Here is a 144,179-nt window from a genome sequence, read left to right as displayed (position 1 = left end):
GGGCATCAGAGGAGAAGGTGCCTCCACTGGCCTTATCCTATAGCTACACTGATGAATATCTTACATATCACCATAGAACCTTCATCCGGCGATTAATGGAGATAGAGACAGAGACCTACATTGGAGCACTGGACTGAGTTCCTAAGGTCCAAATGAGGAGCAGAAGGACAGAGAACATGAGCAAGGAAGTCAGGACTGCAAGGGGTGCGTCCACCCACTGAGACAATGGGACTGATCTATTGGGAGCTCACCAAGGCCAGCTGGACTGGGACTGATAGATCATGTGATCAAACCGGACTCTCTGAATGTGGCTGACAGTGAGGGCTGACTGAGAAGCCAAGGACAATGGCGCTGAGTTTTTATCCTACTGCATGGACTGGCCTTGTGGGAGACTAGTCTGTTTGGATGCTCACCTTTCTAGACCTGTAGGGAGGGGGTAGGATCTTGGACTTCCCACAGGGCAGGAAACCCTGACTGCTCTTAGGACTGGAGGGGAAGGGGAGAGGGGATGGGGAGAGGAGGAGAGAAATGAGAGGAGGGGAGGAGGTGGAAATATTTAATAAATAAATAAAAAAAATTTAACTGAGGCCAATGGAGTTTGGACTTTGTCTATAGCCGTTTCTTTCCTCCGTCTACTGTTTGTATAAAGATATATTTTCAAATTAACTGTGTTTGAAGAAAAAACTCTGATATCAAGATAGTTTTGAAGTGTGAGAAACAAGAAGGCTTATAAAAGACTCTGTACAGAAAGACATAGACTCTTCAGAAAGACATAGAACATACGAAATGGCTGAGTTGCTTAAATTACCCATGAGTTCAGTCCTGGATCCAACAGAGACATGTCAACATGGTTCATTACTCATGAGCTCAATCCTGGATTGAACAGAGACATGTCAACGTGGTTCATTATCCACGAGCTCCGTCCTGGATCGAGCAGAGACATGTCAATGTGGTGCACCAGGAGAAGGCGTTCTGTGCCCCCAGCTCTACATGTGGAATCTGAGAAGGCACTTGGGTCCAGTCCTGCTCATCAGTGGTTGGAAATAGGACTTTCTGGCTGCATAGGAACTCATAGAAACCCACAACCGGGTTTCTGGTCTCATCACCACAGCAGAGCCTGAAATGGCTCTAAGTTTTGGTGTGAGTATTCTAAGATTAGTTCCAACACTGGTCTAGGAACTCAGAAGTAAATATGACTTCCTGAGTCTTCCGGGCATGTCTGTTCACCTTGATGCTGAAAACTGCTCTTGTCAGACAGGGTCCTGCATCTCAGTTTCTTTCCCTCAAAAGTAGGAAATGGCAGAGCTGCCAGCCTAAAAGTCTACCCAATGACACAGTAAGAGTCTTCCAGGGATCCAAAGGAAGACAAATTCACTTTTACACACAGCAACAGGCCCATTGTTTGCCATTACAAAAATGAATTCCCATCCTAGAACAGCTACCAGAGACCCTGGTAATAAGCTGTGTTAGTTATACTTTTCATTACTGAGCTAATTATCAAAACATTTTAAAGGAGGAATTTGTTATTTTTGCTTATAACTTCAGAAGTTTTAGTCCATTACAATAGGACGAACATGGAAGAGTAGGTAAACCTTATATCATAGAGAGCAGGGAGAGAGAACGTTTGCACGAGCACTCTTTTATTTAATCTAGCCTCACACTCAATGGATTATGCTACCCATATTTATTTACCTGTCTGAAAATGATTTCATTCATGTGTTCTTTACTAATCTTAAGTGCTTCTGAGTCTAACTATACTGAAAGCCAAGGTTAACCATTGCAAGTCTACTCTTTGTCCCCTTAACACTCAAATATATTTCATTAAACCAAATCATCTGTTTCTGGCTCCCAAAAGGCTCACATCCATCTACTAATGCAGGCATAGACTGAGAGAAACCGTGGAAAAGTGCACTGTAATGCTAGCTACCACATTAAAAATTCCTCAAGTTTAACAGGATCAGCCTTTCCTTCCTGTTGCAGTGCAGGTTGATTGTGGGTGCTTATCTTCAGATGAGGGCTCGTCTCCATGAGATAGGTAATTTCTTGATCAGCCTCCTAATATCCAGGAGGGAGAAGTACATTTAATGTAGAAGGAGAGTGCCCTACTCTAGACAGCCAGGAGTATGTTCTTTTCTTTGTTCTTTCTGTCTTATTATAATATAGACACTATTTCTTCTTTTGATTTCTTCCCCCCCCCAATCCTCCCACGTACTCCTCCTTGCTGTCTTTCAAATTTGTGGCTTCTTTCAGCATTAATTTTAATTGCATGCACATATGTATATGTGCATATGTATACATTTCTAAATTTAACCTGCTCATCCCATACAATGCTACCTGTGCATATGTCTTCAGGACTAGCATTCAACAACCAATTGGTGAGCTCTTCCTGGAAAAGACCGCCTTCCCTGCTTTCCATTTTATTCATTTAACTATAGTTCTTTGTGTAAAGTTGAGGGGCTCCTGGGCTTTTCCCTGTCCACGTAGGCATGTGCATTAGTGTCAACTTCATTAATCTCGTGTTTGGAATGTTGTGTTTTATGGCATATTTGATCACACTGTGTGTGTACCCTGAGTTTGCAATTGCATTAATTAAATAAAATCAACCATGAGTGAAGAGGCTAAGTTAGCAATTAGTTGACAGAAAGTAATCATAGAGAATCAGAGGGTATCTGAGAGATGATAGAGAGATGCACAGGAAGAAGTAGGGAGGGACTTTTGTGGCATGGGTTTTTTTGTTTTGGTGAAACAGAAGGGTGCTCTCTTTATGAGATGCCAGAAAAGAGAGAAGGTCAGCTAGTTGCTCCTCAACCTCTCTGAGATAGCAGGTTTTTCTCCCAGCCTTTGACTCTTGAGTCTTGTTGGAAAATAGAATAATAGAGATTTAATTAAAAGCTATATTTGGCAGCAGTGATATGGCCAGTGCCTGTATGAACAGAATTCTCCCCAGGCCATGGCATAAGTAGTTGGCTGCTGCCAGAGGAGCAGAGCAGTAACTGTGGAGCCACAGTTGCTGGCTGAAACAGAAGTAGGTTAAAGTTCAGCCTCTGTGCCAACAAAAGAACGACAGTCATGTTGTGAGTTTCTGGGTATAGCTTCTGACCTTACTAGGAGATAGAATTGCAGAGCAACCCCTTTGATATTCTAGCTGCCTCTTCTTCTTCAATGTCTCCCGAGCCTTAGATGTTATAGTTATTTCTGTTCGTAATGGGCGCCACAGCTCTGCATACAGACAAGTTGTGGTTTTCTGTAGTGGTCTCCCATGTGCTGGACAGAGAAGTTTCTTTGATGAGGGGTAAAGGCTCTACTTATCTGTGCACATAAGGACAATATTTATAGATTGTTGCTAGGGTTTTATTCTGGTTTAGCAGATTATTGGCTGTAGTTTCTCTTTCAGTAACCTTGACTTCATTAGCACTGACTTAGGTTTCCAGTTTCAGGCATAGTCTCACTCTCGTTGAATGGGCCTTCAGTCCAATGAGAGAGATATTTGTCACTGCCAAGGTAAGTGTGCTACTGCTGTACCCTTTTGGCTACCATATCATGCTGGTTGTTGATGTGGTTCTTTGGCATCAAAGCTTTGTAGAACTGTTGGTTGCCTCCCTCCTTTGAAGGGACCATGAAAGTTATTTCACTGGGAGGGGGCCTTCAGGTCAGTTCCAGCTCAGGCTTCTCTGCATTATGTATGATGTTTTCAGTAATGGAAATTTACCTTCCATCTCTTAAAAGCAACCAAGGGCAGCAGCAATAGGTTATGTGTTTTGGGAGTCTTTGATAGCCCTGGCCAACAACTCAAGTAAGGTCTTCTGGTTTGGAGTTTTCGTTAGGTGGTTTTTGGGTCTTGGAAGGAGCACTATCAGCTCTGATGAGAAAAGTTCATTAAAATTACACACACACACACACACACACACACACACACACACACGAAATCTGAGATAAGAAACACTCCGGAATATGTCATGACTTTCTCAAGCAATTAGAGAGTTACATATCATTAATTCAGAGCTCAGGTTATGGGCCTCTTATCACTATCAATGAGGGACAAGTTGTGATTGTACTGATTGTTAATGGGAAGGGGGATGCTGCTCATCTTGAGACTTTCATTTTGTCAATGCCAAAGTTGCAGCACTGGCCTGACTGCTGAAAGGAGGTTTCAGTGGATCAGCCCTTGTGGCTCTGTGGCGATAGATGCTAAAAACAATTGTGATGACAGAAACGGAAACTAGAACCCAGAAATAGAGTCCTTCACCTTTGAGGATGCGCTATTACATTCATTTTCAGATGAATTTCTGAAATAAAATTTAGAAAAACTTTAGGAAATATTCAACATTCTTAGCCATCAGGGAAATAAAAATCAAAACTATTTTGACATTTTATCTTATACATGTCAGAATGGCTAAGATCAATAACACAAGCGACAGCTTATGCTTGACAAGGGTGTGGTATTTGGAGAGGTACTTGTTCATTTCCGGGCCACCCAGACTCCTGAAATAATTACACAGAAACTATATTAATTAAAACGCTACTTGGCCAATAGCTTAAGTGTATTGCTAGCTAGCTCTGGTATCTTTGGTTAACACATTATTATATTTTATATTTTACCATGAGGCTTGTGGCCTATCAGCAAGGTTCCAGCTGGTAGCTTATGTCTTTCTTCTCTGGCAACTCCATGGCATCCCTGTGACTCTACATTCTTTCTCCCAGAATTCAGTTTAGTTTCCCTGCCTAGCTCTACTCTGCCCTATCACAGGCCAAAACATCTTCTTTTTGCATTAACCAATAAAAACAACACATATACAGAAGGACCTCCCACACCAGTGTGGAGTAGGGGAATACTCTTCTATTGCTGGTGGGAGTACAAACTTGTACAGTCACTAGGTTAATTAGTGTGGCAGTTACTCAAAAAGATGGGAATAAATCTACCTCAAGATCAAGTGATACTTCTCTTGGGCATATACTCAAAGAGCAACTCCTCCTACCAAAGGACACTTGTTCACCCATGCTAATTGCTGCTCTATTCACAGTAGTTAGAAATTAGAAACAACCTGGACGTCCCTCAACAGAAGAATATATAAAGAAACTGCACATCTATCTACACAAGAGAGTATTAATTAGCCACTCCAACAAATGACATCATGAAGTTTGCAAGTAAATGGATGAAGACAGAAAAAAATCATCCTGAGTAAGGTAATCCAGACCCAGATAGATAAATATGGTATGTACTCATTTGTATGTTATTAGTTTTAAGTAAATGATAATCAAATGTTCTAGCTAGCCTTATACCAACATAAGATACACAAACTAGAGTTATCTGAAAGGAGGAAAACTCAATAGAGGAAATACCTCCATAAGATCCAGCTGGGTGGCATTTTCTTAATTAAAGACTGATGGGGGAGGACCCAGCCCCTTGTCGGTGGTTCCATCTATGGGCTGGTGGTCCTGGATTCTATAAGAGAGCAAGCTGAGCCAGGCATAGGAAGCAAGCCAGTAAGTAGCACCTCTCCAAGGCCTCTACATCAGCTCTTGCCTTCAGATTTGTTCCTTGTTTTGAGTTTCTGTCCTGACTTCCTTTGATGATGAACAGCAATTTGGAAGTATAAGGCAAATAAACCATTTTCTCCCCAACTTGCTTTTGTTCACAATGTTTTGTCACAGCAATAGTAACCCTGACTAAAACAAGTTGCTGCCAGGAGTGTGGTTTAGCTGTGGGAAGGATTGTGGAAAGACTTTGGAAGTTTGGACTGGAAAAGCCATCGAGTGTTAAGAGTTCAGCGTGATATTCTGTGGTAGCTTGGAAAACAAGACTGTTGAGAGCAGTGCAGAAGATGGAGGCCTGGATTGTCAAGTTTCAGTTGAAAGTTTTAAAATTCTACTGGGGCCATTTGATATTTTGAATTGAGATTCTGTAGTTCTATAGTTCTGAAGAGTGAGCCATAATGAACAGGAGACTGGCAACATTGAAGAGAAAACTTGGCATTACTTGGAAAATGTATGCTGATTAGCTGGAGCTAATAAATTAGTGGTGATTAAGAAGAGACCAGCATCACTGGGCTGAAAACTTCTGGGAAGTGTTTTTTTTTTATTTAATTAAAAAACTATCTTTTTTTCATTTTACATAAAAATCCCAGTTCTCACTCCCTTTCCTCTTCCCATTCCCTTCACCTTCCCTCCCACCCCACCTCCATCCAATTCTCAGAGAAGGGTAAGGCACATTGCTTTGGGGAAGGTCCAAGGCCCTCCCTACTTTGTCTAGGCTGAACAAGGTAACCATCCAAAGAGAATGGGTTCCCAAAAAGTCAATACAAGCAATAGGGATGAATTTTGGTGCCACTGCCAGTGGTCCCACAGTCTGCCCCAGCTGTACAACTGTCACCCACATTTAGAGGATCTGATTTGTGCTAGGCTGGTTTCTTCCCTGTTCAGCTGGAATTGGTGAGCTCAGGTAAGCTGTTTCAGTGGGTATCACCATTATGGTCTTGACCTCTTTGCTCATATTCTCACTCCTCCCACTCTTCAACTGGACTTTGGGAGCTCAGTCCAGTGTTCTGATGCAGGTCTCTGCCTCTGTTTCCATCAGTTGCAGGATGAAGGTTGTATGGTGACATTTAAGGTAGTCATCATTCTGACTACAGGACAAGGCAAGTTCAGACACCCACCCCTCATATTGTTTAGGGTCATCCTTGTGAATTCCTGGGAACTTCTCTAATGTCAGGTTTCTTGCGAGCCCCATAATGGCCTTCTCAATAAAAAAATATCTCCTTTTTGGTTCTCATCTCTGCCCTTCTTTCATCTAGACTATTCCATTCCCTCAAGTTCTCCTACCTGCTCCCCTTCTTCCCTCCTCTTCCCCCATGCCCAGTTCTCTCCCAACCCCCATGATCCTAATTTTGTCAAGAGATCTTGTCTATTTCCTTTTTCCAGGTGGATCTATGTATGTTTTTCTTAGGGTTAACCTTGCTACTTAGTTTCCCTAGGATCATAAACTATAGGCTCAATATCCTTTGTTTTCCAGCTAGTATCAACTTATGAATGAGTACACACCCTGTCCATATTTCTGGGTCTGAGTTACCTCACTCAGGATGGTTTTTTCTAATTCCATCCATTTGCATGCAAATTTCAAAATGTCATTCTTTTTTACTGCTGAGTAGTACTCCATTATGTGAATGTACCACATTTTCTTTATCCATTCTTTTTATTAGTTTATAAACAATACCAATCAAAATTACCACTTCCTATCCTCCTCCCACTTCCCACCGGCTCCCCCACACACCCTCCTCCACTCCCTTCAGTCCTAAGAGAGGGCAAGGCACCCTGCTCTGTGGAAAGTCCAAGCTCCCCTCCACATCCAAGAAAGGTATGCATCCAAAGAGAATAGGATCCCAAAAAGCCAGTTCATGTAGTAGAGACAAATACCAATGCCATTATCATTGGCCCCTCAGTCTGCCCCAACTGTCAACCACATTCAGAGGGTCCAGTTTAAGCCTGTGCTTGTTTATTCCCAGTCCTGCTGGAGTTGGTGAGCTCCCATTAGCTCAGGCACACTGTCTCAGTGGGTAAACCAACCACTCGTGGTCCTGACTTCCTTGCTCATATTCTCCCTTCTTCTGCTCTTCAACTTGACCTTAGGAGCTCAGTGCAGTGGTCCAATGTGGGTCTCTGTCTATGTCTCCATCTGTTGCTGGATGAAGGTTCTATGGTGATATTCAAGATAGTCATCAGTCTGACTACGGGACAAGGCCAGTTCAGGCACCCTCTCCTCCACTGCCCAGGTTCCTAGCTTGGGTCCTCCCCATGGACTCCTGGAAACCCCTTCCCAAGCCAAGCCTCTTGCCAACCCCAAAATTGCTCCCTCAATTAAGATATCTTTTTCCCTACTCCCATATCCGTCCTTCCTCCATCTCAACCGTCCCACTCCCCCAAGCTCTCCCCAACCATCCCCTTCTCCCCGCTCTCTCCCACTCTTCCCTTCCCTCTACCCTCCCTCCCCCATGTTCCCAACTTTTTCCTGGTGATCTTGTCTGCTTCCAATTTCCAGGAGGATAAATAAAAGTTTTTCTTTGGGTTCACCTTAATACTTAGCTTCTCTAGGATCATGAACTATAGGCTCAATGTCCTTTATTTGTGGCTAGAATCCACTAATGAGTGAGTATATACCATATTCATATTTTTGAGTCTGGGTTATCTCACTCAGGATAGTATTTTCTACTTCCAGCCATTTGCATGCCAAATTCAAGATGTTAATGTTTTTTACCACTGAGTAGTACTTTAATGTGTAGATATGCCACACTTTCTTTATCCACTCTTCCATTGAGGTGCATCTAGGTTATTTCCAGGATCTGGCTATTACAAATAATGCTGTTATGAACATAGCTGAACAAATGCTTTTGTAGTATGATAGGGCATTTCTTGGGTATATTCCCAAGAGTGGTATTTCTGGGTCCTGAGGTAGGTTGATTCCCAGTTTCCTGAGAAACCACCACACTGATTTCCAAAGTGGTTGTACAAGTTTGCATTCCCACCAACAATGGATGAGTGTTCCCCTTATTCCACATCCTCTGCAGCATAAGCTATCATTGGTGTTTTTGATTTTAGCTATTCTGACAGGTGTCAGATGGTATCTCAACGTTGTTTTGATTTGTGTCCCTGATAGCTAAGGAAGTTGAACATGTCCTTAAGTATCTTTTGGTCATTTGAAATTCTTTTGTTGACAATTCTCTGTTCAGTTCAGTACCCCATTTTTTAAACTCCCTTAAAATTTGAGAAAACAACAATGAAAATTGGAGAAAATCAATAATCTTTTAAAGAGTATCAAGAAAACCAAGGGAAAAAAGCTAACAGTTGATGAAACAATTAGAACTGTTCTAGACATTAAAATGGATATAGAAGCAATAAAGAAAATACGCACAGAATGAATTCTAGAAATGGAAAGTCTGGGTAAGTGAATAGAATTACAGATATAAGCTTTCCCAACAGAATACAAGAGATGGAAGACAGAATTTCAGGTGTTGAAAGTATGAGAGGAAATAGATTTATTGATCAAAGAAAATATTAAATATAAAAATTTCTTAACACAAAACATCCTATAAATCTGAGACATTATGAGAATACCAAACCTGAAAATAACAGGAATAAAATGAAAATAATCGCTGCTCAAAGGCCTGGAATATATATTTGACAAAATCACAAAACAACAACAAGTAACATATAAAGATAGACTTATCAGAAGTACACCTGACTTCTCAGTGGAAATCATGAAAGCCAGAAAGTTCTGAACAGATGTGCTGCAGACACTAAGAGACTACAGATGCGAGCCAAGACTACTTTACCCAGGAAAGCTTTCAATCACTATTGATGGAGGAAACAAGATATTCCATGATAAAAAAAAACAGATTTAAACAATATACATCCATAAACCCAGCCCTACAGAAAATACTAGAAGGAAAATCCCAACTCAAGGAAGCTAACTGCACCCACAAAACACAGGCAACTGATAACACCCACCATTGTAACCCAAAAAGGGAAGCACAAAAACACTACTAACTTGAATTAACTGGAATTAACAACTACTGGTCATTAATATTTCTTAATGTCAACGTACTCAATTCACATATAAAAAGACACAGACTAAGAGAGTGAACACAAAAAGAGGATCCATCCTTCTGCTGTATACAAGAAACACACTTCAACCTCAAAGACAGACACTATCTCAGGGTAAAGGGTTGGGAAAGGGTTTTCCAACTGAATGGACCTAAAAAAACAAGTGAGTGTAGCTATCCTAATATCCAACAAAATAGATTTCAAATTAAAATCAATCAGAAGAGATGGAGAAAGAGACTTTATACTCATAACAGGAACAATCCATCAAGATGTAGTTTCAATGCTGAATGACCATCTATGTTCCTAATATAACAGCACCCAAACATGGAAAAGAAACATTATTAAAATTTAAATCACACATCAAACCACACACTAATAGTAGGAGACTTTACCACTCCATTCTCACCAATGGACAAGTCAATCAGACAGAAACTTACCAGAGAAAAAAGAGAACTAACAGAAGTCATGAATCAAATGGACTTAACAGATATCTATACAACATTTCACCCAAACACAGAAGAATATACCTTATTCTCAGCACCTCATGATCACATACTCAGTGACAAGGCAAATCCCGACAGATACAGATAATTGGAGTAATCCCTTGTGTCGTATTGGATCACCAGGGATTAAAGTTAGAATTTAACAATACTACTCTCAGAAAGCCTAAAAACTCATGGAAATTAGACAGTGAACTACTAAACCACCCCTGGGTCAAGGAAAAAATAAAGACTTCCTAGAATTCAACAAAAATGAGGGTACAATGTATCCAAAACTATGGGACATTATGAAAGCAGTGCTAAGAAGAAAGTTCATAGTACTAAGTGCCCACATAAAGAAAATGGAGAATTTCAGGTAACTTAACAGTACACCTGAAAGCTCTAGAATAAAAAGCAGACTCACCAGGAGGAGTAGAAGACAAGAAATAATCAAATTGAGGGCTAAAATCAACAAAATAGAAACTAAGAAAATGATACAAAGAATCAATGAAACAAAGAGCTGGTTCTTTGAGAAAATCAAGATTGGCAAACCCTTATCCAAACTAATCAAAAGACAGAGAGAGAACATCCAAGTTAATAATATTAAGAGCTGCAAAGGAAAAAGGTCAAGTAACATGTAAAGTCAAACCTATCAGAATTACACCTGACTTCTCAATAGAAACCATGAAATCCATAAGGTCCTGGATAGATGTGCTGCAGACACTAAGGGACCATGGATGCAAGCCCAGACTACTATACACAGCAAAGCTTTCAATCTCCACTGATGCAGAAGACAAGATATTCCATGACAAAAACAGATTTAAACAATACATATCCATAAACCCAGCCTAACAGAGAGTACTAGAAGGAAAACCTCAACCCAAGGAAGCTAACTACACCCACAATAATGCAGACATCTGATAACTCCCAACCAGCATAACCCAAAGAAGGGAAACACACAAACACTACTACCGAAAAAAAAAACAGAATTAAAAAACACTGGTCATTAATATCGCTTAATATCAGCGAACTCTATAAAAAGTCACAGACTAAGAGAATGGATATGAAAACAGGATCCAGCCTTCTGCTGTTTACAAGAAACACACCTCAACATCAAAGACAGACACTACCTCAGAGCAAAAGGTTGAGAAAAGTTTTCCAATAAAATGGACATAAGAAACAAGGGGGCATGACTATCCTAATAGCTAACAAAATTGATTTCAAGCTAAAATCCATCAGAAGAGATGGAGAGGACACTTTATACTCATAACAAGAACAATTCATCAAGATGAAGTCTCAATTCTGAATGTCTATGCCCCAATACAAGAGCACCCTCATAGGTAAAAGAAACATTACTAAAACTTAAATTGCACATCAAATCCACACACTAATAATAGGAGATTTCAACACTTCACTCTCACCAATGGACAGGTCAAACAGACAGAAACTTAACAGAGAAAGAAGAGAACAGATGTCATGAATCAAATGGACTTAACAGACATATATAGAACATTGCACCCAAAAACAAAAGAACATACCTTCTTCTCAGCACCTCATTGAACCTTCTCTAAAATTTATCACATACTCGGTAACATAGCAAACTTCCACAAATATAAGAAAAAATAAGACCTCCTGTGTCTTATTGGGTCACCAGGGATTAAAGTTAGAATTTACCAACAATAGTGCTCTCAGAAAGCCTACAAATTCGTGGAAATTGAACAGTCAACTACTGAGCCACCCCTTGGTCAAGAAAGAAATAAAGAAATTAAAATCTACCTTGAATTCAATGAAAATGAAGGTACAATGTGTCCAAACCTCTGGGACACTATGAAAGCAGTGCTAAGAGGAAAGTTCATAGCACCAAGTGCCTGCATAAAAAAAAAATAAACAGAGAAATCTCACATTAGCAACTTAACAGCACACCTGAAAGCTCTACAGCAGCAACAAAAAGAGAAGCAGACTCACCCAGGAGGAGTAAAAGAAAGAAAATAATCAAATTGAGGCCTGAAATCAACAAAATAGAAACACAGAAAACAAAACAAAGAATTAATAAAAACAAAGAGTTGATTGTTTTTTTTTTGAGAAAATCAACAAGAGTGACAAACCCTTATCAAAACTAATCAAAAGGCAAAGAGAGAAGATCCAAATCAATAAAATTAGAAATGAAAAGGAAGGCATAACAACAGACACTGAGGAAATTCAGAGAATCATTAGGTCTTACTACAAAAGCCTGTACTCCACAAAATTGGAAAATGTAAAAGAAATGGACAAGTTTTATTTATTTATTTATTTATTTATTTATTAAAAATTTCCACCTCTTGCTATTTCCCTCCCACTCTCCCCACTCCTCCTGCATCTCCCTCTCCAGTCCTAAGAGAAGTCAGGGTACCCTGCTCTGTGGGAAGTCCCCCTCCTCAATCCAGGTCTAGGAAGGTGAGCATCCAAACAGACTAGACGTCCAAAAAACCAGTACATGCAGTAGAATCAAATCCCAGTGCCAAGAAATGGAAAATTTTTAGATAATATACCATATACCACAATTAAATCAAGATCAGGTGAGCAATTTAAATATACTTATAGGCCATGTGGAAATAGAAGCTGTCAACAATAACCTCCCAACCAAAAAAAGACCAGGGCTGGGTGGTTGTAGTGCATAATTCTACCAGAACTTTTAAGAAGTGCTACTACCTATAATCCTCAATGTGTGCCACCTAATAGAAGCAGAGGGCCATTGCCAAACTGTTTTTATGAGGCTACAGTTACCCTGACAGCAAAGCAGCACGAAGATCCAACCATAAAAGGGAATTACAGACCAATCTCGCCCATGAACATTGGTGCACAAATTCTAAATAAAATACTGGCAATGCCTTAAAGTTCTTGTCAAATAAATCTTTCACTTCCTTAGTTAGAGTTACCCCAAGTTCCTTTATGCTATTTGTGGCTATTGTAAAAGGTGATGTTTCTCTGAATTCCCTCTCTGCTTCTCTATCCTTTGTGTATAGGAGGGCTACTGATATTTTTTAGTTGATCTTGTATCCTGCCACATCACTGAAGTTATTTATCAGCTGTAGGAGTTCTTTGGTAGAGTTTTTGGTGTCACTAATGTACACTATCATATCATCTGCAAATAACGAAAGTTTGACGTTTTTCTTTCCGATTCGAATCCCCTTGATCTCCTTATGTTGTATTATTGCTATTGCTAGAACTTCAAGGACTATGTTGAAGAGATATGGTGAGAGTGGACAGCCTTGTATTGTTCCTGATTTTAGTGGAATTGCTTTGAGTTTCTCTCCATTTAATTTGATATTAGCTGTTGGCTTGCTATATATTGCTTTTATTATATTTAGGTATGATCCTTGTATGCCTAACCTCTCCAAAACCTTTATCATAAATGGGTGTTGAATTTTGTCAAATGCTTTTTCCACATCTAATGAAATGATCATATGTTTTTTTTTTCTTTCAGTTTATTTATGTGATGGATTACATTGATAGATTTTCGTATATTGAACCAGCTCTGCATCTCTGGGATGAATACTTGATCATAATGGACAAATTTTTTAATGTGTTCTTGGATTCTGTTTGCCAGAATTTTATTGAGAAGTTTTACATCGATGTCCAAGAGTGAGATTGGTCTGTAATTCTCTTTCTTGGTTGGGTCTTTGTGTGGTTTTGGAATCAGGGTAACTGTAGTGAAGGCAAAGGCATAAGTCAAAAACAATCCCACACCAGTTTAGAATTATTATTAATAGAATGGTTATTTATTTAAAGGGGAAAAAACTTACAGATCACCATCCCAGACAACAGCCCTCTTTGCAATCAGGAAGGGAGTTTAGTTGCCAGAAGCGGAGCAGGAAGTAAGAGAGAGCTAGAAGGGAAGTGGCTGCTTTTTGCTTTTTTAAAGGGAGAGAGACCACGCCCCAATGGGCTGGTATCTCAGTGGCTATTGGCTGGAGGAGCAGAAGGACCTCCCGCAACACCACCCCCTTTTGTTTAAGTAAGAGAGTTCTAAACCTACTACGAAAAATTATATACAATAAGTACAAATATCCTATTCTAACTAGCTTAGGTCTTGTATAATAAATAACTTGGCCAAGTCATGAGTGGAAAGTAACTACATTTATATAGTCTTCAACCCCATTGAAGATCTGAGAAGGGAAATAATGTTACCCGAGTATTTAGGAACTGCAATCAAACAACTTCCAAAACATGCAACAAATCACAGAGACAACTATCTACCTGGGCAATCACCCAAAGTCACGTTTGCAGCGTTGAAGCAACCAACTTTGGCTAAGGCCTAACATAACTGACATACCATTTTCTAAGGCAAGCAACTTTTCAAAACTATCTTACCCTGTCTTGGCAGGATATAACAGTCCTGTTTTATCCATTGATGCACGCTCTGTATCTCTGTCAGTGGTTGAGGTATGAGCATTTCTTTGCCCCAAGGCCAGTTCTGCCAAAAAGAAAGGCTCCAGGTGGAGTGTCTTTGGTGCTCAACATTCTCTCTGGAATAGAGCAGTGTTGCCAGGAGCAATTGTGTCTCACTACCACGAAACTCTGAGTTAGATTAAAGGCCATTTTCTACAGCTCTTTGAAGAGGTTGAAGATTTTCTATCTATACTGAATATAATCTCTATGTATCTAAAGAACCTGATTAGTCTAATTATAAATGACAAACTTAGAATACTATTGATCTGTATAATTCTCAATACCTATCTAACTTAAAGACTAAGACAATAAATGACTGTGAAACAAATGAGGACAATGACCTCCAAATATAAACAATGTACAAATATACATTGCAGTATGGTAAATATATATCAATACACAAACAATATATAAGTATCTTAATCAGAGGTAGAAATGTACACTGTAATATGGTAAATATATTATATATATATATAAATACAATATATGTCAATACATAAAAAATGTTTTAAACAGAGGTAGAAACATGCATGCATAGAATAGTCATTATAATTTAACTTTGTATCAATATACAATAATCGATACCTATATATTTGTCTAAAAACAGTAACTCACAATTACAAATCTATTATTCCATCATCCCTCTTTTTTTTTCAAAATGATCCCTGAGCTTATAAAATTCCTCCCCAACCCTCAACCGTATACTAATTATAATCAACCCCTAAATGATGTCCCTAAACCCAAGGACGAACTTTACTGAGAGAGGGGACGTCGTCCTCTAGAATTACTTCCAGCTGTCATGGGGGCGATGTTCTTTCTGGGGGATCCTGTGAAAGTAAAATGATGGTTAAATTTCAAGATCAATGTCTTTTAAAATTGCAAATAGTCTCTGAGTATTTTGTGCAGGTCTGGCCAAAATGTTGTATAAGATGTGCACCATTTCAGCTAACCAAGTTGGAACTTTCTTGTGCAGTTGGTACCTAAAACAGGTCTTGTAGTAGCGCTATCAGTATCATGACATCATATTAACCAAGTGGAGTTGTTGTTATGGGGCCCCATCTTCTTCCTGGAAACTTCAAATATCACTTCAGGAAAAACTCATTGTTCATTGTGAAAAACTTAAACATTAATCATATAGACATATATAGACATATATATATATATTCAATGAAAGGCATGATAGATATATATATAATGAAAAGTATAGAATGTTGAAACCTCCTACTATTAGTGTGTGGGGTTTGATATCTGCCTTGAGTTCTAGTAATGTTTCCTTCACATAAGTGGGTGCTTTTATAATAGGGGCATAGATATTCAGGATTGAGACTTCATCCTGATGGGTCTTTCCTGTTATGAGTAAAACGTGTTCATCTCCATCTCTTCTGATTGATTTTAGTTTGAAGTCAATTTTGTTAGAAATTAGAATGGCCACACCTGCTTGTTTCTTAGGTATATTTGATTGAAAAGCCTTTTCCCAACCCTTTACTCTGAGTAGATGTCTGTCTTTGTGGTAGAGGTGTGTTTCTTGTAAACAGCAGAATGTTGGATCCTGTTTTCGTATCCAATCTCTTAGCCTGTGCCTCTTGATATGTGAATTGAGTCCATTGATATTAAGTGATACTAATGACCAGTGGTTGTTAACTCCGGTTATTTTTTTGAGGGGTGCAATGAACTTTATTGATGGTATTCAAGAGAGTAGGGCTCCCTAAACCCCTCCTGCTATTCTGGGGGTCTGGGATGGAAACTGTGAGGGAGATGCTCAGTGTCAAGCGTTGAGTTAGGACAGGGACTGCTCAGCAGCTGAGGGCCTCTCTCTTGATGTGTCCTTGCTGGGATGGGTGGTCCAGGGTGGGCTTCTTACTCCTTGGAGGCCATGTAGGCCATGAGGTCCACCACTGTGTTGCTGTAGCCGAATTCATTGTCGTACCAGGAAATGAGCTTTACAAAGTTGTCATTGAGAGCAATGCCAGCTCCAGCATCAAAGGTGGAAGAGTGGGAGTCATTGTTCATATCTTCAAACTTTTTGTTATTCTTCTCATCCATTTTTAAGGGAGTTTTTCACATCCTGTTTAAGGGACTCTATCACTTTCATAATGTCAATTTTTTCTACTTCTTCTGGATTAGGGTGTTCAAATCTTCATGTTGTATGTTCACTGGGTTCTGGTGTTTTTCAGATTGTTGGAGGAATTCTTGCATTGGCGCCTGCCCATCTCTTCCTTCAAATGCTCTCCCATGGATCTTCTGGTACAGGATCAGGGCCCCTTGCTGTCCAGGGACCTCACAGACAAAAGGCCTAGCTTGGTGCCTGCAAGCTTAGTGATACAAAGGAACTCCCACCCAGTTGCACTCACCACCGGGTCCCAGCCCAAATAGAGGCTTAGCTGGGGGATCTTATGTCCCCGAAGAAAGAAGGGACAGGGCGCCTGGGCAGAAGCTGGGATGTTATAGGAAGAAAGAGGCAGTAGTCAGGGAGAAAAGCCCCTACAGAATGACCAGAACGATAAGGGGGTTGAGGAATGTCTGTGCTCCGTTTCCGGGGCAGAACTGGGCTTCTGCCGCTGATCTGGAACACAGTCACCCCTCCGATGGATCTTCTGGTACCAATGCAGTCTTTCTTGAGTGGTCCCATGAATGCTTTCATCTCTTCCATGGTCTGGAAATGACGGTGGCCAATCTTAGAAGTGTTATCAATGAATTTCAGGTCTATCTTCTCCAGAGCCCACTGTTTGGTCTGCACCCGCAAAGACTTGCAGATGGTGAGCACTCGCTTCTTGGTTCTCACCACACAGCCTTTGAGCTTGATGAAGTCATTGGTTACCTCACCATAATGGACAAAGCCACCCAATGGGTTGATGCTCTTGTCAGAAAGGTCATAGTCAGTAGATGCCTTGTTCTTGATCAGCTTGCCATCTTTGATAAGGTAGCCCTCACCAATCTTGTAAATCTTGTTGATCTCTGTCCGATGATGGTAGCCTTTCTGCCCAGCCTGAGCCAAAGAGAAGGCCACTCGGGCAGAGTGCCAAGCACCAATACAGGCAACCTTGCACAACCCTCAATGGATCTTGTGGGGCAGTTTTTTTGTCACCCCTTTGTAGCCTTTGCCTTTATCACTCCGATGACATCAATCATCTCATCCTGCCCAAACACCTGGTTCACAGGAACCTGCTGCTCCAGCCTCTCCCGGGCCCAGTCCAGCTTCTCAGCTGCAGTGCCCCCATTCACCTGGTTCTCCATCAAGTGTGCCTTCTTCTGGCAGTGGACTCAGACACATCTGAGTGTGGGCAGTTATGTGGATAACCTGGCAGTACTTCTCCGTGCTGTTGAAGTCCTTCTCCAGCTGTTTTTTTGCCTATGTCATCCTGCCATTTCTTACAGTATTTGGTGAAGGCCTTCTTCATAGATTTGTGCCAGTTCTTGTAGAAACGCGTTTTACACTCATCACTGATGTGCTCAGCAAATACTGTCTTAAGGGTGCGGAGACCTTGTAGGGTTTTGACGTATCCCACAATACCCACAACTACCATCATTGGTGTTTCCACAATGGTTACAGCCTCCACAACTTCTTTCTTGTTCACCTTGGATCCTGGTTTGTCAACCTCCCGGACAATGTGGGTCACGCCAGCCTTGTAGCCTAGAAAGGCCATGATCGGTGAACAGGCTTGGAAGGGTCATCCTTGGGGAAGCTCTTCACTTTCCCACAATGCCTGCTGCAGCACTTCTGAGGCAAGAAGCCCAAGGACCCATGCCTGGGAGCAGAGAATTTCCTGTGAGACATCTCTCTGTCACACGCTGCCACTGATAGAGTGATTTATATGATTTCTAAGTGTGAAAAATGTGTGTCTCTGATTCATGTGCTATTTCTTAGGTTCTTTTCCTTCTGTTGATTTGTCTTATCCAATTTCAATGTGAGAGTTTTCATTTCACCTTATTAATTTTATTTCATTGTATTTTAACAAAATGAATGAATTAATTAGTTGATGGACAAATGAATGAATGAATGCCTAGCTATTAGGGTAAGGGTTAACAAATTAACTGTTACTTATCCTACCAAGAGAGAAAAAAATCCGTCTTCTCCAATATATTGACACAGGGTATGCCAACCACTCCAGCACAGGCCCCCATGATCACTAGTAATTGACCAATATATAATCAATTCTATTTGTGTGTGCATATGCTTTTACAAGGTAACAGTTTGTTTTTTATTTTGGGGTAGGGGTGATGGTTTTCTATTTTTTTTCTTGGTTTTGGAGGATTAGAATTTCTTTCTGTTTTTGAAAAAAATGTAAAGCTGGGTAGGTAGAGAGGGGGAATGATTTAGAAGGATTTGTGGGAGGGGAAAATATGATGATCAAAATGTATTTAAATTTAAAAATTATTTTGAATTATAAAGCATATTAAAAAAAAGTGGTGGCCTCCACCAGAGCAGGCCTGAGGCAGCAAACTACATAAGAGCAAGAACAAGGGAGCAACTGCTGAGGGAGTAGGCCAGGCACAGAGACCTCTGCTGGTTCTGGCAAAAGGCTGGAAATCTCTGAGGGAGTAGCCCTGAGCAACAGACCTATTGGGACCAGAAACTTCCCCAGGAGTGAGTCCAGGCCAGGGATATCTACAGAAACAGGCCAGAGCCAGTGACCTCTGCCAGAACAAGCCTGAGGCAGCAAACTCCACAGGAGCAGGTACAAGGAGCACCCACCAAGGGATCAGGCCCAAATCAAAGATCTCTGCAGGACAAGAAGCATGTACAAGGGAGCCACTGTTGAGGGAACAGGCCCAGACCAGAGGCCTCTGCTGGACCAGGCATGAATCAGTGACCTCCAAGGAAGCAGGTGTTAGCCAATGACATGCTCTGAAGTAGGCCGAATCTAGCAACCTCCAGTGGAGCAGGCCTGAGGCTGCGACCTCTGCCATAGCAAACCCAAGTCAGCAACCTCAGCAGAAAGAGCCACAAGAAAGCAATCCCTGTCAAAGCAGGCCTCAATGAACCCTGTTATTGCAGAGCTACCTCCAGGAACACAGAGTTACTAGTGAGATAAATGGAATGGTGCTGTGGGAGCTCCTTCTACTCCTTTAGCCATTAAGATACCAGCCCACTTGGACATGGTCTCATTTGCATTAAAAAGCAGCAGTAGCTGTGTGCTCCCTCTCTTGCTTCTGGCTCTGCTTCCAGCTACTGAACTGCAGTCCTGATTGCACCACGAGGATCCATTGGCACCTGGGAAATTGATCACCAGAAACATAGACAGCCCCAACTACAACAATGACAGGAAAATATGGGTAGACAAGGTAAGAATACATGCAACACCACAAAGAGCAACACGACACCAGTAAAACTAGTGGCCCTACAACAGCAAGACTTGAACAACCAAATACAAATAAAGCAGAAGAAAATGACATAAAAATAACTTTAGGAGAATATTTGAGGCCCTTAACAAGGATATGAAAAAGTCCCTCAAAGAAATGGAGAAAAAGACAAACAAAAAAATGGAAAACATCAACAAACCTCTTAAAGAAAACCAAGAAAAAGCAATCAAATGTACGAAAAAATTATTAAAGACTTGAAAACTAAAATAAAGACAACAAAGAAAACACAATCTGAGGGAATTATAGAAATGGAAAACATGAGAAAACAATCAGGAACCACTAATGCAAGCATAAACAGCAGAATACAAGAGATGGAAAAGAGAATTTCAAGCACTGAAGATACAATAGAGGAAATAGACTCATCAGTTAAAGAAAATATTAAATCTAACAAAAGCTTAGCCCAAAATGTCCAAGAAATATGGAATACCATGAAAAGACCAAACCTAAGAATAATAGGTATAGAAGAAGGAGAAGAACTCTAGCTAAAAGGCACAGAAAATATATTCAACAAAGTCATAGAAGAAAACTTTCCCAACATAAAGAAATATATGCCTATGAAGATACAAGAAGCTTACAGAAGACCAAATACACTGGATCAAAAAAATCTCCTTGGCACATAATAATCAAAGCACAAAACATACAGAATAAAGAAAGAATATTATGAGCTACAAAGAAAAAAGCCAAGTAACATAAAAAAACAGACCTATCAGAATTACATCTGACTTCTCAATGTAAACAATGAAATCCAGAGGGTCCTGGTCCAGTTTTATGCAGACATTAAAAGACCACATATGCCAGGGCAGACTACTATACCCAGTAAAACTTTCAATCACTGTAGAAGGACAAAACAAGATATTCCATGACACAAACAGATTTAACCAATATATATTTTTATTAAATTTTTTTGGGGGGATGAAAAGGTTTATTTTGTTTTTCACTTCACCAAGGCACATCTCATTGAGATAAGTCAGGAAGAACAAGACAGGAATCTAAGGACAGGAACCCTTGCTATTCACAGAAGCATTACCTTTCATGGGGTAATTCACTCATAGTCAAGGAAGTCAATAAAAAAATGGAAGAAGACTGTTTTATTATTCTTATACAGACCAGGTCCACATGGGATAGTACCACCCACATTTGGATAGACCCTTCAGCATCACTGAATAAAGAAGACAATCCTCTATAAGCATGTTCACAGATAATTTGTCTAGGCAAATCCTTAATCATGGTTTTTGTACCAGATGACTACAAGCTGTGTTAAGTTCATAATTAAAGCTAACTAAAACAGTTCTCATTACCAGTATGCCGATCTATGGTCTTTCTTGATATTTTCTGTATGCTATATTTTTATTGACTTTTATTATTCTTTTTTAAATTTATTTATTAAAAATTTCTGCCTCCTCCCCGCCTCCCTTTTCTCTCCCCCTCTCCCCACTCCACATGCCCCACTCCCCTCCCCCTCACTATCCAGTCCAAAGAGCAGTCAGGGTTCCCTGCCCTGTGGGCAGTCCAAGGTCCTTCCCTCTCCATCCAGATCTAGGAAGGTGAGCATCCAAACCGGCTAGGCTCCCACAAGGCCAGTACATGCAGGAAGGTCAAAACTCAGTGCCATTGTCCTTGGCTTCTCAGCAGCCCTCATTGTCCACCATATTCAGAGAGTCCGGTTTTATCCCATGTATTTTCAGTCCCAGTCCAGCTGGTCTTGGTGAGCTCCCAATAGATCAGCCCCACCATCTCAGTGGGTGGGTACCCCCCTCATGGTCTTGACTTCCTTGCCCATGTTCTCCCTCCTTCTGTTCCTCATTTGGAACTTGGGAGCTCAATTCATTGCTCCAATGTGGGTCTCTGTCTCTCTCTCCATCCATTGCCAGATGAAGGTTCTATGGTGATATGCAAGATATTCATTAGTATGGCTATAGGATCAGGCCATTTCAGGCTCTCTCTCCTCAGCTGCCCAAGGACCTAGTTGGGTACTTAACCAATATCTTGCAATAAATACAGCCCTACACTGTAGGGATCGGTCCCGCCCCTTGGGGGGCGTGTTCGCCTCGGGCTAATGTCTGCCTATAAATTTGGCTCCCAGCTGTCACTTCTGCTTTCCTGGTCTCCGGGGGAACGGTGGTTCTGTAAGTCTATTTCTACATTAAAGCTATAGATATATATATATTTTTACAATCTGTCTGCATTTGTTTACGCCGTTACATTTTGGCGTCCAACGTGGGCTATTTTGCCCCGACTCAAGCAGGTAGCCCGCTAGCTAACACAGCACCCTCCTGGGTGCTGTTTTTTAGTTCGTGACTCCGGCCCCAGTGCCGAGTCCGAGACTTACTCGGCCACACAGGCCCATTCTGCCTGCTTTGGCTAAGTTTTGCAGCGGAACCCCACTGCCTGAATTAGCAGAAGCTCAAGTACCTGCAGTTTTGCAACAAAAGCTGCCACAGCGGCAGATTTGGTCTGATACAAAGAGACTTGGCCGGGCAGTGGTGGCACAAGCCTTTGATACCAGCACTTGGGAGGCAAATGCAGGCGGATTTCTGTGAGTTCGAGACCAGCTAGGCGGTAGTGGTGCACGCCGTTAATCTCAGCACTCGGGAGGCAGAGACAGGCGGATCTCTGTGAGTTCGAGGCCAGCCTGGTCTACAAGAGCTAGTTCTAGGACAGGCTCCAAAAACACAGAGACCACCACTGGCAGGAACCGATCATTGCAGGTAAAAAAATTTTTCTTTTATACATAAAATGTCTGAACACATTAGTATTCAAGAATTTAACAGTTCTTTTAATTGTATCATGTGGGAGATTTTGCAAGAGGTGTCTATCACCCCACATCTATGGATCCTTCTGGGATTCGTAGTTTTCATTGGCACTAAATGCTTTGATAATAGAAATATGATAAAGTCTTTATGAGACGAATCCAGGATTCTTAAGGCAGAGATTGAATGCTTAAAAACAATTGAGAATCAGTTTGAAGTTCTCCAGGCTGATGTTAAGGAGAAATTCATTACTATGGAAGAGGGAACAGCTGATCTGGATCGTAAGCTTCAGTCCCTTTCTGTAGGAACTGAAACATTAGTGGCTGATATTAAGGAGAAATTCATTACTATGGAAGAGGGAACAGCTGATTTGGACCATAAGATTCAGTCCCTTTCTGTAGGAAATGAAACATTAACTGAGAGAATCAAAACTGCTGAATGTGACAATCTGATTTTGTCTAAAGCTTATGACAGATTGGCGGAAAGATTGTCAATACGAGAAGACACGGTTTATGCCATAAAAATTATGTCCAAAGATGAGATTTTATCTCTAACGGACAAACTTCATACTGTAGAATCCTCAATGAAGGCTTTGGAACATAATTCTGGACAGGAGATTCAGACATTGCAGAAGGCAATGGTGAATAGAATTGAAAAGATTGAGGAATTTCTAAATTCTGATGAAGAAGAGCAAAGGGTAGAAAGGCAAATTTTAACTACATCTATGGGTAAATCTCTCCGGGACAATTTCCACAAAGCTCTACCTACAGCTCTACCTGCCTATCCAGTAATAACAACAGAGAAGGTGATTGGTTCCAGAAACCCTAGGGTCATCAAGGAGGATACATGGGAGCCTGTCCGTATGAATGATCTCAAGGAAATTAAACAGGCTGTCATGACTTTTGGGATGCAAGCCTCTTTTGTTAAAGAGATGCTAAGATCTTGGGCCACAACAAGCAGAGCAAACCCCTCGGACTGGCTCCAGCTGAGCTCTGCGGTACTTGAGAGTGGACCGCAATTGAAATGGAAATGCTTATTCAGGCAAGAGGCTAGACTTTTAGAACAGCAGGAAAAAGCGAAGGGAATTGGCATTTCCCTAGATAAAATTCTAGGTGAAGGGCTCTTTTCCGACCCTCAGGAACAAGCTAATTTGGATGAAAACACACTCTCCATGTGTACTACAGCAGCCTTAAGGGCTTGGGACAGGGTACAAGACCCAGGACAGAGAATGTAATCATTTGTTAGAGTTAAACAGGGTCAGAGAGAACCCTTTAGTGACTTTTTACAAAGATTAACTAAGGCTGTACAAATAGGGATATCTGACCCAGAAGCAAGACGTATAATGATTGAGTCTTTGGCTTATGAAAATGCAAATGTGGAATGCAAAAGGATTTGGGGGCCTTTAAAGCTCAGATCAGCGCCTTTGGAAGAATGGGTCTTGCATACACTCAATGTTGATACATTTGATTATGGCACTGAAGCATGGGTAGAAGAAGCAATTTCCAATGGTAAAAGGAGACACCAGAATACCAAATGTTTCAATTGTGGCAAAATGGGTCATATGAAAAGGAATTGTAGACAACAGATTTTCAGAAATAATAATAATATTAATAATAATAATAATAATGCATCTTTCAGAAATAATGATAATAATAATGCATCTTCTAGAAATAACAGAAATAGGAGGACTCAGCCTTCAGGTTTATGTAGAAGATGTGGAAAAGGCAGACATTGGACGAATGAATGCAGGTCTACAAGAGATAGACAAGGCAACCTGATACAGTCGGGAAACGTGAGGGGGGGCCTCACAGGCCCCCATGGCAAACATGGTTCAGTCATTTCCAGTTTCTGCAGAGAATGTGCCTCATCAGGACAATTAGGAAGCCCCATGACTACTGTTACAAGCAATAATGAACAGAAAGATAAGTTACGTGTGTTTTGGCAAACTTCTATAAATGATCAAAGACCTAAACTGAGAGTGTGTGTAAATGGCATTTTTATTACTGGCCTGCTGGACACAGGTGCTGATGTAAGTATCATTACCCCAGAATCTTGGCGTCCATGTTGGCCTCTTCAGAATGTAAATGTTCAGCTCCTGGGAATTGGAACCCTATCTCGAGTAAGGCAGAGCACGAGATGGGTTGAATGTATAGGGCCAGAGGGACAAATAGGAAAATTAAGGCCATATGTAGCCAATATCGCAATGAATTTATGGGGTCGTGACCTATTACAACAATGGAATACCGAAATTAACATTCCTGCTACTTCTAGAGCCTATATTTCTGAGAATAATATTAAAAGATATTACAAATGGAGAAAACCAGCCATTCGGGCTGTACAAGAACAAGCAATTGATGTCCCTTCAGAGATACCAACAGCCTTGCCTCTAAAATGGTTGACTGAGAAACCAATATGGACAAAGCAGTGGCCTTTAGCTGAGGAAAAGTTACAGGCTTTAGAACAGCTGGTACAAGAACAATAAGATGCTGGACATATAGAAGAATCTACCAGACCTTGGAATTCTCCTGTATTTGTGGTTAAGAAAAAATCAGGTAAATGGAGAATGGTGACAGATCTCAGGGCCATCAACAAGGTTATTCAACCTATGGGCCCTGTGCAATCTCGAATTACTTTGCCCTCTTTATTACCAAAAGGATGGCCTCTCATAGTTATTGATTTAAAGGATTGTTTTTTCACTATACCTTTGCAAAAAGAAGATAGAGAAAAATTTGCCTTCACAGTGCCTACTTACAACAATTCTCAACCTTCGAGGAGGTACCACTGGACCGTTCTCCCCCAGGGTATGTTAAATAGCCCCTCCCTGTGCCAATATTTTGTGAACCAACCATTGCAAATAATACGCAAGAAATTTCCCAAATCTATAGTATACCATTACATGGATGACATCTTGTTATCCGATTCAAACATGGATACCTTGAACAGACTGTTTGAAGAAATAAAGATACTTTTACCTAAATGGGGATTGCAAATAGCTCCTGAAAAGATTCAGAAGGGAGATTCTGTTAATTATTTAGGTTATAAAATAGGTTTGCAAAAAATTAAGACACAAAAAGCACAAATTAGGAGAGATCGCCTACGGACTCTTAATGACTTTCAAAGACTGTTAGGAGACATTTCCAGTCTACGACCAGCTATTGGAATAACACCTGATCTAATAATTCATTTGAACAAAACCTTGGATGGTGATAAGGATTTAAACAGTCCCAGAGAATTAACAGCTGAAGCAGAAAAGGAACTGACAATGATTGAGGAAAAATTACAACAGGCACATGTGGACAGGGTGAATCCAGAGCTCGATTGTATTCTCGTCATACTACCATCAAAAATTTCTCCTACAGGAATTTTAATGCAGAGAGATGATATTATTTTGGAATGGATCTTTTTACCACATAAACCAAGTAAGAAACTGAAAACTTATGTGGAAAAAGTCTCTGAGTTAATTATAAAAGGCAAGCTGAGACTTCGTCAACTAGCAGGCATAGACCCAGCAGAAATTATAGTGCCTTTCACTGCTGATGAACTAAAGAAATTATGGGAAGATAATGAACCATGGCAAAGAGCTTGTGCTAATTTTTGGGAGACATTAATAACAACTATCCAAAAAGCAAGCGGCTTAACTTCATAAAGAGAACTTCTTGGATTCTTCCTCGAATCGTCCGTGATGCTCCAATAACTGGAGCCCGTACATTCTATACTGATGCCAATAAATCAGGGAAGGCAGGTTACAAATCAGAAGACTTGGGTAAGGTGGAACAAAGCCCTTATGATTCTGTCCAGAAGGCAGAATTATATGCCATTCTTATGGTACTAAGAGATTTTAAAGAACCTATTAATATAGTTACAGATTCACAATACGCAGAAAGAGTTATTTTACATATTGAAACTGCTGAATTTATACCTGATGATACAGAACTAACCTCATTGTTTCTCCAGGTTCAAGATTTGATCAGGAACAGGCTTTGCCCTGTGTACATAACACACATCCGATCCCATACGGGTCTGCCAGGTCCTCTAGCACAAGGTAATGCAGAAATTGATCAATTATTGATTGACAGTGTGCTACAAGCCTCTGAATTTCATAAAAAACATCATGTTAATAGCAAAGGTTTGAATAAAGAATTTTCAATTACATGGCAACAAGCTAAGGAGACTGTAAAGAAATGCCCTACTTGCTCTTTCTATAACCAAACGCCACTGCCTGCAGGGTCTAATCCAAAGGGCACCCATAGGAATGAAATCTGGCAGATGGATGTGTTCCACTTTGCAGAATTTGGCAAATTAAAATATGTTCATCACACCATTGACACTTATTCAGGCTTTCAGTGGGCAACTGCTTTAAGTTCAGAAAAAGCTGATTCAGTAATCACTCATTTATTAGAAGTCATGGCTATCATGGGTATACCTACACAAATAAAGATGGATAATGGTCCTGCTTATGTCTCTAGGAAAATGAAACGGTTTTTCATTATTACAATATCAAGCATGTTACAGGTATACCATACAATCCTACAGGTCAAGCAGTCATAGAAAGATCAAATCGAACTATAAAGGATATGTTGAACAAACAGAAAGGGGTGGAAAACACCCCCAGAAATAGGCTACATAATGCTTTGTTAACTTTGAATTTTCTCAACGCTAATGAGAAGGGAACAACGGCTGCAGAAAGACATTGGACAATGGAAAAGTCTACTGAACTAAATCAACCAGTTTATTTCAAGGATGTGCTGACCTCACAATGGAAGCCAGGAGATGTGCTACGTTGGGGAAGGGGTTTTGCTCTTGTTTCCACAGGTGAGGAAAAATTGTGGATACCATCAAAATTAATAAAGGTTCGGTTTGAAAGAAGAGAAGCCACTTGGAAAAGATAAATAACAATTCTTTCATAAGGATGGTGAACATACTGATGGTAAGAAATACAGATAGGTTGGAGGCAGGGTTCTTTTCTTATCTCCATAGGAAAATACTCATCTTCAAAGAAATTGAGGGACCCTGAATATTTAATTACTGATGGATGGACACATTTTGTAAGTATTAATTTATATATATATATATATATATATATATATATATATATGTCTTATTAAACATTTCTTTATAAATATATAGATCTGGTTTTGAAGTTGGACTCTGGCTCAGTCCCTCTCCAATTCCAAGCCTGTTAGTAAGAGAAAAACCCATAGTTTCTGGAGTTTCTGTCTCATGTCAAGAGCCATGATATGGGACAGAAAGAAATATGAGTTTAGAAAACATCTTTGCTTTTCTTCATATCTATCATACTTTTCATTGAATATATCTATCATGCCTTTCATTGAATATATATATGTATGTCTGTATATGTCTATATGATTAATGTTTAAGTTTTTCACAATGAACAATGAGTTTTTCCTGAAGTGACATTTGAAGTTTCCAGGAAGAAGATGGGGCCCCATAACAACAACTCTACCTGGTTGATATGACGTCATGATACTGATAGCGCTACTACAAGACCTGTTTTTGGATACCAGCTGCACAAGACGATCCCAACTTGGTTAGCTGAAATGGTGCACATCTTATACAACATTTTGGCCAGACCTGCACAAAATACTCAGAGACTATTTGCAATTTTAAAAGACATTGATCTTGAAATTTAACCATCATTTTACTTTCACAGGATCCCCCAGAAAGAACATCGCCCCCATGACAGCTGGAAGTAATTCTAGAGGACAACGTCCCGTGTCCCAGTAAAATTTACCCCTGGGTTTAGGGACATCATTTAGGGGTTGGGAGGTTGGGGGAGGAATTTTATAAGCTCAGGGATCATTTTGAAAAAAAAAGAGGGAATGATGGGATAATAGATTTATAATTGTGAGTTACTGCTTTTAGACAAATATATTGGTATCGATTTTTGTATATTGATACAAAGTTAAATTATATTGACTATTGTATGCATGCATGTTTCTATCTCTGTTTAAAACATTTTTTATGTATTGACATATATTGTATTGATAAATATATATTGTATATATTTACCATATTGCAGTGTACATTTCTACCTCTGATTAAGAAACTTATATAATATATGTGTATTGATATATATTTACCATATTGCAATGTATATTTGTACAGTGTTTATATTTGGAGGTCATTATCCTCATTTGTTACACATTTGTTTATTGTCTTAGTCTTTAAGTTAGATAGATATTGAGAATTATATAGATAAATAGTCATCTAAGTTTGTCATTTATAATTAGACTAATCAGGTTCTTTAGATATATAGAGATTATACTCAGTATAGATAGATAATCTTCGACCTCTTCAAAGAGCTGTAGAAAATGGCCTTTAATCTAACTCAGAGTTTCGTGGTAGTGAGACACAATTGCTCCTGGCAACACCACTCTATTCCCGAGAGAATGTTGAGCACCAAAGACACTCCACCTGGAGCCTTCTTTTTGGCAGAACTGGCCTTGGGGCAAAGAAATGCCCATACCTCAACCACTGACAGAGATACAGAGCGTGCATCAATGGATAAAACAGGACTGTCATATCCTGCCAAGACAGGGTAAGATAGTTTTGAAAAGTTCCTTGCCTTTAATAATGGTATGTCAGTTATGTTAGGCCTTAGCCAAAATTGGTTGACTCAACATTGCAAACGAGACTTTGGGTGATTGCCCAGGTAGTCAGTTGTCTCTGTCAATTGTTGCACATTTTGGATATATCTCGTTTGTTGAGTAGTGTTTATTCCCTTCTCAGATCTTTGACGGAGTTGAAGATTATATAATTGTAGTTACTCTCTACATTATTTGGACTCCTTGAGATAGAATGTTTAGCAAAGATTTTGTTCTCAATATTGTTTGTTATATTTATTATTTGTTGTTATTGTATATAGTTGTATTTGGTTTGGTTCTGTCTTATTTAGACAAAAAGGGGAGATGTAGGGATAGGTCCTGCCCCTTGGGGGCGTGTTTGCCTCGGGCTAATGTCTGCCTATAAATTTGGCGAGCGTGCTCCCACCCATCCCTTCTTCTGCTTTCCTGGTCTCCGAGGGAACGGTGGTTCTGTAAGTCTATTTCTACATTAAAGCTATAGATATATATGTATTTTTACAATCTGTCTGCATTTGTTTACGCCGTTACACTACACATAGTACTAGGAAGAAAACTCCAACCCAGGGAAGTTGACTACATCAAGAAAAACACAGGCAATAGATGATCTCACAGCAGCAAATCCCAAAGAATGGAAAAACACACACAATAAAATTACCAACAATGAAAACTAAAATAATAGGAGCTAGCAATCATTGGTCAACAATATTCCTTAATATAAATGAAATCAACTCCAGGAACCTATAAAAGGCACAGACTAACAGATTGAGTATGAAAACAGAATCCATTCTTCTGCTGCATAGAAGAAAACATACCTCAACCTCAAAGAGATACATCACCTCAGAGTAAAGGTTTGGGAAAAAGTATTCCAATCAAATGAACCTAAGAAACAAGCTGGTGTAGTTATCCTAGTATCTAGCAAAATTGGCTTCAAACTAAAATCAATAAAAAGAGACAAAGAAGTACATTTCATATTAGTCACAGGAAAAATCCATCAAGAGGAAATCTCAGTACTGAACAATTATGCGCTGAATACAAGGGCACCCTCATATGTAAAAGAAACACTTCTAAAGCTTAAATCATATATAAAACCCCACAACTAACAGTGGGATACTTCAACACTCCATTCTCATCATTGGACAGGTCAACCAGATAAAAAATGAACAGAGCAATAAGGGAACTAACAGATGTTATAACACAAATGGACTTAACAGACATCTATAGAACATTCATCCAAATATAAAAGAATATACCTTCTTCTCATGGCAGCTTCTCACATACTAGGTCACAAACCAAATCTCAAAAAATACAGAAAAATTAGAATAATCCCATGTACTTATCAGATCACAATGGCTTAAAATTAGAATTCAACAGCAACACTAATTCCAGAAAGTCCACAAACACATGGAAATTAAACAATGCTCACCTGAAGCATCAATGGGTCTGGGAAAAAAATAAAGAAATTAAAGACTTTCTAATATTCAATAAAAATGACCACAAAACATTTCCAAATTTATGGAACACAATGAAAGCAGTGTTAAGAAGATAGTTCATAGCAATAAATGCCTACATAAAGAAGCTGGAAAAATTCCACACTAGTAAATTAACAGAACATTTGAAAACTCTAGAACAAAAGGAAGCAAACTCATCCAGATGGACTAGATGGCAGGAAATAACCAGATTGACGGCTGAAATCAACAAAACAGAAACAAAGAAAAAATTACAGAGTCATTGAGAGGAAAAGTTGGTTCTTTGAGAAAATCAACAAAATAAACAAACCTTTATCCAAATAACCAAAAATCAGAGAGAGAATATCCAAATTAACAAAATCAGAAATGAAAAGGGGGTTATAACAACAGATATAGAAGAAATCCAGAGAATCATTATGTCATATTTGAAAACCTGTACTCCATATAACTGGAAAACTTAAAGAAAATGGAAACTTTCTGGGTAAATATCACTTACTAAAATTAAATCAAGATCAGATAAGCAAATTAAATAGACTTATTATTGCTAAAGAAATAAAAACAGTCATCAAAATTCTCCTAAACAAACCAAAAAAATGCCAGGACTAGGTGGTTTCAGTACAGAATTCTACAAAAATTTCAAAGAAGAACTAATACCCATACCCCTCAAATTTTTCCACACAAGAGTAACAGAAAGAAGATTGCCAAACCCTTTTTATGATGCTACAATTACCCTGATTCCCAAACCACATAAAAATATTACTAAGAAAGAGAATTATAGAAGAATATCACTTATGAACATTAATGTAAAAATACTCTATAAAATACTGGCAAATAGAATCCAAAAGCACATCAGAAAAATCATCCACCAAGATCAAGTCAGCTTTATTCCAGAGATGCAAGGATGGTTCAACATATGAAAATCTGTCAATTTAATCCACCAGATAAACAAACTGAAAAATAAAAACCATATGATCATCTTATTAGATGCTGACAAAGACTTCAACGAAATTCAACATCCCTTCATGATAAAGGTCTTGGAGAGAGCATGGATACAAGGAATATACCTAAACCTAATAAAGGAAATAAATATACAGCAAGCCAACAGCCAACAGCCAACATCAAACTAAACGGAGAGAAACTCGGAGTGACCCCACTGAAATCAGAAACAAGACAAGGTTGTCTACTCTCTTCATATCTATTCAATATAGTTTTTTTTTTTTTTTTTGGTTTTTCGAGACAGGGTTTCTCTGTGGTTTTGGAGCCTGTCCTGGAACTAGCTCTTGTAGACCAGGCTGGTCTCGAACTCACAGAGATCCGTCTGCCTCTGCCTCCCAAGTGCTGGGATTAAAGGCATGCGCCACCACCGCCCGGCCTCAATATAGTTCTTGAGGTACTAGATAGAGGAATAAGACAACAAAATGAGATCAAGGAATATAAATTGGAAAAGAAATAGTCAAAATCTCACTATTTGCTGATGATATGATCATTTTTATGAGCAACCCTAAACATTCTAACAGGGAACTTCTTTAACTCATAAACACTTTCAGTAATGTAGCAGGATACAAGACTAACTCAAAAAAATGAGTAACTCTCCTGTACATAGATGATAAAAGGGCTGGGGAAGAAATCAGAGAATCAACACCCTTTACAATAGCCACAAGTAGCATAAAATTTCTCAGAGAAACTCTTATCAAACAAGTGGAAGACTTGTAAGACAAGAACTTTAAATCTTTAAAGAAAGAAATTGAAGAAGACACTAGAAAGTGGAAAGATCTCCCATGCTCTTGGGTAGGCAGAATTAACATGGTAAAAATGGCAATCTTACCAAAAAATTCTACAGATTTAATGCAATGCCAATCAAAATTTCAGAAAAATTCTTAACAAACCTCAAAAGAACAATACTCAACTTCATGTAGAAAGGCAAAAATCCCAAGACAGCCAAAACAATCCTGAACAATAAACGAAGTTCTGGAGGCATCACAATCCCTGACTTTAAACTCTGCTACAGAGCTACAGTACTGAAAACAGTATGGGATTGGCATAAAAACAGACAGGAGGACTAATGGAACAGAATTAAAGACCCAGATATCAATCCAAACACCTATAATCACCTGATTTTTGACAAAGAAGCAAAAATCATAAAATGAAAAAAAAAGAAAGTATATTCAACAAATGGTTCTGGAATAACTGGATATCAACATGTAGAAGAATGAAAATAGATCAACATCTATCACCATGCACAGAACTCAAGTCCAAATGGATCAAAGACCTCAACATAAAGCCAACAACACTGAACCTCATAGAAGAGAAATTGGGAAGTACAGTTGAATTGCATTGGCACAGGAGACCACTTCTTAAATATAATCCCAGTAGCACAGACACTGAGAAAAATAATTAATAAATGGGACCTCCTGAAACTGAAAAGCTTTTGTAAAACAAAGGACATGGTCAACAGGACAAAATGACAGCCTACAGATGGAAAAAGATCTTCACCAACCCCACATCAGACAGAGGTCTGATCTCCAAAATATACAAAGGACTCAAGAAATTGGTCATCAAAAGAACAAATAATCCAATAAAAATGGGATACAGACCTAAACAGAGAGCTCTCAACAGAGGAATACACAATGGCTGAAAGACACTTAAGGAAATGCTCAATTTTCTTAGCCATCAGAGAAATGCTAATCAAAACAACTCTGGGATACCATCTTACACCTACAATAATGGCCAAGATCAAAAATACTGATGACAGCTTATGCTAGGATGTGGGATAAAGGGAACATTTCTCCATTGCTGGTGGGATTGCAAACTAGTACAGATGGTTCATATATCAGTATGGCAATTTCTCAGAAAATTAGGAAACAACCTTCCTCAAGACCCAGCAATACCACTTTTGGGTATATACCCAAACTCATCAAACAACAGAGAGAGAACACGCAAATTAATAAGATCAGAAATGAAAAGGGGGATATAACCACAGACACAGAGGAAATTCAGAGAATCATTAGATCTTACTACAAAAGCCTGTATGCCACAAAACTGGTTCTACCAAACTTAAATCAAAAACAGATAAGCTACTCAAACAGATCTATTGTCTCTAGGGAAAAAGCAGTTATTTGAAGTATTTTGAAAAAGAATGCACTGGACCAAATGGGTTTAGCCCTGAATACAACCATACTTTCAAGAAAGAAATAAGGCCAACTTTGTTGATTGACATTTCTGTCCCGCCCAGTCCCAAAGAAACATACAGAGGTCTACATTAATCATAAATTGGTTGGCCTATTAGCTCAGGCTTCTTATTAACTCTTACATTGTACATTTACCCATAGTTCTTGTTTGTGTTAGACACAAGGCTTGGTATCTTATCAGCAAGGCAGTCTCATCTTGCTTCCTTTGTGCCTGGATAACAACTTTAGACTTTCTTTTGTCTTCCCAGAATTTTCCTGTTCTGCCCCACCTATACTTCCTGCCTGGTCGCCCTCCCATACTTCCTGCCTGTCTACAGGCCAATCAGTGTTTTATTAAAATACAAGGGAAAGTCACAGACCACTAGGAACATAGAGAGAAAATTATCAATAAAATATTTGCAAACTGAATATAACAACATATCAAAAAGATTATCCACCATGATCAAGTTGACATTGGCTAAGAGATATAGGTAAGAATGCTTCAACTTAAGTAAATGAATAAATGTAATACCACATAAAACATCATGACATACAAGAACCACATGATCATTCTTTAAATGCAGAAAAATTTTTGACAAAATCCAACATCTCTTCATGTAACAGTTCTGGAGAGACTGGGGGTAAAGTGTAATACCTCAGTTTTAAAAAGGTGATTTCTGTCAAGCCATCATCAACCCAACACAGACCATCTCAAGGAATTTTCATTAAAATCAAAAATAGGAAAAGGATTCCACTCTCTCCATACCTATTCAATACAGTACTCAAGTCTTAGATACAACAATAAGATACTCAAGGAAATCAAGAGAATCCATATGTAAATAAAAAATTCAAAGTATCTTTACTTGTATATAATGTAAATGTTAAATAAAGAATTTTAAAAACTTCATCAACTGAGTGCCACATTAAGCAATGTAGCAGGATACAAAATGAAACCTCAAATTTCAGTAACCTTACTATATAAAAATGACAAATTAATTGATGAGGAAAATCAGGAAAATACCTTCCAGAGTAGCCTCAAAACAATAAAATAAAATATCTTGGTGTAACACTAACCAAGCAAGTGAAAGACTCATATAATAAAAACACTAAGGAATGGAAGAAAAAATAAGAAGAAGATATTAGAAGACAGAAAGATCACACATGCTCATTGATTGGTAGGGTTACCATAGAGAAAATGGACAGAAGTAATTTGTTCTAACAACAGTAATCTACACATTCAATGCAATCACTACCAAAATTGCAACGCAATTCTTCACAGAAATTAAAGAACAACTTTCGGTTTCACACAATAACACAAAAACCAAGGATAGTTAAAACAATCCTAACTAATAAAATAAATGCTGGAAATATCATCCCTAATCTTGTTTATGACAGAGCTATACTAATTAAAACAGCATGATATTATAATAAAAACAGACACATTGATCAATGAATCAAATTGAATGACAGATGTAAATCCACATGCCTATGGACATCTGATTTAATTTTTGCAAAGAAAACAGAAATACACACTGAGTTAAGAGACAGCATCTTCAATGAGTAGTATTGGTCAGATGAAATGGCCACATGTAGAAGAACAGAAATAGATTTATACATTCTAGGCAGCATGAAAATCAACTCCAGTGTATCAAGTAGCTTAAAATTTGGCCAGATACCTTGAATCTGATAGAAGACAAAATGAGGAATAGTCTTGAACTCATAGCACAGTAAAAAACTTTCTGAACAGTACACCAAGAGAACAGTAACTAATACCAACAATCAAAAGATCAGATCTCATGAAATTGAATGTTTCTGTATGACAAAGAACAAATCACCTGCACACAATGGCATACTACACATTGGGAAAATATCTTTACTTGTTTACTCATCCAGTAATGGGTTATCATAAAAATACATAAAAAACAAAAATAGTGGGATGTCTTAATTATGACTTTTATTGTTGTGATGAGACAACATGACAACAGCAACTTTTATAGAGAATAACATTTAATTGCAGTGGCTTGCTTACAGTTTCAGAGGTTCAGTTCTTTATTATGCTGATTGGGAGCACGGTGACATGCAGATAGATATGATATTGAAGAGGTAGCTGAGAGTCCTACATTTTTCAGGCAATAGCCAGTCAACTGAGACACTGGGCAGTTTCCTGAGCATAGGAAACCTGAAAGCCTGCTCCCACAGTGACACACTTCCTCCAACAATATATATCTACTTCAACATACATATCTACTTCAACAAAGCCATGTCTCCTACTAATGCCACTCCCTATGACATTAGGGAGGCAATTATACTCAAATTACTGCATTCCACTCCCTGGCCCTCATAGCTTTTATCAATATCATAATGCAAAATTCATTTATTCCAACTTCAAAAATCCCCATGGGATATGACAATCTCAACAATATTTACATATCTAAAGTTCAAAGTCACTTCTGAGATTCAGACAATCTCTTAACTGTAAGAACTATAAAATCAAAATGAAAAACTAGATCACATATTTCCAACATATAAATATAATGTCACAGGATATACATTAGCATCCCAAAATGAAAAAGGAGCATAGTGAGGAAACACTGGACCAAAGCAACACCAAAAACCAGTTGAGCAAACTGCAAGCTCTGCATCTTCATGTCTCATGTCGAATCACTCTTCAGATTTTCAACTCAGTTCAGCTTTGTTGACTGCAACACACTTAAATTTTCTTGGGCTGGTTCCACTCCTTGTTAGCAGTTCTCCTTGGTAGACATCCCATGACTCTGTATCTCTACCATAGTGGGGTCTTCAAGGCAATAGAGACTTCAATTTCATATTTCCATGCATTGGTATCTCTCCTAGACCTCTATTCAGGGACACCTCTGACACATGCCTGCCCTCAGTGACTTTATGCCATAACTCCTTTCTTCTGTCCTTAACTCTAAAACCAGAGCCACATCACACCCTCATTCACTTACATCTTCACCAGCTTTCTGTATTTCACTGCTTAAGCTTGGTTGTCCTTAAACTTGCCCTGTAGAAGAGGCTGCCCTCAAACTCAGAGATCTGTCAGCCTCTGCCTCCCAAATACTGGAAATAATGGGATGCATCACCACACCCTGCTCTAAGATTCTCTTTAATTCTTTTTCACATGTTGGAAACTTACTTGCTTAGGATTTTTCCCTGAAGTCATCACTCCCTTTATTCCATTTTTCTGTTTTTTTTTCATTGAACATAGACAGAAGTTTCTGTCCTTCCCAGTCATGCAGCCATTCAATTCCAAGTAAACATACAGAGGCGTATATTAATTATAATCTGTTTGGATTGTTGCTCATGCTTATCACTAACTAGCTCTTACAACTTAAATTAAACCATAATTCATATCTATGTTTAGTCATGTGTATTAGTACCTTTTCTCAGTAAGGCAGTCTCATCTTGCTTCCTCTGCATCTGGCTTCTAACTGTGTCTCTCTCTACTTTTTATCTTCCCTGAATTCTCCTTGTCTGGCCATTCCACTTATAGTTCATGCCTGGCTACTGGCCAATCAGAACTTTATGTTTTCTTTATTTATTTTGATAATTTCATTTTACATTCCAGCCTCAGTTCTCCTCCCTTCTCTTCACCCTCCCCGCTCTCATATTCCCAACAGACCACACCCATTCACTTCTTCCAACAGGTAAGGGAAGTCAACAAAATCTGGCTCATTAAATTGGGGGCAGTACCAAGTCCCTTCCCCATTCATTAAGACTGAGCATCTCATCATAGGGAATGGGCTCCAAATAGCTAACTCATACACCAGGGATAGATTCTGGTTCTATTGCCAGGGCACTCTCAGATAGTCCAAGTTCCACCACTGTCTCCCACATATGAAGGGCCTAACTCAGTCCCATGTGGGCTCGATTGCTGTCAGTCTAGAGTTTATGAGTTTCTATGAGCATGTTTCAGTTGTCTATGTAGATTTTCCTGTTGCTCCTATATTCCCCACTCCCTCTCTTTAATTGGATTCTGGAGCTTGGTCTGGTGCCTGGTTGTTGATCTCTGCATTTGGTTCATCAGTTACTGGATGAAACCTCTATGATGATAGCTTGGTGTAGCACAATTAATACAAACCCAGAGACAGATATTGGGGTATTGACCTGAAGGTCAGAAAAGCAAAACAACCACTGGCTTTTACCTCTGTTTCAATCAGAAATGGCAATACTACCTCCAGGAATCTTCAAAACGAGATTTGTGTTAGAGTTGTCTTTTCCTATTTTATATTCCTTTCTAGTGCTGGGATTAAAGACTTGTACCACTACCACCCAGTTTCTATGACAAACTAGTGTGACTACTGGGATTAAAGGTATGAGTCACCACTGTCTGGTCTGTAAGGCTGATCAGTGTAGCTGTTTTATTCTCTGAACTTCAGGCAAGTTTATTGATTAAAAAACAAATGAAATATCACTATATTTGGGCTTTTCACCAATTTGATTATATGGGAGGCCAGTTCAGGCATCCTCTCCACTATTGCTAGGAGTGTTAGCACAGGTTATTCTTATAGATTCTTTGGATTTTCCCTAGCACCAGGTTTTTCCTCTAATCCCATAGTGACTCTCTCCATCAAGATCTCTCTTTCAGAGCACGAGCAAAAAACTCAGGACTGCAAGGGGTGCACCCACACACTGAGAGAATGGGGATGTTCTATTGGGAACTCACCAAGGCCAGCTGGCCTGGGTCTGAAAAAGCATGGGATAAAACCAGACTCACTGAACATAGCGGACAATGAGGACTACTGAAAACTCAAGAAAATGGCAATGGGTTTTTGAGCCTACTGCACATACTGGCTTTGTGGGAGCCTAGGCAGTTTGGATGCTCACCTTACTAGACCTGGATGGAGGTGGGTGGTCCTTGGACTTCCCACAGGGCAGGGACCCTGATTGATCTTTGGGCTGACGAGGGAGGTGGACTTGATTGGGGGAGGGGGAGGGAAATGGGAGGCGGTGGCGGGGAAGAGACAGACATCTTTAATAAATAAATAAATTAAAAAATCAGAAAAAAATCTCTTTAATTGCTCTCCCACTACATTGATATCCCCCCTCTACCATCCCATTCTCTCATATTCTAATCTTCCATATCCTCCCCTTTACTGTCCCCCCTTGATCCTAGTTTACCTAGGATCTCATCTAATTCCCCTGCCCAGGGCAATACAAGTGTTGCTCTTTGGGTCTTCTTTGTTAAGTAGTTCTTTGGAGCTAAGGATTGCAGTCTGGTTTGCCTTTGCTTTACATCTAATTTCCATTTACAAGTGAGTACATACCATGTTTGTCTTTCTGAGTCTCAGTAACCTCACACATGGTAGTTTTTTTCTAGCTGCATCAATTTGCCTGAAAATTTTATGTCATTGTATGAAGTAATATGAGGTGGGACTGTGTCCCCAGGACCCCGGCTGCCTGCTCGGCCAGCTTATGCCCCGAAATAACAACACACAAACTGTATTCATTTAAACACTGCTTGGCCCATTCTCTTCTAGGCTAATTCTCACATATTAATTTAGCCCATTTCTAATCATCTGTGTGTAGCACCCCAAGGTGCGCTTACCAGGAAGATTCTAGCCTATGTCCATCCTGGGTCGGAGCTTCATCCCGGGAGCAGGGCATGGCGTCTCTCTCAGGCGTCTGCTCCCGAGAGAAGAGCTGCTGAGTCTGAGTTCACTTCCTCTTCCTCCCAGCGTTCTGTTCTGTTTACTCCTTCCACCTATCCTCTAACCAATAAAATGGGCCAAGGCAGTTCCTTTATTAGCCAATGACCTTCCTCCATCAATTGTATTTTTACAGCTGAGTAGTACTCCACTGTTTACATATACCACATTTTCCTTATCTATTCTTCAATTGAGGAGCATCTAGGTTATTTCCAGGTTATGGCTATTATGAATAATGCTGTTATGAACATTGAAGAGCAAGTGTTTTTGTGGTATGATTGAGGATACTTTGGGTATATGCCCAGAAGTGGTATCGCTAGGTCTTGAAGTGGATTGATTCTTAATTTTCTGAGAAACTGTAATACTGATTTCCAAAGTGGTTACACAAGCTTGCACTCCCACGACCAGTGGAGGAGTGTTCCCCTGACTCTACATCCATTCCATCATAAGCTGTCCTCAGTATTTTTATCTTAGTCATTCTGACAGGTGTAAGATGGCATCTCAGAGTCATTTTGATTTGCATTTCTTTGACAATTAAAGATGTTGAGTAAACCCTTAAGTGTCTTTCAGCCATTTGAGATTCTTCTGTTGAGAATTCACTGTTTAGCTCTTTACCACATTTTTAATTGGATTATTTTGTATTTTGAAGTCTAGTTTCTTGAGTTTGTTAAATATTTTGGAGATTACCCCTCTGTCCGATGTGGGGTTTGTGAACTTTTCCCATTCTGTAGACTACCATTTTGTCTAATTTACCATGTCCTTTGTCTCAGAGAAAATTTGTTCCTCTCAGTGTCCCTTTGTCAGTGCTTTCAAGGCTACTTCCTACTTTCTCTTCTATCAGATTCAATGTAAGTAGATTTATGTTGAGTTTTGTGTATGGTGATAGATAAGGATCTATTTGCAATCTTCTACATGTTGACATCCAGTTATGCCAGCACTATTAGTTAAAGATGCTTTACTTTTTCCATTGTAAACATTTTGGAGACTTTGTTAAAAATCAGGTGTTCATAGGTGTGTGGATTAATGTCATGGTCTTGAATTGTATTCCATTGGTCAGCATTTCTGTTTTTATTCCAATACCAAGTTTTTTTTTTCTTCTGTAGCTCTAGAGTAGAGTTTAAAGTCAGGGATAGTGAGGCCTTTAGAAGTTTCTTTATTGTACAGGATTGTTTTAGCTATTCTGGGGGTTGTTTCATTTGTTTTTTTTTTTTCCATATGAAGTTGAGTACTGTTCTTTCAAGGTCTGTGAAAAACTGTGTTAAAATTTTGATGGGGATTGTAGTGAATCTGTAGCTTACTTTTGGTAAGATTGCTATTTGTACTACGTTGATCCTACCTGTCCAAGAGTAGGGGAGATCTTTCCATTTTTTGATATCCTCTTCAATTTCTTTCTTTCTTTCTTTTTTTTTAGATGTGGCATAGTTATCTTTTTTTTATTAATTTTTCTTTTATTGAGAAAAGGAAAAAAAAAGTATCTGCCTCCTCCCAACCTCCAATTTCCCTCCCCCTCCTCCCACCCAGGTCAAAGGCACAGAAAATAATTTCAACAAAATCACAGAAAAAAAAAATGTTCCTAACCTAAAGAAGGTGTCCAGTAGGGTACAAGAAACATACAGGACACCAAATATCCTGAATCAGAAATGAAATTCTCCATGGCACATAAATCTATAGAAGGAAAATTAAAAGCTGCAAAGGAATAAGAGCAAATAGCATATAAAAAACAGACCATGTAGAATAAAGCCTCACTTTTCATTGAAGACTCCAAAAGCTGCAAGGGACTAGACAGATGTTCTACAAACTCTAAGATACCAGAGATGCCAGTCCAAGCTACTATAGCCAGCAAAATCTTCAATTATAATGGAGAAAGAATAACATTCCATAATAAAACCAAATTGAAGGGGCATCTATCTACAAGTGAGCCCTACAAAAGGCACTAGATGGAAAACTTCAGCCAGAAGAGGTTAACCATACCCAAGGAAATACAAGAAATAATATCAGACCAGTAAATTAAAAGGGGGACAACACCACAACAAAATAATGGAAATCAACAAACACTGCTGATTGGTTACTCTCAACATCAATGATCTCAATTACCCAATAAAAAGACCCAACAATACCACTTTTGGGTATATACCCAAAGGATTCTCAATTATACCACAAGGACATGTGCTCAACTATGTTCATAGTAGCCTTTTTGGTATAGCCAGAACCTGGAAACATCATTTTGAGTGAGGTAACCCAGACCCTTATCACATATACTCACTCATAAGTGGTTTTTTTTATTGCGAAAAGAAGAAAAGAAAAAAAAACATAAACAAAAAACAAGTTTCCACCTCCTCCCAGCCTCCCATTTCCCTTCCCCTCCTCCCACCCTTCTCCCCCTCCTCCCACCCTTCTCCCCCTCCTCCCACCCTTCTCCCCTCCCCCCACTCCTCTCCCCCTCCCTCTCCAGTCCACAGAGCAGTCCGAGTTCCCTGCCCTGTGTTAAGTCCTAGGTCCTCCCCCCTCCGTCCATATCTAGGAAGGTGAACATCCAAACTGGCTAGGCTCCCACAAAGCCAGCACATTAAGTAGGATCAAAACCCCCTGCCATTGTCCTTGGTATCTCATCAGCCCTCATTGTTCGCCATGTTCAGAGAGTCCGGTTTTATCCCATGCTTTTTCGGTCACAGTCCAGCTGGCCTTGGTGAGCTCCCAGTAGATCAGCTCCACTGTCTCAGTGGGTGGATGCACGCCTCGTGGTCCCGAATTCTTTGCTCATGTTCTCCCTCCTTCTGCTCCTCCTTGGGACCTTGGGAGCTCAGTCCAGTGCTCCTGTGTGGGTCTCTGTCTCTATCTCTATCCATCACCAGATGAAGAATGACCCTATCATAAGTGGTTTTTAAACATAAAGCAAAGAAAACCAGCCTGCAAATCACAATCCCAGAGAACCTAGACAACAATGAGGACCCTAAGAGAGACTTACATAGATCTAATCATGGGAAGTAGAGAAAGACAAGATCTCCTGAGGAAATTGGGAGCATGGGAACCTTGGGAGAGGATTGAAGGGGAAGAGAGAGGAGGGAGGCGAGCAGAGAAAAATGTAGAGCACAATAAAGTAAAAAAAAAAAAAAAGGAGAAAGCAAAAAAAAAATGAAGTTGAGCAATCCATGCTAAGCAAGATAGTAGGGAGCATCCCTCCATGGCCTCTGTATCAGGCCCTGCCTCCAGGTTCCTGCTGTGCTTGAGTTTCTGTTCAGATTTCCTTCAGTGACGAGCTATGATGTGGAAATATAAGACAAACTCTTTCCTTCCCAACTTGGTTTGGGTAATGGTGTTTATCATTATCATAACAATAGTAACCCTAACTAGGACACTATACTTGTCAAGTTATGTATTGGAATTTTGATAAAAATTGCATTGAATCTGTAGACTGTGTTTGGTAGGATAGTGATTTGTACTATATTCATCCTACTGATCACTAAGCATGAGAGATATTTCCATCTTCTGATATCTTCAATTTCTGTCTTCAGTATTTTAATGTGTTTGTCAAATTATGTAAGTCTTTCACTTGCTTTGTTAAGAGCTAACTCAAGATTATGTATTTTTTCATAGGCAATCATGAATGGTACAGTCCAAGATTTGTGATTTTTTTCTGTATTGATTTTGTATCCTGCTAATTTGCTGAAAGTGTTTATCATTTGTAGATTTCTAGAGAAATTTTTATGACACAAGTATACAATCATATCTGCAACTGACGATAGTTTGACTTTTTCCATTTCAATTTGTGCCCTTGATATCTTTGTCTTAATGCTCTAGTTAAGACATCCAGTACTGTGTTGAATAGATAATGAACAACCCTGTCATGTTCCTGATTTTTGTGGAAAAGCTTTGAGATTATCAGCATTTTGGTTGATGTTTTCTTTGGGCTTATTGCTAAGTGTCACTCTTGTATTGAGCTATCTCCCCTGTATTACTAGTCTCCCCAATGCTTTTATCTTGAATGGGTGTTGGATTTTGTGAAATAGGGCTTTTCTGCATACAATGAGTTTATCACATGGTTTTTGTCTTTCAGTCTATTGACACGAAGTGTTATTTTTATCAATAAATACCTTGAACCATCCCTGCATCTCTGGGATAAAATCTACTTGATTATGATGGATTGTCATTGCTCTAGAGGTGATGGAACTTGCAAGCATGAAGCTGATAAACGAAGATGTAATAGCTAGCTTTATTCAGAGCCTCAAATAATTTATATTTTGAGAAATAAGAAAGGTCACATGAGTAAAATTCTCATGAGTTCAGGCTGTATACAATCACAAGGACAAGTCTCATGTGGCAAAAACATGTTTTTCATAGAAACAAATAAAGGATAATTCAAACATTTGATTGAATAATAACAGTGAGTAATGATGAGTTATCTGAGGTAAACTCACTCCTACCTGCTACACCTGGGAGGAGCACAAAACACATTCCAAGAACAATTAAGAATTTTGAAGGAAATTAGGTCACAAGACTCTTGTCTTCTAGGAGTCTTTTCATAAGCATTCAGAATTCTCCTCACATGACTCCATTTCTGGACTGTGTTCTGACAATGGAAGATCTTTTTTTTTAAATGTGTTCTTGTATTTGGCTTATAAGTATTTTATTGAGAAGAGTTGCATCTTATCCAGCTTTAATGAGTTGTGGTCAGACAGGACACAGGATGTTATTTCAATGTTCATTTATTTGTTAAGACTTGCTTTTTGTGCAAGCATATGTTTAAATTTGAAGAATGTCCATGAACTGCTGAGAAGGTATATTCTTTTGTCATTGGGAGAACTGTTCTATATTAGGTCCATTTGATTTATATCATTAAGCTCCAGCATTTCTGTTTAGTTTTTGTCTGGATGACATATCCTTGGAGTGCAGTATTTAAGTCAACACCTCACTATGTGAGGGCCAATGTGATTTAGCTGTAGTAGTGTTTATGAAGTAGATGCCTTTGTGCTTGGTCAACAGATGTTTAAATTTCCAATATCCCCAAAGTGGATATTTGCTTGGACGATTATGTTGTAACCTTTCCTATCTCTTCTGATTAGTTTTGGTTTGAAGTCTATTTTGTTACATATTGAAGTGGTTACAATGGCTTCCTTATTTGAAACATATTTTCCAACAGTTTTACCTTCAGGTGATGGCCATCCTTGGTTTCTTGGATACAACAGCAGGATTGGTTGTTTTTGAAACCATTTTGTTAGTCTGTGTCTTTTTATTGGGTAATTGAGATCATTGATGTTGAGAGTAACCAATCAGCAGTGTTTGTTGATTTCCATTATTTTGTTGTGGTGTTGTCCCCCTTTTAATTTACTGGTCTGATATTATTTCTTGTATTTCCTTGGGTATGGTTAACCTCTTCTGGCTGAAGTTTTCCATCTAGTGCCTTTTGTAGGGCTCACTTGTAGATAGATGCCCCTTCAATTTGGTTTTATTATGGAATGTTATTCTTTCTCCATTATAATTGAAGATTTTGCTGGCTATAGTAGCTTGGACTGGCATCTCTAGTATCTTAGAGTTTGTAGAACATCTGTCTAGTCCCTTGCAGCTTTTGGAGTCTTCAATGAAAAGTGAGGCTTTATTCTACATGGTCTGTTTTTATATGCTATTTGCTCTTATTCCTTTGCAGCTTTTAATTTTCCTTCTATAGATTTATGTGCCATGGAGAATTTCATTTCTGATTCAGGATATTTGGTGTCCTGTATGTTTCTTGTACCCTACTGGACACCTTCTTTAGGTTAGGAACATTTTTTTTTCTGTGATTTTGTTGAAATTATTTTCTGTGCCTTTGACCTGGGTTTCTTTTCCTTCCTCTATTCCTACTATTGATAGGTTCGGTCTTTTTATAGTGTCCCAGATTTCATGGATGTTTTGTGCCTGGATACTTTTATATTTACATTTTCATTGATGATAGAATCCATTTCTTCTATCTTGTCTTCACTCCCTGAGATTCTCTCCTCCATTTCTTGTATTCTGTTGATGAGGATTGCCTCTGATGTTCCTGTTTGAGTTCCTGAATTTCTCATTTTCAGTTTTCCCTGACTTTGCATTTTCTTTATTGAATCAACTGCCACTTTTGTGCTTTGATCCATTGTGCAGGACAATTGTGTATTCTGTCAATTATGTTTTAAATAAAAGCTGATTGGAGATCAACCAGATAGGAAGTAGAGGTGGGGCAATGAGAACAGGAGTATTCTGGGAAGGATCAAGGAAGACCACCTGAGAAATCTCTGGTAGGAACAGATGGCCCAGATGTCTGAGTTCTACATCCACAACAGATTCAAGATGCTTCCTGAGATGATCAATTCTCACAGGATACTCCAGTTAGGACTCGATCATAATTCTAAATTTTCTTTAGGTCTCCATAAGATTATCAGTACCCCCAACCAGCAGGAAGTAGCCTGGAATACTATGCTCATATTTCCAAAAAATGGACTATGGATATTTTCCTTTGCTTAAAAAAAAGAGGGCGGAAATGGTACAGGACAATTTTATTCTGTAAATTATGTTTTAAATAAACACTGATTGGCCAGTAGCCAGGCAGGAAGTATAGGCAGGACAACCAGACAGGAAGTAGAGGAGGAAAATGAGAACAGGAGTATTCTAGGAAGAAGGAAGCTCCCTCTGCAGTCCTGTCTAGACACCAAAGAAGTAGGATATGACCTTCCCCACTGAAAAAGGTACCAAGCCATGTGGCTAACAGAGATAAGAATAATGGGTTAATATAAGTTATAAGAGCTAATACGAAGCCCGAGCTAATAGGCCAATCAGCGTTTATCTAAAGCATAACTGACAGAATACAATTGTCCCGCACCAATCCATTTTCTTCATTTCATTCCACTATTTGTGTTTTCATAGATTCGTTGGTGAATTTATTCATATCCTCTTTAAGCATCTCTAACATATCCATAAAGGCTATTTTCAAGTTCTAATCTTGTTCTTTAGCTATACTGCATTTCTCAGGGCCTACTGTTTGAAACATGTTGCACTGGTTGTTATTGTGTTGCTGTCTAAGCATCTGGGCTGTGAAGGATTGTATTTCCAGGTGCTAATATCTGTCTTGTGGGTTTTTTCTCTTCAGTGGGTATTCTGTTCTTTGACTTCTTTTGCCTTCTCTGGTTCTTAAGAGAGTTTGGTGGCTATGGGTTGCCTAGTAGAGCATGAGATCCTGCCAAGTGTGCCCATTGGTGGTCTAGTAGAATGTGTTTCTGGGTATTGGAAAATGACATTAATAATGGGGATGAGTTAGAAGGGGGGGGTTGAGAAGGTTGACAGGATAGAGAAACATCTGGATATGCCATAGAATCTGTATAGACCCCTGGGAATAGAGTAGTGATGAAGGAGAGACCACATGTGGTCTGCTACAATGTTGTAAAACTGGGGAGAGCAAATACTGCCTTTCTGATTCCTTGGCTATAGTGGCCTGCATATTCTCAGGAGTGACTGTGAGAATTGGCAGTTAAGACAAATAGGTGGTGGGAGGGAGTGAGTCCTTGGCAGCCATGTCAAAGCTGTTTTGATTTACATTTCCTTCATTGCTAGAGAGGATGAACATTTTTTTGAGATATGTGTTGGGTATTCCTTTTCTTTTGAGAACTGTCTCATTAAGCCATTGGAAAACATTTTTATGGAATTGGTAGGCTCTTGGTCTTTCATATTGTTGGTATTTTTATTTTTTGTGATGAGATCTAAGAAAGTGAATTTTTTTTTGTGTGTGTGGGCAAGTTGGGCCTAGAGGTTGGAAATGGCATGGGCAGAATGAAGGTAGGTAGATGGCAGGGATTGGCCTGGTGCTCAGGATATGCCTTCTGGTCGAATCCTGGAGTATGTGGGTGTATCTGGCTGGATGGAATGGTAGGGTGTAATATGGGAGGAGACTGTAGATTAGGGAATAGGTAAGGAGTTTTCTGGCAGCAGGCTGTGACATAAGGAGTGCAGACTTGGCTAGTGCAGATACTAGCTATGGGACCTGGGCTAGATATGGTATGTTGGGGAGCATGAGGGAGATTCATGGGGCTAGGCCATAAAGGATCATGTGAAACATTTAACTGAACAGAGGAGTTAGGTGTAGGGTAAAAAAGATCTGTGGGTAATAGCAGGTAGTGCAGGTCTTGGTAGATACCTACTTAGAGGTATGTGGTGCAGGCAGGTTATGGCAAGATTAGGTCAAGACATTATATGTAGGGACACCCAGGGTAGATCTGTTGGGCTGGGGAGAAGACATGGATGGGCAATGTCAGGAAAATTCACAGGGCTAAACCTTGAAGGAAGTGGGGGAAGGGTTAGTTAGGTGAAGAGGTCAGGAACAGTGCCTCATTTTAAAAGTCAGCAAATCCTTAAGATGTCAATAAAATGGCATAAATTTAGAAAAATTGAGAAAATGTTAAGTTTACACCTCAGGGGCTTATTATAAATAGTGCCTGATGTACAAGCATAAAGAGCCTTGGCACCCTTGTAAAAGCTGTTCATGGTCACTATAGTGCTGGAAGAGGGGTGGTCAGCATAGGATACACTGAGTTACAGGCAACACATAAACAACAAGATCCTGTCTCAAAACTACTAAATATAAAAACAAAAGTGAAAACAAATAGAAGTAGTCATGGTGGAGACACAACTGAAATCCTAGCTCTTTTTGCTGTTTTTGTTGGTAATTGTAATTTTTTTTTCCTATCAAGACAAGATCTTGCTACGTAGACCAGGCTGGCCTGGACCACAGTGAGATCTGTCTACCATTACCAACATAAATATTAAAGATATATGACATAAAGAAAGACAATATGGCTTTTGATTAAGCAAAGAAACAGAACAGAGAGTATAAATAGGTCCAGTCATTGAAGATAATTGTTTTGTTTGTTTGTTTTGTCTTGTTTTTCGAGACAGGGTTTCTCTGTGGCTTTGGAGCCTGTCCTGGAACTAGCTCTTGTAGACCAAGTTGGCCTCAAACTCACAGAGATCTGCCTGCCTCTACCTCCTGAGTGCTGGGATTAAAGGTGTGCACCACCACTGTTTGGCATCATTGTAGATAATTGCAAATCTCAATAGAAAGAGTAAAATCCAAATACAAACCTCAGTCAGCATTCAACTGAAGAATAGATAGAGAAAAGTGTAACACATTTATACATTAAAGTACTACCCAACAGTATAAAACCAATGACATCTTGCATTTTGCAAGCAAACTGATGGAATTAGAAAACACTATCCTGAGTGAGGTAACCCAGACCCCCCAAATGAATATGGTATGTACTCATTCATAAGTGGATACTAACTATAAACAAAGGACATTGAGCTTGTATTTTATAATCCTAGAGAACCTAAGTAATAAGGTGAACCCAAAGAAAAACGTATACAGAATCACCTGGAAACTGGAAACAGACAAGATCACGTGACAAAATTGGGAGCATCAGGTGCGGGGTAGAAGGAAGGGTAGAAGAGGAAGAGTAGGGGAGAAAGAGAGGTGAAGAGAACTTGAAGGAATGGAAGAGTCAAGATGAAGGAAGGACAGATATGAGAGCAAAGAAAGAGATATCTTGATTGAGGGAGCCATTATAGGGTTAGCAAGAAATCTGGCTCTAGAAAAATTCCTAGGAATCCAAAAGGATGACCCCAGCTAAGACCCTAAGCAATAAAGGAGTGGGTGCCTGAAATGGCCTTGCCCTGTAGTCAGACTGATGATTATCTTAAATATCACCATAGAACCTTTATTCAAAAACAGATGGAAACAGAAGCAGAGACCCACACTGGAGCACTGGACTGAGCTCCCAACGTCCAGTTGAAGAGTGGAAGGAATGAGAATATGAGCAAAGCAGTCAAGACCATAAAGGGTTCATCCATTCAAACAGTTTACCTGAGCTAATGGGAGCTCACCAATTCCAGCTGGACCAGGAAGGAACAAGTATAGGACCACACTTGTCTTTCTCAATGTGGTTGACAGTTGTATGGCTGGGGCAGACTAAGGGACAACTGGCAGTGGCACTGGAATTTATCTCTACTGCATGTTCTGGCTTTTGGGGATCCAATTCTCTTTGGATGTATACCTTGCTCAGCCTAGATACGGTAGGGAGGGCCTTGGACCGGCCACAAAGCAAAGCACTTTACCCTCTCTTAGGATTAGATGGGGTGGAGTGGGAGGGAATTTGGAGGAAATGGGAGGGAAGAAAATGGGTATTTGGATTGGTATTTTTTTTTAAATCTAATAAATTAAAAAAATTACAACTGGGAAAAAATTAGGTAAAAGTAAATGGGATTTTACACTGCTTGGCAACTTTCTACAGGGTACATAATTATTTGAAAACAAAAGTTTAAAATAAAGGAAAACACAAAAGAATAAAATAAAAGCCACCTTTGCCTTTTAATTAGTAACTATTCTCATTTTTTAGGGATATATTCCAAGATCTCCACTGGATATCTGAAAATAATTCTGAACCTTATATATACTGTTACATAGTATGTACACAAATTTACAGCCTCGTCTACTTTTTACTTTAGCTACTGAAGTAAAAGCAAAACTAGCAAGATTTCTTTTACAATATTGTGACTAGACTTATTCCTACTAACCTCACCATATCATTTTTTCTTTCTGCATTAAGTCATGAACATTCATGTTGTTACATAAAGGACTTAATTTGTGGCTTTTCCTTAACATATCTAAATTGATATCACTACTGCACTTGTGGTTTTGAGCCACATCCAGTAAAGAAAGGGCACCTCAATCACAAGGTTTGCATTTGACAAACAGGACATCCACTAAAGGTAAAATATACAATATGATTCAGGAACAAGGGGATGATTTATATGCCAGGTGAGATGATACAAAACTTCATCAAGTGACTCATACTAGTAAAACAAAACTTACCAACTGTGGAATTCGGTTCTAGAACTGCACTTGAATTTTCCAAGTCTTTACTACAATTTTGAGTCTTCATATTTACTTCCCTCAACATTTTACCACAGTTATTAGTCTCTAATAGTTTGCTTCTACTCAGATTCCTCTTTAGATCAATGTTTTCTGTTCTTTTACGCCTTGCATTTTTTTTTAAACGTTGTGTCAGATATTTTCTACAAATGACAGAAGTATAAAAAAGACCAATTCCATTGTCAGGCTTCAATGTGTGGGATCAGAAGCAATCTGACTGCAGTTGCAGAGGAGTTGGCCTCCTGCTAGAGATGGACTCACCTTATTCCGTGATGACTACTATGGGCTTCTATGACTACCATTTTATTCCTATGGGCTCTCTTTGTGCACTGGGGAGACTCTGGAATCTTTGTGGTTTTCAGGTGACCTGTCAGTTTTCTAAACAAGAGATTTCTCTGTGCATTATATCATGACTGCAAAATTTAGGATACCTGGGGGGTTTTCTTTGTATTCCATTGGTGTCTTTAGCTTTAAGTACCTCAGGACATTTTTGTTTTCATTTTCTCTTTTCTTCTTAAGTCAATTAACAAGCCTTAGGTTTGAAACAGGTGCTTAAAAAACCTTAACAGACAAGCATGGTAGTACAAGCCAATAACCCTATCACTTGGGAGACTAAGGAAACCCTGGGTCTGAGTCTAGCCTAGGCTACACCATGAGTTAAGAACAAGCTGGAACACACACAGACTCTGTCTCAAAAAAGTCTCAGGTTTTTTTTCTTTGTTTTAGCTCTGCTCTATATTATGTCCTTCATAATAAACCAGGATATCCTGCAAAGAGGCAAAATGTACATGATAAAAGTTCCATGGTACTTTATAAGGCAATATTTCCTGACCTTTCAGTTTGCAGTAAGCCTGTACTGGTCACTGTAGAAGAGATAAGAAAAGTATCTATTTATACATTGATGAAATATCTATATGACACTATTCCAGAAATATACAAGGCCTTATTATAAATATTAATGTACTAAATATCAAGTTTGATCAAAAGGAAATTTGCTGAGAAAGGGAAAAATGGTCTTCCCTAGAGAAGAGCACATTTACTGGCTATCCAATACCAAATGGTCAGCCCTGAAAAGACACATAAAAATAATATTATACAAACAGAGCAAGTTATACTTACAGATTTATACCTATCCACACACACATACACATTTACAAGTGCACACACTCGGGCTTATAAAACAATGGGCAAAAGAGGTCATGAACTTGAAAGAAAGCATGGAAGGGTATATGGCATGGTCTGGAATGATGAAAGGGAAGGGAGAAATGATGCAATTACATAACATAAGAAAGTTTTTTAAAAAAGTAAAGCAGCTTAGGCTACTTCTACCTTTTGATTCTGTCATCTTTTACAGTGTTCCCAACAATATTCAACAGACACAAAACACAAGGAAAGAGAATCCCAGATTTTTAAATTCTAAATATAAAATACATTAACATTTCTATAGTACAATCCCATGCCTACATAAAATTGAGGTAGCTACAGAATATAGTTTGTGTATCTAAGACAAAAAGGAAATAAGAGTTTTCACTCTCAATACCTGCCAAGTTTATTACTTTAAGATTTCCTAATTGGAAAGCTAAACACCTGAAATCCCCCACAAACAAAAAAAGGGGGGATAAAAGAAAAATATCTTTCTTATCTGTTAATCCATACTTGTATTTGGCAGTACTAGCAGGGATGATATACTGAGGAAGAGAGCCACTGCCTATCATCACTTCAGCCTTAAGGTTAGGGGACAATACCCCACATCTCTTGGTTCATAATTCCTTTTTTAAACCTATTCATGTTTTCAGTCTTTGTTACTTCAAAGGGTAAATGTTAACTAGTAGAATTTAAATACTATCAAACTAGTAACAATTCACCTTAGAACAATTTCTTTCTTGCCTGAACTGTCTCTCTAAGGGTAATGCTAACAAGCCTGTTTTTCTCTTTGCCTTCCCCACATTTACCACATTTACCCTCACGAATTTTCACTCCATCACTCTCCGGCTCAACATACCAAGGAAACTTCATAAACTGACTTGGTAGTAGAGAGATACCACAGGAAAAGACACTTTCCATGTGTGGTTACAGTATGGTTTTTTATTAATAGCTTTTCATGATTTGTGTGCAATTTGTTCTAGTAGTAGCAACGGTCAATCAATCAATGTTTACTGAAATGTCTCCCTTGTTCACTGTTGCATGGCACAGGCAAATACTCCATTTCTCCATTAGTCTAAGAAATTTCTTCAAAAATAGTTACTCATTTTTGTACTTAACAACTTATAATTGAAGTCTACAGTTCCACCACATAAACAGTTTCCTTGATACATTTAAAACTTTTCCTACAAGAGCTAGTTCCAGGACAGGAACCAAAAGCTACGGAGAAACCCTGTCTCGAAAAATCAAAAAAAAAAAAAAAAAAAAAAAACTTTTCCTCACCATCTTTTCTTCTGGTCTCAGTACCATCTCTTCTAAAAATATAAACCATGTGATTTTTTTACAAACCAGATAGACTACAAGCATTTTCTAGGTCAACTATTTTCTCCCTTTTAATCTTAATGGGGATCTAGAAACTGTCCTTTACCTATAGAGAAATCTAAGTAAAAACTTTACAATCATTTGCATGACAGGAGAAAAAAAGTTCGAATATTACTATTATTTTATAGTTAGGTTTTAATTTTGGAGTTTGGTCTCTTCTTCAGATCTATATTCTAAAAAGATCAAATTCCAGTAAAAAGGTTAATTATCTACTCAAAACTACTTTTACAAGTAATGAAATTTTCTATAAATAAAAAGCAAAGAAGCTCCTAACTGTAGTGTAGAGTAACTTTTATTTGTTATTAATCCTATCTACTTTTGTCTACAGACATTACAATCTTATTTAGGAACATCAATAATTTGTTATCTATTTTCACATTTATGTATTGTGCATGTGCATACACATATGGAGGTCAGAGAATAATTGGTAGGAGTCTTTTCTTTCCATTATGTGGGTCCCACATATAAAATTCAGGTTGTCATCAGTTGTTAACCTTTACTTTTATAAAGAACAAGATGGTAGCATACTTGTAACAAATATCTCTTTCACTATTAAAAGTATAATCTCAGAGACCAGATCTATGAAATTATTGCAAGCATGTATGATAGATCTGTTAGTACTCATGTATCCAGAATCAAATAAATATCCACTGATTTTTTTTTTTTTTGTGCAAAATTTAAGCCATCTTAGAACTCAGAAGAACTCAGGCCATCTCCTATTCCCAGGCGGGGATTCCACAACAATGATAACACATTTTTAAGCACTCTAAGAAATGTGTTAATAAATTAAATACAATCAGTTTCAAACCCTGATTCTAAATGTCTGCTAATCAATGCTGATTATTATGGGTCATAGAAAATGTCTCTCATAAAAGTGCTCCTAACAAAAGATGGTTTTAAAATGACTTACAAAATATTTAAGGCCAGTGATACAAACAAGTTGGTGTATTTCAATCTGTTTTTCTTCAATAAAGTAGCAAACACTACTATGGTATTATCCTTTGGTTTTATTTTCTGAGATTAAAAAGTCTAGGCATAAATATTTTTAGATAATCTAAATGACATCCTTTAAGAAAACTGATCAGTTGGCTCATTACACATCTCTTGATTATTATCGTTCATTAATGTCACTGTCAGCCTTGATTAACTGATTCAAATTTTCAGAGTATAATAAGCAACTTTTCTGCGTCTTTCTCAAATCCCTGAGAATCATAATTATCACAGAAGTATTTTACCCCTTCATTAAAAGTCTCTGGAAAGCAGTGGTGTTCTTTCATTGGTAACAGGACAAGGAGCAGTGTCATAGAGGGTTAATCCATGTAAATTGGCTTCCACCCGTAAAGTAATTTTCTGAAACAGAAAAAAAAAATTATATAGAGAAGTTTGGTCCTTATCAGTATCATTTTGTGCTTCAAAGACTCCCTCATGCAGTGAGATAAAAACTAATCTAATGGGGAACAGAAATCACTGCCACAGGCATCATCATCCTGAGCACCAAGAGAAACGGGAAAATCACTTTCTGGCCTCAGTAAGTTTCTTGTTTTGCTTTCATAGTGTTTTGTAAAACTATGTGTTAGGCCTGGGCCTATGTGAATGCACACAGATTATAGAAGTCTATCAAAAATTTCTTCAGATATGCGTTGTAATTCCATTATCAAGGCTGAAATCTGCTTGCAATACACTACTTCCTCGAACCCAGAAATAATTTCACCACAAGTTACTCTTCATGTATCACTGTCTTTCAAGCCAAGTTTTAAACAGCTAATTTTCAAAAAGGACAGGGAATCTGCCAATGAAATATTCTGGCATTCCACATGAAGTCTTACTGAATGAAATTGAAACTATTTCCTTACCTGGAAATCACGAATGTAAGTCAGGAAAAATCCAAAGAAGGAAAATGACATAGACCATTCTGCTGCAGTGGTGACCATGTGAAGCACATAACCCTGAGTCAAAGGGGGAAAGCAGGGCAGTTCTGTGATGTTTCATTCAAAGACTCTATAGTATTTCTCAAATTAAGCAACATCAAATTCTTATAGCCCAATCTTCCGTCGATAATCAACCTTTGAGTTTTGAGAACTGCAGTACCTATTTGGAATACACCTCCTAAACCATGCTAGATGTCTGAGTTTCACTGAGAACAAATGTTAGTTTCCACTCAGTAACCAAGACAAAACAGAGTCCACACTGTACAACTGAGGAGTTACTTCTTTCCCTTGAGCCATAAGACTCATAAGTCAATATATGCAATCCTTACACTTAGGAGGCTAAAGGAAGATCACAAATTTATAGTCAGCCAGACCAGAGAGTGAAATTAAAATATACCCCTCAAAAACAAGAAAACAAGTTGTGCCTAGTTTGTACAAGACCCTTGTTTGACCTCCAACACTATAAATCCTTTAAAAGTATACATGGAGGGAGCCTGGGGAAATGCTCAGTTGGTAGTGCTTGTTGTGCCAACATGAGGATCTTCATTCTCTCTCCAGAACCACACAAAAAAGTCAGCGTAATGGTCCATGCTTCTGACCCTAGAACTGGGAGGTGGAACTAGGCAGCTTGCTGGAGCATGGTAGCCAAACAGCATGGCAACATCAGCAAACTCTAGGCCAGTGAGAGATTCTGTCCCAAAAAACAAGTTGGATAGCACCCGAGGAATGACACCCAAGATTATCCTCTCGCTTTCAGGAGTACGCGTCATACACACACAGGCACATTCAGAGTGTGCAGGAGTATACATGAGTGTACCTGTATCTTTATAAAACTCATAAACTCACACTAGGAAAATTTCAAGAATACTTACTATAAACTTTCGTAAGATCTTATTTTAGAGTTTGTACACTAACTTTAACATATATGATATAGTGTTGAGAGGGCTCAACAGTTAAGAGTGCTTGCTGCTCTTCCAGAGGAACCAAGTTTGGTTCCCAGCTCCCATGTTGGGCAGTTCATATTTGCATGAAATATAGCTCCAAGGAATCCAATGCAGGCATCCATGCATACATGACATACAGATACACATAAATATAAATTTAAAATTAATCCTTAAAAAAAATTACACACACACACTTTCTATATTATTTTATATTAACATTTTATATTAAGCTCTTACTTTGTCCTCAGGGTTCCAGTGTAGTTTCTGTACTATATCAGCACCAAAATCACTACTGTACAAAATTGATGAGCAAGTCAGCACTATAAAAAAGTCAAGGAAGAATCTCAGAGGGCCGAAGGTTTAAATTTGTAAATCTTAACCATAAACAGAACAAAACAAAAACCACATTAAAGGCTAGCTGACACATTTGTTGCTATGGTCTAATCCTATTTCTTTAAAGATTTAGTGTCACATGGCAGTATTAAAAATAAAGATCTACTCACTGGGCCCTCAGAAAATAGTTTACATCATCATAGCCTTTCCTTTCTGATCAAAAACTAGCAGCTCCACCATAAATTTTCACTGAATAATTTTCTGTAGTGAGCATACTAACTCTTCCTTGATTTCTCTCAAGTATGACTATACCAAACAATATTTTTGTTCCTGGTCAATTACTTAATTTCAGTCTGAATTTCATGTACAACTGCACAACATTCTTTAGCTTAGAGTGACTTTAAATGGACGGGGTGGAGGTGCCGGAGTAAGTACTGTCTCACCAGTTAAAAGCACATGTTGCTCTTGCAGAGGACCAAGATTTGACTCCCAGCACCCACATTAGTATGTCGCAAACATCCATCCATATGTTCAACTCCACAGTATCTGACACGCTCTTCTGATACTAGAGACTACTAGGTATGCACATGGTGCGCATGCATATATGAAGGCAAAACACCCATCCACATAAAATAATCTAAAAATATTAAAATTAACAAACTTGTACTTACATTGTACCTATCTTACTCCCTTGTTCTGTCCTCCTATTCTCTTTGAACAGTAAACCACACTTTATAACAAAGGATACTGCTTAGTGCACTTACTCCACACCAGATAACCAACAGGAGTCTGATCCAGAAGACTTGTTTGCTGTGGATTTTAGGTTGCATTTGGTAGGAAAGGATGGTTTGAACAAACATGTACAATGAACCCATACTAAAGGCAAGCACAGCTCCACATACATGTACAACAAATAGTGTTGATTTCTGAGAAGCAGAAAAAAATTCGTCAGTCAACCAGAGGAACTCAGACACATCAACAATATATCCTTTTAAAGCACAAGCCAGATAATTCAATAGAGCGTTCACTGGGTGGAGAAGCTCTGCGGATTCCAAAATCACTTCCCCGAAGTACTGGAAGATTATAGTGAAACCTGATGACTTTACTTACCAACAATGAAAATGGCAACAAGTATCCATGTTTTCTTTTTATAACTTATTTAACATTTTTATTAGGTTCTATTAAGTGTCAAATATTTTTAAAAGTCATTAATATGACCGGTGAGGCTGTAGGGATTTTAAGATACCACTCCATTTTCATGTTAGACACAATGGAGCTGAGCCATTTGACATAATTTGTATGAAAATCCTTTAAACTCTGACTGCCTAGAGATTAAAGGGACACAGAATGGACATAATACATACTAAATACAAATATAATCCATACGTTTCCACTCTTCACAGCAACCTTAGCAATCTATACAGGCAGTTGATTAGTAACAGAAGAGTGGATTTTTTTTCTGGGTCATATGTGTATGTGTGTTTCAAAATAAATGTATTTTACCTTAATTAAGAATTAAATATACACAATTTATTCTAAAAAAAAAGTCATTAATATGTAAATGAATGAAAAAGACACTCAGCCCTCCCAGTTTATTCTATTCTAGTGAAGGTACACAAAAATAAACTTCAGAAATAAAGGCATTCCACAGTAAGGTATAAAATGGTAATAATAGAAAAAAGCAAATAGGTTAAAAGCAAAGAGCTAGGGATATCAGGCTAAGAGAGTTTAAATTCAAATGTAATTTAAGGCCTTCATGGCACGAGTTTGTTACTGATTATGCCACAGGGATTATTATTAGTTTGTACTGATTATTCCATAGGGATTATTATAAATTATAATGTCTTCCCCTATTTACTTACATTCAATTTCTAACATCGTATTTTCCATCTGTTTAAAAGTGACAATTGTCAATATCAAATTTCTACAATCAAATTTTAAATCAAATTTTGGTTGAATCACTGTTTTTTGGGTTTTTTAGTTGGCTGTGCTTGTACTTCCTTTGGTAGAAAAGGCACAGAGGGAGCATAATGACTAAGAAAACAGGAGGGACAGGGTTCAGCTGAATATTATATACACCCTGTTCAAAGGCATTCAATTTATATGAAATTGTATTTTCAAATACAACATTCTAATAATTATTGGGCTTCCCATTGAATACAAGCTATCAAATGATAAAAGATCTTTCCCCCAACCTTTTTAGTACCTTCAGGGTTTCTCAAAAAGTTCCGAAATAATTAAAGAGAGCTGGCATGCACGAAGCAGTGTGCTAGGTGCTGGAGTCAGATGGGGCGCGAAAACCACTGCACTAATAATTAAAGAGAAATATACTAGCAAATAAATAGGGAACTATTTCAACTGCCAATGAAAAAGAAATTAGACCCCAGTAAGAAGTTTAAAGGATGAGCTTTCCAAGACTAGAGGATACAAAGAGAAAACCCAGAATATTTGCAGTAGGATCCAACAAAACGACTTCCTAGGAAAGTGGGATCCACACTGAGGCCTAGACTTACTTAGGTCAAATACTTATGTAAAGGAGTTAAATAAACCTGCTTTATTCAAGGAACAACAAAATGGGATAGCATGATATACAGTGGCAACGTTAAGAACACAGCGATACAAAAATGAGGCTAGAGAACCTGATTAGAGTGGACCTTGGATCAGATTAAATATCTGAGTTTATTAAATTATTTTTTCTTAATGTAAATTCTTTGGAGCTTTAAGCAAGACAACAGAAAACTTTTTTTTTTTAAATGGAGATTGAGTAATGTAAGAGTGAATACAGATGAGCAATTCTTTCAAAGGGAACTGGCAAGAAAGGACGGAAAAATGAAAATAACGAGAAGCAGGAGCATTTAAAAAATATTTAGAGGGAAATCAGTAAGTCATCATTCAAAATAACGCTAAACTCTCCTCCAAGCACCCCCTTCCTAAAAGAAATTATAAGGGTGATAAAAGGTGGGTGATAATGTTCACCACTTTAAGTGGCAAACCTTACATCAGGAAGAAGAGGAACATGGGGATATTTGGGTGATGCTAGGTCTGTGGATAAAGGGGTCAGAAAAAAAGCCAGGAGTAAAAGTCAGAATGTTCAAGGTGTCTCTAGTTGAAGGAGGAGGTATAAGCAAAAGAGAGTAATCTGATTCAAAATGACGAAGCCAAGAGGACTGGCACGGGGACCTGAATGAGAGTGAATGCAGAAAACAAAACACCAAGTTTAGATCTGCAATACATAAGGCCCATCAGTTCCGTCTGATCTTGAGGTGACCTCCTGCGAAGTATAACGATGTCTGTCTCGTAACTATCATGATTGTACTGACGAACAGTTCTAAGAATTTGTTTGTCTAGATTACTAAATGTGGATTCCTCTAATACTGAAAGTAGCTGCTTCTAAAACAGCTTAATTCTGTTAGGCGAAGAGGCAGGAGCAGCATGCGAGTAAAGAGCTCAGCCTTTCATTTTACCAAAGACACCCAAGCATTCTGGGAAAACACCCAAATTTTTTTTTGGTTTTGTTAAAAAAAACATACCTGGAAATTTGCCACAAGACAGAGTCCTAAACAACTCAGTATCCCAAGTACAAGGCCAACTTTGTTGAATTTGATGATAAGGTTCTCTTCAGGATTAAGTGCATAAACTTGTTTGTAACGAACATACATGGTAGCAAGACCTGGGAATTTGAAAAACAATGAAGTAATGAGTAACCAGGGTAAGAAAACGCCAGAGAAGAGTTCACAAAGCTGAACTGCTATCCAGAATCACAGATTGTGCTTTGGACATTAACTTGAAAGAAGGACACAAAAACAGCTGTAGATTTTAAAGAACTTCTATAGACACAGTATAGAACGACTTGAATCTCTGGGTGCCTGAACAAGCCTTTTGCCTTCCCTGGGCCTCATGCCTAAAATTACTTAGTATAAAACTTAGATAATAAGTGTGATGTATTCTGGAAAAATTCCCTCATGATATTCTTATTATATTAAACCCATAATATTTTTGGGATCAGCATCAAAGTCAACAGCAGAATGCAGATGGGACGTGCATAGGTAGAACAAAGGGCTTTCCTCCTCATTCCAGCCATCAATTACACAAGAAAACAGAGCCTGCTTTGCATGCTCATGATTCAAGAAAGGGCCAAATCAAACTTTCCACTGCAGAGTTATTACCAAACAACTCAGGAGTATAATAAACATGGCAGATACATGCTTTGTAGATACGTTTCTGAAAAGTATGAAGAGAAAAGATATATTTTTTCTAACTTCTATTTTTTCAATATTCTTTTACTTTCATTTACTTATTTAATGTGTATGTGTGTGTAATCACTAGACAGCCTTTGAGAGCTGTTCTTTCCACCCACCCAGTAGGTTCTGGAGATCAAACTCGAAGTCGTCATGTTCAGCAGCAAATACCTTTATCTCCTGAGCCATCTTGCCAGTGCTAATTTCTTTTCTTATACAAACAAATATGTATTGAATTGACAGATGAAATTATTTTAAACGACAATATTGATTATAAAATATTTTACTAAATTAACAAAAATCTGGCTCACAAAAGAGCCTGAATATAATTCACTACAGTGGCATTAGAATATTAATCAAAAGTGAAAACATAATTCCATCTCTACTCTTAAACTTTTAAACTGTTTTTCACAAAAGAATTTAGTTGTGCTCAGTTTTACCCACAGTTCTTGATCTAACATGAGATGTTCAAGAAATCTTCACTGGCTGCTGGTGGCGCACGCCTTTAATCCCAGCACTTGAGAGGCAGAGACAGGTGGATCTCAGGGAGTTCAAGTCCGGTCTGGTCTACAAAGCGAGCTCCAGAAGAGTCAGAACTGTTACACAGAGAAACTCTGTCTCAAAAAAAATCAAAAAAAAATAAAAAAAAAGGCCCTGAGGGATGTTTCGCTGTGTTTGGAACCTCTGTTTAGATAAGAAGTCAAATAACCATATAAATATTTCTTCAAAGTGTATTTCTATAATTAGGCTTTTCTACCTGTGATTTTTTTTTTCTTGTTAGGCAGCAAGGTTTACTACTATATAACCAAAAGTTTTCTTTCTTTTTTAGGAACATAGATATAATCGATAATTTAGTAGTAACACATTCTCAAGTATAATGAGAGAATAAGCAGTGATACAATTTTAAAGAAGAAAACAACAATTTGACTATTCATTTGAGTGTTAAAACCACTCCTACTTCCATTACTTACCTAAAACGGCAGCAATATTTAGCATTACTCCAAAGAGGCATCTTTCTGGAGGTACTGTACCAGTATCACTGAAAGACAAAGTATGAAGGCTTCATACACTAATATCCTACCATATGTAACAAGGGCTATTTCAAAACGTTGTATCCTTTAAAAGCTCCTGAACTTGACTCATATATTTATGAGGAGAACATAATTTCAGTTTATAAATATTTGCCTTCCCTTTTTCTATCATTTCAGATTTTTTTCATTTCCATATAGATGTATATTTCCATGTAGAAACCATTTTTTTTAAAAAAAAAAAGCTTATCTTTCCATATGCTAAATGTACATTCTACAATTATCCAAAATTAGGAACATAAATATATCAATTTATCAGCTTCACCGAAATGTTCTGTAAGCAGCACTGGCCCTTTCATAGCTCTTGTCTCTTTGTATCTGCTGTTGATTGCCTGTACTTCAATTAATACCTGTTTATTAACCGATCATTAAAAATACTAATTAAACACCATTCGTCAGTTATTGTCTTATAGTTGGGGCTTTTACTGCTGTGAAGAGACACAATGACCATGACAACTCTTAAAAAGGAAACGATTTAATTGGAGCTGGCTTACAGGTTCAGAGATTCAGTGTATTATCATCATGGCGGGAAGCATAAGAACTTGACCATTTTAATGGCTCAAATGAACCTTCTTGTTTATAATTTTTTTAAAGTTTGCTGTTTTCTGTGTTAGAAAGATTATCTATCAGAAATAAATGAGGAAATGAAAACAATTGCAACAAACACAGGATAAAAAGTACTATTCAGACAAAGGTTAAAAAAAAGCAATTGATTCAAAGTCTCTAAGATATGTTTCAAAGGCTTCAGCTGGATTCCAGGTGGAATCATTTAGATAAAAACACAAGAGCCAGCTGAGCTGTACTTAGGGATGATATTTTCACCACCCCAACCCCATTTAATCCTTCAGCTCTTCCTCTCTCCCTATTTAATGCACCTTTTTCGTATAAAAATATTTTTAAACTTTAGTATCTTAGAAACACTCATAATTACTATTTTTCTCACAATCTCTTTGTGCATGCATAAACATGTCTAGTTATATCAGTCTTTTTACTTTCTCATCTATCCAGCAATACCACACATTTTATACAGTATGTAAAGTTATGCAATGGGGTCTTTAGTGTCAGCTTATTTCTAAAAGCCAGAGGGGCCATGTTAACATCTTAATACTTTTAAAAGTGAAAAATACAGAGAAAAACAATATCAACAAAAAAAACAAAAGCAAAACAACAACAACAAAAAAAATCGAAACAAAAACATATTACCAGTAAAAAAAAGGAAAAGAAGAAAAGGGAGAAAGAATTTTTTTTTATTTTTTATTTATTAATTTTTTTGGTTTTTTGTGACAGGCTTTCTCAGTAGCTTTGGAGCCTGTCCTGGAATTCGCTCTGTAGATCAGGTTGGCCTCAAACTCACAGAGATCCACCTGCCTCTGCCTCTGCCTCTCTGCCTCTCTGCCTCTGCCTCTGCCTCTGAGTGATGGGTTTAAAGGTGTGCGCCACCACTGCCTGGCTGAAAGAATTTTTTTAAAACATGAACAATAAAACAAACTCTGGAAGGCAAGCTACCAAGGCAAGTGGGGACTCCTGGAGTGAAGAAGGAACTTCCACTTCAGTTTTCAAAAAATTTCTCATTTTGAATTTATTTTTATGTGTGTGTGTGCCTGTATGGGCCAGAAGAAGGCATCAAGTCCCCTGAAACTGGAGTGGCAGGCAGCTGAGAGCTATTCTATGTGGGCACTGGGAACCAAACGTGGGTCCTCTGTAACTGCAAGCATTTTTAATGATTGAGTTAGCCAGCCGTAGAGACTTCCTGCTTATAGCAACATCATCTTGTTAAATCTGCTGCGATAACTGCTTGCTGCTTCTCTATTTTAAAAAGATGGGTGAGGGTGCTAAAAGGCAGCACAGCTGTTAACTGGCTGTTCTGACAAAGAACCTGGCTCAGTCTCCAGCACTCACATGGCTGCTTACCACCCTCTGTAACTCCAGTTCCAAGGGCTTTGGAGCACTTACCTGGCTGGCACCAAGTATGTATGTGGTACACACACATTTCAGAATAAACACTCTTAAGAATAAAATTTAAAAGTGGTTATGAAGAGTACATGCGACACCCATAATTAAATTGTTAGTAGTTTTGAAATGTCAAAAATATAACATTGATAACCTATTGTTTCAGAAATATCTCACCAGCAGGTTTTGAAGAGTAAGAACACAGTCCCTGGAGTAAAACCACAGGTACAAGTCTTGGTTCCATCACTGAATTGAGTTGTATATCATTGAGCAAATACATACTTTCCAGGAACTTTGCTTCTCTGATATATCAGCTATTAAATATGCTCAACGTTTAGTCTCCAGGGAAGCATTATGAGTAGTTGGTGGGCCCTTTAAGACGTAAGGCCCAGTAAGAGGTCTTTAGGTCACGGGATGAACACACTTAAAGGGAATCACAAAGCTCTGACCTCCTTCCTGCTTGCTTTTGCTTTTGTTCCCTATGTACTATTGCCATGACATTTGCCTTGCCCAGGCAACTGGGAGACAAAGCAACCCTTTTCTCCTTAAACTGTTTTTCTCATATATATATTACAGTAACAGAGGATGACTACAGAGCCTCTCTTCTTAAATGAGGATAAATTTCTCTACGTCACATGGATGAATGGTATAAGAATTTGACTCCCTAAGGCATGAAGAGTACTCAGAACATTACCTTGTCCCACAACGAATCAATAAATACTTGCCAGTACTACTTTATTTTCCCAATATTACTATGTTTGCAACATCTTTTAACTTTTAAGAGGAAAGTAATTATAATTCTAGTTTCTGAGGCAAGTTCAAGCACATATTTAAAAGACAACTTGCTGAGAGATTAGAATTTATTAATTGACTCACCCTACTGTTCCCGTATTTCTCCATTGCATGGAGAGAACCAAATGCAAGTTCTATTTTATGTTCCCCTTTGCTACAATGGCAGCATAAAAATTTGAATTTTCAAATGAAACTTGAAAGGCAAGATTCAATGTAGACTACGAAAGCAGCATGGTGCTGGGGCACTTACCTAGACTGTGTTCCAATCCCAGTCCTGAAGGATGGCCAGGGTTCCACCTACCTGATGTAAGGCAATGCAGGATCAACATGGTGGAGTGTTATCGCAGTGATGTATGAGAAGATAAAGGTAGCAAATGTCCAAATTACAAGTGCTGACGGCAGGAAACTGAGGCCTTGCTGAAACCACCACATTTCAAAGAGGTTGTCTGCAGCAAAAGAGACAAATGAGAAACAGTAACGGATGAGCTTTTCTATTCGCTGTTAGCCACGCCCTCCCCACACCTGGACTCTTGCCCTACAAGTCTCCCCTCATGCCACTTCAGTGTCAATCCTGATTCTTCAATTATTTCTTCGCAGTCTACCTTCTCTCTCCATCGTCACTGCTACAACTCTACATAAACCACTATCATCTTTCACCAGATTCCTAGAGTAATTTTCTAACTGGACCCTGTGATGCTGTTAAGTATAAAGCTACCCTTCTGCATCATCAGTACCTCACTGATACCAAACTACAAAAATGCTCAAGTCCTTCATCTAAAACACAGAGGATTTGCCTACAGCCTACATATACCCTATACACTTTAGGGCATGTCTATATTATAATAATGTATATTGATAAGATAGTTGTTACAATGTATTATTCAGATAATAAAAATATCCTTACATCTATAATACAGCTGGGCTCCCACCCCGGTCCCCCGCTCCTTATATTCTCAATCTACAATTGGTCAAATCAGTGAATGTGATCTTTTGTTTCCTAGTGAAAAGAAAGTTACTGAAATCTCTGTAATCTCTAGACTGGCAAATGTCTTATATACTGATGAGTTGGCTGGGCAGTGTAGCCTCTAGCCAACCTTAGAAGGAAAGACTGAGGCATGATGAGAGGATTAGGATTCTCATACATTAATCAATCATGCCTCTGTAATGCAGTTCCAGTTCAAATTCCAAAAGAGACAAATCAGGTGAACAGAAGTGACGGAGGATGCCTGTAATCCACAGCATAAATGCAGGACAGAAGACACCTAGATGGGGAGAGAGGCTCTTGAGCTACAGTGGACAGATGGGGATTGCCAGTTTGTGGTACATTCTGCAGCAGACCCATAGTTTCCCTGGTTAGGTTTTCTGGACCTCATCCCTCTCATCCAGGCCCTCATTGTAAACAAGAAATGTGGTGTTTGGAGCCAAACATGTTTTTTTTTTCTTTTGTCATCCAAGTTGAAACTAAATCTTTGAAATCTAGAGGTCAGTGACTCTCCGACATCTGTCTCAGCCGACCTGCCTACATATGTGTCGGTGTGCCTCTCTCTCTCTCTCTGACACAGGTCTCAAGCATTCCAGGCTGGCTACCTCATTATTGGGATTCTAAGTGTATACCACACCACATCTGGGTGACGAGGTCCTAAGGACTAAACCCGGGGCTTCAGGTATACTAGATGAGTCATCTATCAACTGAGCCATATCAGCTTCTCAAGAAGATAGTCTAGAGTTTGACCTGTGACTATGGATAGTAGAGAGAAGACAAACAGCAAAGGATGTAGGGCTTCACAATGCAAAAATGCAGGAATTCCAGGGTGACAAGACCAGCATAGGGCTACCCCTGATCACAGTTCAGGTTTCCTTTATCAAGACCAATGAGTGGAGCATGGCAGCCAGAAACAGAATGACAAGGAAGGCATGCTGCTGGTAAATCTGGCAAGCACCAGGGCTTCCACTGTGATCTACAGTAGCCTGGACTGGGAAGTTGATAGGGAGAAAGCTTGCAAAAGGCTAAGTTGATGGTAAAGGGGAAGTGGAGGAATATTTGCATGACAGCAGAGTTCCCACCATGACTGAGATACAGCTGCTCTGCTATTTCAAGAAACCTTTCTTTACTTCCTCACCCAGAGAGAACTACTTGCTGGACCTGCCTGTGAGTAATATGTCCATGGATGGCACAAAAATGAGCCACCTGGGCCCCAGGGTGCTCAGTGACCTGGCATGTCAGCAGAATACAACCATAGAAAGCCTGGGCTCAGCGCCTGCAGGCACACCACAGAGGAGCACACTGCCTACCTGAGGCTATCATCACTCCCACACCTCTTCTACACATTTTTATTATTTATTATTCTATGTTTGAGTCTTCTGTCTGCAGATATGTCTGTGTATGTTGGATTCCCTGGAGCTGGGGTTACAGTTAGATGGTTGTAAGCTGCTATATGGGTGCTGGGAATTGAAACTAAACCCTCTTCTCTGGAAGAGAAGCCAGTGCTCTGAATTGCTTAGTCATCTCTCCAGCTCTAACCTCTACACGTTTTTCAAGTCTAGCTTCAACTCAAAGTCCTTGCTGTTTCCAGCAGCAGCCTGTACCAACAAGGACATGGATCACACTAAACACTAACATTTTGTTTGCTTTTTCTCAGTTAATTTCAGTTTTAGGAGAACAAGAAACAGTTTTAGACACTATTATATTTCCAGTTCCTATACGAAGGGTTTAAAAAATTACTTAAATACATACTACATGCCATTTTCTTTTTAAACTCTAGACTGAAGATCTTTTGCAAAAGCAAGTCAAGAATGTAAATTATATCTTCATTTACTTAAATTTTTAGAAATTTGTTAAAAGTTAAATACATTAAAATTAAAAGTAATTGTTCTTAGTATTTCCCATCAACTTTGTAAATACCAACTCAATTTCCTTAAGTTTGAATAAGGCTCCACAATCTTCTACTTCCTTGTCTCAGACTGACTTTCCCAATAATGAAATCTCAGACACTTGCCACTTGTCATCTGCTTCAATCATATGACTAGTTGCAAAATAAGTATATTTACATTGCTAAGCAAGTTTCTTTTCCTTTATTCCAAAAAGCTACCAGTATAAACTTGATTCAAGTGATTTCCTTTCTAAACTGTCATAATCTCAAAGATAGTTTCCCTTTCCTGGCAGTCCTTAATGTTCTGTCAATATTGTCATTTATCTATTAATTTTTCTTAGCATTTCCCTGCTAACATCCTATGTGTGCATTTTCCACAGTAGGTTTGTGAGAGAATGACTCTGATGGGTACATTTACTTAGTCAGCTCTTACTTGCTACTTTAATTCCTGTTTCCAATAGTTTTTCTCTCAAGTCTGTAGGAATCCAGTTCTATTATTTGTTAGTTTTATCAAGTCTTACAGGTGCTTTTCTTAAGAGTTTGATCTTTTAGAAACCAATGTGACAGCATATCATCTCCAATAATTTTTTTGAAATAGTTATTTGTCTTTCTTTGTCTCTCTTTCTCCCACCTCCCCTTCCCGGGCTCTCTCTCTTTTGTTAGACAAAGTCAACTAATCTTTATTTAGTAAATGATAAAAGGCAATATAATCAAGCAAAGGCTATCATGTACACAAAAGGTACTGGACAAACCTATGTATGAAATAATAAACCATACACTATACTTCTTCAAATCAATAACTAAAAATTGATCATAGACCTCCCTATAAAACGAGAAAGCAATATTAACTATAAAACTCCAAAAGGAGAAAGACCTGCTTTTTTTTTTTTTTTTTTTTTTTTTATCCTAGACTGGCTAAGAACTCCCTATGTAGTCAAGAAGGCTTATGAACCCATGATCATCTTGTCTCCATCACTTAGGTGCCAGAATTATAGGCATGTGCCATCACGCAGTACCCAGAATCTAACCCAGGGTTCCCTGCATGTTGGGTGCTCTACAAACTGAAGTACCCTGCAAGATCCCTTTCATGTGTTTTATGGCTTCCAACCATGAGCTTGTATTTGTGTGATCTTAAATCTGAAAGCATTCTAAACTCTAGATCTTTAAACTACGCATCATGAAAACTCTGGTAACAGGAAAAGGTTATCTGAACAAACAACAATCGAGCAGTAATCCAAATTCAGCAGGGTAACGAACCCAGAAATACCTGGGTTTTTGCCTGGGCTTGCATTGCACAAGTTCCACTCAGCTTCAGCTCTGATCCCACAAGGTACAGATTGCTCTGATTCAAAGCTACTGTGCGCTAGTGATCAGGGTTTACTATAAGTACAAAGTTTTCTGTTCTTTAAAAAGCATAATGGTTTAATTACAGAAAACAAATACTTTCATACTTTTCTGTCATTCCTCAGTGTGTAGCATCTGGTTAGTACATCTTGATTGAAATGTGTTAGAATATTTGATTTTAAAAATTTCAGATTAACAGATCTGAGCCAAAACAAACAAACCAAAAGTCATTAAATGATTTCAGTTTGGGACTAGGAAAAAATTGCTAGCGAATGAAACGGCCCTAAGTGGACTTCTGCCACCCTGTAATACCTAAACAAGTGTAAGTAGGATAAAATCAAATCTACCCGTTCCCACAAACACAGAGGGTGTCCTCTGCCCTAGAGCAGTGCTTCTCACCCTTCCTCATGCTTCAGCTCTTTCATACAGTTCCTCATTTTGGGGCGATCCCCAACCATAAAATTATTTTTGTTGCTACTTCTTCACTGTAATTTCGCTGCTGTTATGAATCATAATGCAAATATCTGAGTTTTCTGATGTTCTTAGGCCGCCCCTGTGAAACGGCTGTTTGACACCACAGAGGGTGAGACTCACAAGTTGAGAAACACAGCACTAGAGTGTCAACTATTTCGTACAAATATTTAATGTAAAACTAAACAAGTTAATTTGTCACATTAGCATTTGAATGGTAAAACTATATGTATACCAAAGAACTGTTTGAAAATAAATTTCTTTATGACTTTATTATTAATGTTTGATTTGCTTACCTAGCTCATGTATCTATATACCCAACAGAATGTAAAAATTTCCCTGATGAGAAAGAGTTATGAGTGGAAAACGTTTTTAAAGACCAGTTCTAAGGAATTTAATGTTGAGTTTGAGTCCCAGAATGCATGTGGCAGAAGGAGAGAACTGTTATAAGTTTTTCTTTGAACTTCAAATATGCACCATGATATAGCAGAACAGGAAGGAACATGCATGTGTACACACACACACACAGAGAGAGAGAGAGAGAGAGAGAGAGAGAGAGAGAGAGAGAGAGAGAGAAGGGGGGGAAGATAAATTAATAATGGAGTATTCACGGAGAGTTTGTCCTTGAGTTTGCTAAGCACTTGGACTTGTTACTAACCTGGGCCAAATTTGAGTTAATGCCTTGGCTTCTAGTTTTTCAGACCATGTAGACTGTGGGCTGGAACCTGGAATGAATGATGGTAGGCGTCACACAGTTTCCACTTCTCAGATGGTATCTTTATTCCTCTGCCTAGACGTGTGGAGAAAACAGACAAACTTCAGTGGTCTCTCTCTGCCGAGAGGGAGAGATTTTTCTGGCCTTCCATTCAGAGTGTGTGGAGAGAGATCCTGGCTGAACTTGAGAGGAGGCAGTTCCGAGGACGTGAGTCATGTAATTAAGAGGAAATATTTGCACTCTATCTTACGAAAATATTACTCACTGATCTCAATACCATTTCATAAACTGTAAAGATGCTGTGAGGATTGTGTCACCAGGAGATCCAACTGGGAATCCTCCATTCCTGTCCCAGTAGGAAACAGAATTTTATTCCCTGCCCTTCACTGTTCTTTTTCTGTTAGAAGTCAAATGCTTCCAAAGAAGGTAACAGCTAGTTTATCTCTCTTGCTTTGGTTCTTGTTTGATTTTTCAGCCTGGAGGATTTCCCTTTTCTTGATTTGGGAAGTGTGGTTGGTTAACATAATGTTTTGGCATTTAGTTCTGGCTGGCCTTGAGTACACTACTGTCTAAGGTACTTTGAACTTAAAGCCCTCCTGCTGTCTTATCTCCAAGTTCTGGCTGGTGATGCCTGGTTGAAGAATTCCGTTTTCTTTCATAGAAAATGTGCTTTGCATTTAAAAAAATATAATTTATTCAGACTTTAGATGTTTGGGTAAAAGGTATGCTCAAAACAGTTTGCTCATCCCACTATTAGTAGAATAGCTTCCTTCCTATTCTACTGTCGTTTTTTTTCTTCTTTTAGAACCTTCTTAATATTCAAAACACAGCAGAGGGCTGGAAAGACAGTTCAGTTTAAGCCAAAACCCATGTAAATAAAAGCCAGGTGGGGCATAGCTTAGAGGAGGAAAAGACAGGATTCCTGGGGCTCACTAGTCAGCCTAACCTACAAGGCACATTCCAGGCCAGTGAGACATTTTCTCTTTAAAAAGGTGTATGACAGCTGAGATTGTCCTCTGTCCTCAACAACCACATGCATGCATGTGCACCAGCACACACAGAAACATGTACACACACAGCAGAAAAGCTGTCTTCTAAACACAACCTGTGCCAATCTCTCTGCGTGACAAGTAAGCACCTAACTTGCGCTTCTCTAGTTCTTTACTTCTATAGTATAAAGGTTTAGGAAGGTACCTGAAGTGAATGAGCGATTCACTTCACCAATTGCAAGAACAGGGATCATCCATCATCACTTAATACTGCCTGAATGAACAAAAAACGAACATCAAATCATCTTAACTCTAGTAGCTGGTCTTGTATTTTTTATTTCAATAAGCAGCATTATCATTTCTTAGATTCTTAGGACTTCACAGTCACTCATGCAGAGAAGGCTCTCTTCAAAATCCTCACGTTATCCCTAAATAATGACAATTCTATTCTGTAAGTCACTTATGCCTTCTTCCATCCTTCTGCTCACTGTCCAGTGTACCCACTCTTGTTTAGATTCTCCATTTCTGGTTGAACTGCTCCCCTCCACCACAAACCATTCAATCTGCATTTCCAAATTAACTATTCCCCTATATAACACCTTTTAAAAAGTAAAACTATATGATATTGGGCAAGCCCCAAAACTCATCTGAGGCAGCTTCTCCTGTGACAAGTGGAGGTATTTTGAGCACAGAATGCACTATGCATGCAGTACTAGAAAAGGACATGTACCTATTTAAACTAATATGTAATAAAATTGCAAATTTCAGTTCCTCTGTTGCATTCATCACAATCCAAATGCTCAGAGCCAGTCTAGTGGCTGGCAACAAGACAATAAAAGTACAGAACGTTTCCTTATCATGGAAAAGTTTCAGCAGACGATGCTAGATAGTTATTGTAAAAGTTACTGTGACAAGGGAAGGAACTAACACAATGGTGGTGCAATGAGTAGTCGCTTTTAAGTAGTCAAATACTTTAAAGCTACATTTATGTATCGGTGTGTGTGTGTGTGTGTGTGTGTGTGTGTGTGTGTAAGGGGGTACATGCCAAGTGGCCAGAGAATAAATTTCAGGACTGTTTAGGAATGTTTTCTCCTTCTATTACGTGTGTCAAAGGGATTGAACTCAGGTCTTCAGACTTGCTGGCGATTATCTTACATGCTGAGCCATCCTGAAGTGCCAGTATTATTTGTTAAGCAGTCTAAAAGAACAGCTGTTTCAGTGAGGTTTGCTAAAATACTAAGTCAGATAACAGATGTTAGGAACTACTATAAGTGGTCAGTCAATACTTGTTCCTTTTTACAATGTGAAAGATAAATTACCTATTTTATGAGTTCCCAAATTTTCTGTCTTCAGAATGGCACAAGCTTGTTTCTTTCGCAAATATTGAAATCTATGTACAAAGGAAATATGTTATTATTTCAACCACATGGTTTTAAGTAGCACAGTTCTTAGTCAATAAGCAGTATCTGGGGCCTGAACATTAGAATGCAGCATTATGAACAAAATGCTTTCTTTATGGAGCTGATGCTTGAAATCTTTAATCTCACTCACATAATTAAGAAAATGTTTTAATTGCAGGAAGTCAATTTTCTTATTGTTTATATTTCCCTAACCCCTAAACACACTGTGGTTTTTTTTTTTTTCCCACAATTATGACTTTCCAGTTACTGGATTTCAGGCAATTTAACTTAATTTCTGGATACAGTATTCTCATTTGAAATATGAGTATAAAATACCATAATGATTTATAAATTTGGTAGTGGTAACTACCAGTACATGGCTGGGCATAAATTTCTTCGAGGTATGATGTATTTGTAGGCTTTTAAGATTCTAGCAGCTTAAATAGACAGTTTAGAGGCAAGGCAGGGCTTAACATACTGTAACAGTCTGCCAGAGACAACTGAGAAACTAAAACGCACAGGATGGGTGAGGAAGACTACTATTGCCCATGGCCTTCACCCCCATAAGCTAAAGTCTGAGAGCAATTTCAGACCAAGCAGATTAGAATTATAGAGGTTAAACATTTTAAGAAACAGTCAAGAATCCCTTTAAAGACACGCAAAGCAAACAAGAGGTCTTAAGTTCAATTTCCAATACCAAAAAAGAAAGTTTTAAAATTACTTGAAGTTAAAATGTTAACGAAGCATTTTGCATCTCTCACCCATCTTCTCTGCTTTCTTTGAAGATCCATGAATCAGAAATGCTGTTAAATTATTTTTCACATTAAAGAGTCATTGGTAATAAGATGAACTTCTTTATGTTGTCCCATCTAAGTGGCGACAGCTAAAGAATATAAAAAAGGCAAACTCTGGATGTTCCAAGTGAACAAACAGGGGGCCCGGGCTCGTTTTCAGAGATACACAGGACCATCAAGTCCCAAACAAAGCATAACTTTCCTGAACTCTAATATGGCCTCTTGACAAATGTAATATTTTCTAATGGCTAATCCTAAAGCCTCCAGTTACACGGCCAAGGAATGAGACTTTGAATTTGTCGCACTTGGGTACTTCTTTATAAATGAAAATTGGGAAAACTTACTCCTGTTTCGCTGTTGTTCAAAGGATGGCGACTGCCGGGATTCCTGGGACTAGTAATTTCCTTTCAGATGGGGGCCACTCCCTGAATCACAATCAAGGGCTGCAGACAGAGCTCCGTGTAAACCCAAGGTCAAGTTTCGAACTTCCCCAGCCCCCACCAGCTAGAAATAAGGGCTCAGGGATGACAAAAGGCACTCAAAGGTTTCGTTAGCTGCTTGAACAAAAGCAGAGTGTTGTTAATACTTTTTTTTATTTCTCCCTCTTATACTCGCCCCCCCCCCCCCCAAGTCTGGTAGTACAAGAGCTGAGCTGTGCCTGGGACAAGGCAAATAAAAGCGACACGAAGCTTGACACGAAGCACCACTTGGGGGCACGCTGGTGGTAGAGGTTCCAAAGAGAGAAAAAGTGGGGCGCGGAGGCCTCAGCCTGGTCGTCCTCCACCGCGACCTGTGGGTTCCCGGAGCTGGCCCGAGAAGGGTTCCGTGCACCGTGAAGCTCTCACGGGGCCAGGTGAGGCGCGCGCCCCGCGCGGCGATGGGGGCTCGCGCGGCGCCCTCGCCTGAACCTTGAGAGTCATCTTTCGACACAGCCACCAGCTAGACACCCCGGCTCGGGGCTAGGCCAGCCATTCTCCCCCACCCACCTCTAGGTCTTCCTTTCCTGTCCGGGACCCGCCAGCTCCAGCCTCAGGATGCAGACCCAGGCCGCTACGGGAGTCAGGGCGGAGCCCCGGGGCGCGCTCCCGAGCAGCTCGGAGACGCGCAGCAGCCCTCGCCGAGCCACCGCTTTACGGCAATCGTGAAAGTGTCGTGAACGTGCTGCCGCCTATCCGTCACTCAGTTGCCTGGGCTCGGAGTTTCTATTTCTAGGCTTGTGCTTGTTGGGTCGGGGTAAGGCTGCGGGGGCCCGGCCTGGGCAAGTGGCGGGGATGTCGCGGACGGGGTGGGGTGCGTTTCTCCCGGGAGGAGTGGAGCAAGCGCAGGAGGCTCTGGGCTGCACATAACTGGGTGGCTGCGGACGGACTAGTTGAGGCGACCGCCGTCCTTGCTGGCGCCCGGTGGCCTCGCGCGCGGGGTTGTGGGGAGGGCGAGGGGCGACGCTGGCGGTGCTGAGGGCTCTGGAGTCGGAGGTGGAGGGGCGCCTGCGCGCTGTGCGAGCCGCGGGTCGCGGGAGTCAGCACCCCAGGGTAGCCCATGACGAGCAAAGGGCTGGGGCGCTGGCCGCGCGGAACCGACCTTGCCTGGCAAGTCCACACCCTCCTGGCCCGGTGCTACCGAGTCCACGAACCGTGTAGCATCCTGTGCGGTCTTTACCTTCCCTTTGGAAGGCGGCGGTGAATGTTTCCTGGCTTGGGTCACGTTTCTTGTTCAGCCAACTTTTCTAGAAATTTCAGCCCATGTTGACAAGCTCAGAGATTGCCAGCTAGAGTTTATTTCAGTCGCGTTCTTAGAAGGAGATTGCCTGGGTTTGCCTGTGTTCCCAGGAACGCCTGGCTGAACCTCAAGTCTTAACATCTTAACCGAGTTTGACTTTTGCTATTCGGTGCTTGGCATATTGTTGCCAGTTTTTGCCATGTTGTATCATTGCTAAAGAATATATGGTTTTGCTAAAACTCTTCAGGCACTAGGTAACAGTCCATACTTGCTTTTCAAGAAGTATAAGGGCTTTATCCGTGAGTAGTTAGAATAGTTCCTTCCTACTTTAGGACTGTCAGTGATGTGTTCAAATACGTGTGTTGAACTGACTGAGTCAAACTCAAGGTAAACGGTATACGACATTTGGAACGTAACCAGTTTAAGACTATTGGTGTTGGAAGCATTCCAGAAGTCTGAAGTTACAAATCATTTTGCTGTGTATTAATCTATGCTGAGAAATTCTAAGTTCCTTGAACAGCTCAACTGGTTTTCCTTTGTAAGAATCTTTAGGTAAATCTGCCTCAGATTACCAGCAAGTGCATTTTATTGCGTAGCACTTCCTTTTCTAGGCTACATAACTTGCTCTTTAAACTGGCTAGAAATGGTGCTGGTGTTCATTTTGAGGGTTATGCTTTACTCTTTTTTAAAGAACAGAAAAATGAATAAGACTTCAGACTCCCCAACCCCTTATGAAAGTTCTTTCCCTTCTTAAGAAACACAAGATTTCACTTCAGCAAAGCACCAGCTATAAGCTGTGTTACACGGTATTGTTGGCTTCCAAGTGTACAGAAAAAGCTTCCCCCCAAACTTGTTTTATGTATCATTCGTTAAATGTTAAACATAATAATTTTATGATACATAAAAATTAGATACAGAACAAATAAATCATTTGTTAAATAATGCTGAGCTTCATCTTGTGATCTTATTAATTTTCTTTTCTTGCTCCTGTTTTTCTTTCTCTTTCCTTTGCTCTTTGTTCTAGGGTCCCTTTCTTAATAGTTCTGCTCTTAGTATTTTACTGTAGTAGTGGCAGAGGTGGGCAGGCTATATCCTACTGGATTCCCCTGACAAGATTGCAAACATACTGCTGAATCAATGCAGAGAAAAACTTGGCACCCTTAAGCATGGTGGGGGGAGGAAGAAAAGTTCTAGAATTTCACACAAGTTGGATATTGCGTAAGTTTATCTTACGATCTGCTCAACAGTTGAGTTTTCTGTTTCTGCTTTTGTTGTTTTAAGCGTGATATTTATCAGATGCATAGATCTCATCCACGACAGGAATAAAGTGGGTGGGATGCTGTTATATATGTTCTTACATGAATGACTTGAAAACTTACAAATTGACTGATTTTTAAGTAAATGTGTTCATTAAATATTATTTCTTTGTTGAACATATATATATATATATGTATATGTATATCTATGCCTACAGAAGGAAAATGCTTTGTTAGGTAACGTCCCCTTTATGCTCCAAAAAGCTTGTTGCCTCGCATATGATATAATTTAGTTGAGGACAAAACCCACTCAGCCCCCACTCACACAGCCTTTGCATTTCTTGAGAGTGTAGGCATGTCTTTCTAGGCCTACAACAACCAAATGCTCATTAAATACTAGAAGAATGATATTCAGTAAGTATTGATTTTTGTTCTAATGTCAAATACGGTATAAGATTATGGGGGAAATAATGTTAAGACAGGAATGATCCCATGGTCATGGAACTTGGAGAGCACTGTGGGGGGAGGGGGTAAAGAAAAATCAAGCTCTACAAACAGAAAATTTTCAAAGTAAGATAAGGGCTACGTGAAAGCAGGGCACTTGAGCCAGGTTGTCACAGGAGGGAGGGTGTTTACTGAGTACAAGGGGAAAGGTTGTGGTAGCTGTTAATATTATAAACTGAATTTCCACAAGCAACCTTTTTTTTTCATTTAAAATTACTTTCATAATTATGAAAACCTGTTCTCACTTAACAGGCTGTACTCTGAAATTGTAGGTTTTGTTACAAGTTCCTTGGCAGTTTTCCGCTAAATCAAAATAAAATCTAGTACTTCACCATAGCTTATGAACCTCTGCAGTCACTGATGCTTCAGACTTCATTTCCTGTCTGATTTACTTTTGTTTTGCCTTTGTGGTCTCTCAGGTACCTGAACAAGGTACACTTTACTTCCTCATTCTCCATTTCTTGGACTATTCTTTATCCTACTCTTAAAATACCTAGTTCCTTCTTTTCTTCTGAGCTGGTCATAAAAGCTTCTTTGCTGACTTCCACCACTATTTAAAATGTATACTTCCAACTCTTCTCTGCCTCAACACTTGATTTTCTGTATGTCTGTTATACTTTGTAGGGCTACTGCTTGCTTCTCAGGTTTTAATATTTGTTGGGTGTGGGAGCTTAGACCATGTGTGTCTTGTTCACTATACCCACATAGTAGACACATTTGGAACTTAGAACTTTTCTCTTGTAAGCGCTACTTTGGTGTCTAGGCTAATCAACAGTAACTTTTACTTTGCTGGAGCTTTTGGTGTTGTTGTTGTTGTGATTTTAATTTCTTATGTAGTAAGAAAGATGTTTTCTATATACCTTTTTGGACATAGGACTGACTCCACACAAAATTTTCAAGCAATTCAGATACCTTTTGGTAATATTTGTAATGTCATTCCAATTTCCATTATTGTGCTCTTTGATCTTCCTCTTCTAAGCTTCCTTTTGCTGCTGTCTGATTCTTTGACATAATTAGCTTTTAGTTGGATAAAATTCAGAAACTCATGGTTTGTTGTTTTCCCATTGGCAGTAGCCCTTCTCCCCTGGGATTATGGAAGGAAAGGTGGAAATGACCTGGAGCCCCGTCAGCCACCTCTCTGGCAATTGGCATGAGTTGAAAGTAGAGTAGCCATCAGTAGTGAGTGGCTGCTTGTGCCTGAATTCACAGTTACAGTGCTGTTACTAGTAGCTTTACAGAGACTATGTTGCCAAATCGAAAGGTTCAAAAACTCATTGCCTTTTTAAAATTTATGACTTACATAATGGCTAGGTAAGAAACAATTTGTCAAAAATGTGTATTTTTAAAATGAATAATAAAAGGTTAAAAGAAATTAGGCCACGAGGGGAAAATTCAGAAGAAAAGTATCAGTTTGTCAGCTAGTCCTGCCAAATGCTTAAACTTAAAACCATTAGGATCAATTGCTTGTAGCTATTCAGTGCTAAAATAGGCTAGTAGTCTCTGTGTACTGCCTTTAAAAGACAGTAAACAGAAGACAAATGAGAACCAATCAAACTGGGCCAACAAAATAAAAATTGACCCAACTAAATTTTTATTTATTTCTCTTTCAAGTGGAGTTCCCTAAGAGCTGATTATAAATTGCTGAATATAAAAAAAAGGTATTATCCTGTTTACTATACAAAAATTGGCTACTGTAGCCAAACATGATTACAGGTGCCTATAATACTAACTCCCAGGAGGCCGAGACTTGAGGATTCAAAGTTCCAGGTCAGCTTGGACTACCTAGCAAATTCTAGGCCAGCCTGAGCATGCAGAATGATATCCCATCTCAAAATATGAAAGGAGGGAGGAGAGACTAAAGAAGTAAATTTAACTACTCTAAAGTAGGTGTTTGATGATCATATTTCAATCAAAGTGATAAACAATAGCATATTTTTTTTAACATTTTTTAAATATTGCTATTGTACACCACCTCAGTTGCTTAAATTGCATCTCTTTTTATTCTCTAGAGGTTTTTCCTCTTTTTTTTGGAAATTTGCTTAACTTTTTTTCTGAAACAAAAAATTAGAGATACATGATTGATGAGTGACAGAGGATTTAGACACATAAGTAACATTAAAGTTTTGGGAAGTAGTATGTATAGGGATATAGAAGAGAGGTCCTGGTCTGTATGTGACAATAACATTGTATCCAGTGCAAGAGTGTTTTTCCAGTCTATGCTACTATCTGCTTCAACTTTTTCCACCTTTTCCCCTGTCTCTTTCTCTAACCTATTATAAAGCAGCCCCTACTGCTTTCAACCAAGGCAGAATAAACTGGATCCTGCACTGTTAAGATACCTGAGATCCCACAGTGCACTGTTTCTGGGAACTTCACATTGCTTCCTGGATAGGTTTCAACCAGAAGATCACAGTATCCCTCTTGGTAGGCCCAGTTGGTTTTTTGCCACTGCTGTTTTAGTTCAAGAGTATCAAGAGTATACTTTCTTTGTTTTGTTTTTTGTGTTCTGCTCCTTTTATTCAGTAATGCTGGGTTCCTCACAAGATTCTTTATTCTTCTTTTTTTCTCTCCATGTTTAATCCCTTCAAGAACTTTCAGTTTTCTAGTTTTCAGACTTTGACTCTAAGTGAAATTGCATCTTCAGCTGAAGTAGTCTTTTGATTTCACTCAAAACATCTCAAACAAAAAGCTCTGTGTATCATCTAGGCATAATGGCATGCACCTGTGGTCTCAGCTACTTTGGAATCTGAGGTAAGAAAGCATAAGTACAGATATTCAGGGCCAACCAATCTAGGTAAACATAACAAAATACTTTTTGTTGAAAAGCATTATTTTTGTACAGTCTATTTGATCACACTTTTCTCATCCCTTTCCTGACTTCTTCAGAGCCTCCTTAAATCCACCCAATTCCAGACCCTTTCTTTCCCTTTTTAAAAAAACAAACAAAAACTCAAGAAACTCACACTAAATAAATAAATAAGTCCTACAAAAACATGAAATCAAGCAGACCAATATGAAAGAAAATGCCCAACAAAGCAAAATGAGACAAAAAAAGAAATTCTACAAAAATACCATTCATTTTGTGTTGGCCAGTTATTCCTGGGCTTACTCTGAAGTCTGGTTAATATACCCAGGAAGACTCCATTGGAGAAAACCAATTTTTCCTTTGCAGATAACTTCTTGGTTAGGCATGGGACTCCAAGTCCACTTACCCCTCTCGTTACTGGGACCCCATCTGGTTGAATCTGTTCAGGCCCTGTATGTGCCGCCATAGTCACAGAATTCATATGTGTATCAGTTCTGTTGTACCTTTGAAAGACATTGTTTTCTCTGTGCTCATCCAGTGAAATCCTCTGGCTCTTACAAGTTTTCTGCCTCTTCTTCCACATAGACCCCTGAGCTAAGGGGAAGGGTTTGATGAAGACATCCCATTTAGGACTCAGTGCTGCAAAGTCTCATTCTACACACATTGTTCAATTGTCAGTCTCTGTGTTAGTTCTCATCTCCTGTAAGAATCTTTGATGAGTGAGCAAGACACTGATCTGTGAATATAGCAGAATGTTATTAGGGGTCATGTTATTGATATGTTCCTTTACCAGAACAATAGTATTTTCTTTTTCCTTGTGCTGGTCTATCTAATCTCTGGATCTTTCACCCCAGTAGTGTCAAGCCTAAGTTCCATCTCATGGAATATACCTTAAATCCAACCAGAGAATGGTTGCTTACTGCTACAACATTCATGCTACTCTTACACCAGGAAATTAAAAAGGGCTAGAGTATGGAGTATACTCTGAGCAGTGGAAGGGTTGCTTATCAAGTAGAAGGCTCTGGGTTTAATACCTAGGACTTCGAAAAGGAAGGTTGCATGTGTTCCTTCCTTCGCTGCCATCGTTACCAGTTCCCCTTTCACCCATCACTCCAAAAGATGACAAGTTAGAAACTTTACAGCTACCCCGTTAGACGTCAGTGGCGTGAATCTCTAGCTGCTGACTTTTTCTTATACCTCTCTTACTGAATCCTTAAGAGCTTTCTGATGATTGTTCTTTCTATATAGAAATTGCTGGTAGACTTAGCTACCATTTGTACTAACCTTTTTATCTCCCTACTATAATCTGTCACCAATCATGTGCTAATTTTCAATTTTTTTTCTGTTTTGTTCTTTAGGATTAATATAGCTATCCTATCAATCTTGAAAAGATTCCTAAAATTATTTTCTTATAAGCTTAATTACAATAATTATATTATCTCTAGTCTTTTCTAATTCAGGTGCAGCCCTCCAGGGCATAAATACTCAAAGGTCCTTATGGCTGTCACTTAGTGCACTTACCTTTGTTTTCTTACTGCTTCACTTCCTCAGATCACCCTGCTGATACCCTGTGTATTGTGCTGTTTGCAGAACTTTTGTTTGTTTCCAGTATCACCTGTAATACAATCTGTATCCCCTTCTATCAGTAAAAGTTATCTTTTGATTTATATTTAATGGAAGCCTTGTATTTGTTTGACCATCACTTAATAGCTATGTGAACATGTTAATTAGTCTCTATTAGTTTCTTTTTCCTGTAAAAGTTAGGATAATTAGCACACACATTTTCCACTCTCCCAGATTGTTATGGGGATGAAATTAATTTATTTCTACAGTATTCTTAGTTGGTATAGATGCTTAATAAATATTATCTATTATCATTAAATGAAAGTGTAATTTAAGAAGGTACTGTTGTAACAAACTGGTAGTACTTTCTTAGCATGTGCAAGGCCCTGTCTAATCTGTTCAACATCACAAACATGCATGTGTAAAAGATCGCCTTAGTTAAGTTATTGATCTAATGATAATACTAATTTGCTAGTTTAGCACCTCATTTTCCATCCACACATGTATCTGTATGTACATCTGTGTATAAAGTGATTAGGCTTTTTCTAACGTCTCATTCCATTGTTAACTGAAGCAGTGAAAGATGGTCTGTGATCTGTAGAATCAGATAAGCTGTAAGGTATGAAAGTGCATGGCTATTAATGTCCCATAATTTCACTTAAAGGAAGTTTATATACTTCTTAGTGAGAGTTAGAACTAAAATTAGATCCCTGTGGACTTCCTATTTGGTGTTAGCTCTGTTATGTTAACTTTTTTCTCTTTAATGTACTGGAAATATGTAGGTAGCAATTGACAAATTTATCTCCCTTTGCTCCTCAGATAAATAGCTACAGAAGACCACAAAACAAGGTAAATCATTATCTCCAAGTAAAAGAAAACCAAGATCCATGAGTGGGCATCGGTCAACAAGGAAACGATGTGGAGATTCCCACCCAGAGTCCCCTGTGGGCTTTGGGCATATGAGTACTACAGGGTGTATATTAAATAAATTGTTTCAGTTACCAACACCACCACTGACAAGACACCAATTAAAGCGGCTGGAAGAACATAGGTATCAGAGTGCTGGACGGTCCCTGCTCGAACCCTTAATGCAAGGATACTGGGAATGGCTAGTTAGAAGAGTACCCTCATGGATTGCCCCAAATCTCATCACCATCATTGGACTATTGATAAATATCTGTACAACTATTTTGTTAGTCTTCTACTGCCCTACAGCTACAGAGCAGGTAAGAGTGATGCCTTAACAACGGTGACATTTGTTGTAGCTCAGGAACGTTGTAATTGGGAATCTAGGTCACTTCATATAAAGGCAGAATGTTCTCACAGCTATTTGTTAACTGTCTTTATCCTATCACACTTTAATGAATTAAATAAGTCCTTCCTATTTGTACGACTGTTACTTATCAGAAACTTGAAGAAAGGGGATTCGAGATGGCATGACTAAAAGCACAAGGAGTGGTACCTGATACCTGTGACCGGCAAAGGAGGCTGAGACAGAAAGGTCTTGAGTTGGAAGCGAGTGTCACTTCATAGCAAGTTTAAGGCAAGGCTGACCGGGCCATTTTTTCCACATGTGTCTCTTTTTTCTTTTAATTTCTGCTTTATTATACAAACATGGTTCTTACAGAGTGTGAATATATTTCTTGTTTCTTATTTTTTTAAAGACAGTCTTTTACTCTAAAACTGACACTGGAGGCTGGCTTCAGACTCCATAACTTCCTATTCTATGCTGAGATTATAAGAACATGCCATTATACCTGGCTCATTTTCACAAATAGCTTGCTGTATATCAGTCAGGATACTTTGAGAGCAAAAACCAATACAGTTGTATAATGACATCACATTTCCTTTGAACTGTTTCACGTGGGGGTACCTGGACTATTAATTCCAAAGGATTTTGGTCTAGATTTTGGATCCTTAATAGAAACAGCAAGTAGGTTGTTGATTGCAATGGAAGGATTCTAATAATCCTAAACCTGCTCTAGAAAGAAGATCAGGGTGTAAGAGAAGGTTTAAGAGTGACTCAGACATTAATCATTTATTGAATACCACAGAATGTACTAGGTAACCATGGTTCCCTATGTGATACTTTTCTTGTACAGTTTTCTTAAGTGATTTAGATTTACTTGAGACAGAATAGGAAATACAGAAGCACTCTTTCTGTGTTTTGCATGGCACAGTAATGTCCTGCAAAGCTGCATGGTAGAAATACTTGTTAGGCTCAGCCCAAGATACTGAAATAGGTGATGGCTGTTCTGTGGTAGATCTGTCATCTCTGAGATTGTCAGTAAGATACAAAAAGTCTCTAACCCTTCATCTGTCTAAATCTGATTTGTAGTATTGTGAGAATTAATGTATTCAGTATGCCCAACATACAGTGTTCAGGAGATAGAAACTGAGTATTGTTTCGTTTGGGCAAAGAGATTAAGTATATTACTGTCTTTCTTATAACCCCCTCCCGTTCCTGATTTCTTCTATGATGCATAATAAGTAGAATAAACAATCAAGTCCCTATTGAGTTCTTTGTGTTTTGTTTATTCATATTTTAAAATTAAAAGCTCTGTAAATTTAGCACTCAAAAAAGTTTCAGTTCTTTGTATTTGATTCTTTTGGATCTTTCACCAGTAGTGATGGCAAAGTTTTGTGGGCATGGGTTATGAATATTCTGTTCATTTTTATGCTCAAGAATTTTTAAAACTTTTTGCTTTTAAATGTTTTATCTTTTTAGATTATAGCATAATTGCAATATTTCTCTCTTTGCTTGCCTTCAAACCCTCTGCATGTAAATACCAATATTTCTAAGAGAAATGAGGTTCATTTTTTCAGTGGCTTCAGCTGGATTTGTTTTTATTAGATAAAGGAAACTTCCGGTCAATGAGTAAAGAAAGTAAGTTAATCTTTTCCAAATTCTTCAGGTAGAAATGGTAACCTTTTTTGTAAATGGGATACAAAAATATCCCTTTGATCTGTTTGTTACTAAAATATTAAATTTTATCAGCTTAGTAGCTTAGATTTTTGTTTCTTTTGTTGATGGGTTTGTTCTTGTTTTTGTTTTTTTGTGACAGAATCTTCTATGATTACAAGCATGTGCTACCTATCATACCTACTAGGATTTTGTTTTACTACTGTTTTTTAATTTTACATTTTTGGCTAGACAGGTAACTCAGTGGTTAAGATACATTATTGCTTCAGTTAGGCTCTTAGCACCCAAATCTGGCAGCTTACAACCACCTGTAACTCTAGCCCCAGGGGACCCAACATTGTATTAGTAGAAGTTAGTATTATCTGTTTTACTCATATAGACACACATATATACACATAATTTAAAATAATAAAATTATTATTATTATTATTTTTTTTTTGGTATTTCGAGTCAGGGTTTCTGTGTAGCTTTGGAGCCTGAACTAGCTCTGTAGACCAGGCTGGGCTCGAACTCAGAGATCCACCTGCCTCTGCCTCCCAAGTGCTGAGATTAAAGGCGTGTGCCACCACTGCCCGGCTCGAAATAAATGTTTTTTTTTTTAAACAACATTTTGTTGTTGTTGTTTTTGAGACAGCACCCCACTTTGTTGCTTTTTGGTGTGTAGACCAGGTTGGCCTTGAGCACTCTCAGTCCCCATGCCCATGCCTCTGAAGTGCTGGGATTGTAGGTGCATACCTCCAAGCCTGGCTTTAGCTTAGGTTTTAGGACCATAAACTAACGTTGGGTTTAGTCTTGCAGCTTTATGTATGTAGTATGTTAGAGTTACTTTTGCCATGTAAGACAGATAAAGGAAGTTAGTATTACCTGTTTTTTGCACATGAAAATCATAATCTTTCTGTCCTATTGCTGTTGAGTTTTACTGAGTTGCCAGCAGTGCTGTAAGAGCAGGAAGAGGAGAAGGAATAATGATCAGACCTCTGGTCTGTGTATGGTGGCGCTTATAATCCCAGCTAAGCCAGGAGGGTCTCCATTTCTAGCCCATCCTGAACTGTGCAGTTAAAGACTTTTGTTGAATTTGAATACATTTTTTTTGTCATATAAACACGAGGTTTTTCTTTTGTTCATTTGTTTTTGTTGCTGTTTTGTACTTTTGATTTAACTCACTACAATATCTTAATCAATTTTTAGCATAGAAAAATGAAAACTAAAATATCCCATTCACAATATCTCTGTAGCGGACAATGAGGAATACTGAGAATTCAAGAACAATTGCAGTGGGTTTTTGATCCTACTGCACGTACTGGCTTTGTGGGAGCCTAGGCAGTTTGGATGCTCACCTTACTAGACCTGGATGGAGGTGGGTGGTCCTTGGAACCCTGATTGCTCTTCGGGCTGATGAGGGAGGGGAACTTGATGGGGGAGGGGGAGGGAAATGGGAAGCGGTTGCGAGGACGAGGCAGAAATCCTTAATAAATAAATAAATTTAAATAAAAAAATAAAAATAAAAAAAAATTTCTATTGCCATTCAAAAGAGAAGAGAAAGTAGTATATAAAGAAATTCAACAAAAAAAGATATAAAAGGAAAAGTAAAAGTCTGCCTTCATATTACTGTATTAGTTACTTTTCCTAGTGGTGTGACAACATGTCTAACCAATACAGCCAGTAGGGTTTCTTTTGGCTCATAGTCTGGGGGAAAAGTCTAACGTGGCAGGGAAGGCGGTGGTGGCAGCAACACGAGGCAGCCGGTCACATGCAGTGCAGCCAGGAAGCAGGATGCTGTTGCTCACCTATCTTCCTTCATTCTCTTTCTCAGTCTGGGACCCCAGTGCATGGGGTGGTGTCACGCATATCCAGGATAGATCTGGTCTACCCTCAGTTAACCATTTTGGGAAAGTCTTATAGATACACCAGGGATATGTTTCAGGATGAGTCTAAATCCAGTCATTTGACAGTGAAGATTTAACCATTACACCTACCTTTCCTTACTATCCTTGCCTTTGTGTCAGATTTTGCCAGTCGGCTTTCTTATCTACATATCTGAGTAATGATTCTTGACTGACTCATGTCTTCCTTTCTTCACCTGGCTTTTAAATTAGCTGAGACCACACCTGGAATAGGAGACTTTCTTTAAAAATAAAAATACCCCATAGATGTAAAATAATGGAAATGAGGGAAAAGTGATTAAATATTAGGTATTTTTACAAATTTACAGAAAGGAAAAAATAAAACCAGGAAAACTAGTGTGCCTTTTTTTTTTGTATGTAATTGTTATTTTGCTGTTTGCTGACATTGTATGCACACTAATAGTTGAAGTCCTCTCTGTTTTCATGGTAATACTGTAGCTTATTAAAATCCTATGTAGGCTGCAAGGAAGGTCCTATGTTTTTAGTTCTCCAAAGCAGAGCTATTCAGTAGCATTTCTGTGGTTGTTGGAGTGTTCTTTGTGTGGCTAAGATGGTAGTAAGCCTCTTGACTACTGAGCATTTGAAAGAATAACTATAAAGCTGATTTTTTTTGTCTAATTATACTTAATTCAAACCAAAATATGTGCACATTGCTAATGGCTACTGTGTTGGGACAATGGGACTTAGAGGATGCTGAGTCTTGGAGGTAAAAGGACAGTAGACCTGAGCCCAGAAGAGGGGGTCCTTAGTCACAAAGGGTTCCTTGGCCATTTCAGTGTATTTGCATGACTGTATACTGCCTCAGGGTTTGTGCCTCTGGTTTCAGAGAGGTATGTCTTATATGGTCCTTATAATAGCCTCAGTTCTAAAAGTGTGGAGTACCAAGAAGATGCTTTAAACAAGATCATTATTGTTTCATACAAAGTTATAAACAAATCTTTAGCAGAGAAAAACCCTTTTCAGTATAGAATATACTGATATCTTACAGCTCTTGAATATTAATATAGTGTAACTTGACAACTGTTATGTAAGAAAATACTGTGATAATAGTAAATTTTTCATAGCCTAGACACAAAAAAATGCAATGTTTAAATCACCATCGTTTTCAAAAAAAACAATAGCAAAGTATTCTTTATGAATGTGATTATAAATATATGAAAATAGTTTCAGGCTTTCACAAACCAGAGCATCTTTGCCATAGTGTTGTTCTATGAACCTTTGTAAACGCATGTTAAAAACAAGTTGCTTGATACAGAAAATGTGAAAATATTTGTATTGTTGACCATTCTCGAACGTTCTCAGTATGCATCACCACACTGGGAGCAAGAAGTCCTTCAGGGAGAAGTGAGGAATGTGCTTAGCACTGTGGACCCAGTGTCTCCCTGGTAAAGTGAGGGATGCTGTGCTAGTTCCCTTCTTTAGGCAGCATTTCCAGGTATGGTAACAAACACATTCTTGAATCCTAGATCTTGGAAGGGAGGTAGAGGCAGAAATTCTAGACTAGCCTCAGCTACCTAGAGATTTGAGTCCAGTCAGACCCTTCCTCATAAAATAAGAAAAATTTTGATCAACATGGTGCTACAAGCCTATAATCCCAGAACTTGGAAGGTAGAAGCAGAGAAAGAATTCAAGGCCTAAACAAACTTGGCTATACAAAGAGTTTGGGAATAGACTGGGCTGCATAATTCCCTATTTCAGAACAACAGAAATGAAAACAGGGTGTCAAGAAGTCCAGGCTGGCCGTCAACTATCTGGATAGCCAGGGTTGACCTTGAGTGGCTGATTTCCTGCTTTCACCTCCCAAATGCTAGAATTACAGGCAGGTTCCCATGTAAGGAATTATATTGATTAAATAATAGGGGGATTTAGAGAAGACAATGCAGCCTCTTGAGAGTTCTGTAAAATTCCTGCAAAGTACAGTTATCCTTTGAGAATTGTAAAGGATTGATTCCACACAGAAATCAAAGTCTGTAGATGCTTAAGTACCTTCCCTAAAATTGTCTTAAATGCACATATAATCCATATGTACCCTTCCATATTCTGAAAACAATCTCTAGACTACTGGTAATAGACGCTCTTAAGTAGCTATGTGTAGTATCATTTAAGAAAATAAGAAATATTGGTATAGATGCAGGTTTTTATACTTTAGAACTTTGGCTGGTTGAATCCCTTGGTTACAGAACCCAGACACACGGGGGATCTGTTGTTGTTAATGGAGACATTCTTGAGCACTCTTAAAGACAGGGAGTTTGATTCTAACAATCCTAGTTACTTCAAGCTTCAGTAAGTTCTTTATTATTTAGTTCTTGCATCATCTCCCACATCTTTCAACCAGAAGTACTTCTGTAGGGAATGAAGAGAAGTTGGGCTGGCAAGATGGGCTTAACGGATAAACTCTGACCTCCACATGATTTCCCTCCCTCCCCCCCTCTCTTGTGCGCACGTGCACGCACACACACTAAATAATGTGATTGAAATGTGATTAAATATCTGCTGTTAAACATTTTAGCCAAATCGAGGTAATGAAAATATCTGAGTATTTTTGGTTTTTTATTTTTATTTATTTCACAGGCACCTCTCTGGGCATACATTGCTTGTGCATGTGGCCTTTTCATCTACCAGTCTTTGGATGCTATAGATGGGAAACAAGCAAGAAGAACCAATAGTAGCTCTCCTTTGGGAGAACTTTTTGATCATGGCTGTGACTCACTATCAACAGGTATTGTTGCTTTTTAATACTGAGAATTATTAACTGAAAGAAACAATGTGATAAGTGTTGGAATAAATTTAGTTAGTTCCCAAGCAGATGATTTTATATTAAATTTTAGTGTGTTTTGAAACTTGTGATTCTGGTTAATGCTTGTTCATTGTTGGCAGTATGGGAAAATTTGGAACCTAAACTTACTTGTATTTATTTTTAACCCTAAGTTTTGGTTTTGGCTGTTTTTGTTTTGCTTTGTTTTTGTTTTTATTTGTTCTTTTCCTAGTGCTTGGGTTCAAACCAGGGCTTTACATATGCTAGGCTAGTCAAGCCTGATGTGGGATGTCCTACTGTATATGTGTTGCTTTTATTGGTGAATGAATAAAGCTGTTTGGGCCAATGACTTAGCAGAGTAAAGCCAGGTGGGAAATCAGGACAGAGATGCAGAGAGAGTAGGCAGAGTCAGGAAGACACCATCTAGCTGCTGAAGAAGACAGATGCCCAGCCTCGTGGTGATACATAGATTAATAGAAATGGCTTAATTTAAGATATAAGAGTTAGGTAGAAATATGCCTGAGTCATCGGCCATCCAGTGTTGTAATTAATATAGTTTCTGTGTGAGTATTTGGGTCTAGGCAGCTGGAAAACGGATGAACAGTCTCCATTTACACAAGCTTTCTTCTACAGTCTCCAGCTGAGGACATTGTCTTTTTAAAATATTAGTATAATTGTCATTATTACATGTCTCATGGTTTTAGATAAAAGTACAGTAATGGGTAACTGGTAGTTCGTGACCTTGTATTTGAATAAATTCTAATTGCGGATAGAGTATATTATACGTTTGAATTATAAATATGCAATAATATAAGGATCAAAAGACTGATGTGATCAAGTTTAGAGATATAACATACAGCATGAGGATTATAATTAATGATATTGTATTGTATATTGATAATTTACTAAGAGCAGAATTTTGATCTTTCCACCACAGAGGTAGTAATGGCGAGGTTAATTTTAGTGACCCTTTCATAATGTGTACACATATCAAAACACTGTTAGGTAATTTTTTTTTAAAGGATAGAAGGAAAAGTGCTGGCAGTGGGTTGTGCCAGCGTAGGTGAACTATAGATGATGATGTCTGTAATTTTAGTATGTTGCAAGTTTTTCAAATAATACTTGAGTACATTTTTACTTAAAAACTTAAAAATGAAATTGAAGTGGGCATTGTGGTGTACACCTAACACCACCTGAGAGGCTCCAGCAGGAAGAGCGTAAGCATAAGGATAGCATGAGCTATGGACTACATAACAAGATCCTTTCTCAAAATAACAGTCAAAACAATATATTCATTTCTAACCAGTCTTTCTAATAGGGGTGCTTTCCCTCCTTATTTTAATTTAAGTCTTTGGTTCTATCATTTTCATGGTTTTTAATTATTTTTAAAAGTCTTGATAGTTTTATATCTGAATCCAGCTTTGCCTATCAAAATCATTACTTCTTTGTGTCCTGATGGTAGCCTGTTTGTTAAGAACAGCTAAGTAAATCAGATGAAGGAAAACTCAAACTTTCCACTGAACGAAAACTAGCTGGGTAACTTGAAAGACTGTTAGAATTAATGAGGAAACATAGAATGCGAATTGCTTTGTTTTTATAATTTAAATAAGTCGTGTTATATTATAGTTTGTTTCAGACTTATAGGAAATCTTTTTCCTATATATGATTCATAATGATAGCTGTGAAATAAGAAAGGACAGTTTTTTAGTCTGAACAAGTAGGTCCCTTTGGTTGTTGAAGCTCTCTGGGTTCATTGGTTGCTGTTTGTTTGTTTGCTTTTGGTTTTGACTCTGTGCTTAAACAGTTTGTGCTTTTTTGTGGTATTTGTGTTGGTTTTTAAATCGGGGGTGTACATGTATGTGGGAGCCCCAACACAGCTCCCTTCAGAAGCCAGAAGAGAAAATCAGACCCTTCAGCTAGGTTGTGAATCACCAAAATCGGTGTTGTAACCAATTTCAGGTCCTCTGCAAGAGCAGTATGTGTGCTTGACCCCTGAGCTTTCCATCCAGTCTCTCTCTTTATTGTTTTAAGACAGAATATTTCATTGTAGCTAAGGCTGTCTTTGAACTCCATCCTCCTGCCTTAGCTTCCCTAGTGCTGAGATAGACATTTGTTTGGTAGCATGTTCAGCAGCCTGAAACGTTTTACTACTCATTTAGTACTACTACTAAGTATGGAGACTTCAGTAGGCTGAAGTGTTTTAGTTTCTTTGAGAATTTTGCCCTAGCTGAGTGATTTAGTAAAAAAAAAAAAAAGAGAGAGAGAAAGACATTAAAATTATGTTGTAAAACATGTAAATATCACTTAACTGAAAATAGATTATCTTTAGCTCATCTAAAATGATTTTCAACCCAATTGATGCTATAGATGCCATTCAGTTTTCATTTTCATTTTTCTTCTGCAGTTTTTGTGGTTCTTGGAACTTGTATTGCAGTGCAGCTTGGTACAAATCCTGACTGGATGTTTTTTTGCTGTTTTGCTGGGACATTTATGTTCTATTGTGCACACTGGCAAACATATGTTTCTGGAACATTGCGATTTGGAATGTAAGTAATACTTAATGGTAATTCTGTCTTTGCTTTCAAATATGGAGAATGTTGCTTATAGAGATTAAGTATCAAAAATTGATCAAGTAAACTATTTAAAACCATTTTCTCTTTGTCATATATCTCTCTGTATGCCTTTGGGAAAGAAGTACCAGAATCACCCAGTAGTATTGTTAAAGTAGGACGAAAAGCTCCTGACTCATCATCACGGGTGGTTCCAGATTCACTTTTTTATCCTATGTTTTATTTTGACATATAGAAATTATTATTTTCAGACAAGGTTTCTCTGTAGCTTTGGTGTCTGTCCCAGAACTAGCTAGCTCTTAAACCAGAGCTGGCCTCGAAATCACAGAGATCTGCCTGCCTCTGCTTCCCAAGTGCTGGGATTAAAGGTGTGCGCCACCACCGCCTTATTTTTAAGAGCGAGTTTCTGAGCTGGGGAGATGGCCCAGTGGTTAGAGCATGCACTGCTTTTGTAGATGTGACCTGTGTTTAGTTCCTAGCACCATGTCAGGTGGTCCATAACCACTGTAACTTCAGTCCCATTGGATCTGACACCTTCTTCTTGCAGATATCCACATATTGTCACATAATTAAAGCTAAATATTTTTTGAAGAAAAGGATGAGTTTTTAAGAGCAAAGAACGGGTCTTTAAGTGTCATAGTTTAATTAGTTACAGTATTTTATACTGATTTACTTACAAATCTACAAAAATAATTCAGTTGATAGCACACTATTTAGCTTCTCTTTTTTTTTGCTGCCAACAAAATGTCTGAGAATTTAAAAATGAAATACATATAAACATGAACGAAAAGTTCCTACCTGTTGATCAGTATTTGCCATAATGATTAACGAGTAAATCTTGGGTAGTCTTGGATTGTGATTAAGGATGGCATTCATCATCTAGGTTTTTGTATGTTTGTTTGTTTTGTTGGTGGTGTTAGATTTATTTATTTTTATTTGATCTGTATGGATGTTTTGCCTGTATATATATCTGTGTGCCACATGTATTCAGGTCCCTTGAAACTGCAGTTAGAAATGGTTGTGAGACACTTCTGGGTGCTGAGAATCCATCCCAGGTCCTCTGGAAGAGTAGTGCTTTTAACCACTGAACCATCTCTCCAGCCCCCACCATCTGATTTTTAAATTAATTTATTATGAATCCTGTTTATTCTTTCTTTTTGGTTTGGGATAAATAAAAAAATTGAGAAATGGCTATATTTATGAACTATCAAAATAAAAATAGCCTTATGGCTACAAAATATTTTAACCTAGTCTCTGAATTTCTGATGGCTTTATGTATTTACTTACTTACTTGTTTACTTGCTTACTTATTTAGATCCCCAGTAGGATTAGTTTAACAAGCATTAAAAAGCCTAGATAGGTTCCCTAGAAATTCAGTTGCTCACCACAAACTCAGTTCGTGCAATTTTTGTTGAATTTTTAAAATAAAACTTAGGAACCATTGAAAATGACTAAATAGATAAATGCACAAACACATTATAACAGAAAATTTTAATGCAATTTTTAAATAGAACTTAATAAAATACTAATATTTTGGTGCTAATTTTTTAGAAGAGGTTTCTAATAATTTTAAAACCGAGATTTAGAAAATATTTTTGAGGTCTTAACCAAAGGTGGCATGAATGTTCATATGAAAATTTTTATATGCATTTATCAATTATTTATGAAATGGTCTAGGCTCAGAAAATTCTGAAGAATTATAATTTAAAGATAATAGTAATTGAATGTGTACTGTTGCTTTGTTTTCATTGTCTTTGCCTTAAAATAATATTTTCATACTCTTTTTCTGCTTGAGGTAAAAATCACAAATGTTTTTAAAAATTCTAAGATCTTTGGATTTTTTTTCTTAATTCAATTGCAAGTTTTAGTGATGCTGGTGTTTTCTGAAATGCCATGACTGTGTTATCTAGATTTCACATCATTCATGTTTTCATTGCTTATTGTCTCAGGGTTCTGGTGTTGTTTGGACCTTCAGATTAAGGGGGAGGGGTTAATTTGTGTACTGAATCTCAGTTGAATTTAACTTTAACCTTATTTAACAACCAGTCCCTTTCCATTTTCTCTTTCTCTTTCAAGTAATGCAACACCAGCTATATGGTGTGGGAACTGGAAGGGGGGGGAGGGAGAATTATGGAAGTGGTAAAAAAAATTACATAGACAGTAGTAGTCTTAGGAACAGTTTGATATTGTGGCTTTATATCTTGCAGTCTTAAACTCTTCTGTGATAAAGTATCTATGCAGTCCCATGACTATAAGGGAGTAACAGAGATAAGACTGACAAAGATGCAGAAATTCTTTTTGTCTTTTCTGCTTTGCCAAGAAATGTGGCTTTTATCCGGATCTGCGGGGAACTTTTGCAAGACCTAAAGCTGGGAAATGACAGAGTACCTTTAGAAAAGTCAGTCTGGCAATGTGATGGAGAGTGCACTAGGATTGAGTGTGACAAAAGCAAAAGATCCCTAGTAATAATCAGCATAGTTATAATTAATATGAGGTGCTGTAAAGCTTACATTAACACAAAGGCAATGTTTTTGTAGGGAGGGGGTAGGATGGAGAAAGACTTCAGAAGCAGGTACTGCAGAATATAGTTTCTCACTAGGTACAGGGAATAAATAAAAGGACAGATACTATGATGACTTACCCACAGTTTCGCTAGGTTGGGAGGCTGTATGTAAAGTGGAGAAAGACACATTAGAAAAAGAAATCTATTAAGTAGCAAATTCTACCCAGAAAATGTATGCTAGGGATTCTGTACATCTGAATAGAATAGGTATGACAGAACATTTAGGGAGTGGGCTTGGAAAGAAGGCTGTGAAAATAGTTGAATAGTCAAATTGGGAGGATTTTTATTGAAATAAAGTCAGGAGACAGATGAATTTCAGGAAAGAAGGACGTTTAATGTTTCCAGGACTCAAAATGAGGTCAGAAAAGTAAATACTGAATTTGGCAATCTGAGCTGTCCATAACAGTTTCTGAGTAGTAATTTAGGGGCTAGATTGTGGAGAGATAAGTTAGTTAACTTCTAGTTACACTCTCCAGGTAATCTCTGAAATACATGACTCATAGAAGGCAGAAAGGAGAGGACAGAGGACACACACACAAATTAAGCATGCAGAAGAAATCACTAGAACACAGATTGAAATTACTGAGAAATAGAGAAAATAATAATGATTTGTAGAGCAAAATAGCTCAAGATGCAAGACTCAAGTTTTCTAGGATAGACATGTAGCTGAGTGGTAGAAAGTTTGCCTAACATACTTGAAGTTTTGAGTTTAACTCCCTAATACTGCCCAAAATTAATTTAGTAAAATACCTGGTAGTATTGTGGCCAATGTAAATATAATGCCTAAATTAAATCAAGTGTCATAAAGGAAATTGTACAACTACATTGAAGCAATACTGAATTTCCTTTATAAAGTAAAAATGAGTATAGCATTCATGGAAAAATGCCGATAGTACTTTACATGTAAGGAACTACTCATCAAAAAACCAGTACACTAGAGGCTAGAGAACACATAAAGCCTCCCAAATACTGTTAGCATTCACAAGTTTTTCTCATGACCAAGTAAATAAGTGTGGTTAGATTAAGTTCAGTCAATTTTGTATTCATAAAAGATAATTTTTTTGTTTCACAATGAACAAGGCCAATTCTCAGCTGTAGTTTAAGTAAAGAAATTTTTAGATATAACTTCTTTTTATTTTTTCTTAGGGAAATGAAAGCAACCTCGACATTAGAAATACTACTTTTGAATTCTTTTATTTGAATTGTTTTAGTGTCATTTATGCATGGGTGAAAGATCCTGAACATTTCCTTTTTACATGTAATAAATTCAGATCTTCATGCTTTCAATAACCTTATCAAATAAAATGTTTTCCAAATAAATTTGTAGATGGACATAATGGTGCATGCCAGAACTTGGGTAGCTGAGGGAAGACGATTGGAAGATCAGAGCCAGCATGGGCCACATAGAATCTATCTTAAAAAAATTAAGCAAAAAATAAAAAGACATTTTTGTTTTTCTTAGTCTCTTTCATGCTGATGCTTTTAGTTCCAATTTTAAATTCATAATGTCTTGAACAACTGTAAGCAAAACATTTTAGTTCATCAGAGATAGAGAGATGGCTCAATGGTTAAAAGTGTGTACTGTTTTTTCAGGGGACAGATTTTAGTTCCCAGCACACCTACCTGGTATTCATCTCTAAGGGATCTGACACCATCTGGCCTCTGAATCTAATAAATATTTTTTAAAGGATTTTAACTTATCTGTGACTAAATACTTTTTATTTAAAATATAGCATTGTGAGGAAAAAACAGGCTTTGAACACATATTTTCAAAGTGTGTGAGTACATCTTTTAGCCCTGTGCTGTGGTTACAGCTAATATCTGCCTTCCACAGAAAATGGTAGTGACTATACCATCTAGACAGACCCTTGTCTCACGGTCCTCTCAGACTAAGTCGGTGCTATTTACTCACACTCATCAAAGCCTAGCCTAGCCCTTTACATTTTTATTTGCCTTGATCTGAAGGATTGGCGAAGGAAATGAAGTCAGGGAGCTCAATAGGAGAGTTTGGCTGGTGAGAGAGGGGACGTGTTGAGTTGACATAGAAGAAGGGACATACTAAGCCCCTGCAGGTGGATGGGGTTAGCTGCTGCCAGATGCTACAGGAGTGTTGGAAGTGAATAGTTTTCTTTCTGTATCTTGAGACAAAGAAGTATTGCGTGCTGTGAAAAATATTGTATTCCTTTTCCATTTACCACAGCAGTTGTATTTTAGCTCATTGTGATCATCTTTAAATGATGATAGTTTAGATTATATGAAAGTTCTTATTTGTAGTCTTAAGTCTTAGACTTCCTATATCTGGGTGTTTGTAGATTAATACCCTACAGATGTGTGTATAGAATTAAATTTATTCATTTAATTCTATGGCTCTAACCATATGGCCCTGGCTGCACTGGCTAGCCTGGAACTATAGGCTACAACCAGGCTGGACTCAAAATACAGAGATTCACCTGTTTCACTTCCTGAGTACTGGGAGTAAAGGCGTGTGCTACCATGCCACAAAAATCATTTTTAATGAAATATGCTTACAAATCATGTGAGCTACCTTAATCTTTTAATAGAAATTGTATTTATGCAAAACATTGGCCTTAAAAAAATCCCCCAAACTCTAAAGGCTGAACTCTTTGGGAATGTTTGTTTGTTTGAAATAGGGTCTTACTCTAGCCCGGCTGTTCTAGAATGCATAAATGAATTTAATGTTAAGTGATCTCTGACATCTCGTTACATATACAGTCTGAAAATGTATTAATTTTATAGCATTATTTCTAGTGTACTTACAATTTGGTGGAATATTGGCTTCCACAATACTTTTATTTCATTTTTCAGCCTGTACTATTAAGATTTTATATTTATTTTAACTACAAATGATACCATAGAAATTATTTCTATTAAATAAACTTACACCTTCCCCTCCATAGTTATATGAAAAATGTTAAACTATATATTCTACTTTTAGTCTGAAAACTCTATTTTCTTGTTCAGGTAATAATTTCTTAAAAATAATTTATTGAAGACTTAAAAGACTTGTTGAAACTGGTAATGTGGCTAAATGGTAGTACACTTACCAGCTGTGTGCATGGACTAGGTTTGGTATCCAGTATTACTAAAAATATTTAAAGAACAGAGTAAGTAAATCTTTTTAAAGACTTCTTTATTTTTATGATTGTGTGTGTGTGTGTGTGTGTATGTGTGTGCAAATGCCTATATGTGTGTTTGTACACCACTTTCATGCAGTGTCTACAGAAACCAGAAGAGGGTGTCAGATCCCTGGAACTGGAGTTAATTATAGAGGATTGTGAGCTGCCTTGGTGGGTACTAGAAACTGAATCTTAGCCTATTACAAAAGCAGCCGGTGCTTTTAACCACAGAGCCACTCTGTAGTCCTATATTTAATTTCTTAATGTTAATGTCTAACCCATTTTCTGTTGAAGAATCAGGATGCTGACAGGTAGAGATTTAGAGGCCAGCTGGGCTAGGAACCCTGATTTTCTTTTTCTTTTTCTTTTTTTTTTAAGTGTTTATCATGGTGTCACAGGTCTAGAATTGCAACACTAGGTAAGCCAAAATAGGTGAAACAAGGCCAGGGACCAAAGATGCCTTAGTAGCTCCATGGTAGGTTGCTTAGTAACATGCACAAGGTCCTTGGTTTGATCCCAAAACTGGAGATAATACGTGATCCTGTGGAAAGAAGAGTAACTCATATCACAAAATTTATTTAAATCACTTTGTATCTCCTTAAATAATGTACTAGATTGAAATTAAATGCATTTGTTAGCTGTCTTGCTCAACTCAGAAATAAAAATGAAACTTGCAGATAATTGGGGGCCAGGAATGTAGTTGTCTATAAGAAGGTCTGCTGGTTTTTATTATTGGAGGGACTTGTGACTTAGTGAAATTACATAACAAATAACATTTGCCACTCTTCAGTAATTGACTATATTTTTAGTACTAATATTTCTAAGTGTCTACTTACAAGTCATTTTAGTGTGTTATATTTCAACTTCTTAAACTACTAATGTGATTTGAATAAGAAATATTTATGTATGCACAAGAGTAGCTTAATAGCACATGAATTGTGTCATTTTGTCTGAAGTCTTTATAAAGGTAATGCTTCCTTTGAAATCTAGTTTTGCTACCTGTTTTAATAGGGATCATGAGAAAAATATCTGAGTAAAGTTATTTTGAAATGTTTGTTTTCTTATGCATAGATTCGATGTTACAGAGTCCCAGATCATAATTATATTATTCCAGCTTCTCTCAGGAACCCTGGGGCCTTGGTTCTGGAACTTCACGGTAACTGCTAGAATATTCATGCAGTCTAATGAACAATGGCGTGAATTCAATAAAGACAGCACCTTTGTCATGCACAGAATGTTTGAAGAAATGAAAATTCAAATGTTTCTGGTGATATTTTAGAGATAAATGTTACTAGAAAAATGAATTATTTTAAAATATAATAGGGCAATAAAAATCTACCCTTTACATATATATACATATATAAAACAAAACTTTTCAAAAGCGGTATCTCTGGTTTGATGCCGGTGACAATTCTGTCTCCCATTTACCTATAGTACTTAATATTGTTTACAATCCATGTGATATTTTTAAAGCACCTTTCCACCATTATTTTTATCTTTTTCTTTCATGCATATGAAAGAAATATATTTATATAAATATTAATTGTTTATATATGCACATTTAAAAACAAAAAACAAGCAGAGTTTTGTTTTTCAAATAAGTTGAAAAAACTCCATATTCATATAGGAAACATTCTGCTTATTTTCATAACTTCTTATGCATGTCCTTTAACTATTCTTTCTAGTTCTGCTTGGATTAGTAATAATCTTAGTGTTAACAAAAACAAAAGAAACAGTAATTTCACAAATTTACGCTAGAAGCTAGTCTCATCTAGTCCCATTTCTGTTTCTTTCTAATGTTTTCTTCTCTTTTTTGTGCTTTTGAGACTACCCTTCGCTCTCTTGTTTCTATAGCCGTCCTTTGAATGCCTTCCCTTTTCACCCTTTTTTTCTCTAGTAGATGTATGTTTCCCTGATGAAGTGCTAACTGTTAATATATGGGGTTTTCCTTCTCGTGTTAGAAGTATACTTTTGACCCTATGACTTTTAGGAAATGTTTCCCTAGTCAGGTAATCTTTCAACTACAATAGGGAAGTTTATTTACAAGCAGGAGTAGCTTACTCTCGTCTTATTTTACCATTTAAGAAATGTTGGGAAGTATTTTCCGTATGAAAACGTGACAAATCATTCTGACTATGCAAGCCTGCATTACTTCTCTTCCACCTTAGCAGAGAACTCTCTGAGAGGCACATTACAGCATTCTAAACTCAGATCTCAGTGACAGAATAATAGTGCTGGAGACAAGAACTTTGGGGTGTGGAGAATACTGAGAAATTCACCAGTAGGTACCATAGCCATATTCATTGGACCTCACTTTGCCCTTCTTCATTCTTCTCTCTCACAAGGCCTCTCATTGCTCACTGTAATTGTCTGGATACGTTGTTTGTGATAGCTCAGTGTTTGTTACTAATAATTGGGGCTAACCACATTTTTACCTGTAATATCAATGAAAGTATCAGTCAGAATGAAGGCAGTGTTATTTACTTTCATATTGTTTGTTTATAAAAATCAAAATAACAGATATTTTGGTCCAGGAGGTAACTTGGTGGTTGAGTGTTTGCCTAGCATATTCAAAGCCATGACTTTGATCCCCAGCATCAACGAAAGGAATTTTTTAAAAAGTACCCTAAATTTATGGAGCCCTTTGTGCTGTGCTAAAATATTTTTGGAGACTGATACATTTGAATGTGACAAAAAAGTTTTATTTTCAAAATATGCTGTTGTCTCCAGATATGCTGTTTTTGGTTTCATTGGGTACTAATGTTCAGAGATTTTCTTTTGTTCCTTGTATTTATTGCTTTGTCTTATATGATCATTCTTTCAATGATCAATGATTTTAACTGAAATTAAATCATCAGATCTATGAAATTTTATTCAAAGTTGGAGGAAAAAAGCTTTAGAAAAAGTTGTTTTTACTAATTCGTTTCTAAATGAATTTATTAGCCTTTAAATTTCCTCTATTGTCTATTCCAGTCTAGCAATTTTTGGTAAAATTGTATTATAATACAGAAACATCACCCTGAAATGATAATAAAAAGTGAAAACTTAAGACAAATGATTATCTCAACTGATAGATTAAAAATTAATAAAGAATTTTGCGATTGCATTAAGAACAATACTCCCCTTACTTGTTCAAGGTTCTTATTTTCCCTGTAACTTTGGAAAAGTCACTTAACCCTTCGGAGTTTCCTCAAATATAAAATGGTAATACTGTTTCTACCTCTTAGTGTAGCTGTAAGGATAGGAAGTATTAAAAACACATACTGCATATAGTGAATCTTCTTTATCTTTATATTTTAAAGCCTTAACAACTTCCAGATTCCTTCTAGAACTGACTGATAGAGAAGCAAAGCAAGACAGTAATTCTTTAACTGTATACTGACTTGATGCTAAATGGGCGAAAAAGACGCTGAGTTTTTCTGTTTGAAAAGTTGCGATTTAAATCTGTATCTACCCCCTAGTTCCTCGGCTTCAGAGGACTTTGGCTATATTTGTCTTTATTTAAAGTTCTCAGCGAGATTTCTCTTTTTAATTTTCTCAGAAAATCTGAGGATCTGTACTCATGTACAATAGGTAGATTGTACCTAAAATAGGTAATACTATTTTATAATAATTCAACTTATTTAAAAAATAAACAGATTTGTTTTTTCTCTGTATGTAGTATTTGAATTAAAAATACTTGGAGATATTGTTGAGCTATATTGTTAACATTAGTTAGTATTAATCAAAGCTTGTCATGCATCATTTGCTTCTTATGAAGGGTAGGAAGTAAAATATCTTGGCTGATCTTCATTACAGTCTTCTAACACCGTACCTCATCCATAACATTTGACATCCATATCCATTTACAAACAAATCTGTAGTTAATAATAATCCTAATCATTGAATATGATTCCCAAGTCCTTCAAATTGATGATTTTTAAGGGAAATACTTGGTTTTTATTTTCATTTTTAAACATAAGTTCAGGAGTCAGAATATAAACTAGGGAATTTTGCTTGTTTGTTTTGCTTTTCTATTCTGAATTTATCTTTACTTCATATGCTACGTTAACCATGCTGATAGTAAGCCCAAGTTACAAAACATTTACTATTTATAATAGAAATAGTTAACTTACAAATTAGCTGCAAGTGTTATTTTTATGTGCTTATGACACATGTAAAAGAAAAGACTAGATTATTTCCTCATCTTGGGAAACCATATTAAGTTCTGGCAACAGATGATGAGTATGGTTGTCAGCTCTCATGGATCCCTTTGTATACATGGGTACAAACTGAATTAGAACTCAAACCAGGTGCATCCATGCATTTACTATCTTTCTGAAAGATGAGATAAAAATGAAACTTAGCAAATAGTCAGAGGCTAAGGTGTAATTAGTGATGGAGAGCTTGCCTCCCCTGTATTAGACCCTGGATGTATTCCCAGCTCTGTAGTAAGAGAAGTCAGAAAATTGCCTCATAGTTAGCAAACTTACATAGCTTGGGGTTATTTCACACTTTTCTTATTTTTAAAGACCATTTTCTATCTCTGATACAATAACTGCCCTGATAGGAAGTGTTCTAAGCTGCCAACCTGTAATGTTGGAAGGCTCATGAGATTTTTCAGTCAGCTAAAGAATTCATTGTTCCCTTGTTCAGGGGGTTAAAATGACTCACATTTGTTTAAGGACATTGTATTTTTCTTTATATCAGGGTCTGACTTTGTACCCCAGACTTGAACTGTAGTTCTCATGCTTAGCCTTACCAAGTACTGGAATAACAGGCCAGTGCCACCATGCCTCGTTTATTTTCCTTGTGTCTCCGTATCTAACTATACCTGTCGAATAGTGCTTGCGGAAACGATTTACTGAGGCTGGAGAGCTGGCTCGGCAGTTCAGAGCACTGGCTGTTCTTCCGTATGATCCTGGTTCAATTCCCAGCACCCACATTGCAGCTCATAGCTGTCTGTAACTCCAGTTTCAGGGGATCTGGCGCACATGGTGCACAAAAATGTGTGCAGGCAAAACACCCATACATAAAATGTAAAGTAATGACAGAATTTTAAAAAATTATTTTGATCCACAGGCTTAGTGTGTACTTGGACCCTTATTTTGACCTTGGAACTGCCACCCCACAGTCACCCTATTCAGAGACTAGGAAACCTTAGACTCTACAATCTATAGCTCCTCTCTCCCCATCCTCCTTTTGTGATAACCATCTGAACAGTATTTGTCTCTGGCTTGTAGTAGTTTATATATGCTCTGACAAGAGATTACATTTCATGTTGTTCAAAGTCCCTGGGAAAATTTTTGTCCTTTCACAGTGTATTAAAATTAAGTAGAAAAGGTAAATTATTTTAAATCAATACCAATAAAGTATTAATTGTAATAAGATATTAATAAAGATCTCAAAACACCTTCCAAGAGTAAAGAAAATTATTTTCTCCCTCTAGAGCTTTAGACTGTAGAAAACTAATGTTACAGGAAATATATATATATATATATATATATATATATATATATATATATATATATATAAATCTTTGTTTTGGGTGCTCTTATGCTACAGAGTTCCCCTCCCCCAGGGATTTTTTTTTTTCTCGTGGGATGATTATTGTCCTTTGGAAGATAGTCACTGAATTGGGGAACATTAGTAGCTCTTGGTCTCCATTCTAAAAACAGTGAAATAAATTGAGCTGAAGAGGTGGCTAAGTAGTTAAGAGTACTTGCTACTCAGTCATAGTTACGAGTTTGGATCTCAGCACCCATGTGCCAAGTCACGCATCAGAAAAAGGCCTGTGATTCCGTATCTAACAGAATCTGAAGTCCTCTCTGACCTCGGAGCAATGTTAGGCAGTTCTCATGAAGGGAGTTTAGACATTTGTTCTAAATCCTATAAACAAATAGGGAAAAGAACACTTAATTCCCTGCCAACTGTTAAGTTTTCCTTGACTCTGTCTCCCACATACAGAGTCAATATCTGAATAGTTTAGAAAATCTTCCGAAACTTTTCCTAGAAACCTTACCTTAAGCCTATAGAGATCTTTTTTGTTTCCTTTTCTCTCTTAAACTCATCCATAGTTCAAAGATTAATTGTGTGAGGTTTCTCCATTTTAATTTTGTAATTCTATACTTCTGGCCCTTCCCCTTCCAAAAGGCTACTTCATATTTCCAGCAAAATGTTGTAAGATGTCTACCCTCCACCCAAGACAGAGTCGATCATCTTTGACACACCTACCTGCTTAGTCTCCTGAGTCTGCTACTGAGTGTAAATACCACTCTTCAGGTCAGCTCTACAGAGTCTTTTTAGCTACTTCAGTGCAGTTTTTTTTTTCAGTAAATGTGTATATTAAAATGATTACATTACTGCTTGCAGCTAAATATGCATTTATTTAAAACATTAATGCAGCAAATAAAGATCAGTAGTTTTTATTTTGAAGAGACTGGTTTCAAGCCAATTACTTCTGAGTGTTAGAGCTTACATATCCTAAGCTCATGTGGATTGCCTGCTTAAGAATCAATTGTAGAAGTGGGGATCTGTTCTGTAGAAACTAAACCTCCTTCCTGTTGATAATTGGCTTTTCTTAGGTTTTTATATTTAATAGTTATCCACCTTGTTGGAAAAACTAACATCATAAAAAGTATAGAGTGAAAAAGCTTGTCCTTACTTCCCAGCTGCCTAGCAGTCCCCACATTGTCTTCCCCAAATAGATGGTAGTTTTCTTTGTTTCCAATGTATGCGTCCAGAAGTGTATTGCACAATTGCTGGTAAAAATAAAAGGGAAGTATTATTTGTCTTATTCTTTACAAAAAATATAGCCTGTACACATCCTGCAACTTATTTTTCTCTTAACATTTGATACTTTCTCATTTCAACACTTAGGTCGCTGCTGTGCCAGTTCAGAAATGCTGCTAACTGTTCCATTATGTGGAACTTATTTAACCACAAGTTCATTAAGGGGTTTAAAAAATTCCTGTCGTTACTAATTCTGTAATGAATAACCCTGTTAAAAAAAAAAAAAACAAAGAAAAACAAAACAAAAAACAGTGTTCCTGTAGAAGAAAATCTTTTCGTTAGAGTGTTTGGCTTCCATGACCCAAGGATGTCAATCTCAAGCGTATGTGAAGTGCTAAGCTGCAGAAGGGAAGGAACCCACACAGGCATTGCTCCTCAATCTTTTTGCCCATGTTCTTCCCCCCACCCCACCCCGACTTTCAGGCTCTGACTTCTGCATCCCCCCTCACCACCCTTTGCACTGTTTGTCTCTTCTCGACCATAGGTCATTTTCAGTAATCTCAAAACTCATGCTCAGCTGCTTTCAATTATCTCTCCATAGTATGAGGGTAGTCACCCTGGTGAGAATGAGAACCTATGTAAGAATTGGTTCATTTTCTTCTCACACCTGTGGCATAGCAGGCATATAACTAAATGAATATATCTAAGGGTCAATACACTTATTTTTGTCAAGGTCTCGGTGATTTATTTTCTCTCTGTTAAAGTTAACCATTTCAGTTGCTACTGCAGAGCTTACTTCAAGATTTCATACCACATATTGTAATTCTCTGCTTGATACTCAAATTTTAATACATATACTTTTTCATTTTGGTGAGAAAGGCTAAGCTATAGAAAATTTGCTTTGGAGAAGGGGGTTTTTATTGCTCTGAACTTTGTAAAATTGAATTTAAAAGGCTCTGGGTTTTATGTGATTTTATTCATAACAAATTTTTGATACCTCCTTTCCCCCCTTTGCTCCATATTTGAAATTTTTCTTCCATTGTGCATGATAGAGGAATGCTGCTTTGCTTGCAAGAAATTAACTTGGAATTGTGTTTTGAGTAATTCTGCTTTTTTGGCTTTTTGTACCTAATCAGAATTGATGTGACAGAAGTGCAAATCTTCATAATAATCATGCATTTGCTGGCAGTGATTGGAGGACCACCTTTTTGGCAATCTATGGTAATTTTGTTCACATCATGTATCCTATGTAATGCATGTTATCTTCTGCTTGTGTTTCTAATATAGGATAATCAAGTTAAAGGGTAATGTTTAAAGTATTTTTACTTGTTTTTGAGCATGAAAGTTACAGCAGACAAAAGCAAGTTTCTTGCTAGAGCATGAAAATTGTATTCTTTGGAGTTCTGTGTACATTAGTATGCTTTGAAGGCCACTGAAAATCTGAGTCCTTATTGTTAACCCATTTTACATTCAAGGGAACAACAGGTAACGTGACAAGTAAGTTAACTGTGACACATTTAAATTACTTTCCCCGTTTCTGCTGTGTGTGACTTTACTAGGTCTCCTGTCATATGCTTGATGCTGAATAACAAATTTAGGATTTGAGACTGTAAATTAACACCAGCACAGAAAAAGAAACAATATAAATACTGCTGAATTTTATCAGTCTATGGGATTATTTTCAACACTGTGACTTTTTCTTCCTGCCCTGAAATATACTATAAACCCCAATCCTCACTCCCCATGATCCTCTTGAGAGAATATATTCTAATTTGTGTCTGTTAGGTAACTATCCAGTTTACTTTGCTCTGGCACGCATTGCACAGACAGGTTAATAAGTGCATTGCACTGCCTGCCCGATAAGAAGCTTTCGGTGAAAGGTGGTGCTCCGTGTGTGATTGTTTCCTGTTCTGTTTGGGGCTTTGTTTTGTTTTGCTTTGTTTTACTTTGGGAGGTGGGATCAGGCAGCCTTTAAAGAAATTATCCTTGTGCCTTAGTCCCCCCTTGGCATAAAAGGGAGCCCTGTTACTTTACAGTTTGTTCCAGTATTGTTCAGATTGGGCAGGGAAGTTAGCGCTCCCTAGTTACCCGTTAGCTGCTGGTATTGCTGTCCCTTCAATAGTTATTTGATGTGATTGTATTAAAAAAATTAGTAAGCCAAAGGACTCTAATTCTTAAAAGTCAGACTAATTTCAAAATACAAGAAATTGGCTGACTCAGACTTTCCCTTACTTCATTCCCTTCCTAATGGTAAATTAGGTACTTCCCTGGCAAAGCTAATTCCTTGTGCTCAGGGGATGGACTTAAAAGATAGAAGAGATAAAGGGATGAAAATAATTTGCAGTCAGCCAGGAAAATTCTGAATCAAGTCTTTGAGTGCACAATGCCATTTGTGTGCCGTTGATGTCACTGTGGACACCTTTTGTTTTTGTGACTGAAGTATAGAGATAATTTTATTACCTTTGCCCTTTAATAGATGAACTGGTTTTGTTCAGGCTTTTTAAAGAAGTTTAGCCTTGACAGGAAGGAATAGATTTGTTTTCCTAAAACTACATCATAAAACCTAAATTTTGCTCAACTTTCACTTAGACTATAGATTATTAATTTTATAGACTTTGTGATTTATGTAAAAATTCTCTCCAAAATACTGTCTTAAATATCTTAAACATATATAAAATGCCTAAGGTTTTTTAAAAAGTATTTTAATATCTGTAAAATGAGATATGACTTGATACTTTGAAAATAATTTAAACATCTGGTTTGTAGAACCTATTCTTAAATATGGCATTGTATCACACATACTTTAAATATTTGTATTTGTGCTATACCCATGTTTTATTTCTTAGGGGTACCTGGTAGTAAGTTGATTCAGATATATTTTTACCTTTCTCAATAGAATTTGTGGAAGTTATATAACTAACTTTTTAAAAGGTTAACTAATCCTAGCACTTGGGAGGTAGAGACAGTTAGAACAGGAGTTGAAAGTCGTCCTCAGCTAGACAGTGAACCTTTTTAGCCTAGGCTGCGTAGCACAGCCTTACAACAGCAACAAAAGGTCAAATGTTGACTCTGTCCTTACTTGGAACTAAGATAATATAGTCATGTTTTTATTGTGGACGAAGGTGGCTTTTTCCTTATTCTTTTCATATTACCACCTGTTTTATTTAAGGCAAGTTCTTACTATTTCTATAGCCCTTGTCTCCATCTACCAAAGTCTGGAATTAGATCAGCTACTCCCATGCATGACTTTATCAAGACATTTCCTAAACTATTTGTGAAACTGACTTAATATATTTTGAAATTCGACTCCTAGGCCGAGCAGTCCAAATTCAGTATTAATGTGATTACTATGATTAGAGATTAGAATGTCTTGAGAAAACAGATGTCCTGCCTTTGACCTATTGTGTTTTGTGATATTTTGTGATGTTTGCATCACTAAACTAAAAGGAAGGACCTGCCTTCTTGTAACAGTCGGAGACTTAGTGAAATTATTTGTGCTGTTTGATCTCAGACTGCTATGCAGGTTACTATCCCTTATCCTAAAAGATTGGGATCAGAAGTGTTTCAAATTGCAGGTCATTTTGGGTGTCGGAATATTTGTCAGAATATACTTGTTCCTAATCTGAAATCAGAAATGCTCCAAAATCTGAATTTGGGTCAGAAATGTCCACCTCAATTTGTTTACTACTAAATGTGTGTGTGTGTGTGTGTGTGTGTGTGTGTGTGTGTGTGTATGTATATATATATATATAGTTGCATTGTATTTGACTCAGAAACTAACAACATTTAGTGAACCCATCATTTATATCAAAATGGAGAAAAGATTTTTTATTTAGGGCTCACATGGGGAATTTTAAAAAACCTCAGGCTATAAAATCGCTGGTATTTTCCAAATTCTTGTTAAATTATAAAATTTTTAACATGACTTAAGCAATCACATTTATAGTAAAAGAAACAAACATAAATATTATAAATGTCTTCATAAGTTTGATTCTATTTTGCAGAGGTGAGTGACTGACAGCTACTGCATTTGGATTACTCATTCTTGGCCACCTTTTTTTCCCAAAGAGATGAGCTTTACTAAAAATTATAATAGATATTATTGCTATTTCCTGGGTTTTTGTTTTGATGTGAAAGTGTTGGGTTTCTTTTGTTGTTCTTGTTGTTTGGTTGTTGGTGGTGTGGGGTTTTTTGTTCTGTTTTTTTACTCTTTACTCTTTTGGGGGACTGCCACCCAGCTCCCAAATAAATCACACATGGAAACTTATTCTTTATAATGAATGTCCAGCCTTAGTTTGGCTTGTGTCTAGCCAGCTTTTCTTAACTTAAATTTTCCCATCTACTTTTTGCCTCTGGACGTTTGGCTTTTACCTTTCTCTCTTTCTGTATATCTTTTATTCTGTGTCTGACTGTGTGATTGGGTGACTGGTCCCTTTTTTTCTCACTCCTCAATCCTTCTCTCCCAAGATTTCTCCTATTTATTCTCGCCTGGCAGTCTTGCCTAGCCTATCTTTTGCCTTGTTATTGGCCATTCAGCTCTTTATTAGACCAATCAGGTGTTTTAGACAGGCAAAGTAACACAGCTTCATGAGTTAAACAAATGCAGCATAAAAGAATGCAACACGTATTTGCATCATTAAACAAATGTTCCGGAGCATAAACAAATGTAATGCATCTTTCACTAATATTCTACAAGAGGAAAGGAATACTTTTAGTTGCAAAAGTTAATACATTTCAAGAAACAAGAAATACATTTTTGTGTATGTTTCTTCCTAAAATGTATTGCCTTTGGGACTCTCTTAGCAGCAGTGGGTGTATGAATGTGAATATGTGAATAAATTAATCACTGTTCACTTGTGGTTATTTACATTTGATTCTCTTTTTGTTTTGTTTTGTTTTTCCCTAGACAATGTTTCTCTGTGTAACAGAGCCTAGGCTCACTTTGCTTACAAGGCTGGCCTCTACCTCACAGAAATCCTCCAGCCTCTGCTTCCCAAATGCTGGGATGAAAGGCATGTGCCACCGTGCTTGACCTACATTTGATTCTTTTAAGTGCTGTCTTTGATTAAATAGGTCTTAAATCTTTTAGAATTCAACAGCAGCTAGATAAATAGTACTACAGCGAAATTGTTTGGGATTATTTGGAGGACTGACTACATCATGTATTAACATCTGTTTGTCTTTCTTGAACTAAAAGGCTTTTTTCCAGTGCTGGGGATTAAGTTCTTCAGGTTTGCTAGACAAGCACTTACCAGTGAGCTGCATCCCCAACCATTGAACTGGAACACTTCAAAAAAAATGCCCTTATACTTAAATAATTTGGATACAGTGATTTTCCTTAAAGTCTTATTGGATGATATAATTATGTTAACATTTTTAGTATTTTCATGGAATTTACTTAAAATAATTTACATAAGTCTAGAGAAATAGCTTAATTAAAACCATGTGCTGGGGGGCTGGAGAGACGGCTCAGAGGTTAAGAGCACTGCCTGCTCTTCCAAAGGTCCTGAGTTCAATTCCCAGCAACCACATGGTGGCTCACAACCATGTGTAATGGGGTCTTGTGCCCTCTTCTGGCCTGCAGGCATACACACAGACAGAATATTGTATACATAATAAATAAATAAAAAAAAAGAAAAAAAAAACATGTGCTGGTCTTGTAGAGGACCCAAATTCAGTTCCCAGCACCCACAGCAGGTGGCCGATAACCCCCCCCTATAATTCCAACTTTAGTGGATCTGACAGACTCTTCTGCCCCTCACAGGCACTGAATTCACATGTACAAATACACATGTACATGTTGTTAAAGAAAATAAATAGAAGTCTTTACTATGATTTACAGACAAATATTTCTATGTTCTTTGCAATAAAATATATAATCTTAAATTTTTATTTTTAGTTCCACAAAACCTACTAAATTACTAGGTATCTTCAAAATCTAACCAAAACCTATAGATTGTGTCTGATAGAGGTGCTGAGAATTTAAAACTTTTCTCATTCTACTCTTTTAAAAATCAATTGTAATGCATTGGTATTACTTGGGTGTATACACTTCCTGTCACAAAGCCAGGTCTTTCCCCCTGACCATGGAAAAGACATTAGAACTTCATGGAATTCTTAATCTGCCCAAGTTTGGAAGATTACTGAAATTGTAAGGCAAGCCTGAGACAGTTGTTTTCAGACAGCACCTTAGCTAATTCTGTAGCATAAACACAGACTGAGTAGCAATAATGATGAGTGAGATTATAGTACGAAAAAGGATTCGAAAAAACAAAATTTGCACACCTTCCTTGATTCTGAGTGTGGGGTAAAAGTGGTAAAATGCAGTGTTTTTTTTTTTATAAGTAGTTCATTGGTGCCAATTTGCAGGGGATCACCTGTGAGAATTCCTTGTACTTGGCCTCACATTATCCTGGCGCACTGCCTTTTACATTATAAAGTGGAAGGAAAATAGTTCTGCATTGTCTCAAAAAACAGGAATTTGGTACACACAGGGAAAGGAACAAAATCTGAATCTTCATTCAGAAATACATACTGATCACCTATGGTAGTCAGGGCCCCAAAAAGAATACAGAATTTATTCAGGAGTGAGAGAGATGGCTCGGACAGTAGGGACACTTGCCACTAAAGCCTGATGACCTAGTTCAGATATTGGGATCCATATGATAGAAGGAAAACAACTTCAACAAGTTATCCTTTGATTTCCACCTGACCACTGCCTAACCTCAATAAATATTCATAATTTTAAAATTCAATTCAAATTAAACCTACATTTAAACTTACGTTTTGATGTTATAGCTAACATGACAGAATTGATGAGCACCCTGGGATGTTTAGGATACTTCAGAGTTGCTGGCTTACTTTGTGATCCATGCTTTATATTAATTTAGTATTTGTGTTTATTCTTTCTTCCAAAGGGCAAAGGTTTCATGATATTAAAGCAGTTTTCCCAAATTGTAAATACAAGTAGTGATGCTTGATCAGGTTAGTTGTAGCACGAGTGACTGTGGTATACAGTTGTCTCATTCGGGGTACTGATACCCTGGTTATAATATGGGTAGTCCCTGTAATGGTGCAATACTCTAATCAGGCAAGTGTCATATTTCTGCCTTTGCCATAAACACCATTGTCTCTGTAGAGGGGATTGTAGGGGGAATGACAGGAGACTGGGAATTGGAAAGGAACAGAGTGTCAGCCAGGTGCATCAGATTTTGGTAGTAAATCTGAAAAACCACAACAGTTACAAGTCTCATTGTAATTTCTTATCTCCTCTCTTAAAAATCGTAAACTTGGGCTGTAGGGTAGGACATTAGGCAAGGAAGAAGACCATTTGGGGTCTTGTACAAATTTCTGAACATTAAGTGGAAATATTTCATTTAGGAGATTAAATCCTGCTTAGTGTGACTGAGATTCAAGTAGTTGCTTCCACTTTCTTTGTAGAGCTGCAGTTTTGCAAGAGATAGGAGAGTTGTGTAAACAAAGTGAGTTCTTGAGAGTTTTGAAAAAATGGAACATTCAGAAGTTTTGGATTTGTTTTGCCAATTTTATTCGAGTTTATATTACAAAGAGAAATGTCTTATATCCATTTGATTTTAAAATATAAGCACATAAGTCTTGAATAGTATAAATTGCCCTGTTTTAAATGTTTTTATTGTAAGAACTCATTACCTATAAAAAGCTGTGGGCTTTTATGCCCTTGTTCCTATAATTACTTCAATATAGCCTTACTAATCTTACCTTTGGGCAAATTTTGAAACCAGAAAAGAAAAAAAGAATGGATATAAAAAAGAAGAAACTCTTTGGGGACCTCAAATATTTAGTATGTCTCTCATTTTAAATGATGGATATTATGCTTGCAAGATTAAATGTATATTATCAATCCACTCATCTCAACCCCTCATCTTACTTTAGGTAATTCATATTTTTAGGGTACAGTCATATAGCAATACATTATTTACTGAAAAGTAAGCTTTGTATATTACATTGGGGTGTGGTTATAGAGCTGCACCACTTTAGATGTCTTTGACCTTTTTTTAAAGTGTAAATGCCACTTTAATTACCCTCAGCTTTCACTAGCTGGCTATATTCCAACCGTTCTCATTTTGGAATTCTTATACATAGAACTTTTCTCTGCACTATGCTGATTTCAGAATTAATTTGCAAATATATTTATTACTTTTGCTATATATTGTTTAGCAACTAGAAAGCACTACATATTTAGAGGTAGATTTTAGAAAGTACACAAAGAAATAGAAAGGCACCCGTTTTTATTTAGAAAACCTTAAATGCATTCACAGAACTTTCATGAGTTATGATGCAAATTAAAAACACTGTATTTTCTTTTTTAAAATGATTCCTGTTGAACTCTTTAAGATTTATTTTATGAATGGGTGCCCTATCTGCATGTGTGCCTGTGCGCCAGAAGAGGGCGTCAGATGGTTGTGATAATAGATGGTTGTGAGCCACCATACTGGTGCTAGGAATTGAACTCAGGAACTCTGAAAAAACAGTCAGTGCTCTTCACCTCTGAGCTATCTTTCCATCTCATATACTGTATTTTCATGTCCGAAGTGACTTTCATCTTTTGAGACTTGTTATATTGTTTATAATTCAAGGAGAAGGAAATTTCCATTTCATTAGTATTAGCTATAAGGAGTGGAGAGTTTTTAAGGATATGAATAACTGTAATATTTTCTTATTTGAATGTGTATATATTTTTAATTTCCCTTTCTCTCTACCCATTAAAGATTCCAGTGCTGAATATTCAAATGAAAATTTTTCCTGCACTTTGTACTGTGGCAGGGACCATATTTTCCTGTACAAATTACTTCCGTGTAATCTTCACAGGTGGTGTTGGCAAAAATGGATCAACCATAGCAGTGAGTATACTTTGAGATTTTCAGAGAGTTGCAAACTAAGACTTGTTCTATTACTTTACTTTGGTTTTCATTTAAATGATATATAATCATTTGTCAACTTGGAACTTTTAAGCCTTTGAAATAAATATTTATACATACTTCTGTATCCTGATAAGCGTTCATGTATCTGGACACAGCACCCATGGTTTTGGAAAATATGACATGCTGTATAAAAAGAAGTGACACCCACCAAGCACAGTGCTGTTTGAGCTTTACCACACCTCATGCAGCGGCTTCTCACTAGTCCTGAGTCCAACTTATTGTGGTTGTTAGCGGGCAGATACCGGGAGGTTCTGGGAAGGTTGGGTTAAAGTGTTTGTGGTAGGTCCATGAAGCATCTGACAGCATTAAATGTTTGTAACTCCGCTCTGTACAGGGAACAAGTGTCCTTTCTCCTTTTCTCCATATTGGATCGGTGATCACCTTAGCTGTTATGATCTACAAGAAGTCAGCAGTTCAGCTCTTTGAAAAGCACCCATGTCTTTATATACTGACATTTGGTTTTGTGTCAGCTAAAATCACTAATAAGCTTGTGGTAAGCACCTCAGTTTTTACTGTTTTAATGTTCATGTTATTTTGGTTTTGTGGGCCTGTATTTCATTTTGTGGCTTCCTGAGTAGTTTTAAGAGTTTGCAGTAAAAATCACTTTACATCAAAGAATAGCTGTGTTCACTCTCCTGACTACATTTTGAGTTTGCCTGACGTTCTTTAAAGTTCTATATCCTTTCACTATCTTGTCCAGTTTTTAATTTGGTCAGCCGGTTTGTGTGCATTCTTCAGTGTCATCCTGGACACACATTGAGACCCCTTTGCCTTTTGTACAAGTGTTTTCCTCCAGCATGGTTGGCATTGCTTTTCCCTTTCTCATACAACTTTAATGTTGTTGGGATTTTCTTTTTGTAGTTTTACAAGCTCAACATTCTTGAATATCATTCTTGAAACTTCGTCTTTGAGCACTATACTGATTTCCTGTGTTGCTGACAATTCCGAAATGAAAGTGCCTATGTCATTGACTTTGTTTTCCCAGGTTGCACACATGACGAAAAGTGAGATGCATCTGCACGACACAGCATTCATAGGTCCAGCACTTTTGTTTCTGGACCAGTATTTTAACAGCTTCATTGATGAATATATTGTACTTTGGATTGCCCTGGTAGGTATTATATGGTCTTATTTTGTGGCTTGAAGCTACTTGTTTTCTTGTTTGAGTGAGCCAGTCCTTTGTAATGTGTTAAGAGTTCTTTATGACTTCAATGTTAGCCTGCATGTTTGTTAGGCTTACTATTCCTGCCTATGTGAAGACTCAACAATTCCAAACTTCTGATTGTTTGTATACCAGAAGTTTAGACTATATTCAGGCATAGCGACTCGTTTATAAATTGTTTGTGCCTGCTTTCATTCTATACTGGCAGAGTTGAGCAATTGTGAGAGAGAGTACAACTCAGAAAATGTGAAATAATTTTGTTGAGTATATAGCTTAGGGGTCAAGTTCTTGCCTAGCATGCATGAAGCCTTGCATTTGCCCCCCAGCACCATATTTAAAAAATCAGGCATGGTGGCATTGCCTGTGAGCCCAGCACTTGGGAATTGGAAGCCAGAGGATTGGAAGCTGAAGATCTTTTTTAGCTACATACTTAGTTTGAGGCTAGCCTAGGCTGTGGGAGCTTCTGTCTCAAAAAATAAATAATACAAAGTTTAACATATTTACCATCTCTCTAAGGAAAGATTTGTTAATCCTTAGTTCTAAAGGACACCAAGAGGCAACTATTACTCAACTGTATGAATTCGAAGATGAATTTGGGGAGAAGAGAGTCAGAAGCCACCCTTCTATCCTCTCAGGAAGTTAGGGAGGTCTGTGCACATGTTGAGAGTCTAATCAAATATCTCTTCTCTTTTTAGGTCTTCTCTTTCTTTGATTTGATTCGTTACTGTGTCAGTGTTTGCAATCAGATTGCATCTCACCTGCATATACATGTCTTCAGAATTAAAGCCTCTGCAGCTCACACTAATCATCACTAACGATGTGACTGGGGTTCTGTTAAGCTCATGTTTTCTGCAGGAAAGAATCCGAACATGTTAAGGAGAATGGGGGTGGATAAGAAGAACAAATGTAATTTATAATAATCAATGTTATATAACTTTCATTCTTTGTCACTGGTAACACTCCCTAACTGTCCTGTTAAGAATGGGAATGTCAGGTCCCATCCTGTAAAGTCAACATGTTGTCAGACAGGGTTTGGCTCCAGAAAGCATGCAGGGAAAATGCCATGTGCTGTGATTTTCCTGACTTCAGACTATCAGTCGGAGGAGCGTATTCCCAGTGGTGGTGATTCTAATGTAAAATTTTTACAGGCCAAACGATGGTTGCTTTATAATTTTAACAAATCGTCATCTTTTAGTAACATCTTGTTTATTGTCTTCTCAGACTTTCTTTTGTAAGGAACTCGGCTTGTGACATTTACAACCTACTAGCTTGTGAGGTGAGAGCAGTCATAAAGACCTTAAATTTGGATGGCAAGGGTTCCTGTCTGTATATTGTTGAGGAAGTGATTTTATTATTGATCAAGAAATGGTGTTTCTCACGGGCTTGGGAAATCTTGGCTAGCATGCATATAATGTGGTAACTTTGTCAATCCATTTTATTTTTTTAAATAAATATATGATCTCAGAGCCAGCCTGTTTTCTCATTTTTATTCAGGAGAAAGGTAAACTAAATATTAAATGTCATTTTTTTTAATTGAGACAAATTTTATTTCTGTCTTAACAATTAAGGAAATATGGTCGGCTGTGTTGTCATGATGTGCTTTTGACCATTCTATTGTAGAAACTGTTAAATCTTTTATAAAGGAAACATATTTTGTTCATTTTCTCTCCTGTAGGTTCTTTCTATTGCAGTCATTACTCCCACGTTTCAGTCATTGCCCAGAAATGGGGTGGTGGTGGACTTTGCCTTTTCCTTTTTGGTATTTAGACTACTGTTTGAATGTTCTATGTGAATCACATTTGTTTTTGTTGTATCCAGATGTTTCTTTACTATAAAGAAGTACAAAGGGTAGTGAATCCCAGCATTCAGAGGTGGAAGCGGGAGGATCAGAAATTCAAGTTGTCCTTTACTATGGAGTTTTAGGACAGTCTGAGCTACACAAGATGTGGAAAATCAGGGTGGAGGGAGGACTGGGATGTAAAGATAATCTAAGAAGGCGGGGGGGGGGGGGGGGAAGGCAGGCAATCCTCCATTAGTACAGTTGCATCTCGTTTTATTTGACTATTTCAGCAGACATTCAACAATTGTTTATACCTAGTGAAAATTAAGCCCTGGAAAGACTAAAGGAAATACCAGTTATCACACATTATTGCTGTACTCCAGATGGAATCTGGGCTGTCTTCTGAATTCTAACTAGTGTTACCAAAGCTATAAACAGAGGTATTTAAGGATAATTGAAATAAATACATGTATTAATTTTTTTTTTCCTCGCCATGGAGAGAATCTGAAAAGCAGTCATGTTTATGTTTCCTTTGGCCCTAGATAACATCAGCAACATCAGCCAATGATTGGTTTGTACAGAGCCTCACCCAACCCGGGTTGTTGTGTTCATTTACCTACTAGAGTATGAGAATCATTCAACAATGTGGATGCTTTTAGAAAACATATTCCCAGGACTTTTGGGGGAGTGGGTTTTCGATAAAGTCCCTCAGTAACTCGAGCTGGTCTTGAACTCTCAGTTCTCCTTGCTTAGCTTCCTGAATGCTGGGATTATAGGCTGTGCCACTTTACCGCAGTCCAGGTCCAATCACTATAGAGAATTTGGTAGACTTATATTGGAGCCTTAGTATTTTCACAGCCTTAACAGCATTCTGGTTCTTGGGTTTTGAAACTTTTCAAGATCTAACTAGGTTTAGCAACCACTTCTATATATCTGAAAAGATATAATGATTCCTAGAAACTGCAAAACTACAGTTAGGTATGGCACGTGGACATCTGCCACCGGCAGCAGGAGTTGTGTTCATCAAATCAGAGTGTATCCTTTCAACTTCCATTTTGTCCCTCTGCTTCTTGTTACACCCCCACCTCATTTGCATTCTTTGTATGGAATTCAGAAATTTCTAAAGGCTACAATAAGAAAATACAGAGTGAAACATTTCAAAGAATTCTAGAAGACAAGATGTTTCTCTTGTAGGTTTAAACAGAAACTTGAGTGGAGGTATAGAAAAAGAAGGGCCCAGATAACTTGTCAATACTTTGGATTGCAAAGGGGGGAATGCCAATGCAGAGATCTTTTCACCTTGAGCTGGAGAATGGAACTGGAACCTTAATAAGTGGTTGAGGTGAGATGCCTAAGATTGAAGGTAAAGGACTAACCCTAACCCTAAGATTGAAGGTAAAGGACTAACCCTAACCCTAAGATTGAAGGTAAAGGACTAACCCTAACCCTAAGATTGAAGGTAAAGGACTAACCCTAACCCTAAGATTGAAGGGAAAGGACTAACCCTAACCCTAAGATTGAAGGGAAAGGACTAACCCTAACCCTAAGATTGAAGGGAAAGGACTAACCCTAAACCCTAAGATTGAAGGGAAAGGACTAACCCTAACTGGGCTATGGGCAGGCTGGCCTTGTTAGCAAAGTCATGAGACAGCTTTGAAGGGCTTCTGTCAACTGAGGCCAAAGCTGCCTTCTTCCTGCTACCCGTTTCTGCCCAAGATACTGGAAAGCACACCAGACTAGTACCAAAGACTACTATGCTGTGGCCACTCTGATCAAGATTTCTTTCTCTTCTTACTAGAAGTAGAGCTGCTGACCCCTGATTTTTGTGATTCCAAATAGCCTAGTGTGACCAGGTCCTCCTCCACGTCTAGTTCAGTTTGTTCTCCTATGCGGTGCCTCCTAGATGGACAAACAACAAGGTTTTTATCTTTATTCTCATCCTCACGTCACGACAATTTTGTACATGTGTCGTTGGGCCACAACAGTGTTCTCCGCTGAGGATTTTATAACGGTGGTTCCCAGAAGATGGCATTGGTGGCGACTTCTAGTCAAACACCTGCAGCTGTACTGCTGTTTCCTACTGTGTCCATCCTGCTAAAGGTGCAGCTTTGAGTACAGTTCAATGAGTTCAGATGGGATGAGAGCTCTCAAAGTTCTGAGGAATTCTGACACCAAGGATTCCAAACTCAGACACCACTTTGAAGCAAGACTGGGTTACCAGTTGGAAGGAGGCCGTGGATTCCAGGGCTGATCCTGTCACACCAGAAGGGCCAAAGTCCAAATTGGCCTGTAGCTCTAGACACTTGCTCACCACAGCTTTTACTTCACAGTCTTTTCTTTTGCTTTCTTCTGCTTCTTCTGTTCCTCGTATTCAAGTATTTTCTTTTGGAAATAGCCTGTGAGTTCAAACAGGTGTTAGTTAGGCAAACTGATGAGCTCAGGAGTAAGTACTCTCAACAGGCCTGAAGTCTGATCTGTGGAATTACATGTCTACAATCCTAGCTATTGGGAAACTGAGGCTACATAATGAGACTGTGACTCAAAAAAACAGAAAGACCCCACATTCTCCCCTACCCATAAGCTGCCAGAATCTCTAGGCACTCACCACATTTAATCTGACCCGAAGGGGAATCCACAAATAGTAGTTAGCTCCAGTATAAAACGAAAGAGGGCTCAGGCTGCTGAGTGATGAACAGACATCTCTGTACAAACTGCCTGCCCCTGAAGCAGTTTCTCTGGTAACTTCCATTGAGCCCATTGACCCCCACTGCTCTGCCTGCCACTGAAGAGACGCCTCTGTCTGTTTTTTGGTTTCTTTTCTGAGACAGGATTTTTCTGTAGGTTTGGAGCTTTCCTGGCAGTCACTTGAACTCAACAGAGATTCACCCATCTCTGTCTCACGACTGCTGGGATTAAAGGTATGTGCCAATAAAGGTACTCCTTAAGGGAGACACTTCTAGAGAAGTTGGTGTAGCTGTGTATACCTGCAGGAGGGTTCCTGCTCTTCTCTGCTTCCTGGATGAACAGGGAAAAAAGCTGTGTCTTCACAAACTTCTTCACAAATCGGCGCTTGGTCTTGGAGGTGATGGCTTTACAGAAGGATCGTTCTTGGAAGTGGCCTTGCCCACTGGCTTCCCGTTTGATATAGGACGCATAGTGGCCCACAGTCTTGACAAAGAACTGCACAAAAGGGCCTGAAACATGCTCATTGATTTGTTCTGAAGCTGCAGGAGACAGAAAGACCCATTATAGAGCAACAGAAGATTAAATTACCCAAATTCACCTCTAATTATGGTTTCTATTGTTGGCCAGAAGTTCCCAGGGGAAGCAACTGAGTAAATGAAAGGAAGCCTGAGATGTGAATGGCTTACAGCTACAATACCAACTTCCAGAAGTCTAGGACAGGAGGATTGCCATAAGTTTGAGACCATGTCTCACAAGACAAAAAATAAATAAATAAAAATAAAAAAAAAAATAAAAAAAAATGAAACTAGGAACTGGATATAGATTCTCTACCATTTCCTATGAAAAGAAGCAAAGTTTCATATTCAGAGTCTAGTCCCCTGACACAAGCTAGTAAATGGGTTTATTTTAGTAGACAAATTGGGAATCCTTCCCTCAAGCTCCCTGGGAAAGCCTAAAGTAAAAGAAGAGCCGAGAACTTACTCTTGAACTCATTTATCCCCTGACCAAGGGAGCCCAAGATGTCTTCTTGCAGTTTTGGCGGTAGGATGTCTTTTTCATCACCAACCTAGAAGGGAACAGAGCTAGGTCAAGGTCAAGGACTCTGGTCAGGAGATCAGGAAGGGGTCCAGGAGAATGTGAGGCGTGCCCTGAGTTCTTGCTCTACTCCACCCCAAACCACAGCTCCACAGAGAGGAACAGAAGTCATTTTGTTGCCTCCCGTTTGAATTCAAGCATGAGCAAGGTTCCCCACAAGTGTATATTGCTTGTTCAAAAGACACTGGCATATTGCATCAGTCAGTAAGGCATCTGGGTCCTTGCCTGTGGCCTTACGAGGGGAAGATAGCACAAGTTCATTCTCAGTGTGTCTGTTGATCAGTGGGCATCATGAGACTCAAAAGATGTTGGTGGCAAGTCTGTGCCAGCAGGTGCCATCAGCACAAACACTTACCGACAATAAGAAGGTTCCTTCACAAAGATTCACCAACAGGACCTGAAGTAAACACAGAATGGCTTTATCTCCACAAACCTCAACTGTCAACTCCCTTTCTTCCCATAACTATAGCAGCAACATCAACATTTGTAATTCTCATTTGACTGTCTCTGCCTGACATTCTCATTCCTTTTTGTGTGTCTAGAAATCTCATTCCCCAGGTAGGAAACTGTTTATAGGAACTGCTTTCTTAATGCAGAGCCATGTGCATGGCACACACACAATAATCACTTTGCATATTTGCATATTTTATTTAATTCTAGCAGTAGTTCTGTGAAGCAGGTGCTATCTCATTTTGTGGATGAGATAAACATAAATAAGTTTGTGTCAGAACCAAAGGAACTCCAAACTCCAATAGGCAGTTCAAATATCCAGACACAAGTTCAACCTGGCGTATAAGAGGATTTCTGGTTGTTAGCTATAAGCCAGCATTCTTTAGGAAATAGTGAAACTCATTCCCACCTCCCAAAAGGAGTCATTTCCCTTCCCTCTGAGAAAGGACTCCGCTAGCTACTCATCCATAATCCTGCTATTCTCTGCTCTCTTTTTTCCTCTCTCCCTCCTCTCCTCTCCTGTATCTGTCTCTCATTATTCTTTCTCGCTATGCTCTACTCTGCTCTGCATCTCTTGCCATCTCCCTCCCTCCACTATTCTCTCCTCCTCCCTAGCCCTGCCCACGTCCTATGTGCTGACACTGGTCAGTCTACTTCTTTCTGCTCTGGAGTCTTCTAGATGCCTCTCGCAGTTATCTCGTATCTGCAGTAAAAGTATTGACCATATTATGGAGCCATCATGTCAGCGGTTTCTTCAGTGCGCCTCCTCGCCTACAGTTCCCAGAGGTCATGGTGCTGAGACCTAAATTGTGGTCTTTGAGATCACATTCCTCTTCTCTCCCACCCTCCTTCAGCATCTTGTCCTCTGGTGCACTCAACAGAGGACTGGACAGAGGCAGCCATGTTTTGAGCTTTTCACATTTGCAGTCTTAGGTACAATTGCCTAGAGTTCTTAGAAGCTCCCTCAGATTGGCTGGAAGTGGAGGTCAGTGGTAGCGCGCATGTTTAGCATACTGTTGGACTGGATTCAGTTCATTAAAGGCTTAATAACAGCCTTGAGCCAGCAGGAAACTCAGCAAGGGGAGGACATGAGCTCAGGGTCAACAGGAAGAAGAAAGGAAAATAAGCAAAGGGGCCAATGCATGTACTGGCTACATATGAGGCAAGCGCAGCCTGAAAATCCTACAATTTAGAGCACAACACGAAACAGTCATGCTGCTGATTCCTTAGAGTATGGTTAGGTAATTGGACCACTTCTAATATTCAAATTAAAATATTTTAAATGATCACATTTTAACACCTGAAAACTCATAGACTCTGACATTATCCTTGGTTTTGCTTTAAGATAGGATCTTATGTCGTCTAGGGTGGTCTTGAACTCTGATCCTCTTACTTTCACTTCCTACTAGCAAGAAATAGCACAACCAACCTGTACTATATTTAAAACTAACATTCAAAACCAGCAACAATGACAGTATCAAACTGCTACCATTAGATGGGGATTTGATCACCAATGAACAATAGTTCTCCGGATCCTGTGCTGGCATTTAAGGACTATTTGGGGTCGGTCCTATGTTCAGTTTCCTACCTGGGTCTTGACAATAGAATGAAGGATCCCTATGTGTTCCCTACTTTCAAATATAAGGAAAGAGAAACTGGAAAATTTGCCAAAGCACGGCCTGCACTGTAATTATCCAACATCAGAGGAGAAACCCTGAACTAGTCCAGGCCTGAAACAACATGTATAAATAAAGTTTGAATGCCTTCATACAAGGAGGGCTGTTCTTCTGGGAATGAAGAGAAGGGTAGGCATGAATATCTTTTTTGAGGTTGTTCCCAAAAATCTTTTCAGAATTTCATACTGTCTATGGAGTAATTCCTTTCAGAGAGCTTCTGTGGAGAATCAGAGAAACTTGCACTGTGCCCAAAGAGTACTTGTGCGTGCACTCCATATGACTTCCTCCCTTATCCTTCTTGCCCATTTTTCAGAGCAGCTGCAAAGGGATAAATTGAGCAAAAGCTCTTGACTAGCAAGATCCAGAGCTCTACTGGCCTTCGTTTGTCTTCCTGCCTGACTGTTGGGAGGAGCCTCAGTTTCAGAGGAGGGAAGTTACATAACTTCTGGGGTTGAGACATTTTAGGTTTTATTGCTAAAGTGGGGCTGATACCCTGCTCCAGTTACTCATAAGGCTAAGGGTTGTTCACAGGGCATGTGTACTCAGCACAAGAGCTGGAGAAACAAAAGGCAACAGCCTACTTCTCTCCCTCCCAGGAGTACCTTCTAAAGCAGGGCTTTGGCCTTTCTTTGAGTTCCACTGCCGCCCCATCTGCACAGTAGACTTGCTGGATTCACCAACCTCTTATGCAAAGGGGAAATCCTCCCACTAGGACTACCTCCGGGCCTCTTTAGTGCTTGCATCAGGATGCTTCAAAAGGTAACTCTGCCTCTGCACAGTGAGTTAATGGTTAATCTGGGCTGACATTCCCAAGCAGTCCTGTATTCAGCTATAGCGATGATACTACAGTCTTTAGATCAAAGCACATGTTTCAAGTTGTTTGTCCGCCTTTGGGGGTAGATGTATGTGATCATCTTACTTTTGTCCACTTACACAGTTGAACTCTCTTCTGTGTTCAGGGTCATTACCAAGAAACAAACTCAAGGCGGATTTGATTCTATATCATCGTTACCCACTGAGCTCTGGGCTACTCATAAAGATGGTACTTGTTCACATCTCTTCATCTTCAAGACTTAACAGTTTACAAAAGGGCTTGTTTCCAAGGAATTTGAATTCCAGAGGGGGTGTGCTTTGCACAAGCCAGCTGTGATCATTCATTTCACTGAGAGATCACTCACATGACTGCTCAGTATGGAGAATGAGCTAATAGGATCGTCCCATGAGCTCAGAATAAGCAGCATCTTGCTTCCTAAATCCAAAAAGGAGTCACTCAAAAGAAGAGAACCAACATTCACTGGACATGGGCTGAGTATTAGGTGCCCAGCTAGTAGTATAGCCATGTCATTTTCCTCAGTCTCTAGCAACTGAAGACAGCCATCCCCAGTTTGCTGATAAATTCAGGTTTAAAGGGGTTAAGTGATAGGTCCCAAATCACACAGTTGTTGGCAGCAGACTTAGGATACAAATCAAAGCCTGCCAGGCTATAAACCGTGCGCTCTCTTCAATGCAGCTTACCTCTTCCATGGGACTGTCCATAACCTCCTGTAGGAAGCGCATCTGTACCCCAACCATGAAGGGGGTGGGGCAGCAGACAGTGGCCAGAAGGCTCTCGGGGACCACAGGGATGTACGTGTGTGCCCAACTAAAGGGGTAGAGCAGAGCCGCTGCAGCATGGATACACTGAGACAGGGTACTGGAACACAGAAGAAAGAATGGGTCAGCGAGGCTTCTCTGTTCCTATGCACTGACTCAGAGCCCCACGCCTACAGAAGCTACTGGAAATATTCCTACGCTGGGTAAAAAAAAAAAAAAAATCAAGTCTGGAAGCCATGGAGATCATAGAGCTTGTAGCTACTTGTTGCTAAGAGAAGGGTAGAAATCAGGAGAGGCGAGGCCCTACTACCAGGGCGGGGCCCCCTTTAATCTCTATTCCCAGCTAGTTCTTCCAAGTCATTACTGACTAAAAATAAGAGTGGCTCAGAAGACATGTCTTCATTTAAGCAGGCTATGAGCGAGCCTCTACTCTGCAATGGACAGGGATAACTAGAAGAATAGCACTTGCCCTTCTTTGAAGAACTCACAGCACAGTGAAGAAACAAGCCAGCTGACACCAGGCTTTGGTGAAGAGGCAGAAGTATCATCCACAGCCATGTACCCCTAAGGCTCCCTGTAGCCATCTGAGGTTACTGAAAGCTCTCAGGTTGGTGCCCGAGTTAGTTTGGGAAATTCCTGGGTTCCAGGAACCACTACTCAGAAATTCCGGAAAGTCCCACAGAGGTGACTCTTGGAGACTTTGCTACACGGATTCCTAATGGCATGACTCTCCAAGTCACAACTCGACCTCTTTCCTTGCCCTCACCATACACAGCCCATCTCTGGATTCCCTATTCTCCACTAGCTCTCATGGCTTTTCCTTTCTCCAGCCAAATCGCCCCACATCTAAGGCCAATAAAAACATAGATGCGGAAACCTTGGTATCAAGCTAGCACTTCCTGAGTTTGAAAGACCAAGTCTCTGAGTGCCTAGCTAAAAAAACTTGGCGAGCTGGAAGTCCCCTCCCTGCACCAGCCTCCAGTTACTGAAAATTCCATGTGGAAAGAAAGTAGGAAGTGTTAATATTTCCTGGAGAAAGTTCATTCTTGAGAGGTATATGAGCAGCCTCTTCACACCCCAAACACTGATCAATAGAGAAAGAACTTAGTTGGAGCCTGAGCCCCAGCTGCCACAAAAACTTCTTCCACACTGGACTGGAGCAGCAGAGCCTCCTCTGAAACAAAAATCATGACCCTTTCCACAAGAATTAGCCTATGATATTTTCCTTTTTCACTATTGTTGACGTTACTATGTTCAACACACAGACCCCCTGACACCTGCCAAGATTCCTTTTTTCTTGAACTCGTGACATCCCTTGATCCTCTCTAGTGTCCTCAACTTCTTTTCCTTCTTCCCCAACGGATAGTACCAAAATTATAGATAGATCAAAGGACAGATCAAAATTATTGCTTCTTGCTGTGATGACACACACCTTGAATCCCAGCACTCAGTAGGTAGAGACAGGCAGATCTCTGTACGTTCCAAGACAGCTAGGGCTACAGAGTAATCCCTACTCTTTTTATGAGTTTTTTTCCCTCTGCCTGACCCAGGTGTTCGTACATCCTTTTCAGATTGAATTCTCTCAAAGGTGGTAGCCAGCACATGGTAGCTTCCTGCTTCTACATACAGGTTTATACTCAACTGTGAACTGACTGAGCGTAGCAGGTCGTCCTCACCAATCTGCATCTGCCGGTGCCCTGGGTGTCTACAACTGTGCATCATCACCTTTAATCCTCCTCATCACAACCATATAAAGCAAATCCAATCAATTTCATCCTACAGATAAGCAGATTTTTACTTCAAGAAGTAAGAAGCTGACCTAAGCAGAACTATAGCTAAAAGTGGAAGAACAAGATTTGAAAGTCATTCTGCTGGTTTCAATACCTATGCTTAAAGCAAATACATAACCCCTCATCTCCTTCAGAGCAAACACAGAGTCTTCTTGCTATCTCCCCAATGCCTGGCATCTGGCAAACAGCTGACATGCAATAAATATTTGTTCAGTGAGTTCATAAGTGTGGAGATGAGCTTATCCGCCATGCCATTATACAGCTTCCTGTCCTCTTCCCCACCCACTTCCCTCCCTCAGCCTGGCCTTGCATAAGTACAGAATCATGTCTGCATTCACCCTAGCTGGCCCCACCTGTACTGTACCAGGAACACTCCATGTCCTTCTTAGATTCTAGTCAGGCGGCAATCAGGGTTGGAGATGACCAGACAAGTCGCACTACCTGTTTCTCTAGGCCTAAAATGCAGATCCAGGAACTCAAAGCTGGAAGGTGCACACATGGGCTCTATAGTCAGGCTGCCTTTAAGAAGCCCCAGTAATGTCCCTTGAATCGGGGGTGCGGATTAGTGTGGCCAGCCAGCGGCTGAGCTTACCTGAGACCTTCTGCCAGGAAGATGATTTTTCTTTCCAGGACTGCAGAGGCAAAGATCTGAATAATCTGCTCAAACTGCAGACAGTTCAACAGAGCACTAAAGTCCACATGCTCTAGGTGGGAGTCCAGGGGCCGTGTCAGTGAGATGAACTGTGGGACGACCAGAGAGAGAGGCTTCAGCAATACAAAACCACAGACCTAAACAGGCCTATCCCATTCCTCGTACAGGACAGATCTGATCCTGGCTCACCCAGCAGTGGCTTCCTTCTGCCCTGAGGACAGCTAGGTGGAATCTTCAGTATGGCCCATGAGGTCCAGCCTAGGATACATCCCCATCTCCACATGCCTCATTGTGTAGATGGCTCATGGGGTCCAGCCTGGTACACATCCCCATCTTCACATGCCTCACCGTGTGCATGGCCCATGAGGTCCAGCCTGGGACACATCCCCATCTTCACAATCCTTACCATGTGAATGGCCCATGAGGTCCAGCCTGGGATACATCACCATCTCCACAATCCTTACCATGTGAATGACCCATGAGGTCCAGTCTGGGATACATCCCCATCTCCACATGCCTCACCGTGGGAATGGCCCATGAGGTCCAGCCTGGGATACATCCCCATCTCCACATGCCTCACCATGTGGATGGCTCATGGGGTCCAGCCTGGGATACATCCCCATCTCCACATGCCTCATCATCCACATGTTCTGGGGCAGAGCTCCTCTCCTGCCTAAGCCTGGCATGGGTCAAGCCTCCCATATACTGATCTCCTCGCTTCGTTCTTATCCTCGAGCCCCAGATGCCCACCTTGGTCATCTTAAGACCTCCTCACCTTTTTCTCATGCTACACACTGCTTTCTCTTTCAGTGTGATTGCCTAATCTTCCTCTGGTTCTCTTGGCTCTCACGTTCTCTGGAATGTGTACACACCATTCACTCACTTACACATTGACTTATGTGCCTTCTCCATGAGACTTAGCTCCGCGAGTCAGGAGCCGCATTCCTTTCACTCAGCATCCAGAAAATGCACATTTAGGCACAAAACACCTCAGTCCTTGTTTCCCCTTCAATACTTATTCTTCCTAGTGACTCCCCGATTCTTCTGTAAGAATGACCAGGTTCAGAGGTACACGTGGAATTTCCATAGTCCCCGCGATCCTGACTGGAATTCCAGTTGGGCCTCTAGTTCTTTAGTGACTCGGAACAACTGAACCTCATGACATGGGTGTGGACGTACGGGTGGGGATGAGTGATAAGAAGTAAAACAGATGGAGACTGTAGGGTAGAGATACAGGACACGCACACGGAGAGAATAGGAGTAAGGCGTAAGAGCAACTGGGAGTTTGGAGACTACGGACAAACTAAGCCCCATACATGATCACAGACAAAACTCAATAGGCTAGTAACTGCTGGTGGACATCAGGTTAGAAGGTGTAGCACATTGGGGTGACATTTTAGCTCTGCCAAAAATCATAATGCCAGGCTCAGCTTCCCTATACGTTAGCCAGGTGAATGAAATAAGAGCGTTGGGCAGTCCCACAGATGTCCACCCTCTCCAGCCAGTCACACACTTGTCAGCCTACCTCTGTGCCTGAGTCAGGGATGAAACTCTTAAGGGTGACAGTCTTTCCGGGTGCGGGGAAGGCTGCCTCTCGGAGACCTTGCATGAATGGGTAGATGACAGCCATGGAGATCTGGTGTCTCTTCTCTACTTCATCTAGTATCTGCAGGGAAAGGACCACAGGAAGCAAGGCTTAAAGGGATTCTACTGAATGCCCTATGGCTCTCACACTGCTTCTGCTTCTACTCTGGTATTTTCTAGACCCCTCCACCAACTGGCTTCCATCTCATGGACAAAACCTACACCCCCAAGATTTCTTTTGATTTCATATTCCTTTCTTCTCCTAGCACCGACATGAAAGTACCAAGCCTAGCAAGTCATCTTCCATGTTAGCACTGGCTGGAGTAGCAGTCTAGAAGCCTAACCTTCTGGGCCTCACTGTCCCATTTCCTCTGGACTGTCATCAGGGTGAAGCTGCCACCAGCCTTCAGTGTGATTCACAGAAGATCCACCCAAGCAGAATACCATTAAGTTCCTCTCCCACAGCCAGTCCTTCTGGCCACCAAGACAGTCCATGGACAGAATCAGTTCTGCCTTGATTCTGTCCCCAGCAACACAAGTCCTTAATTTCTTTTCCAGCTTAATCAAAGTCAGGGTAAATCTAGAGATCCTCACTGTGTTTTTGCCTTTAGACTTTCGTGGTACCCTCCTTTTTATTTATTTTTTTTATTTTTTTGATGGATTTTCTCATGTTATACCTCATCTGAGCCTCATACCCACCAGGAAGACAGAAGAACAGACAACAGTTCTCTCTGAAGGGGAAACCGTCTCCTAGATTTCCTTTAAATAGGGTTAAGCTCCGGTCCCTCCTGTCTCAGTTTTACCCAATATTCTTGATACTGGCTGGGCTATCAGGAAGACATTCTACTAAGGGCTCAAGTTGCAAGGCAAGCAGCCAGGCAGAGCCAGAAAGCCGAACAGGCCTGCCTAACAGGCTCCAAGGAATCTTGTCCTAACCTTACCTTGGAGAACAGGCCGAAGCAGCCGATGCAACTGATGATGCAGTATACTTTGGGAAGGCGAGGGCCAGGACCGGCAGGCTGGGGAGGAACAAGAGTTTCCTTCAGGGCTACAGTTTCCACAAGGGTTTCCCCCACATGGGACTGATGGGGCAAAAGGTGGAGTGCTGTGGATGGGGGCCAGTGGTTAGATGGAGAAGAGCCTGTGCAGAGGTTCTCTTCATGGAACAGACCCAGGGTCAAAATAGTCACCAAAGTCAAAAGATGATGATTGCTATTTACAAAGCCACATTATGCAACCAGCCTAAGTGCCTCTCAACAAATGAAAAGGTAACAATAATGTGTCATATAAACAACGTGGAGTATTAGTCATATAATAAGAAAAACAAAATTATGACTTTTTGAGGAAAATGGATGTAGCTGGCAATTATTCTCTAAAGCCAAAGAAACCAGGCACAGAAAGACAAATACATGCTTTCTATTTCATATGCAAGATTTGGATTTTAGAAAAAGAAGACATAAATAAAAGACATGAGGAGCTACAGATGTATCTCAGTGGTTAAAGAGCACACAGTAGTCTTCCAGAAGATCCAAACTCAATACCCAGCACTGACTCCAAATTCAATGCCCAGCACTGACAGCGGATGGCTCACAGCCACCTTTGACTCCAGCTCAGGGGATGCCCCTTCATCTTCTGGCCTCATAAGACACCCATACACATTTGTGCATAGCTCACACACAGACATGTACATATGCACACATCCCACGTAGGCATACACATACACACACACACACACACACATATATATATATATATTCTTTTAAAAAGAGAGAGACAGGAGAGCCAAAGAGACAGATCCATGATTAAGAGAGTTTGGTGCTCTTGCAGATGACCTAGGTTTGGTTCCCAGCTACATGGTAGCTCACAACCATTTGTAACTCCAGAGGACCTAGCTCCCTCTTCAGTCCTTCAGGAGCAGCAGGCAAGCACACAGTGCACTTATGTGCATCCAGTCAAACACTCACACACTTAAATAAAAATAAAGAAAAAGGATGAAGATCATAAAATTAGAAATGAGATTATTTGGAAAGAGCAGGGGAACTGGTGTGATGGGCATAGCAAGTATGTATAGTTCAAGTACATGGATTATACATAAGAAAATACCATGATATCTGTTCTTTTATATACAATGGCTACATGCTAATAAGAGAAGAGAAGGAAGAAAAGGAGGAAGGAGGTGTGAGTGGCAACCTTTGGGGGCCAGAAACCCAAAGGTAAACACTACTGACTCATGACTAACATGAGCTGAAGGTCAGTGAGAACAAAAACTAGTGTGTCTTAGCCATGAGGAAATGTCTAGAGAGGAAAGCATTGGAAAGCTGTCTAGCGAATCCTTGCTCTGAAAGCCAAGAATTAAACCTTGTTCAAATCTCAGACTGTCAGGGAGGCTCCAGGGAACAAGGCAAGCAGGCCTGCATAGAAAAGACTATAAGAGGGTTCTGCTGGAGCATCTCACTGAGCCAGGAGAGCCCAGACGGTAGCCTAGTGGCAGGGGAGGGGAGGGACAGTGTGTCCTTGTTCTTGTGGGGTTACTAACATGGCAGCATGTGCGGAGATGTACTCTCCCTAGAACCACCACTGCCACTGCGCCTGAGCCTTTGTAGGAGCGGCTTTGGCAAGCCCTGCTGTGGAGCTAAACAGTCTGCAGAGAGGAAGGAGCGGTTCTGAGGTTCTGAATAGCACCGACCAGGAGGCGCCTGCAGTATCCAATCTTCCTGCTTCCATCCACGTTGGTCAGGACAAATGAGAAGGTCTCCCTAAGAGAGAGCAAACCAATGTTGTGCATTTGCTCATGAGATTTCTAAAACAAGATTAAAGTCAGCATCAGAGAAGTGAAGAGGAGGACCAAGGGGCGTTGCTGATTAATCACGAGGGTGATCACCTCAGTCACTTATTAAGCACGCAGTGGTGCCAAGCCCAAATGATCACCTCATTTGAGACTCAAATAACCTTTCTGAAGGAGGTTCGATTAGTATTACCACTTTAAAGACGAAGTAAGCAAGACTCAGAGAAGGCATTTCTTAGCTAAAATTTGAAGTCATCGTGGACTTCCAGTGTTCATGATGTAAGAAGCTTCTTGATATTGTCTTGTTAGAGTCCAAAAGCTTTCTTTCTTGTCTACCTTCTGCCAGTGGCAGAGTCAAGAAAAAAAAAAAAGAGTGACTGTTTCTTGAAGGACAGGATAGAGGCTCTCAAGCATCTTTGGATAGAGGTCAAGTCACAGCTAAGATCTTTGGCCTAAAGGACCCTAGGCAAAAATTTCCATGGTAAAAACTCAGCAAACTCTCAGTGATGGGGGGAGCACAAGGGCCACACATTTGACTTCCCATCCATATCTGATACCCTTGTCCCCAGGCTGAGTGGTTACCTGGGATAGTCTGTGAGGGGTGCCCACTCATTCCCATCGGGGAAGCAGAATAAAGGAATGGCTTTGAGCAGCCGTTCTTCCTCCTCCTGTTGACCCCGGAGCAGGTTCTCCCTCTGGAAGGAAAAGGCAAGGAAAGTTAGGCAGGGAGGCAGGGGCCAGAAGGCTATTAGCCTTCTTTCCTGTTAGTATGGAGTACAAAGGTGCCTTTGACATAGTCTGCATTCTAGTTCTAGCTGGAATGACCCCTAAGAGAAAATTTGTTCTAGGCCACATCAATATAACCTGGGATTAGAATTCACTATCCTGAGGAATTTTACATATTCAAAAAGGAGGTTAGACAGGTCATCTGAACCCTGAGAGGATGACATCAGAGAGATACCACATCAAAGAAAAGAAACAACCTCTCCAGAGCTGCTAACAAGAGGGGTCGCAGAGAATGCTGCACTGCCCTCACCCAGTGCACCACCACACAAGGGGGGCTCTAACGCTCCGGGAGTCTGATCTTAGCCTGTGTTTGTGTCTTGGGTCTGCCTGATTCTCCACCACACAGCAGGAAGGGCATGCCTCCTTAGGCATCCCTGATGAAGCCGAGCTTTTCTGTCGGAAAAGGTGACTGAGGTGGAATTCGGAAAAACGAGGCGATTCCCAGAGGGTGAGAGCATGGGGCTCATTTCCCTGCTCCAGAAGTTTAGTCAGTCAGTCACTGCAGACAGACCTAGATTCTCGGGGTGATACCAGAAAGCTAGGGCTGGGCCACAAAGGAAATGAGAGCAGTGAGCTCAGAGCTCCAGAGCTGGCAGGGTGGTAGGGAGCAGAACTTCACCACCTTTTAAACACCCTTCTCTTTCCCCACCTCTGCCCTCAGGCCCCACCTCTCCTCCGTCCTTACCTTGGGAAACTGGTAGGTGATCGTGGGTTCATAGTCATCCCCTGAACGCTTTTTCTTTAAAGAAACAACAAGAAGGTATTCAAAGAAGTGCTGGCCTCCAGCAAAGTTGGACAGGGAATGTTCCTGGGTCCTCTCTGGTTCTGTGGCAGCTTCCCCAGTATTGTTCTGAGAAGGTCCTAAAACGGAAATGCAGGGGCCCCCTGAGTATTCCATTCCTCCATTCTGTACGGTGTGTGAGAACCTGGGCAACCTGCATGCCTCAAGGCCACGTTGCCAGTGCTGATACCCAAGCCTGACCAGGCACCACCAGTCACTGGGTGGGACCAGAGCCAAGTGGGCAGTTTCCACACCTGTCCTGGAAAACCTGAAACTGTGGAGTGACACTGGGAGGCAAAGAAAACACTGCTGTAGAAACCGAGGAGCCATGTTGTGTAGGTTCTTGGAGGCCTGATGACTGAAACTGTACTTCTGCCTACCATAGCAGCTCTGGTAGCATTTCAAACACCCTGGGGAAATTTGTTCTAAATAATCAGATGAGCCCCTAGGGCATTTTCTTTTGGCCATACCAAGAGCTGCACAGGAGACATGACTAGCTCTGCAAACTGATAAGGTAATCCTCTCGGTCCGATCACATGGGGGCCATGTGGATTTTGGCATGCAAAGGGAAAAGAAGGAGGAGCACTCCAGGAGGAAACAGCCCATAAGAGGATCACCCCAAAAAGGAAGTAGGCAATCCAGTTCTGACCTGCTCGAAGTCGTGGCAAGCGATTTCGGAGCAGCCTGAGGGTTCGGCCTACCCCTTGTCCTTCCATCGCTCTGGGCTTGGAGGGCATGGAAGTTCTTTCTCCTGCAGGCTGGCCACAGGGAGCCTGAGAAAGAGCCTTCTGCTTTGTTCTCCAATTACAGCTTTACTAAGCCGAACCATGCGCTGTCTCCCAAAGGCAGAGAGCAGTTTCCATCCTGTGTACTCCGTAGTTGAGCAAGAAGGATGTGAAAGGACCCACGATGCAGCTTAACATGGGCACTGACAGAGGCAGCATCCTGGCACTACAGCTCAGCTCTTGGCTCCTCCCAGGAGCCCCAGGGTGTGGTAAGAGAAAAGGTCATGAGCAAACATCTCAAGGCACAGCTGCTTCTGGACTAAGAGCTTTAAATTCCGGTGCCGCAGACCATGTGGTGAGTCTTTACTACCTTAGGCAGTGAGGGATGCCTGGAAAAACCAGATCATGGACTCCAGCCCCTCTTTGATCTCAGCATAGGTACTTTACATCCCATATCTTTGGTTATTCTCTCAAATTGCTTTCTCAAGTTGCTCATCAGAAACTGCAAAGTCCGACCAAGCCAACTGACGAATTCTGAAATAGGCCTTCAGGATCTCAACCAAGAACACAGGACTGAACACTTCCTGCAACCAAGATGCCACTGCCTTACCCTGAATCAGTTAAGTAATCTTATCCAGTTCTCTAAAAGTAATTTCTAGCAAGAGAGCGAGTCTCTCAACAGACCCCATGGATTCGCTCCTGACGGCGAAGGAAAGAACAAAGCCCACCTCTGAGAAGTTCCTGATATTGACGGAATAACTACAAAGGTAAGCCCCTAACTCCCTGTAAAATGTTCTAGTCTAACACAGGGAACTTTTTCATTGGGACTATTCCAAGACTCTAGCAGATTCCTTCTTTCCCAAGGAAGCACTGACTCAGGACATTGTCCCTAGCCTAGAGTAGGGGACTGGTTTCATCAGCAACAATGCGGATATAAGTGCATCCTCACCCCTCCTGGACTCCTGCTCAGTCTTTCCCCTGGCTGGGCCAGGTCAACATCATAAACTGCAGACCCAGTGTTGTGTCTAAAGGCTGAGGAAGGGGGAAAGGAGCTATTGATAACCCAGGTTTCTCACAGAAAGTCCTGAATAAGGAAATGCATGGGATAAGAGGAAAGAGCCCCTGCCAGGAAGTTGCTTAATGGGGAGGGAGGAAGCAAAGTGATCTGGTGCCTGTGTCTGGCACTCCTGCAAAGAATTAGCAATCCTCTGGGAGGGAGTGGGTTGCTATGGTAGGAAGGCTGTCCCTCTGCTCCTAAGAGCTCTAAAACTGGGCTTTCATGGCACCAGGAAAAGTGGGGACTCGGAGGTCCAAAGTTGACTTGTTGGAGAAGCCCCAATCATTGTAAATAGGATGAGAGCTGGAACAGTGTGAGGGATAAACCAGGACACCCCAGGCAGTCACGTGTCTTTCCTGTACTCTGTATAGACATGTTACATAATCTTTACAGGGTGTCTGAAGGAACAAGCACCTGCCTGAACCAGAAGGGAAAACTGAGGAATTAAGTAACTTGGGTAATTTAAAATGAACAGGATCTGTAGAAGATGAGAATTACAAGGGTTCCAAATCCAAGCTCAGGCCTTCTGGTGTATTACACAGTCAACCTCACATGGTGTGTGTGTGTGTGTGTGTGTGTGTGTGTGTGTGTGTGTGTGTGTGTGTGTGTTGGAAGGGGAGCAGTAATCAAATGATGGCTTGGACAGCCAGAATCATCTTCCCGATCATCCCAGAACCTCAGGAAGTAAGTCTTTTCCTAAGTCCTTGGGGCAGCATTTTCACGCCATTTCCTCCTGCTTTATCAGGAGAAAGTAGGCAACAGCAAAGGCAGAGATCCTAGACCAAAGAAAAGTAACTAGACTTTTTAGGCTGAGGCTCAAGAGAGTCGATAAAAGAGTGTTTTCTCCTTCTCCCTCTTTCAAAAGCGTTTGTCACAGAAAAGCATGAGAAGAACTAATTTGCATCAAACTCCTGCATAATATAACGCATCTCACTTAATCCCTCATGCGCGGGAATGAATTCTTATCCTCATTTTTAATTGAGAAAGGAGCCACCCTCTAAGGAAGTTAAGAGTCGGGTTACACTAGTTCCTCCACCAGAAAGCCCCTCCCACAACCACCTGAAGGAAAGGGGACTTTGGGGAACCTTGATCTGAAAGGCTGTTGTTTGTTCTTTGGCGAGCTGCTAGCTGCTAGCAACCCAGAACCACCACAGCAGTCTTCCCCACTATTGTTTTACGCAGGCACGCACGCACTCACGCACTCAAGCACGCAGGCACCCACCCACAGACAGCCCTCTGAGAAACAACTGCTTGAGCCAGAAGGGGAAATCCCCCAGGAAGTAGAAGGATAACAAGAAAGTTGAAAAAGTCACACCCATATGATCTGACAGGTGCTAAACTTGTGAACAGGCACATATAGATGGGCCTGTCTTCCTGTTCTTCAACCACAAGCCCCCCCCCCCCCACCACCACCACCACTGCTACCTTTATGCTGCTGTAAGGGTCGGGTGGCAGAAGATTACCCGGGTCTAGGAAGCCCAAGAAAACCAAGCCAGAACTCCGCAGGAAAATTTAAAAAAAAAAAAAAAAGTCACATTTTTTCCCCCAATACTGCTCCAGCAATTGCAGACCCCTCCCCTGCATGCAGAGAAGAGAGGCATGTGCCAAAACAACCACAGCTGGAGCAGATGTGAGGGTGGCAGAAGTGAGAAAGGACAAAGAGCAGATCAGTCACAAGTCACTGCAGATCCGAGAAGGAAGTACTGACCTCAAGTACCGGGGCCTATTACGAAAGGGGTCCACAGACCACTTGCAAATACTGGAAGGGGTGAACTCTCGGGATGACCCCTACAAATCCTTCAGGCCTCTATTCAGAACCACGGGCTCTGAACCAACTCAGGGGTGGCAGCTCAAGGATAGCACTGGCCAGCCATAAACAACAGATGCTTGTTGAATGAATGGATACATTAATGAATCCTAATTGCCCTTCTTCCAAACCCCAAGGCACCAGATACGTAGAAAGGAAACGTGACAAGATCTTGTCATTTCATCCCTTCCATACACCCTGAACAGGGAAACGCTTCCCACCTCACTGGTCAGAACTCAAGGTCAGGGTTGAGAAAACAGCTGGGCTGACAGTACCTATTCTCTACCTCCCTCCACCTCCCCCAGACCCCGCGCCTTGGCCAGTCCTAAGGTCTTGAAGAGCCAGTTTTTGTGGCGCAGTTATCAGCAAGGACAAGCTGGCTCCCAGGAACTGAACAACCGCCAATCCAGTCCTAGGCAGCTAGCTAAGAAGGGAAGCTAAGCGTCTCCTGGAGGGCTTGGCAGCCCAAACTCTAGCCATAAAGCTCTACAAGCTTCCTGGATGGAAGGACACGTGGCCAGCAACCCAGAGCCCCACAACCCTTGCAGGTTCCTAGTCACCCGCTCCCCCTCAGCCCAACAGGTCTGTCCACTCGCTGATCTCTACCTGCTCTCTTGAGTTCACCTGCCTCCTGCCCAGCCCTCCCAGATCCCGCCCAAACTGCTCCTCGATCTTGTCCCCCGGTGCCGCACTGAGTATACAGTCCTGGCGCCCAGGTCCCCACGCCCTCTTCCCCTCGCGCTGTGACCCGCACTAACCCCCGCGGCCGCGCTTCAGTCTCAGGCTGGCTCGGAGGCGGCGGCCGAGCCCATCCATGGCCCCTCCAGTGCCCGGCGCCGGCTCCCACGTCCGCACCGGCCCCGCCCCCCAATCCTTGACCTGCGCTGGGGCCCCCTGGAACTTTCACTTTCACGCGGGAGGCGCGGGGAGGGGGGGCACTGGGGCGGGGCAGCGCACCTTCCGGGCTCCTGCCCAGCGCCTGGTGCACCTGGCCTGGCCGCGCTTCCCTGGTCCCCACCCTACCCCACTGCGCGTCAAGGTCTGGGGTGACAGAGGGCGCTAGACAGCGAGTCCGGGAGGGGCGGTGCCACCACACTGCAACCCTCTGTGAAACTCCACTTTCAAAAACACAATGAGAGGTGTCTGAAGAGACCCCTACCTCCAGTGCAAGGACTGGGAGATGCACCTCCCAGTTGTTTCCAAACTAACCAGAGAAGGTAAAGAACTCTCAGACCTTACTCCCTTCCAGCTAAATGTCTGTCTTTGCAAATCTTGTAGGAGCTGGCTACCTCCAGTTCTCTTTCTTTGTCATCTCTTCCTAGAGAAGGGACTGGAGAGGTGGATTAAGGTAAGGACTCCACCTTCCATTCGACCATTCGACGTTGCTCGTCCACAGATCAGAGGTGGGTGGTCCTTGGACTTCTCACAGGGCAGGGAACCCTGATCGCTCTTTGGGCTGACGATGGAGGGGGACTTGGTTAGGGGAGGGGGAGGGAAATTGGAGGCGGTGGCAGGGAAGAGACAGAAATCTTTAATAAATAAAGAAACGGAAAAAAAAGAAGCACAAAAAAAAAGGAGGATACTGGGAGCCTCGTTGCCGTGTGAAGATCAGATCTTGACTGTCTAGGATTAGGAAACCTTTAGAAAACTGTTCTGTGATACAAATGTAAAGGATGCCTATTGTCAACATTGTAACTATTTCCACTACTCTTCTGAGGCCAACACAGCTGCAGCCCTGCCTTTCTTTCTCTCCTCACCTCCGATGACTTCTAGATAGGCCCAGACTTAACCAGGTTCCTGTGATAAGCACCCCCTGTGGTTTCAGAGGTGCATCCTCTCTCCTTCCAGGATAGTACAGGTATCTGTAAGAGAGGGACAGGCAGAGTCAGCTTGAACTCTCTGTGTCCACCATGGTCTTTCTAACCTTGATTTCAGGAATAAAGGGCAAAAGGAAATGAAGATCAAAAAAAAAAAAAAAGAAAAAAGAAAAAAAAAAGTCTGGGGTCCACAGTCCTCTTCAGTCTCTCCATGTCTTGACCCTGGGTGACTCCACATTCCTCAGCTCTTTAGTTCAGAAGGAACTGGACAGCCAGCCTTGGCATTAAATTGACTACTCTGGGCAGAGGGTCTTTGAGTTGCCTTTATTCTGGGAGCAAGCAACTTGCACTTAATTCTAGAGTTTATTTCTGTTTCCTATCCCTCGGATCCTTCCATGAGAAAACATGAAAGGACATGGCTGTCCCCAAATTCCTTCTCTTATGAGACCCACAGCTTAAAAAATCTCTCACAAAAAAAGGAGCTGCTTATGAAAACCTTGTACAATTTATTGACGTTATTCTGTCTTAACTGGGCCAAACGGTGTTTTCTTCCTTTATAAGCAGACGATTAAGAATATATGTGCACCAAGAAGACATGGACAAGAAGATTAATGGGAACTGTATTTGCTCGGAGAATGTGAGGAAGTAAAATCTACATTTGAAGCAGCCAGAACATAATGTGGAAACAACCTCAAACGTTCATTAACAACAACAACAACAAAAAAAATGGGCGAATCACAGCAAAAGTATACAATTGTGTCTTATGCAGCATTAAAAGCAAATAAGCCCCTGTTGCATGCAATATAATGCCCATACTGTGCAAATATGATTTTTTAGCAAGAGTTACCAGACCCAGAATAGATATGCTTCAATTTACATAAAATTCAAAACTAACCTATAGCATGGGCAGTCAGGATGATGCCTCCTTTAGGGAAAAAGTAGGAAAAAATGGCTGGGGGATACCACACAACCTCTGGGGGATACCACACGACCTCTGGTGGGGGATGGAAACAGTTGACCAGTGCACTCCTACTGTGATGATAAAGCCATTTACTAGGTGCTTTGTACTAAAGATTTAGGGTTTTTATTTTATTTCTTTATTTGTTTGTTTGTTTTGAGAGAGAGAGTTTCTTTATATAGCCTTGGCTGTCCTGGAACACTGTAGCCCAGGCTGGCCCCGAATTCAGAGATCTGCCTGCCTCTGTCCTGAGTGCTGAGATTAAAGGCATGGACCGCCACTGCCTGAGGATTTAGAAAGCTTTAATAGGCTTTCACTTAGACCAGTGTCAGAAAGGTTGTTACTGGTTGTAGGGAAATGGAGGTGGAAACGGACCAAGAATTAATTTAGAAATTAGTGGAATGTGAAGAAGTAAGATCTACATCTCTGGGAAGGATGAACAACAGCGGGGGAAGGGGGAGTTAGTTCAGTGGCCTCGAATTGAAGGGATATTTGTGTTTAGCGTGGTGGATTCTATGAGAAAGACAAGAAAGCATTTGTTCTTGGCAAAGAGATAGGAAAGGGGAAAAAATTAAAGGTTTATAACTCAAGAAAGAATGAATGGAAGAAACAAAGTCTGAGAGGAAAAGAAGGTGGGTAAAACAAGCTTTAGTGGAATTTGGGCTTAATTGTGTTTTACTAGGAATATATATTATTTTATAAACATGAGTTTCATTTTGACATTTTCCAACATATACAAACTCTATCTCTTGTCTCCCTCTCCATTGTAACAGCTCCCACTTTCCCCCTACTTTACTGTTTCTACTTTCATGTTTCGTTTTAAGCTAGATTTTGTATGTGGGAGAAATATGCAGTACTTGTTTTTCTAAGTCTAGTTACTTTACTTAATATAGTTATCTCCAGGTCATTCATTTTTCTGCAAAGGTCATAATTCATTCTTCTTCATAGCTGAATAATACTCCGATGTGTATATATGCCACATTTTCATCCATTCATACTTTAATGTGTACCTAGACTGATGGCATAACCTGGCTATCTTGTGCAGTCAAGCAACGGGCATTGGTATATAGGCATCCCCAAGGTTTCATGTCATTAAAGCCATAAAAATGAAACCTGTCAACTGGAAACTTGGTGCAAGCTTTTGCCAGTCGAAACGCAGGAATTCTAGCACAATTATCAACTGCCTAAGGCCATCTCCTCCCCATCCATAATCCTGTGGATTTTCTAGGAGTCTCACCTGAAAGCCTACTGCAGGGAAGTTACATGGTACACTGCCCCTCTTTCAGCCCTAGTGAGTTCTGGTTTTTTGTTTTGTTTTGTTTTTTTGTAGCACATCTCTGGAGCCACCTCTCTTTTATCAAAGGAGGAAATAATGGAGGAGATCTTAATAACCTTTTGAGATGTAGCTCCAGTCACTAGTGGTGTGTGTGTGTGTGTGTGTGTGTGTGTGTGTGTGTGTAAGACAATTGCTCATTGCTCCCTTGAGGAGAATACACTCAGGAGCATCTTACTTTCCACTCTTTTTTGTGGGAAGTGCACACCAGATCTGGGCATGCATCATTTCTTATGAGCACATCTCCTTCTCACAGCCATAGTGCTTAAGCCTATATTAAAACTATCACTGGACAAGTTTTGGCTCTGCTTCACTATCTATTCTGGCTAGTCTTGAAATTCTCTTCTGTGTCAAAACCACGATTTGGCCCAAGTTGAGGTTCTTAAAAGTCTAGGAGAACACCTTGAGCTGGTGAGGGTGGCTCTGTGGAGCTGCCACCATTGACACCCTTTTATATACTAACTTCTACTCCTTCAAGTATATACCGATGAGTGGTTTAAGAAGATCATGATAATTCTAGTTTGTTTCCTGAGGACCCTCCATGATGAGTTCCATAGTGACTGTACTAGTTTACATTCTGTCAGAATATGTGGTTTTCTTTCTCCTACGTTCTTCTCCCACCCCAACTCTTGTCTTCTTGATGATGGTTCTGATTGAAATGAGACATCGCAGCACAGTTTTTATTTGAATTTCCTTTATGACTAAGAATGTTCGAACATTTAAAAAAATCTGTTCTTTGACCACTTATATGTCTTCCTGTGAGAACGATCTGAGGTAGGTGTGGTAATCAATGCTGGTGATAATCTCAACACTTGCGAGGCAGAGGACCAGAATGTCAAAGTCATAGCTTTACATGGAATGGAAGTCAGTCTCAAAAACAAAACAAAACAAGAAAGCACCAACAAAAGCTAGACCATCACCATACCTGAACTACACATCTGTAGAGACTCACCCTTAAAGACCACTTCTAGTAACTAAAGGTTGGAGATCAGCTGTTCAGACACAAGAACCTGTGAAGAAAATTCTGGACTCAAACCATAGCACTTTGCCCTGATCCTCAGAAGCTAACAACAGTCTCATAATGCAAAACTGATTCAGTCCTTACTGCCCCTGCCCAGAGAGCCAGAGCGATAGGCAAGGGTGTTTTCTACCTTCTCTAGGTAGCCTTTCTGCTTCTCCATGCTTTTCAGAGGCCCTATGCTCCTCTCTTTCTTCATGATATGGTCTGTGAAAGTCATACAGAGGAAGCTTCTAATCAGCCATATTACCCCAAAGTCAAGAGCCTTCCTTTAATATGGAAGGAAATTTAACTGAAGGGGGGAAAGAAATGAATATAGACACTGTAAGTTTATAGATAAGAAAGTGAAAGCACTTGAGACCTCAGTTTCTGTTAAGATGAAGGCTTCCTCTGACCCTTAGAGTTATCCTTTTATTCTCCCACTCAGTCCAGTCTGGCTGTTAAGTGGAAGAAAAGCCTTCCTTTTTTTTTCCAAGGGCAGGGGGCAGGGAGAGTGGGAGAATATTGCAAGCAAACACACACACACACACACACACACACACACACTTCACTAAGGGATGCAGTGGGACATGACAGAATGAACTTAGGCCTCTGAGATTCACACACATGGACTTCAGCCCGACTCATTCCACTCACGCTGCATTCTTGGGTGAGGCATGACCAGAGCCTCATTTTCCTGAGGTAATAAAACCACCTGGCAAGGGTTGTTGTGAAGATTAGAAGGAACACATTTGAATGTATCTGCAATCTCGGTTCCTTTCTTTACTCGTCTCTTAGCCCTCAGTTCATTGCAGTCTCCGAGTTTAAAGACAGGAGGTACCATAGGTTCCTATCTCTGGATAGTTCTCAGAAACGCCAAGAAGCACCAAACTCCCATTCTGATGGCTGACGTTAGAGTCTATAGACACCAAAACTATTTTTTCCTGCAATTAGGCATATTTCTTTTCTTGAGATAGACTGCTACATGTCCCCTCTGTGCCACTTCGTTTAACTTGGTCATTGGCCTTGCCTTCAATTCTACACGAGGATATTGAGCATGGCAATGAGGTTTATGTAGCATTTGCTGAGGACTTCAGACTGTTTTGTGATAAGAGAAGCTGCTGGGAAGTTGATCTTTAAAGAGGAAGTACTGCAGCTGTTGGAGGGGGCACAGATATTCCCCTTCTAGATGCTTCTCTGCTTATCCCTTGACCTGTGTGCACATGGCAGTCATCCGCTGACTTGCTCTAGTGGAAATGCCCTTGAGTATAGCCTGCCTCAGTGTCTCATATTCCAGAATGAGTCACAGGAGTGTTTGCTGAGTTGATCATAAGATCACACACACACACACACACACACACACACACACACACGTATATGTATATATGAACTTTCCCCAGTAATGGACCTGTGAGAGCTTAGTAATACCATCAAATAGTCTTGAACTGTTCCCCTTCCTCTTGAGATAAGCTGAGTGTCCTTCAAGCCACCTAAATTCTTGGCTTCTAATCTGTGACAAGTAATGTGAACAATACTTTACCTATCTGCCAGGAACATGTAATGACATTTAAAATCAGGAAAAGAGCACCTAAACACTAGAAACAAAGACAACCTTTTATGCTGTGACCGAGAACACCTGAAGCCAGCTTTGCAAACTGTTGTCCCAGCCAAAGGTGTCTGCCCCATGTGTGACAATGAACAATCTGCTGGGGTGTTCCTTCCTGTCTTTGGAGAGATCTTTTCTTGACTGAAGAGCCCATGTGATTTGTTTGTTCTGTGTTTATTCTCCTGTTTGGTCTCATTCTGGGGCACTTTGCCCCTACTGCAGCATTTTTCATACGTCCCTCTGTCTCAAGTCTTTCTTATTTTCTTTTCTCACTCCCTTCCTTTCATTTTGCTTTGCTTATTTAGTGTCTCTCTCTTTCTCCTTCCTTTCTCTCTCTCTCTCTCCTTCCTTTCTCTCTCTCTCTCTCTCTCTCTCTCTCTCTCTCTCTCTCTTTTAGAAAGGGTATCGTGTAGCTCAAAGCTGATTTCAAACACAATATATAACCAAGGCCAGTCTTGGACTCATGATCGACCTACTTCTGCCTTTAGAGCACTGGAATTACAACATGTAGGAACATGTGAGACTTTATTTGCTTACCATACATTGTTTAAATGATTCTTTTTTTCTGAGAAGACTTTTTTTTGGACCTTCCTCCACATTTAAATAAGAGCTTCTTGTAAGAATGCCAAATCACACCATTTCCTTTGCTTTCTCAATACTATCTCAATTATTACACTTCTCTCTCTGTATATTTCTGAGGTTGCTTATTCAACCACTCTCTGCTTTTCTAGGGTTACTTTCAGAGGCAGAGGACTGTGTTCCTTTCTCTCACTTCTAAGTCCCTAATGTTTAGCACACTGCCAGGCACATACTGGGTAATCAGCAAATGCCTGCTGAGTGGATAAATGGATGGATGGATAGATGGATGGATGGCTAGTCTGCCTAAAGACTGTTCAAGAAGAGACAAGAGTAACTAGATCATTTTTCTCTTCTGTTCAGAGCAAACACTTTAGTACCTGACGTCCATTCTCTTATCCTGCTGGTGGTCTGTTCAACGCTGACCTGGCCAGTGGAATGCGGTCATGGCAGTCAAGGTCTCCTTTTTCCAAAACTTTTCACTGGGTATGTGATTCTACTCTGGCCAGCAAGTGGTAAGGGAGAAATTCATCTTAGTAAGGGACCAAGAAGATCCGCTGAAGACTTCGGGTTGGGTTTTTCCGAACGCATGGTGTTTTCTGTTTCTGCTTACCACTGGATTTTGTATATATTATGGAAACTGCTGGAACGAGGCCAGTGTAATGTAACCTAGCAGGGCCAGCATGCTTCTAGGGAAATATCAGGGCTGGCCAGCAGCCTTGGAGCCGCCCCATTTATGTACTTCTTGTTACCTGAGATTAAAAACCACAATGACTTGGCCATGAGGTCTCCAAACACTTGGCTTCAGATGTTGTTTCTTTGTTGTTATTTCTTTCTTTCTATTTATTTAATTTTTAAAAAAACTATCTTTTCTTATTTTACATACCAATCCCAGTTCCCACTCCCTCCCCTCTTCCCATTCCCTCCACCTTCCCCCTCCCACCTCCATCCACTCCTCAGAGAGGGTAAGACTTCCCATGGGGAGTCAGCAAAGTCTAGTGCATTGATTTGATGCAGGACCAAGGCCCTTCCCCACTATATCAGTCTAGATATAGAGACTGAGCAAGGTTTCCCTCCAGAGAGAATGGGTTCCAAAAAGCCAGTACAAGCAGAAGGGATAAATCCTGGTCTCACTGCCAGTGGCCCCACTGTCTCCCCTACTCATACAAATGTCATCCACATTTAGAAGGACTAGTTTGGTCCTGTGTTGGTTCCCTCATTGTCAGGCCAGAGTTGGTGAGCTCCCATTAGCTCAGGTAAGCTGTTTCAGTGGGTGTCCCCATCATGGTGTTGACCTCTTTGCTCATATTCTCACTCCTTCCTCACTTTGAGTAGACTTTGGGGGCTCATCCTAGTGGTCTGCTGTGGATCTCTGCCTCTACTTCCATCCAGTTACTGGATGAAGGTTCTATGGTGACATTTAAGATAGTCATCAATCTAACTACAGGGCAAGGCCAGATCAGGTCCCCTCTCCACTATTGCTTAGGGTCTTGGCTGGGGTCATCCTTATGGATTTCTGTAGTGTCAGGTTTCTTGCTGGCCCCATAATGACTTCCTCAATCAAGATATCTTTTTTTCTTTCTCTCAATATCTGTCCTTCCTCTATCTCCACTATTTCCTTTCCTCAAGTTCTCCTCCCCCTCCCCTTCTTTCCTTCTCCTCCCCTTCTTTCCTCCCTTCTCTACCTACCTCCATGCTCCCAATTTCCTCAGGAGATCTTGTCTATTTCCCCTTCCCAGGGGGATCTATGTATGTTTCTCTTAGGGTTCACATTGTTCCTTAGCTTCTCTAGGGTCATGGACTGTAGGCTCCTTACCCTTTGCTTTATAGCTAGTATCCACTTATGAGTGAGCACATAGCATGCTCATCTTTCTGGGTCTAGGTTTCCTCACTCAGGATGATTTTTTCCTAGTTCCATCAACTTGCATGTAAATTTCAAGATGTCATTGTTTTTAACTGCTGAGTAGTACTCCATTGTGTAAATGTACCACATTTTCTTTATCCATTTTTTCAATTGAGGGGCACCTAGGTTGTTTCCAGGTTCTGGCTATTACAGATAATGCTGCTATGAACATAGTTGAACAAATGTTCTTGTAGTATTATTGAGCAGCCTTTGAGTATATGCCCAAGAGTGGTATTGCTGGGTCTTGAGATAGGTTGACTCCCAATTTCCTGAGAGACTGCCACACTGATTTCCAAAGTGATTGTACAAGTTTGCTGTTGTCTCTAAGAGAGATTTCCTGTAGGCCAGGTTGCCCTCAGGCCCATCATGTTTACCTTCCTGCTCTGCCTCC

At 39.5% G+C, this 144,179-nt stretch overlaps 3 protein-coding genes, 1 long non-coding RNA gene and 1 pseudogene across 10 annotated transcripts; 2 read left to right on the top strand and 3 right to left on the bottom strand.

The window, feature by feature from the left end:
• Positions 1 to 16,878: 16,878 nt before the first annotated feature.
• On the bottom strand, positions 16,879 to 18,276 carry LOC121437896 (annotated as a pseudogene).
• Positions 18,277 to 52,506: 34,230 nt separating this feature from the next.
• LOC121437826 (DNA damage-regulated autophagy modulator protein 2) lies at positions 52,507 to 73,944 on the bottom strand. Of its 5 annotated transcripts, XM_041637887.1 has the most exons (13): positions 73,809 to 73,944; positions 73,167 to 73,265; positions 72,790 to 72,911; positions 71,948 to 72,018; positions 70,834 to 70,902; positions 69,583 to 69,714; positions 64,541 to 64,685; positions 61,381 to 61,448; positions 59,702 to 59,841; positions 56,920 to 57,097; positions 56,076 to 56,158; positions 54,820 to 54,912; positions 52,507 to 54,316 (listed from the first exon to the last, which is right to left on the bottom strand). In XM_041637887.1, exons 7-13 carry the CDS (start codon positions 64,669 to 64,671, stop codon positions 54,209 to 54,211), a joined length of 801 nt encoding a protein of 266 aa, XP_041493821.1. In that variant the 5' UTR covers positions 64,672 to 64,685; positions 69,583 to 69,714; positions 70,834 to 70,902; positions 71,948 to 72,018; positions 72,790 to 72,911; positions 73,167 to 73,265; positions 73,809 to 73,944; the 3' UTR covers positions 52,507 to 54,208. The 5 variants fall into 5 exon arrangements, with proteins under 5 accessions (XP_041493821.1, XP_041493817.1, XP_041493818.1 ...); XM_041637883.1 differs by lacking the exon at positions 70,834 to 70,902; XM_041637884.1 differs by lacking the exons at positions 70,834 to 70,902; positions 72,790 to 72,911.
• On the top strand, positions 73,940 to 114,818 carry LOC121437825 (choline/ethanolaminephosphotransferase 1). Of its 3 annotated transcripts, none has more exons than XM_041637880.1 (9): positions 73,940 to 74,055; positions 81,487 to 81,893; positions 88,066 to 88,213; positions 90,654 to 90,795; positions 104,367 to 104,451; positions 111,978 to 112,109; positions 112,525 to 112,683; positions 113,176 to 113,301; positions 114,048 to 114,818. In XM_041637880.1, the coding sequence occupies exons 2-9, from the start codon at positions 81,555 to 81,557 to the stop codon at positions 114,165 to 114,167; spliced, it is 1,251 nt and encodes a 416-aa protein (XP_041493814.1). In that variant the 5' UTR covers positions 73,940 to 74,055; positions 81,487 to 81,554; the 3' UTR covers positions 114,168 to 114,818. The 3 variants fall into 3 exon arrangements, with proteins under 3 accessions (XP_041493814.1, XP_041493815.1, XP_041493816.1); XM_041637881.1 differs by lacking the exon at positions 104,367 to 104,451 and adding an exon at positions 97,591 to 97,675; XM_041637882.1 differs by lacking the exon at positions 73,940 to 74,055 and adding an exon at positions 75,606 to 75,756.
• A 547-nt stretch (positions 114,819 to 115,365) lies between these two features.
• LOC121437824 (DENN domain-containing protein 2D) lies at positions 115,366 to 135,503 on the bottom strand. The gene is made up of 12 exons (XM_041637878.1): positions 135,357 to 135,503; positions 130,914 to 131,089; positions 130,025 to 130,137; positions 129,344 to 129,413; positions 127,599 to 127,676; positions 126,599 to 126,739; positions 125,014 to 125,162; positions 122,554 to 122,731; positions 119,268 to 119,309; positions 118,799 to 118,883; positions 118,117 to 118,356; positions 115,366 to 117,528 (listed from the first exon to the last, which is right to left on the bottom strand). Exons 1-12 carry the CDS (start codon positions 135,412 to 135,414, stop codon positions 117,452 to 117,454), a joined length of 1,407 nt encoding a protein of 468 aa, XP_041493812.1. The 5' UTR covers positions 135,415 to 135,503; the 3' UTR covers positions 115,366 to 117,451.
• A 371-nt stretch (positions 135,504 to 135,874) lies between these two features.
• LOC121437827 lies at positions 135,875 to 137,217 on the top strand. The gene is made up of 2 exons (XR_005973012.1): positions 135,875 to 135,946; positions 136,980 to 137,217. It is a non-coding gene; the product is annotated as an uncharacterized LOC121437827 (long non-coding RNA).
• Positions 137,218 to 144,179: the final 6,962 nt, after the last annotated feature.

The sequence above is a fragment of the Microtus oregoni genome, unplaced genomic scaffold, assembly GCF_018167655.1.
Source record: "Microtus oregoni isolate MIOR12 unplaced genomic scaffold, Mior012 000054F_ref0000373, whole genome shotgun sequence".
Taxonomy (NCBI): domain Eukaryota; kingdom Metazoa; phylum Chordata; class Mammalia; order Rodentia; family Cricetidae; genus Microtus; species Microtus oregoni.
Note: the sequence above shows the minus strand (reverse complement) of the source record. Positions and strands in the feature narration are given on the sequence as shown.

What these genes read in the sequence shown, in the direction of transcription:
- LOC121437824 (XM_041637878.1), bottom strand. Translation starts at nt 135,414, where the DNA reads ATGGATGGGCTCGGCCGCCGCCTCCGAGCCAGCCTGAGACTGAAGCGC. An exon ending in GGGGATAAATGAGTTCAAGA is followed by an intron (nt 118,357 to 118,798) that starts GTAAGTTCTCGG and finishes TGTCTCCTGCAG; the next exon opens with CTTCAGAACAAATCAATGAG. An exon ending in GAGCAGGAACCCTCCTGCAG is followed by an intron (nt 117,529 to 118,116) that starts GTATACACAGCT and finishes TTGAACTCACAG; the next exon opens with GCTATTTCCAAAAGAAAATA.
- LOC121437826 (XM_041637887.1), bottom strand. Translation starts at nt 64,671, where the DNA reads ATGTGGTGGTTTCAGCAAGGCCTCAGTTTCCTGCCGTCAGCACTTGTA. An exon ending in ACTGGAACCCTGAGGACAAA is followed by an intron (nt 54,913 to 56,075) that starts GTAAGAGCTTAA and finishes CCTTTGACTCAG; the next exon opens with GGTTATGTGCTTCACATGGT. An exon ending in CTTACATTCGTGATTTCCAG is followed by an intron (nt 54,317 to 54,819) that starts GTAAGGAAATAG and finishes TTTCTGTTTCAG; the next exon opens with AAAATTACTTTACGGGTGGA.
- LOC121437825 (XM_041637880.1), top strand. Translation starts at nt 81,555, where the DNA reads ATGAGTGGGCATCGGTCAACAAGGAAACGATGTGGAGATTCCCACCCA. An exon ending in CTGTGACTCACTATCAACAG is followed by an intron (nt 88,214 to 90,653) that starts GTATTGTTGCTT and finishes TTTCTTCTGCAG; the next exon opens with TTTTTGTGGTTCTTGGAACT. An exon ending in CACCTTTTTGGCAATCTATG is followed by an intron (nt 104,452 to 111,977) that starts GTAATTTTGTTC and finishes TACCCATTAAAG; the next exon opens with ATTCCAGTGCTGAATATTCA.